This window comes from Sarcophilus harrisii, chromosome 5 (assembly GCF_902635505.1).
Source record: "Sarcophilus harrisii chromosome 5, mSarHar1.11, whole genome shotgun sequence".
NCBI classification, from domain to species: Eukaryota; Metazoa; Chordata; class Mammalia; order Dasyuromorphia; family Dasyuridae; genus Sarcophilus; species Sarcophilus harrisii.
Genome location: NC_045430.1, coordinates 71,846,941 through 71,991,119, shown reverse-complemented (window position 1 = coordinate 71,991,119; position 144,179 = coordinate 71,846,941). Strand labels below are relative to the sequence as shown.

The window sequence follows — 144,179 nt, the reverse complement described above, 5'->3', positions numbered from 1 at the left end:
CACAACACAGTGACATATAACTCCAATTATATTCTTGTTGAAGTTGATATTTAAAAATATTGAAACACGGAGCACTTGGAACTGTTAAGGTCTATACCTTGCATTTTCACCTTGCTTTGCACTGTCTAAATGACTCCATGTTTCCTGGCAAGCCAGGACAGGACTTGAGTTTATGATCCTTTATAGTCATCTTGTGTGAGAAAGGTAGAGTTGCAGACAATATCGTCAGCTGTGTTGTGGTCATCCAAACTTCCAAACCCACACAGGGGCCTGAAGTTCAAGCTGAGGTTTGGCTGCCTTAGATATTGGACGTGCAAGAGAGGGAGAGGGGAGAAAGTTCTTTTTTAGAGAGAGAGAGAGACAGTTAGAGACAAAGACAGAGACACAGAGAGACAGAAATGGAGAGAGACAGAGAGAGACACAGAGACAAAGAGACACAGACACAGAGAGAGACAGGGAAACAGAGACAGAGAGAGAGACAGAGATAGAGACACAGAGAGAGACACACACACAGAGAGGAGAGACAGAGACACAGACAGATAGACACAGAGAAACAGGGACACAGAGACAGAAAAAGAGAGACAGAGACAGAGACAGAGAAAGAAAGAGGAGAGAGAGGAGGGAAGAGAGAGGGGGGGAGGGAGGAGAGAGAGAGAAGGGGAGAGAGAGAGAGAGAGAGAGACAGAGAGAGAGACAGAGAGACAGAGAGAGACACAGAGACAGGGAGAGACAGACAGAGAGATGGAGAGAGACAGAGAGAGAGAGAGACAGAGAGAGAGAGGAAGAGAGAGAGGAGAAAGAGAGACAGACAGAGAGACACAGAAACAGAGAGAGACAGGGAAACAGACAGAGACAGAGAGAGAGAGACAGAGACAGAGGAAGAAGAGTCAGAAAGAGAGAGGCAGAGAACAGTATCTCCTTTTAAAGTCTATTGAGAGGGCTCACCCTGACTGAGTGGCTGATTCTTTGGCTATATTCTTAGCTCCCTGATGCTATCATGGGAAACAAGAAATTGCTGCAGATTTCATCCCAATGTGTAAAGTCCTGTAATCCTTAGCCAACAGACATGTGGCCCACTAGAAGTGGCCCAGAGTACCCAGAGTAGAAGACTTGCCTATAGTAGTAAATGGATAGTAAATTGATGATATGATTTTTAATCATAACTAATAATAATAATGATATTATCTTAAAAGTTTTGCTAAGCACTTTATATGTAGTATCTTTTTTGACCCTCACTATAATCCCATGAAGTCGGTGTTATTATTTTTATTATTATTATTACAGTTTTACAATTGAGGAAATTGAGGCTGAAGCAACATGCCCAGTTTTACATAGCTAGTAAGCACAAGAGGCAGGATTTTAACTCACATCTTCCTTACTCTAAGGGCCCAGTGGTTCTCAAAGTATGGTCTAGAGAATCCTGGGGATCTCTGAAATCCTTTTAGAGGATCTACAAATTCAAAAATAATTTTTATTTCCAATATGGTAAATGTCTGTAAATATAATCCAGATAAACAAAAACACTTTGGAGAGATCCTCAATGATTTTTAATAGGATAAAGATACTGAAAACAAAAGTTTGAGAACCACTGCTAAGCCATAATTCTATCCACTCTATCTGCAATTGCAAGAAACCTCTTAACTTTTCTAGTTAAAGGGGTAGAAGGCACTTGACTAGATAATCAGTCGTGCAGTAGATGTTTATTAAGCACCAAAGGGACATGATCATTTGTGTATAGTTTTTTCATTTTTTTCTTATATCCTCTGCTCTTGTGGATGGGCTTTCCTCTGAGAAGGCACAGGAGGCACTGATAGAGCCACAATTCCCACTGGGACAGAAGAAAAGGTTAGTGAGAGCCACAAGGAGTAAAGAAATCCAGAGCTACTGGGAACTATCAGCTATTATAAACCCTATAAGGCTCTCGTGTACTTCTGAGGGTACTTGTTTTCCCTGGGTGACCATAAACTCAGCCAGGGACTATTTCATTTTGTACCATTTTATCTTCAGGGTGGGCAAGGTGCCTTTCACTAGTAAATGCATATTAATTGGTCAATTCTACTGAAAGTCATCAGAAACCATTGGGGGAGGTAGGAGGATGGAGACATTCCATCCAGAAAATCAGATATAAGGGGAAAAGCAAAGAAAGAGTAATGAAGATAGAGACAATATGTCTGTCAGTTCATTTTTAGACCATGATGGGAATGCAAACTCCTCACTCTCACCTACTTTGGAGGAAGCCCTGATCCCTAAGAACCATGTCAAGGAGTCTCCTGTGTCTTCTCAACAAAGTCATAGCAGAAATACTTATTCTCCACAGGGAAATGGCTCAGATGACCTACAAAGGGCTCTGTTCTGTAATCTCACCAAGTTAATTGGGGAATTTGTGAAGTTGATCAAGTTTTCCCTGATAACCTCTCTTCTCATAACTGGATGAATGGCTTCAAATGAATCTAAAAAATGGGTCAGACCAAGTACAGAGCAAGGAAAACAAATCTCATTGAGTCATTTTTTCTCTCCTCTTTCCCTGGCTTAAAATTTTTTTCCAATTACATATAAAGATAATTTTCAACATTCATTTTTTTTGGCAAGGCGATCAGGGTTAAGTGACTTCCCCAGAGTCACACAGCTAGGAAGAATCATGTTAAACATATTTCCACATCAGTCATATTGTAAAAAGAAAAATCAAAGCCAAAGGAAAACCTTTGAGAAATTAAAAAAAAACCCCAAAACAAAAAGTGAAAGTAACATGTTTTGATCTGCATTCAGTGAGTCATTTTTTCTATCCTGTGTCTGGAAAAGGAGACAAAGAAGTCTGTAGAAACTAAAGATGGGTTCTGGCCTTCAATACCTATGTAGAATATTTCAGCACAGAGAAAGGCTGAGTCTGAGTAAGAAGAGATTTCAAATCCAGCAGAGAGGAACCTAAATGTTTGCAAAGCAAAAGAATAAGTATTACTTAGTTACTCTTTATTCACTATCCAGTTCTGGCTCATAGATTGAGGGAAAACTGACTTAGGGACCTGAGTCTAAGGGTTGCTTTCATGGGTGAGGAATAGTCCCAGACCTTGGCCATATGTGGAGGGAGGAATAAGTAGTTGCTGTGGAGCCTTGACCTCCAGACACAGCAGGATCTCAGTTTCAGTCTCCAAGAAGCCTGCAGTAGAATGTACAAATCTCAGACCACAGGGGAACCTGTAGTTCTGTTACTCTGAGTATAGCAACAGTATTTTGGAATGCCAAGTGGGATAAGCCCACAAGTGTGTTGCTCAGACATAAACCCAGGTCAGAAACTTGCAAAGCAAAGACCAAGAGGCTTTGACTTGTATGATCATTTTAGGAACACTGACAGCTTCCAGTCCCCAGCCCTGAAGTCTTAAAATAACATAATACTCAGCACCTCAAGAAAGCAGCCACAGGGCCAGTCCAGACTTTTCCAGAAGTGGAAAGAATCCTGCCACATCATCAGATCGGAAGTCAGGAAGTAGGATGGAAGAATGTAAATGTTAAAAAAGAGCCCCACCTAAAAAGAGTAAAACCTTATTCAAAAATATAGTTTAGGCATAAGTTCAGTTAAAATCGCTGGAAAAAATAAAGCAAGAGGCTTTTTTATGGTGCTTTTATTAATGAAATAATTATCTTAAGGGGAAAAATTGGTAAAGAAATGAGTTATAGAAGATTTTTAAAAATTTTTCTAATTCTTTTAAAATTTTATTTATTTAATATTTCCCCATATACTCAAAACAAAAAAATACATTTGTTTTTAAAATTTTTGAGTTCTAGCTTCTCTTCCTTATCCTTACCCACAATTAAAAAAAAATGTGTGAAGTTATGCGAAACATTTCTGTAAAAGTCAAGTTGTGAGAGAAAACATAGATCTCCCACCCTAAGGAGAAAAAAATATATGCATAAAAAGAATACAGAAATGTACTAACTCAACAGGGAAACAGTAGGGAAAGAGGAAAAGAAAGCAGAGAATAAGAGAAAAGGTAGGTTAAGTGGGGAAATTGTTTTAAGTAAAATAAGCTTTAAGGATATACAAAGATATTTGTAGCAGTTTTTTTTTTTCTGTGATGGCAAAGAGTTAGAAACTAAGGGGCTGCCCACAATTATATAAATATATGTGATGGAATAATATATATGTGTGTGTATACATATACACATATAAATGTGATATTTATATATGTTGACTATATATGTGATATTAAAAATATATAAATGTGATGGAATACTGTAGTGTTATAGAAATGATGGGGGTGGTTTCAGAGAAAACCTGGGAAGACTCATAAACTTGATAACAGAGTGAAGTGAGCAAAACCAAGGAAAATGGTTTATATAGTGACAAATATGTTGTAAAGACCTAGTATTGGAAAATCTAGTATCTTTAATCAACATACTGCCCACCCGTTATTCCACAGGTCTCAAAATGAAATATACCATCCATTTCTTTATAGAGATGGGATAGATTGTGCAAGTTAATACATATTTTTTGAACATGGCCATTGCAGTAATTTGTTTTTGTTTAATTATATGTATTTTAACAAATTTCATTTTTCTTTCTTTCTCAATTGTGATTGAAGGTAAAATAAAGATAGATTTTTTGACAAAAAGGTTTAAAATAATTGAATAATAATAGATAACATTTATGTAGCATTTATTATATGCCAGGTTCTCTGCCAAGCACTTTAGAATATTATCTCATTTAATCCTCATAGCTACTCCAGGAGATGGGGGGGGGTGTTTATTATTCCCATTTTACAGATGAGGAAACTCAAGTAAACAGAGATTGAGTGACTTTCCTAGAGTCACAGTTAGTAGTGTGTGAAGCTGGATTCTAATTCCTGTCTTCCAGATAAGGCTCTCTGCCCCATCCATTGCACTACCTCATTGACAAGTACGATTGACTGAACTGTTATTTGACTCACTTCTGAGTTTTAAAAATTGTTTGTGCCTCAATTTCATTATCTAATATCTTGAAGTTTTAAAGGTTACTATGGCCAAGGAATCCATTATCTGGTAGCCAGCTATTAAAGTATATTGGAATTATTTAGACTTGCCTCAGAGAGCTTTGGAGAATATTAATAAAAAATGTCATTGAAGCATTCTGCCAATGGGAAAATATAATAACCATGCTAATTTTAAAAATTGCTATAATAAACTGAATATTAATTCATTCACACTTTAATGATGGTAGAAATGACTCATGGTTTAGAGAAATTGGTTGTCTTCTTTAAGTTGACATAGCAATGGATTCTGTTGTTAGTGTCCTTGGGGAAAGGTGTGGAATAGGAACAGAGGATGAAAAAAGCAGAGAAAGCTGATGCAAGAGATATAGAAACAAGAATCAGAGATATCAAAAGACTAATTTCTGTAGTTTGAGTCTGAAGTAGCATTTATATCTCTTCTCCATTTTCCCTTTTCTCCCCAGTCATTCTGAAATCTAAGATTTGTGCTTTATGGACATCAATGTGATTCAGTAAAATATGGAATCAAAGATTTCTGGGTTTCTTCCTCGATTCATAGATAAGCAAAAACTCTTTGTTTTGAGGGAATGAGTAGGGTTGCAGTCATGCTAGTTTTGTTTGGAAATTATTAGATTTTTCCAATTGCGAATCGAGACTGAAAGTTGTCATTTCATGAGAAAGATAGGGAGGTAATGTGGTTCAGTGGAAAGTGTTTTGGCTTTGGAGTCAGAGCCTGCTTCTGACATTTATTATCTGTATATCCTCCCTCAGCCAGTCTCTTACATTCTCCGGATCTTAGTGTCCTTTGCTAAATGAGAAGGTTGGACTAGCGGGTTTCTGAGATCACTTCTCAGTCTATGGTCCTTTTGATACTGGACTGTAGGATGTGGGAGAAGATTATTCTTAACTGTTCAATCTTGGACAGTGCCTTAGATCTCACTTTTCTTATCTCTAACAAGAGTCAGTCCAGTGAAGTGGAAAGAACTTTAGTTTTGAAAAGGTAATGTTTCTTTCTTTTCTTTAGGAAAGAAGGGGAAGAATGATTCCCCCACCTCCATCTTAATGGTGACTCAAATAGCTTAGTCATAACCTTGCCTTTCCATTTCAAAGCAAAAGAGGAAGGGGCAAATGTCCTTAATCAGATTAGCAAATACACAGAATTGAGGATTCTGTATTGTGATTTGTCTTCTATAGCAGTGGTTCTCAAACTTTTGTTTTCAGTATCTTTATCCTATTAAAAATCATTGAGGATCTCTCCAAAGCGTTTTTGTTTATCTGGATTATATTTATAGACATTTACCATATTGGAAATAAAAACTATTTTTGAATTTGTAGACCCTCTAAAAGGGTTTCAGAGATCCCCAGGATACTCTAGGCCATACTTTGAGAACCACTGTAGCCTAAGTGTCTAGATAAACAGTATGGTGTAGTGCTTAGAAAGTTGTTCCTAGAGACAGGGAAACTCAGTTTCAAGTCCCATTTCTGACACATACTAGCTCTATGATCTCTCAGTGCCCAAGACTATTCCCTAAGGTGACAGAATAGAGGAAGCACCAGTCCTGGTGTTAAAAGGACCCGAGTTCAAATATGGCCTCAGATCCTTACTATGTGACTCTGAGCAAATAACTTAACCCTGTTTGCCTCAGTTCCTTCATCTGTAAAATGAGTTGGAGAAGGAAATGACAAATCATTGCAGTGTCTTTGCCAAGAAAATCCCAAATGAGGTCATGAAAATTGGGACAGAATAATGACTAAATAACAGTATAAATTGTACAGATACTGCCAATTTTCACTAGTGGAGGAAATTTTCACACCAAGATTTCCCTATACCAATGAACAACAGATCCTGGCCCTCTAATAAAGTATATTGACATAGGAGTGTGCTGCAATTTTGTGATTTATTCTGATGTTCTAGGACTAGCTTTTAATTTTGATTAGCTGAAAGAGATCCTCAAATGAAAACTGCCAGGAATATTATATCCAAATTCCAGCAGAAAACATTGCAAATAGCCAGAAAGAAATAATTCAAATATCATGGAGTCACAGTCAGAATAACACAAGATTTAGCAGTTCCTACATTAAAGGATTGGAGGATTTGGAATATGATATTCTAGAGAGCAACGGATCTAGGATTGCATCCAAGATTTACTTACCCAATAAAATAGTATAATTTTTCAGGAGGAAAAAGAATATTTAATGAAATTGAGGACTTTCAAGCATTCCTGATGAAAAGACCAGAACTGAGAAGAAAATTTGATTTTCAAATATAAGACTCAAGAGAAACATAAAAGGGTAAATAGAAAAGAGAAATCATAAGGGATTCAATAAGGTTAAACTGTTTGTATTCCTACATGGGAAGGTAATTACAGTTCCTAAGAACTTTAGAACAATTAAAAGGGATATTCATAGATATTAGGCATGGATATGAATTGAATATGATAGGATGATATCTAAAAATAAAATTAAGGGGTGAGAAAGAAGGATGAACTAGGAAAAGGGGGAAAGCAGAAATAGAACGCTTTTGTTTGGTGGAGGGGAAGATTAAAGAGATAGGAGGAAGCTCTTGAGCCTTACTCTCATTGGAATTGACTCAAAGAGGGAATAACATACACATTTAGTTGGATATAGAAATATATCTTAGTCCACAGGAAACTCTAAGGTCAAGGGAGTAAGAGAAAGGAGGGGGCTGATATAAGAGACAGTGGGGTAGGATAAACAATGGTCAGTCAAAAGAAAAATACTTTTCAGAATGGACAGGGTAAAAGGAGAGAAAAAGTAGCATAAATAGGGGAAAATTGGATGGAGGAAAACACACAGTAAGGACAATTGTTTAAAAATTACAGCATTTTTTTCTTTTAAAGGCTTTATTTCCTAAATTGAGAATTGAGCAAAATTTATTTTATTTTTTATTTATTTTTTAATAGCCTTTTATTTACAGGATATATGCATGGGTAACTTTACAGCATTAACAATTGCCAAACCTTTTGTTCCAATTTTTCACCTCTTACCCCCCCACCCCCTCCCCCAGATGGCAGGATGACCAGTAGATGTTAAATATATTAAAATATAAATTAGATACATAATAAGTATACATGACCAAGCCATTATTTTGCTGTACAAAAAGAATCAGACTCTGAAATATTGTACAATTAGCTTGTGAAGGAAATCAAAAATGCAAGTGGGCATAAATATAGGAATTGGGAATTCAATGTAATGGTTTTTAGTCATCTCCCAGAGTTCTTTTTCTGGGCATAGCTAGTTCAGTTCATTACTGCTCCATTAGAAATGATTTGGTTGATCTCGTTGCTGAGGATGGCCTGATCCATCAGAACTGGTCATCATCTTAGTATTGTTGTTGAAGTATATAATGATCTCCTGGTCCTGCTCATTTCACTCAGCATCAGTTCGTGTAAGTCTCTCCAGGCCTTTCTGAAATCATCCTGTTGGTCATTTCTTACAGAATAATAATGTTCCATAATATTCATATACCACAATTTATTCAGCCATTCTCCAACTGATGGGCATCCACTCACTTTCCAGTTTTTGGCCACTACAAACAGGGCTGCCACAAACATTCATGCAATACAGGTCCCTTTCCCTTCTTTATGATCTCTTTGGGATATAAGCCCAGTAGTAACACTGCTGGATCAAAGGGTATGCACAGTTTGATAACTTTTTGAGCATAGTTCCAAACTACTCTCCAGAATGGTTGGATTCGTTCACAACTACACCAACAATGCATTAATGTCCCAGTTTTCCCGCATCCCATTGAGCAAAATTTATAATTTATTAATTCCCCAATTGATAAATTGTCAAAGGATATGAACAGGCAGTTTTTAGATGAAGTTATCAAAGCTATCTATAGTCATATAAAATGCTCTAAATCACTATTGAGTAGAGAAATTCAAGTTAAAAGCAACTCTTAAGTAACAGCTCAAACCTATCAGACTGGTTAAATAGAAAAGGGGATGTTGAAGGGATGTGGGAAAACTGGGACACTGATGCATTGCTAGTGGAGTTGTGAATTTATCTAACCATTCTGGAGAGCAATTTGGAATTATCCCCCAAAAGCTATGACATTGTGAATACCCTCTGACCCAGCAATACCACTAGTAGGTCTGTATCCCAAGAGATAAAAAACAAAAAAGGAAAGGACCTATAGGTACAAAATATTTATAGTAGGTCTTTTTTGTGGGAGCAAAGAACTAGAAATTGAGGGGATGACCATCAATTGGAGAATGGCTTATTAGTTGTGGTATGTGGTTGTGATGAAATGTTATTGTATAACAGAAATGATGAGCACAGTGCTTTTAGAAAAACCTGAAAAGACTTACATGAACTGATGCAAAGTGAAATGAGCTGAACCAGGAGAACACTATACACAATAATAGCAATATTGGACATTAATCAACTAGGAATGACATGGCAATTCTTAACAATATAGTGAAGCAAAACAATCCCAAAGAACTTGCAATGAAAAAATCCTATCCACTTGCAGAAAAAGAACTGATTGAAGCACACTTTGTTAAACTTTTAAACATTTTTCTTGTTTTTTTTTTCTTTTGGTCTCTGTTTTCTTTCACAACATGACAAATATGCACTGCACAGATGTAACCCATATCAAATTTTTCCTTCTCAAAGAGGGGTAAGGGAAGAGAGGGAGTGAGAGAGACAATTTGGAACTCAAAAATTCTTTAAAATGTCAAAAATAGTTTTTGCTTGTAATTAGAGAAAATAAAATATTAAACAGAAAAAGAAAAAAATTTGAGTAGCTTAAGCGGTTTTATTGCTTTATGATTTATTTAATGTAATGTATGTGTTAGTTTCTTGTATTTATGTCCCATTGTCCTTGAGCAGGGGGGGCACAAAATTTTAAAATAAAAAAAGATAAACAAAACATTAGAAAGATCATGTTCCTAGAGAAGAAATCTTTCTCTTATTATCTGAATTCCCCACAAAATCAAAGTGATAGATGAATAGCAAATCAAGAAGAGGGAGGGAGAGAAACAAAAAGTCAGGATAAAGTCAGATGCTCATGTCAGCCAAGCGATTTAAAAACACATTGATGTAAGAGTGATTGTATTCCATGAACATGTTTTGTTCATTTAGTTTTGTGTTGCTATCCTCCTTTGTGTGAGATCAGACAGGTGTTCCAAATGGGAGCTGAGAAGAGAAAATGAACCAGTTCTTTGTAACAAATAATCATAGTAGGACATCAGTGGTTGCTGGAGGTAGCTATGTGACCTTTGAATCAAATATGTTTTTTATGGTTGTATTACCATTCTACGAGCTCACTTTTCTTGTTCTCTTGTGCCCTGTCCTCATTACTCAGTGCCCTCAGTCTCCTGAGATGAGCACTGAATAGTGAAAATGATCTAGCTTCAATTTCAAAATTGAGGATGCTAATTTATTGTCCTTCCTTTAAAGCTTAACGAAAAGAAAACATGCTTTTAACAACAGCAAAAAAAAGTGCTTTCCTAATGCTTATTTCTTGTCAACCAATATGGTTTAATCTTTGAGAGGCAGATGCACACATCTTTTGGCTGGAAATAGAGAACAATTCTACACCAAGCACATTGGTGGGAACTGGGAACAGTTGCAACATTCTATTACTCCCTTTTGGAAATGCTTTTATAGAGCTGGACAAAACCTGGCCCCATGCCACCTCTCCACATTTTCCCCTTGGCGTGAAATCTCTTGAAAAATTGGTTTATTATTGTCTTTGCTGCTTAAATCAACGCCAGGCACTTTGAGGGAAAACAGAGCTTCAAATCCATTTTTAATCTTCCAAACAAGCAAATTGCTTGTGAATTATTTATCAAGAACATCCAGGTGGGTGTTAACATAGTAGAACCAAATTTCTGTATCTCTGATACCTAGGTCTCTAAGCTTGGGAAATGTTGCTTTTGTTCTTTTCTCCCTCTTTTCTTTAATACTAGTTGGTCTTTTTTTTTTTTTTAGAGCGTGACACTTCATTAAAAAATCAAAAGATGGCTTTTTATTCTGGCGTGACATATTTAAATGATGGAGGAAAATCAAATATAGACTATAGACTAATAGATCTCTAGAATTCAGAAGCAAAGAGGGAAAGAGGAAGGAAAAAAAATCTCTTCCTTTTGGGATCAGAGGATCATAGATTTATAACTGAAAGAGGATGTTATCTAATTCAATCTCCTCATTTTATAGATAAGAAAACTGAGATTCATTGAGAGTAAGTTCTTCTTTATGGATATCATTTTCCACAAATCTGTGCAGAATACATCAGGTGATGATGCTATCCAGCATATGCTCTGATTAGAAGAAAATGAAGGGAGACAAGATATGGGGAAATTTCAATAAGGTTTGATTCAATGCAATTTGATAGAATAAACATTTTTATGTGCATTTATTATGTGCTAAGATCTGGGGGTAATATAAAAAGGAAGTAAGACAGTTCCTGCCCTCAAAAAATGTATAATCTAATGGATGAGGATAACATCAATTATTTACAAAGCAAGCTATTTACAAGATATATGGGAAATAACTGAGAAGGAAAGCCCTGAAATTTGGGGTGTTAAGAGAAAGTGTCCAGTAGAAGGTGAAATTTTAGAAGGTCCAGAAAGAGGCAGAATGAATTATAGGCAAGGAACTTCCTCTTGTTTATTTATTTTTGTTAGACAATTGGGGTTAAGTGACTTGGTCAGGGTTGCACAGGTAGGAAGTATTAAGTGTCTGAGGCCGAATTCAAACTCAGGTCCTCCTGATTCCAGGATTTACTGTACCACCTCACTGTACTGTGAACTCCCCTTCAAATACATTTACTAACAAAGGGCTTTTCCCTCCATCACGTGGAAGCAATGACTGCAGATGTTTTCCCATCTATGGCTTCTCCCCCGTGCAATCATAGCTGCAAGATTTCAATTGCACTGCAGATTTGGTGCTGAGAGGCAATACTTTTCAAGCCCTGAGAAACCTGGGTCTGATTGATGGCCAGTTTGCTAATACTATGTCAATACTTCCTTGGTTGCTTGCAATGCACTGATATGATGGTATGATATACACAGGCATGCTGAGAGAGTAGGCTGAGAACTCTGTTTTCCTCCTCTTACCCATTTGTAGTGCTAGATTTATAAGCCACTGTAGAAATCAGATGCAAGAGAATTCACAACCTATAGTCCCTGGAAGTTTGGGAAGCTGGGAGGTGGGTTTGTTGCATTGGTCTTATCTCCTATTAAAAGCAAATGCTCTTTTTAATTGCTATAATATCACATGATTTATTGTAGAACATTGAGTTCAAAGGGGGAAAAAAGAAAAAAAATAAGTTAAATGATGAATCTGAGTTAGTTTTACAAACTTGAAATTGGTGATGGGTATTTACTGCATAAAGACATATTCTGTCTTCTCATGGTGGGGAGAGGACCTGTCCCTACCCTTTTGTGGTTTACAAAATATTCTCTTCACCATAACCCTGTAGGTAGGTAATGTAAGTTTGATCATCTCTGTTTTATAAATGGGAAAACTGAGACTCAAAGGTAAGTGACTTGTCTCATAGCTGATAATGTGTCAGAGTCAGGATTCTAACCGGATGTCTCTTTGATTCACATTTGGAAGGTATATTTCTACATTTTAGGAAGTAGAATGGAAAGCTGGAAAGTATCCAGAGGCAAGAGAAATCACAAGATTTCAAAATGGGTTGATACAAATGAAGACTGCATTTCTTTAATCAATAGTTAGGACATTTTTTTTCATAGGACTATAAATAGGTTTTTTTTCTTCTTCCAAAAACTTCCTGTTCATATCCTTTGACCATTTATCAATTGGGGAATGGCTCATATTTTTTTTAATTTATAATTTGGCTCAGTAAGGAGCCACTCCCAAGAAAAGGAAAAAGATGAAAATGGCCTGTGGTTTTTAGGTCAACATTTACATACAACATTAGTTACTAAACACTTAGATTATTAGCAACTTTGATGAAAAAAAACAAATTGATGACAAAGCTTCCTTGTCTCTACTGTACCTTTCTCTGCAGAATTGGCCTTTGGTGTTAAGTGATATTACTCTTTGGTGAATATTATACCAGAAACAAAAAACTGAGAGCAGGTCAATTGGGGTAAGGGACAGAAATATAGATCAAATGTGAAATCACCCCTTACTGGGATAGCTGCTAGGAAGTACAAGGTTAAGATATGCCTAAATGTAACTGATGATTTATAGATCCAGTAAACAAGCTAAGGGTTAATCAACTAATATGATGCTTAAGACTACTTAAGAATCGTTAAATAAAATAAGATTTTAAGAACTTATAAAAATGTCAAAGTTCTAGTTCATATTCACTAGTGAGTGAATTCTATCTTCTCAGGGGTCCTCAAACTATGGCCGGCGGGCCAGATTCTGCAGCTGAGGACGTTTATCCCCCTTACCCAGGGCTATGAAGTTTCTTTATTTAAAGGCCCACAAAACAAAGTTTTTGTTTTTACTATAGTCTGACCCTCCAACAGTCTGAGGGACAGTGAACTGGCCCCCTATTAAAAAAGTTTGAGGACCCCTTTATCTGGATTTATGGTAACAAGAAGAGGTGCTCTGACACAGTAGAAAGAGTTCCAGCAAGAATTTTGTGTAAATTGACTCAGAAGTTCATGGATTAGGAATCATTTCACAAATCCATCACAGTCTTACTCCTTTGGTATGGCCTGAAAGCCACTGGGTCTGAGACTCCATGTTGACATCCCTGGTTACATCTTTTTCTGCCCTGTATTGATTTGAATGAATCAGTTCTGCCCCCAGTACTGGAGGTTTGGTGGAATACCTTAGTTTTAGGAGGCATCAGTTTTAGAGGCATTACTTCAGTTTGAGCAGTGGCTTGTTGGATTTGGCATTAGGAAATCTGTTTTCAAATCCTGACTGTCATTTTTCTTCCTGTGTGTGACATAGACAAATCAATTAACTTCTCTAGATCTCAGTTTCCTTTTCTGTTAAAAGAAGGGATTGGATCCGACCATCTCTAAAGTTCCTTTTTTTCACTTAATTGTATTTTCAAATTATTTCACAACATGAGTAATATGGAAATATATAACCCATATCAGATTACTTGCCATCTTGGGAAGGGGAGAGGGACAAGAAGGAGGGAGAAAAATTTAGAACTCAAAATCTTACAAAAAATGAATGTTAAGTTTCCTTTTAAATGTAGCTAAGGTCTATGAAATAAACTAAGAAAAAAATGGTATAAAAGATGAACTTTAGCTTCTTTTACTTGTCCAAAAAAAAATCAAATTAGTTAATATACTTATTACTTCCTCTCTTCTTTTTTCTTTTCCTCTTCTTCCTTCTTTCTTTTCTTTCTTCCTTTCTCCCTTTTCTTCTTTCCCTCTTCCTCCTCTCTCTTCCTCTTTTCCCTCTTCTCTTCTTTCTCTTCCCTTTTTCTCTTTCTTCTCTCCTACTACTTCTTTTTCTTCTATAAGATTTATGACTTTATTGACATGGGAACCTCCTAGTGAGAACTTCCCATTGACAACTGTCCTTGAATTTATAGAGTTGCCTATGAACATTGAGATTTGTGTACTTGAGAGATGGGGGCCCAAAACCTGATTCTTTTTTTAAAATTTCTTTTGGATATCAGGCAATTGGGATTAAATTGCCCAGAGTCACATAGCTTGTAAGTGTTAAATGTCTGAGGTCCTCCTGCCTCCAAGACTGGTGCCTTATCTACTGTGCAGTTTAGTTGCCCCTAAAACCTGGTTCTTAATTCAATACGCCATGCTAATTATACAACTATAAGGAGACTAAAATTTGCATTGTTTAAAATATAGAACTTTTGCTAAAGCTCAAACTTTTTTAATCATAATCATAAAAACAACTAATATTTATATAGCATCTTAAGGTTCACAGAATTCTTTACATGTATTATTTCATTTGATCTTCATATAAATCCTATAGTAGATTCTATTTTTATTTCCATTTTAAGATGAGGAAACTGAGGCAAACAGGTTAAAGTAACTTTCTCAAGATTACACAGATAGTAAATATATGGAGCCAAATTTGAACTTTGGTCTTCCTAACTCCAGGTCCAGAGAAGAATGTGCACTATTGGCAATAATAATGTCTGTATATAAAATAATATGACTACATCTTGCACTGTATGAAAAAGAAAAATGAAAATTCAAGCTAAAGTATTTGGGAAGGGAAGGGGCAAGAAATGTTGCTTTAGCACTTCAAGGTTTCAGCTACATGAGTGCTTACTCCTGTGGCACAGATCTTAACCTCGATGCCTTATTACATGGCTTTTGAGTTTCTGGGAAACTCAATCTCACTTGTTACATACTCTATAAAACACTCACATAAAGTGGCCCATTCATCTTGCTACCCCAGGCTTTTGTAATTCCAGGTCTGTCTTAAAGCTCTGCCCCATCCCATAGTTCCAGACTGTCTGATCAGTGAGATCTCATCATTTCTAGGCCGACCACACGATTGCTTCCCAGCCTTCTTCATGCCCTACTTCCATGTATGTGCTCTCCCTTCTCCTTGCCTCCTCCACAATTTCCTAACTCTACTTTGGAAGGAGTAATCAAACCAACATTTTTACTTCAGTGTAGCAAAGAGGAATAGTGGATCCCACAGGTGTAGAGGGGATCCCCCAGAGAAGGAACTGTGGTGGAATATGGTGCAAAGGGAAGTAGAATAGACATCTTTAGTCTCTTTCCCCCATTGTTCCCTAAGGGACACTTTCATTCCTGCCAGAAGGGGAAGCAGGTTAGGGCTGGAGGCCACTTTGTTTTAGAGAGAGGGAGAGAGGGGGAGATGGGGAGAGAGAAGGAGAAAGAGAGACAGAGAAAGACAGGGAGAGAGAGAGAGAGACAGAGACACAGATAGAGACAGAGACAGAAACAAAAAGAGACACAGAGAGACAGAAAGACAGAAATAGAGAGAGAGACAGAAACAGAGAGACACACAGAGAGAAAGACAGAGACAGAGAGAGACAGACATAGACAGAAAGAGAGACACACACAGAGAGAAAATTCCAGGTTAGAAATGTCTGTTCCCTTAAGAATTATTATTTAGGTGATATGATTGAATTCCATCTAACCTTTTACTGTTTCATTATTTTTGTGGGGAAATCACTATAACAACAATCTAGTGTTTGACAAACCCAAGGACCCCAGCTTTTGGGATAAGGACTCAATATTTGGCAAAAACTGCTGGGAAAATTGGAAACTAGTATGGAAGAAATGAGGTGTTGACCCACACCTAACACCACATACCAAGATAATATCTAAATGGGTTCATGATTTATACATAAGAGTGATATTATAAGCAAATTAGAAGAACATAGGATAATTTATCTCTCAGATCTGTGGAGAAGGAAGGAATTTGTATCCAAAGAAGAACTGGAAGTCATAATTGAACATCAGATAGATAATTTTAATTATATTAAGTTAAAAAAGTTTTTGTACAAACAAAACCAATGCAGATAAAATCAGAAGGGAAGCAATAAATTGGGAAATCATTTTTACATTTAAGTGTCCTGATAAAGGCCTCATTTTCTAAAATAGGTGGAGAATTGATTCAAATTTATAAGAATTCAAGCCATTCTCCAATTGATAAATGGTCAAAGGATATGAACAATTTTCAGAATAAGAAATTAAAACTATTTCTAATCATATAAAAAAGTTTCTCTAAATCACTATTGATCAGAAAAATGCAAATTAAGACAACTCTGAGATAGTACAACACATCTCTCAGATTGCCTAAGATGACAGGAAAAAATAATGATGAATGTTGGAGGAGATGCGGGAAAATTGGGACACTGATGCATTGTTGGTGGAATTATGAACGAATTCAGCCAGTCTGGAGAGCAATTTGGAACTATGTTCAAAAAGTTATCAAACTGAGCATACCCTTTGACCCAGCAGTGTTATCACTGGGCTTATATCCCAAAGAGATCTTAAAGTAAGGAAAGGGACCCACATATACAAATATGTTTGTGGAAGTCCTTTTCATAGTAGCAAGAAACTGGAAATTTAGTGGATACCCATCAGTTGGAGAATGGCTGAATAAATTATGGTATATAAATATTATGGAATATTATTGTTCTATAAGAAACGATCAGTAGAATGACTTTAGAGAGGCCTGGAGAGATTTACATGAACTGATGCTAAGTGAAATGAGCAGAACCAGGAGATCATTATACATGGCAACAGCAAGATTATATAATTATTAATTCTGATTAACGTGACTTTTTCCAACAATGAGATAAGTGCTGCCAATTCCAATGATCTTGTGATGAAGAGAGCCATCTTCACCCAGAGAGAGGACTGTGGGAACTGAATGTGGATCACAACATAACATTCTCAGTCTTTTTGTTGTTATTTGCTTGTATTTTGTTTTCTTACTCATTTTCTTTTTTTGATCTGATTAAATATGTTTATACATATTGGATTTAACATATATTTTAACATGTTTAACATATATTGGATTGCTTGCCATCTAGGGAAGAAGGAGGGAGGAAGGGGGAGAAAATCTGAAACATAAGGCTATGCAAGGGTCAATGTGTTCAAATTATCCATGCATATGTTTTGAAAATAAAAAGCTTTACAAAAAAAAGAGTCTTGAAATGGGGGGCAAGGATCCAGAATTGAAGTTCTCTTCTTATATAGTCATGTCCAATTCTTTTAAAAAATTATTTTAAAAAATAAGAAAAAACAGAATAGAAAAAAAGACAGAAGGAAAACAAAACAAAACATTGTGATGGACCCAGCAGAACATTAGGGAGGATTCAAAATATATAACCATGTCTGATTCTTTATGACCCCATTTGTAGTTTTCTTGGCAAAGATATTGGAGTAGTTTGCCATTTCCTTCTCCAGAACATTTTACGGATGAGGACGATCTTTTCAACCTTCACAAGATGCAGATTTTCATCTCCACTGATAAGGAGAGTCCTATGAGTTTTGGGACAGGGGTTACATATGGAAAGACTATGTCAATCAGACTCCAATAACTACCCCTCTTGACTCCTTGACCAAAATTCCCCATTCCTAGGTGCTTCTCTCCTATAAAATTGTCTTTCCCTATTACAATGGATTTACTTGAGATCAGAGATTATCCTACTTTTTGAATTATATTTGTATCCCTAGCACCTGGTACATAATGCTTAATCAGCGATTTCATTCTTTCATTCATTCATTCATTCATTCATATATAACAGATAAGAAAATACATGCCAAGAAAGGAAACATGCCAGGCAGAAAAGCTACTGTACATCTCTTTTATGGCTAAATCTGGTATGTGTACTTGGCATTTACATGTACATTTTCCCCCTTATCTAATGGAAACTTGCAAAAGACCAACAGCCATCAGGTCTTAAAATATCTCCATGTAGTTACAAATAGAAAAAAGGATTAACAGGAACTTGAATTGTTTTCTTAAAGTATTAAAAAAAAAACCAAAAAGATAAACCATAAAAAAGAAGGATCTGTTTTAAAGGAATGACAGGAACTTGAATCATTTTTTAAGTATTAAAAAAAATAAAAAAAAGATCAACCATAAAAAAAGAAGGATCTGTCCTGATAATATGTTGATAATCATGATAATAGCTAAATTTCCCACTTGGAAGCCTCTTCATGGGGTAGAGGTCACCCTGGGTTTGTCAACAGATTGTAAGCTCTGCCAGGTCCTGATGATCTGGAATGGCTCCAAGTCTGACCTAGAGACAGAGTAATGTCTGTCCTCAGAACAGTATGACATAGCAGAAGGACCACTGGCTTTGGAGTTTGCACCCTGGGGTTTGAATGCAGCCTCTGCTACTTTCTACTTGGGTCTGTGCTCCAAGGCAAATCAATTCCCCTCTCCAGATTTTGGTTACCTCAATTATAAAACCACAGAGTTGGAGTGCTTGAGTCCCTTTTAGGCCTAAATTTTCATAATCAGCTTTTAAAAGGAAAATAGAGGAGGAGAGTTCATTGTATTGTAATGGAAGGATTGGACAGAGGGGAAAGGTGACAGATTGGTAGGAAGGGAAATTTTGTCCCAGGTAGCTCAAAAAGAGAATAGGAAAATGAAAAATAAGTGAAGGAAATGTAAATGATGTTCCAGAACTGAAGAGAGCATAGAATTAAATTAAAAATTATTTAATAAGAATATAATGTATAATACAAAAGCTTGAAAATTTTCCTATCTTTCTCTGGTATTTAAGTGCAGAGACAAATGCTTGCTCAGATGATCAAGATTTGTCCTAGCTTTTCTTGGGGCTTATTGATTCAATTCAATGAAATTTTATTAAGTGCTTGTTATCTACAGGGCATTGTGCTAGTCTTTGTGGATACAAAGATTTTAAAAAATAACAGCTCCTGTTCTTAAGAGTTTACAATAAGCTGGTATAATAGCATCACATCATTCTTCCAGGGATGGGAGGTATGATGTTCACAGATAAGTATAATATAACAGAGGAAGTAAAGAGGTGATTGAGACAGAGAAGTAGAAAAATTGGAGGAAGGGTGATTGGGAATACAGTGGAACTGTTTTCTACAAATCTCTCTGAACTAAAACTTTGGGAAAAACAATTGTAGACCAGGTCTAGAGTAACTTAGGTTTAACTTGTGAACCAATAAGATAAGAAGATAGGAACACTTCCACAAGGTAAAGGCTTCATGAAATAACATCAAATAATTTTAAATAGAGGATTTCCTCTTCTCATCTTCTCTCCTCTTCCCTTTTCCTTCCCCCCAGCAGTGCACATAGCACAGAAGTCTCAGGTAATGCAAGAAATCTTCCAGGTTTCTATTGCAGGGTCCAGCTTTGGGATTCTCTAATAAGTACTTCCTTTCATCTTGATTTAGTGTTAATTTCTTTCTCTTACCTTACAGGTAGCTACAGATGCTACTTCTGTCTGGTCATGAGAAGAAAAGGAAGAGGAAAGCTTATTGAGCTCTAGGTGGAAAATACAGACAATGTAAAGGCAGCTAGCGAGGGAAAAAATATTTCAGAAAGAGGCCTGAACCTATATGGAGATAGTCCTCTCCCTTTGGGTTTAATCTGGTTGGACCCAAACCAAGTCCTTAAACTTGAGAAGGCTAATAACATCCAATGTCATTGAGAATCAGTGAAAGGAAAGGGGTTAAAGAGTGAGGAGGAGAACCAGAGATAAGTGACTGAGAATACGAGAAAGACTTAAAATGAAGAGAAAAACCTAGTGTTAACCTAACTCAAAAGCAGATAAATCAACATAGAAATTGTAAATAGTAAAAACTAAGAAGCTGCCCATAAAACAATGATCACTATATATTATAAAGGAAAACAAATTCAAATCTATTTATCAAAAAGTGCTTTGTAGATGCCAAAAAAAAATCATGGAATTATAATCACTAGACTGTGAGTTTTTTTCAGAGTAAGAACAATCTTTCTGCTTTTTAAATTTTCATCCCTAGAACTTAGTACAGAACCTGGAACTTTGTTGGGACTTAATAAATACTTATTGACTGACAGGCTGGAATTAGCAAGAAACCACAGAATGACTCAAAAGAGAAATCAAACTTTATAGATTCATATAATTTCTATGTAGTTATAGAAGATATTAGATATAAAATTGTCAGAATTCAGAGTTCCCAATATAGTATTTTAAAATATATATAATAAAATACAGAACATAGGAGATACAACAGAAATTCTCTAAAAAGAAGCAGAAACTCTGGAAAAAATTATAAATTTAGGGGTCAAATACAGAAGTGGAAAAAAATTTAGCAAAAGACAATATTAAGATAATACATTAATTCTATTCAAATCAATACAATTGACCTTGAAAACAATTTGTAAAGAGTTAACTTAAAGGCAATAGGGCTACCAAAATAACATGATAAAATTTTAAAAAGCCTTAACAACAATAAAAAACATATAGCAGGAAATAATAATACAAGAAAATTGAAAACAAAGTACTTATTGATAGAATCTCTAAATCAACAAAGGAGAAAAACTCTAAATCTGAAACCTCAAGACATGTAATGATTTAACTTCAGAATTTCAATAATAAACAACAAAGTTTAAAAATAGCCAGAAGAAAGAAATTCAGCTATGAAATAATATAAATTGGAATAACCCAGGATAATTCTACAGTTATGAGAAATTGGAGGAAAGAATAAGCTAGTATGTATGATATATATATATATATATTTATATATATATATGTGTGTGTGTGTGTGTGTGTGTAAGAGGAGATATGTTTTATATATATATATATATATATATATATATATATATATATATATATATATATAATGTATATGTGTGTTAAGGATCTCAAGCCATAAAACAAAAAAAAAATACATTTTAAGAATCTTAGTTTGATCACTTAATGAATAAACACAAAAGTCTAGATGCCTTGGAGGAGATGAGGGAAAATACATTGTTGGTGGAGTTGTGAACTTATCCAACCATTCTGAAAAGCAATTTGCCCAAACTATGTCCAAAAGGCTATCAAACTGTTCATATCCTTTGATCCAGCAGCATCTCTGTTGGCTTTGTATCGCAAAGAGATCATACAAAAGGGAAAAAGACCCACATGTGCAAAAATGTTTGTAGCAGTTCTTTTTGTAGTGACAATGAATAGAAAATTAAGTGGATGTTCATAGTTGGGGAATGGTATAGGAATATAATGGAATATTATTGTTCTATAAGAAATGATGAGTGGATTGATTTCAGAAAATCCTGGAGAGACTTACATGAACTGAAACTAAGTGAAGTGAATAGAGCCAGGAGAACATTGTACACAGCAAAAAGATTATGTGATGATCAACTGTGGTGGACTTGGCTTTTTTCAGCAATAAGATCATTCAGGACAATTCCAATAGACTTGTGATGGAGAGTGCTATCTGCATCCAGGGAAAGAAAATTATAGAGACTGAATGTAGATGAAAGGATAGTATTTTCACCTTTTTGTTGTTGTTGTTTGTTTGCTTGCTTGTTTTTTTTCTTTCTTTCTCATGTTTTTTCCCTTTTGATCTGATTTTCCTTGTGCAGCATGACGAATATGGAAATATGTTTACAAGAATTGTACATGTTGAACCTATATTGCAGTACTCCCTGTCTGGGGAGGTGGGAGGTAGGGAGAGAAGGAGAAAAATTTGGAACACAAGGTTTTGCAAAGGTTGAAATGTTGAAAACTATCTTTGCATGTATTTGGAAAAATAAAATACTATAATTTTAAAAGTCTAGATGCCAATCATTGTGGAAAGCTGATGATTTTTTAAAAATAATTTCTTCCCTTGATGAACTTTTGAAGAATGCAATCCAGGCCTTTATTTTGGTTGTGGCCTTCAGGTAGACCAATAATTTTAAAATTGTCTTTCCTGGATCTATTTTCCAGGTCAGCTGTTTTTCCTATGAGATAATTTACAATTTCTTCCATTTTTTCATTCTTTTAGGTTTGTTTGACTGATTCTGGATGTCTCATATAGTAATTAGCTTCCATTTGTCTGTTTCTAGTTTTTAATGTATGATTTTCTTCAGTTAGCTTTTATATGTCTTTTTCCATTTGAATAATTCTACTTTTCAAGGTATTGTTTTTTCATGGATTTTTTTTCCCTTTGGTCTATTGTTTTTTAAGGAATTGACTTTTTCAGTGGATTCTTTTTTGCATCTGGCCAATTATATTTTTTAAGGAATTGTTTTCTTCAGTCAATTTTGTACTTCCTTTTCCAAATTGTTGATTCTCTCTTGTATATCTTCTTTCTTTTCCCAATTTTTCTTTTCCTTCTCTTATTTGTTTTTTAATGTCTTTTATGAGTGTCTACAAGAAGCCTCTTTGGTCTTGAGACCAATTCATATCACTCTTTGAGATTTCCCATGTGGGCATTTTATGCTCTTTTAAGTTGATGTTTTGGTCTTCCCTGCCACCATAGTAGTTTTCTGTGGTTAAGGTTCTTTTCTGTTTCTTTCTCATTTTCTTTTTTTTCTCCTATTTTGTGACTCTAAGATCGAGCTCTGCTCCTACAGTAAAAGTTGTCCCAAGCTTCCTGTGCTGCTCTAAGTCTTAATTTTGAATCAAAGAGTCCCTTATGTTTGGTGTCTTGCTCACAGGAGGGAATAGCTTTACTTGATCTCTTCAGGAAACAGCGTGGTCTCCCCAGCTGGCAATTTGCCTTCTGTGCTGCAATTTGAGGCTGCCCCATTGGTCTGCTCTATTATTGAGCGAGGACAGAGGGTCCTAGTTACTGATTAAGCTCTCTTTGTTCTCCTAGACACTGTTTGAGCTGGGTTGAAAACCCCTTTCACCTCAGTGATACTGACATTTTTTTGAAGTCCTTACAATCTATCTTGAGCTGGAGAGTAGTTTTATTCTGTCAGACTCTATTCAGAGACAAAGAGGAGAAACATTTTTTTTAAAAGAATGAACGGATAGTTTTTTTTTTAAAAAAAAAGACACAAAAGGTCATAAGCAGCTAGAGATTTCAAAGAAACTTAAAGAATTAGGCAAATAGAGAAAAGATTGTATTATTATGCCTTGGACTCAATCCTATGATCCCTATAAATGAATCAATAGTTTCTGTTGGGGAGATAACGTAGCAGCAATTAAGACACAGGAAGGATATTAAAAATGTATCCTCACTCAAGCCATAGGTGAAAAGAAAAGGGGATAGTAATTTATTTATTCTTTCATTAAGTGACAGCTATGAGAGAATATTTTAAAAGCAATGTGGGGGAGTGGGGGAGGAATAAATGAATTTTATTCCAAAAGAAAAAAGAAAAGACCCTACTAAAGAACACAAGGAGAGAGGTATATGACTGTGTGGTAAGAAACAAAAACTGTACAATGACTTTTATCTGGGGAGAATTTTCACATGAGTAAACCTGTATCTTTGAGAAAGTATAGTACTATTCAGGACTGTATCCCAGCCCAGGAGGGAGAATGTATAAGTCTTTAAGAGAAGCATTCACCCAAAATAGTAGTTGGGACCTAGAACTAGAGATAGGATAAGTTGGCTTTAAGAGTGGTGAATGATCTTTGTAAGGATACAGGGATAGGATTCCATTTCACAGCTTTGGGACATATTCCATCACAAACAACTCTGCTTCTATATATCATTGTTTTCTCCATGAATTGATGTTTCTGAAAGTTAAGACACAGCAGAAAAAAGAAGGGAGGAGTTAATGTTTAGAAAGGCAATAACAGAGAAATGAGAAAGAAAGAGTTCAAATATGGTATTCCAGAAGTTCTATTCTCATGAATGGCACAAAAATAATAAAGAATGAACACATAATTGTACAATAGAATTCAGAATAAATAAGAAAGCAAAGGAAAGTTTCCCAGAAATAGGTGCTGCAAAACAATGTACTTAAAATAAGAAATTGTGGAGAAGAAAGGACAAATTTTTCAACCACAATGTATGTGCTCAAATTATTATGAACAAATAGTTGTCAAGAGAATTGCAAACTATTCACAATCATATGAAAGATTGTTCCAAATTACCACTACTAAGAGAAATGCAAATCAAAACATTTCTGTTGTTTCACTTCTCGCTGAGAAAACTGGCAAAGATGAAAGAAAACAGAAATAGTGGAGGGGGTGTTGGAAGACAGAAATGTACACATGCACACAGACACGCAGACACACACACACACACATATACCCCAGTGCAGTGAATTGAAACAACCATTCTGAAGGGGTATTTGAAATTATATCTCAATCTTACCCCTTCCAAAGTGACTAAAACTCAGACTTTCCATTACTGCACATATATTCTGTAACAATCATAAATGGAAATAAAGGGCCCACATATATTAAAAATATTTGAATGGGCAAAGAACTAGATACAGAGTAGATCAATTGAAATTCCTTTCAATTGAAAAATGGCTAAAAACAATGTGGTTCATGAATACAGTGTAATACTACTGATCTGTCATTTTCTTCCAGACTCCTTGATTCCTAATTCATCCTGATCCTGATTCATTGTCAATGCTCAATGGAAACTGCTCTTTCTAGAGTTGCCAAATATCCGAAATCTAATGTTTTTTTCTCAGATCTTAACCCCTTTAACCTCTCTACAGAATTTGATATTATTTATTGCCTTTTCCTCCTGGCTATTCTTTTATTTATATGTTCTCTCTTTACATTTTTTCTCTTGGTTTTCCTACTTATCTGATCATGTTTTCTGAGTCTCTTTAATTGGTCATTATCTATATCATCCCTACTAACAGTGGGTGCATTCCAAGGCTCTGTCCTGGGCTTTTTTCTCTGTATTCTTTCTGTGATCACAACAGCTCCCACGTATTATGGTATCATAGCTTTGATTTTTGGCTCTTAGATCTATAAATCCACCTCTAATCTCTGCTGAACTCCAATTTTACATCACCAAATGCCTCTCAGACATTTCAAGCTGGATCAAAATACAACTTATTATTTTTCTTCTCAAACTCACCCTTATCAACACTCTGAGTGTGACACTTTTACTATGTAGAGCATCCCTTAAAGCAGACAATTTTGAAAATTTAGTGTTGTTCTTGACTCTCTCTCTCTCTCTCTTTTCTTTTCTCTTCTCTTCTCTCTTTCAGGGACACACAAAATACACATATATGTATAGGTGTATACAGTATATGTGTATATGTATATATAAACACACACACACATATAAAGAGTTGTCAAATTTTGTTTTTTCTTTCTCTACTTTCCTATCTTTTTTCCACTACAGTGGCTCTCTAGGATTAAATATAAATTCCTTTAACATTTAAAGTTCTTTGCATGACCAACAAAGCCTAGCAGCAAGAGATAGAAAGAGAAGTTCCATTTAAAATAACCATAAACAATATAAAATACTATCTACCAAGACAAACCTAGTAACTACATGAACACATTTACAAAACACTTCACACAACGTCAGATCTAAAACAATTGGAAAAATATCAATTGCTTGTTGATAGACTGAGCCAATATAATAAAATGACAAGTTGCTTGTTCAGTGCCATACCAATCAAACTACCAAAAAGCTATCTGATAGAACTAAAAAAAATAACAAAATTTATCTGAAAGAACAAAAGATAAAGAATATCAAGGGAATTAATGAAAAAAAATATAAAGAAAGATGGCCTAGCAATATCAGATTATAAAGCAGTAATTATCAAAACTATCTGGTCCTCACTAAGAAATAAAGTGGTGGTTCTGTGGAATAGACTTGGTACCACAAGACATAGGTGTTATATTATATCAAAGATTATAGTAATCTAATGTTTGATAAATACAAATATCCAAGCTTTTGGGATAAGAACTTCCTGTTTGACAAAAACTGCTGGGGAAAATGGAAAATGATAGGACACAAACTAGGTATAGACCAACATCTCACACCAGACACCAAGATAAAGTAAAAATGGGTGTATGATGTAGACATAAAGGATGACACCATTAGCAAATTAGAAGAGTAAGGAATAGTTTACTTGTCAGATCTATGAGAAGGGGAAAAATCTTGACTAAATAAGAAACAACATTATGAAATGCAAAGCAGATAATTTTGATTTTATTAAATTAAAAAAAGATTTTGTATAAAGAAAACCAATGCAACCAAAATTAGAAGGAAAGAAGAAAGCTGGGAAACAATCTTTACAGCAAATATCTCCAATAAAGGTCTCATTTCTCAAATATATAGAGAACCAAGTCAAATGTATAAGAATACAAGCCATGGGGCAGCTAAGTGGTGCAGTAGATAGAGCAACAGCCCTGAAGTCAGGAGGACTTGAGTTCAAATCTGGCTCTGACGTTTAACATTCCCTACCTGTGTGACCCTGGGAAAGTCACTTAACCCCAATTGCCTCAGCCAAAACCCACCCCTAAAAAACTAAGACATTCCCCAATTGATAAATGGTCAAAGGATATAAACAGGTCGTTTTAAGTTTAAAAAAATCAAAGCTATTTATTTATAGGCATATGAAGAAGTGCCAAGATTACTTTTTATTAGAGAAATAAAAATTAAAACAACTCTGAAATACTACTTCACACCTATCAGATTGGCCGAGAGAGAAAGAGAAAGAGAGAGTGAGAGAGAAAGAGAGAAGAGAGAGAGATGGGGGTAGGGAGAGGAAGAGAGGAGAGAAATAGAGAGAGAGGGAGGTAGGAATGAAGGAAGGGAGACAGAGACACAGAAACAGAGAGAGGGAGAGAGTTATAAAAATAAAAGTTATCAATAAAAATTATAATAATTTTTTTAAAACAAGGAAATAAGGAAATAATATTATTACTGGAGGAACATGCTTCATGGAGAAATGGCTTTGAGCTGAGTTTTGAGGCAAGAGAAGGATTTTGATCTACAGAAAAGGGGAGGAAATTTATTCCAGGTAGGGGTGAAGATGGTTTGCACCAATGCCCTGATGTGCAAGAGAAAGCAGATTGATTTTTGTGGATTGTCCAGCAGTCTGGTTGTATTAGGATCAAAAAGGGATATTGTGAAATAAGGTAGTTTAAAAATAATTTAGAGCCATATTTTAAGAAGATCTTTCAATGCCAGTCTAAGGAATATTGTATTCTATTTGTGCCAGGAAGCTTTGGAACTTTGAAAAAGATAGTCAGGTCTATGAGGAAGATTATTTGAGCAGCTCTATAAAGGATGGATTGGAGAAAAGAGAAACTGGAGGTAGAGAAATCACTCCAGCTCTGGCTAGCATTTGGACACGCTTGAAAAATAGCAGGGATTAGTGCTAAAATAAATGAGTACAAATTGTTTTAAGCACACATAGCTTCAAAATTCAATTTATGGCAATGCATTGATGCATGCCTTCAGTAACCATTTGCTTAGGGACTACACTAAAAACTTTCCTCCTGGTACTTGCTTTTCTTTACTCACATTTGATTGGCAATGGAAAGAAATATAAAATTCTCTGTGTGCATTTTTTTCTTCGTGCAATTGTATTTTGTGTTGACCATTTGTACATATAAATTCATGACCAGGGGAGCTCTTCTTGGCAGTCTTATTAAATTGTGTAATGTGCAATATGGATGACTTTGGTAACTGGGTCCAGGAATTTCACATATGCCCAGGTCTAAAAAAGTCTTATGGCTTTCCCCTGAAACTCCCAAAATTTGCAATATAATATGTATCCTGAAAGTTGGGAAGGGAATTATTATATCATCCTTACACTTGGTCTCTAGTGTAATCACAATAATAAACAATCACAACTAGGGATAGGGGTATAAAAGAATAATTTTGAGTTTTAAAGAACTCGCCTCTCATTCCAGGCTTTAAAATGCTATATGTAAAATGAAAATTCAGGAGTAAATTGAAAGGATAGACAATAAATACATCAGGAATTGAGAGGATTATAGGTAATGTGAATAATTAGTAACACCTGCATCTATAACTGATTGATCAGTTTACTGATCTATGGATCAAATGAACAATGGGGTGATTGGGCAACTGGAAAGACTTAATTCTGGGACTGGACTCTGTAAGCTTTCCAGGGCCTAGCACAAAGAAAGGACTCAAAAGGGCAAATTATCTCATAGTGACCAGTACTGCCACCAGCTACTGTGACAATTAGGAATGGGAGATCAGGGGAAAAATGGAAAAAAGAAAAGGCTACTTTCTAAATATGTGATGCTTTCAGAGTATAGAATTCAGGATAAAGGCATATGATGAGCTAGAATACCAAAGTATTCAAAAATACCCATGCTACCCATAAAATACATTTTCCCTTACATAGGACCAACTCTATGCATAGGCAGATGCATAGGAAGCTGCTTCAATGCATATTTCAAGGTTACCAAAAGACCTGTTTTTCCCCAAAGCACCTCCTCACCTGCTGGATGATGCCTGAAATTCTACCATTATAGCTTTATTCCATTTGTTTAGTGATGTGATCTTTACTAAACTGCAAATATTCTTGGGAAAGATTTTCACAAGTCATTACCAGTAATTTCCCTTGGTAAACATGAGTTTCAGATTATTTCTTGAGAGCAGATTTTGAAGAGAAAATGGGTAGGTAGCCTAAGGGCAATGGGTACCAGAAAAGAGTACAAAAGAAGTATTAACTCACAGAAAGAGGAAAGGACATAGAACAGGTGCACCATGGCACACTATCTACTCCATAATTTTAAGCAGGGTCAGAGCCCTGTTTTAGTTTGTAAGGGACCCCAAAGGTATTGCAAGATGTTGGAAGCATTTTTACCATAATAATTTTGATGAAATCCTAAATGAGATATTTATAAAATGTTTAGTGCAGTGACTGGCACCTAGTAGGTACTTAATACTTATTCTCTTGCCTTTCCTACCTCCCTCATATGACTTGATAAAGAATAGGAAGCACTTTCATCAATCAACATTGATTAAATGTCTACTATGTGCCAGGAACTGAGAGCATGAAGATAGAATCAAATAACTTCTGACCTCAAAGAATTTATATTCTATTGGAGGAAGGCCATCTGTATATACCCATTATATATCTATATATTCAAATCAAATAAATTTTTTAACTCATTGATCTGGGAACTTTTCAGTGATGCAGATTGTGACCCTTTCATGTCTACCCATCCTGTGTAACTCTTTTCCACTTTCTCCCAAAGCTTGCTACCAATGCGTTAAAGTCCTTCCTAATCGTGTCCTAATATCATGAGGACAGAGGTGGGGCACTGTGAATTTTACCTGTCACGCTTGCTTTTCATCATGTCCATCTTCTCTTTCTGTCATCCAAGAAGCCCTTGAAGGGAAGACTAGCAGCTCTGGTGTGAGAACCTGAGTTCTGCACATTGCTCATCCACTTTTTGTGGCCATCTTTACCCAGCTCTCACCATGACTCCAAGAAGTATGTGCAGGAACCACACTCCAGGAAAACCCATCTTGGCAGACGGGCTAGATCACACTGAGGATAACTGACAGGGTTGATGAATTATATTAAGCAATATAAATTAACTTGTAGTTAACTCCTAAAAATTCACTTAATGAACAAAAAAATTTGTTCTGTCAACTGCCTGTCTATTTTTGGTTTCCAGACAGGTGCTATGGAGTGCTTAGAGCTTGGTCAGACACTGAAGATACCAGGGTCATTCATAGTATCTTGGGTCAATACTGGGAGTCTTGACTTTTGATTTGCCACTAAACTTTGATGGCTTTGTAGTACCTCACTTAAATCCAATTCATTCACAAATCAAAACATGTCATGGGTCCTCTGAAAACAAAGGATGAACATTAAATGCCTTCTCTGCTTTGTGACTGCACAGTGCCAAATGCTGAGGATAAAAAGAAAGAGAAAAAAACCCAAAAAGCTATCAAGGAGTTTACAATCTAAAAAGAGAGAGGGGAAGTGCTGATGGGGGTAGAGGAAAAAGGGAGATGATGATGAAGAAGTACCTACTTTGTTGATATATTACTTACCATGTTGTACTGCTCACAAACAAATATCATAATAGATGCTTAAACAAGTTCATACACTGTGCTTCACCCACTTATAATTAATGATTGTGAACAACTCATTCATCCTATCTGAACCTCAGTTTCTTTGACTGTAAATGAAGGGCTGAATTGGATAATCTTTCAGCTCTAAGATTCAATGATTCTGAATGTTTAATGGTGAACACTAAATTGATTTTTTAAAAGTATAATTCATATGAATACCAAGGGAATCTTAAACATTAATATTAGAAAATGTCAAAGATAAAAGCAAAAGTATGATAGCACATAAGTGGAAATATTTTGCAGCAGACACATAATATTAAGCAATATAAATTTAACTTGTAGTTACTACTAAAAATTCACTTAATGAACAAGAAAATTTGCACTGCCAACTACCTGTCTATTTTTAGTTTCCAGACATAAACACAAGGATTCATTCTCTATGATGTTCAATTCCACTATTTTTATTCTAAACAAATACAGTTCCTAACAATATACATGTTTCAAAATATATTGGATTCTTAAAAGGCATTGGGTTTAAACAATCTTTTAGTGAAATTTAAATATTTATATTCAATCATGATTTTAAAACAATTAAAGGAAAACAAAATTGGGTAGGTGGATATCAAAGTGGATAGAAGGTTGGTCCTCAGTTTTCTCATCTTTAAAATGACCTGGAAAAGGAAATGCACGGTGATATTTCCTAACCTGATATGGGGTGCCCTCAATCCTAAAAAAGATTTTTTTTTAAAGGAAAAAGACCATTTTGTAGCAGCTCTCTTCTCAGAGCAAAAAATTAGAAACTGAGGGGATGATCCATTAGGGAATGCCTAAATAAATTGTGATATGTGATTATGATGGAATATTACTGTTCTATGGGAAATGATGAGCAGGATGCTCTCAGAACAACCTGGAAAGTCCTCCATAAACTCAAGCAAAGTGAAATGAACTATGTACAAAGTAATAGCAATGTTTTGAGATGATTGGGTATGAATGATTTTGCTATTTTCAGAAATACAATGATCCATGACTTCTCTCTCTCTCTCTTTCTCTTTCTCTCTCTCTCTCTCCCTCTCTCCCTCTCTCCCTTTTCCCCTCTTCCTTCCTCCCTCCCCCCCCCATTTTTCTCGAGGGTTTTTTTGGGAGGGAAATCTGTTTTCTGTCACAACATGACGTTTATGGAAATGTTTTGCATAACTTCACATGTGCTTTCTTAATGGGGGGCTAGGAGTAAGGATAAGGGAGGAAATCTGGAACACTAAAACTTTAAAAACAAATGTAAAAATAAATTTTTAACAGAACTGGGCAAAATCTGAATTCACCTAAAAAAAAAAAAAGAAATGGGATGCCCACTTCAATCTATCCCTTGTCAGCCTTTGGTTGCTACAGATGGAGGAATTTTTTTAGAGAATGATTTATGACCCTATTCTATGGAGAATTTGTATAGAGCAAAGAGATTGAACTGAACAAGACACAAATGACTGGAATTTGAATTTTAACTCTGGGGATTATTTGAGTGATAAGTAAGTCTCTTCATTTCTTTGAGAATCTTTTTCTTATCTAGAAGGTAAGGATTATAATTCTGCTGGGCCTACCTTGGACACTGGATTATTATAAGAATGGAGATGTATAAATTTCCATGCATTTGTTAATGATTATTATCACTGATGCTTTTACTGCTCTAGGTCCATTGCTATTTGTTCTTCAGTGGATCTGTCATGTCCAACTCTTCATGACTCTCTTTTCTTGACAGAAATATTGGAGTGGTTTGCCATTTTCTTCTTCAGCTCATTTTATGGATGGGAAAACTGAGGCAGACAGGGTGAAGTGACTTGCCCAGGATCACACAGATAATGTTTCTATAGCCATATTTGAACTCAGGTTCTCTTGAGTCTGGAGTCAGCTCTCTATCCACCGAGCCACCTAGCCACTGGGACCAATTAAACCTCAAGGACAGTTTAACTTCTTTTAAAGTAAGAACCAGCTAAATATATGAGACAGACACGTAATAAATAGTGCTACTGCATCTCTGGGCAGCTAGGTGGGGCAGTGGATAGAGTGCTGGATCTAGAGTTAGGAAGACTCATGTTTCTGAGTTCAAATTTAGCCTTGGATGCTTAATAACTGTGTGACCCTACCAAAGGTCTTCATTTGTCCTGCATTTTGTCCTTGTATGCAGAAATGAGCTGCAGAAGGAAATGGAGAACCATTTCAGTATCTTGTACAGAGATTCAAAGATGGGATCACAAAAAGTTGGTGTGGGGTTCTGTTTGATGACAGCTAAGACAGGGGCTTTAGAAGAACAATGTGGGGTCCCTATTGGGGTATGTGGGATCCCTACTGAGATGAAAGACAAAACAAGGTCTGTGGGGGGGTGTGGAAGCCATTATAAGGACAGAGTGTCCACAAATAACCTTGTGTGTGTCTGGGAACTTACACAAACTGATTAACACATGGCCTTGAGTGTCTGAACATCTAACCATTTGCACTGGCCTTGCCCCCAGTTCTGGAACCAGGCCCAGTACTAAGTAGTAAATCAGAATATTACTCAAATCACATTAATGTATTCAAGGTGCTCTATAGCTCCTCCTCCCTTTCTCTGATTTCTATAATGACCATGGGGCATTTTCAGGGATCCACTGAATAGTTTGGCTGTCTCTACAGTCTCTATGTGAGTAACCCAGATAATTATTAAAGGACTTTTCTAATGATACTGGATCTTCCATCCTCTTTCTTCAGTATCAATTTACCCCTTTGGTAGGCGGTATCCCTTGTTTGGGGATGGGAGAGGCTTGGAGTTCCTTGGTTGGGGGACTCCAGACCCTACAGTCAGATCTTTCTGAAAAACAACTCAACAATGACAAACTACTACATTCCACTCTTTGGTGGAAAAGTTTGAAAGATTTTCTACAGCAGGTATCAGAAATTGGCCCTTAGTATGTGGTTCACAATACTCCCAAGTCTAGCCCCAAGACAGATTAAAATGTAATAGAGAAATATCTAACAGGATAAATAAAATAAAATAAAACATATCTAATAGTCCATTTTAAGACTAAGTCAAGATGCAGCCCTCAGGGATGATTTGTATGGATTAATGGCCCCTATTTCTTTGGATTGGACACCACCATTCTAAAGGACTTTCCACCATGCAAATGGCCATATTTTTTAGAAAATCCTGATTTTCAGGATATGAAAAGTCTGATGTAAGCAGCCCTAAAAGAGGACAAGAAACTTCAGAAAGCAGCAACAATTAAAAATTCTAGCAATCAATGTAATGTCTCCCTCTCCAAAAGAAGTGACAAAATACTGAGGAGAACAAAGTTCAGAAATGCCAAAGTTCTCCCCTCTCCCTTTCAGAAGGACCAAGGGCTGTTTTTTAGTGATCCAGTCCATGTGGTCCATGATACCAAATCTTTTTAGTTCCAAGTGGGTCTCCTATTGCAAAGTAGTGACAACGAGCAGTAGTCATACCAGGAACATCAGGGCCAAAACACAATCCATGTTCCTCCTCATGGACAAGTATCTTTTGTAATATGATTGCTAAATGGCCTTTACCCTCATGCAGCCTGTCCCAGAAACAGGATGAACACCAAGAATTGCCCTCTGTAGTTCTCCCACTCAGTGTTCTCTAAACCTCCACCCAAAATTGTGAACTCCCATGTGAAAGCATTGAATATAAAATCTTTCAGAGAGGTACCACTGTTGAGGGGCTTCCCCCTTCTTCTTAGGGTATAGAGATAGCTTAACCCTTTGTGCCATTAGAAAGTCAAAGTTCATCCAACAGGATCCCTTGGTCCTTTAGGACATGGAACTTTTCAGCAATTTCAAATATTGGTCCTTGAGTAAAGGGAAATTATGGGGTTGGCCATAGAATAAAATTCTGGCCAACATTTTAGGGAGGGGACATCAATTCCAGGTTACAGTAAACATGTTTACCTATATATCTAATTATGCTAATGTTCCCTCTGCTCCAACCTGGATACTTCCAAGGTCTCAGAGGGTTTGTGGGCACCTGCCCCTCTTCTAGGACATGAGGGTTGCTATAGATGGTGCCTTTGTCTCTTCTTCCAGGCCTGGAGCTTCCAGGACCAGGAGGCTGCTGCTGTTCATCCTATTGGGGAATACCAGTGCAGACACTCTACTACCTGCTACAAATAATCAGGGATCATGAATAATAATACCACTGTCTCTGTCTGATGCACCATATTGATGAGGGCAGAAATGGACACATGTTATGACTTAAGCAACTTCAAGTGGTTCAGGCCATTGAAGCTTTTTAAAGCTATTGTTAACTCTGATGCAGAAACTCCTCTTGCTGCTACTTAGCTCTGATTAAGGAATCCAAGAGCTCTGGACCTCTTGAACTCAGATGAGTGGAAGCTCTCTCTTCTTTTAAACTGATGTAGCTCCATTGTCCTTAATCAACTGGGACACATTTGAAAAATTTGTTCATATCCCCATTTCTGAAAAGGTCTCTGAAATCACAAGCATTGTCTTTTCAATTGCCGGCCCCAGTCCTTTCTACATGGCACTGTTCTTTATCAGTTCCCAAAATAACAATCTTCGGGCAGAATCTACTACTACCATTGTTTGTTTTCTTTGAGAACCCAATCTTTCCCAAATATAGAATTATGTAAATTAAACAAATGTCATTTTATATCTATCGTTTACAGGGCATGGTTCTTAAAAGACTTAAGAGTATTTCCACATTTATTTCTAATTGCTGGATGCCCACCTACAGTTTACTTTCTAATCTCAGATAATAGGAAAAGTCCCTCTTGCCCTATTCTCCCCATCCTTATCTCCCTGAAAGAACTTAAAGTATGTATCCAGAAACATGGCCAGTAATCACCAGAAGCATCATAGCTATAGGGTTTAAGACTCTCATATCAAGGCATTTGATCATTCTACATTCCTATTCTTTGGAATGCCCTTTCTCCCTTCAACCAAGAGGTCAACCACAAGGGCATTCTGGGTCCATTCTGTTGACTATACCAAAAGCTCTGGTTTACTAAATCAGACTAGTCTCATGTTGGGCATTATTCTTCCAGTCCCTTTATTTGCCATGGTGATGCTCAGAACTGTGTGTTAAGCTTGAGGAAATTCTCTACTTAAGTTATCAGAATGCCACAGCAAAGGTTCAAATCTAAAACCCCTGGACCCATTGAATCTGGAGGATGATTTTAAGGATAATGAGCCTAATTAACTTTGTGGAAACCTTAGTAAATGTTGCTTTTACCATAGTTATTACCAAGCTTTCTATGGGCAAGCTTCAGAGGATTAAGCCTATAAAATAAAATGTATCCAGAAGGTAGAAATATTATCAATATTGTGGCAATAGGAACCTTCCAAATTGGCAGGATTTTCAGCCAAATAGCAACTAAACTGCTTTATCATCATTATAATCATTTGGTATCAGATGAGTAACCTGAATCTGCAACTGGAGATGAGATACCATTTTTTTGTTCTAACGTGAATATCTCACATTTCTAAGAAATATCACAGGCAATGGTGCCGGTTTGATTTCAAGTCTTTTTATTTCTGAGTGCTTTGTTTTCTTCAAGCCAAATAGTTCAATTGAGTGTATAAGAATCTACTTAAATGATCTTGTTTTAAGGTTTGTTTTAATATCATAAACACACCTCCAGCCTAAACCGCTGGGTACATTCACAATGTCAAGTGAAACAGAGAATTAAACCAGTTTCCCAGCATTCTAATTGGTCTCCCACTTACATCAATTAGGCAAAAGCCTGAGTGAACAGATGGGGCTTGTTTTGTACCCTGAAGGCTGACAAACTTAAAAAGATCTGCTGTATCTATAGATGTAAGTTCCAGTGGCTCTCCTCAAAAGACACTCTGCCCTTTTATAAAATTAAAACAAAAGGCCATCAATATCCTTGGTAAATTCAATTACTCCCATCAAACAGGTGAGGAGATATCTCTGGGATAACTGACTCAGGGTTTAGGATATAGAAGCAAAGTGGTCATCAGCTTAGGGGAATCTCATTTTTCTCATCTATAAAAAGAGAGATCCCCTTAGGCTAACACAAGCATGCTCTGCAAAGTCCATACTTCAATATTCCATGCATAGAAAACACATAATACTTATATAAATGTCTCATATTGGTATATATTGTGTTTTAAAATAGATCAGTCTACATCTATGCATATATATGTATATTTTCTCTCTCTGTCTCTCTGTGTCTGTCTCTTTGTCTCTGTCTCTGTTCCTCTCTTTCTCTCTCTGTCTCTCTCTGTCTCTGTCTGTCTCTGTCTCTGTTTCTCTCTCTCACACACACAGAGAGAGAGAGAGAGAGAGAGAGAGAGAGAGAAGAGAGAGAGAGAGGAGAGAGAGAGAGAGAGAGAGGAGAGAGAGAGAGAGAGAGAGAGAGAGAGAGAGAGAGAGAGGGAGAGAGAGAGAGAGAGAGAGAGAGAGAGAGAGAGAGAGACTGGATCTCCTACCTTTCCTATCCTAGAAATCCTAATATTACTACCAATAGGCAAAGGAGTTTTAGCCTCTTCCATATCTGAGACACAGTGGTTTTCCTTTCTTGGGGTTGAACTTGGTGCAGACACCTAATTGGTTTAACTATCCTATAACTCCCAAATTTAAGTGATCTGCTAGCCTCAGGTTCCCCAGTGGTAGGGAGTTATAAGTCAGTATCATCATACCAGCTATACTATTTCAAGGCATTATTAAATCAGTACTGCTACTCCATTTATTGAGGTAGACCCAAACTCTTCCCAACTTTAGTAGATTATTAAAATATATATATATTTAGTGTTATATGTACCCTCCCACTACTTCCCTTTTCCTATTCTCCCATTCGACAAAAATAATAATAATAACAAGAAGTTCCCACAATGTGCTACCTGAAACACGTATGTCTCTTTCTCCATCACTTCTCTGGCAGGATATGAGTGATATGATTCATCTACAGTTTTTTAGACGTATTCAGAATTCTAAAATCTGTTGTAGTTGTTGTTCTCTATAGTGTTGTTATCATTTGACAAATTATTTCACTAGTCCTGTTTACTTCTTTCTATATCAGTTTATTTAGGTTTTTTCACTTTCCTCCAAAATGGCCCATTTTGTCATTTCTTAGGGCACAATAACATTTTATTCCACTCATATACCATATGTGCCCATTTGTTAATAAAAGAACATTCCCTTAGTTTCCAATTTTTGGATATTTAGTAAATTTAATTATCTTAGTAATAATACTAATATTAATAAATGGTAAATCATTAAATTTAATGAAATGCTGCCTTCTCACATCATCACATGGTGATAGGGAGTGAGCCTCTCTTCTGTCTTTGCTAGGGTGGTTCTGGCAGACTTGCTACCACTGGCCTGTACTCTACAGCCAGCTTCAGGGTCTGGATAATTGGGGCTCACGTCCCATTTTTGACATGTGCAAGTTTGCGAGTATGTTCAATTTGCTTATTTCCAATATCCCAAGGAACGCTTTAAGACTATATCCATTTCTAACCTATATTAGATTGCTTGCTGTATGGAGAAGGGAGAGATAAGAAAGTGGGGGGGGGAGAAAAAAGTTTGAAACTCAAAATGTCACAAAAATGAATGTTGAAATCTATCCTACATGTAATTGTAAAAATAAAATACTATTAAAAAAATTTAAAAGACTATGCATTTCATATGTTTTATATAATCGTACATCTATATCAGATTATTTGCTGCCTTAGGGAAGGGGGGAGCAAGGGAAGGAGAAAAATGTGGAACTCAATATCCTTCAGGAAAATAAATATTGAAAATTGGCCTTAAATGGATTTGGGAAAAAAATACTATTATATAAAAAGGGGGAGGGGAAAAAACTATATACATTTCAAAGCAAATGCTATTAGCAGAAGGAATTTCCTTAATTGGAGTTACCTTTATCACTGAAAGCACAGGTTTACTCCAAGATATATCTATTTAGAGCATAAGTGTATGAACTTTAGGCAATAAAGTGTAAATTAATTTTTGGTGGAATTGAGTTCAATTTCTTTATCTTAAAGGTAAAGAAACTGAAACACAGGCAGGTTATGAAGTCCAACTTCTTCATTTTACAGATGAAGAAACAGGTTAGGTAACTTCTTCAATGTTACAGAGGTAGTATTTTTCCTTTGAAATACTAAAGTAATTATAGAGATGGCTCCTAATATTTTAACTTTCAACTTTCTTTTCTCTGCATAAGCTGCCAAGTAACTAATAAGGAATTTTTATTATAATAGCACCTTAATTTACTTGTTTTACAAATTTGGATATTTTCCTGCTGGTTTTACTGTGAATTGAGGTGCACCTGCATACAATTATTACACCTGAAACAAGCTAGTTTGTTTATTGATTATTAGAGTATACTGGGAAGATCATTGTTCTTGAGTTAGAGATTATTCTCATTTAGTCTCTTCACTGACACTTTGTCGTGGAGTTAGAGATAAAGAAACATGTCGCACAGATACATACACACAAAATACAAGGCACATTGATGAGACAAAAGGCACTAACAGCTGCAGAGCTTTGACATTAGGGATTTTAAGAGGCAGAGATATAAGTGGAAGTGTGAAAACACTTGGAGGGCAGCCTATGAAAATGAATGAATGAATAAAAAACGAATGAAAACCAATTTATTAAGTCTTTACTATATACAAAGCATTTTGCTAAATTTGGGGGATACAAATGGAAAAACTAAGACAGTTCCTGCTCTCAAGAAACTCATATTCTAATAATTCTAATTAGAATTAGAAGGATTGTCCCAAGGGAGGAATGATGAAGGAAGACTTTAGTGTACCTTGTTAAAAAGTTCCCAGACTCCCAGTGGAATAAGAATAGATGTTGCCAGCAATTCTAGAACATCTTTAATCCTTGTCTAAGCTTCTGCCTGATCCATCGCTCTGATCTCTGCTTGTAGACCAAGCTCATCATAAATGTTCTTCTTCCCTCTTTTCTAACACCCTGGTTTAGGCTGCCTGCTTCTCTCATAGGCTTTATGGAAAAGCCCAGAGCACCAAATCTACTTGCAATTAATGCAGTTTTGACACTGGCTTTGCAGAAAAAGTCTGTCAGATTTGGAAGGTACTCTAGGGAATAACAGGGCTGGAAACAAGGAAGTCCCTTATATATCATTTAGTACAGCTCCCTTTTACAACAGAATCACTGGAAGCCCTGACTAGCCATATAACTCTCAGTCTAGTTTAATTTATTGGTCCAGCTAAGCTTGTTTCCTTATCTCTAAATTGGTTCTAAATCAGGTTCTGCCTCTTTCACTGGATTATTGTAAAGATCAAATGAAATAGTAACAATGAACATTTATTAAGGACTTATGTGCCAGACTCTATGCTAAGTACCTTACAAATAGTATCTCATTTGATCACAATGATTGTAGGATGTAGGTACTATTTATTATCTGCATTTTGCAGATGAGGAAAATAAGGCAAACAGAGATTAAATAAAGGCAAACAGAGGAAAATAAGGCTAGGGTCACACGGTTAGTGATGGTATCAGGCAAATTTGAGTTTAGGCTTTCTGATTCCAGGTCAAGTATTCTATCCACTATTCCACTTAATTGCCCAAAAGTTATTTGTGTCCGTCATCATCATTTTTGTCCCGAAAGTCTTGCTGCAAATGCAAAAACATAAAAATACACAAAGGAATGAGAATGAAAATAGGTGCTCATGGTCCAGGAACAGCTGAGCATATTGGGATATTGAATGTATGGAATATAATAATGAAACAAAAAATGATGAACTTTAGGAAGTCAGAGGAACTGAGGGAGATTTGTATGAACTGATGAGGGTTTAAATCAAGAAGAACAATGGCTCCTCCATTGGAGGAAATGGAAAGATCACTAAAAGGAAGTCAAATTCTGATCATCTAATGATGCTGGAGAATATCGTTCTTTGTTCTTGGTAGAGAAACTAGTAGAATGAGAGATGGATATGATGGAGTATATATTATAGGTCACTGCAGAGTTGTTTTTACTGAATTGCTTTTCTTTATGACCAAGGTAGCAATTTTGATTCCATTTGGCATAGGAAAGGGGGAAGGGAGTCTATCCAGAAATGATAGAGATAGAAAACCAAAAGGCATTCATCCAACTTATAAGGAAGAAAGAAAAAAGAAAGCAAGAAAAGAAAGAAGAAAGGAAAAGAGGGAAGGAGGAATGAGGGAAAGAAAAAGGAAGGAAAGGAAGAAAAAAGGGAGGGAGGAAGAAAAGAAAGAAGAAAGCAAGGGAGGGAGGGAGGAAAGAAAAAAAGAAAGAAAGGAACAAAAGAAGAAAGGAAGGAAGGAAAGGAGGATAAGCTTTGTGGGGATAGTTAAGTATAGATTAATGATAATAGTATGTTAGTTGATTCTTGTGGGGAGGGGGTGAGATGCAGTGGCAGTGATAGTTTGAAAAGAGGAAAAATGGACAATCGCATAGGCACCTTGACCTAGTATAATTTCTGTTCTGTAGAGTCCCCCATATGGAGGTATTGATAAAATTGACTTATTGTCAATTATAGATTTAAAGAGGAAAAAGACCTTGGGGTTATAAACTGTTGGTCATGACCCTATATGGAATCATGTAACTGAATGTAAGGGTCATGAGATTATGATTTATTAGCAGTAATTGTTTGATTTGCACACCTGTTTTATATATCTGTGTACCTAGGTCAGGTAAAAATTTCTCTGGAGGAAAGGGGTTTTGAATGAAAAAATTTAAGAAGCCCTGACTTTGCCCAACCCCTTCAAACTAGAGAGAGAGGCTCAGAGAGGATGCGACTTGCCTAAAATGAAAATGCTTTTTTCCTTTATACCATCTTGCCTCTGCCAAGAAAATTCTCTGTTTCTGGTCTTATGTGGTTCTAAGTTTGATGATGCTGATAAGAGAGGAATAGAACTCTTTTGAAAATGAATTAACTTTTTCAAAACAATATAATCTACTACAAATTCTCATCAACTTTTCCTAATTGTTGTCCATAGTTGTTTTCAGTCATGTCTGGCTATGATCCTATTTGAGATTGTTTTGAAAAATACTAGGGTGTTTTGCCATTTTTTTTCAGCTCATTTGATATATGAGGAAACTGAGGTAAATGGGGTAAAGTGACTTGCTCAGGATCACATAGAGAGTATCTGAGGCCAGATTTAAACTCTGGAAGGTGAGTCTGACTCCAAGCTCAGCACTCTATCCATTGTGCCATGAAGGTGCCCAGCCAACAATTGATAAACCTACTAGCTAAAATTTATATAGCACTTTAAGGATTGCAAAGCACTTTACCTATTTTATCCTTTATTTATTATTTAATATTATTTCATTTATTTTATATTGATTTATTTAATATTAGTTTATTTATTATTTAATATATAATCTAATATTTAATAATATTTATTATTGTTGTAATAACCTTGGGAGATAGGTGCAATTATTATCTCCATTTTAGAGTTGAGGGAATTGAACAGACAAATGTTAAATAAATTGTCCAGGGTCACAGTTAGTGAGTATCTGAATCTTATTACCTATATGATCTCTAGGAAGTGACAATCTCTTCTGACTTCTCTTTCCTCATTTGAACAGAAGAGATGTTGCAAAAAAAAAAAAAAATAGGGATGTTGGACTAATTGACCTCCAGCATTTCTTTCAGCTTTAAAGCTATACTCCTATTACTTAATTAGCTGCAGGAATAACTTGCATACAAATATAAGGGGATTAAATAACATTATAGACAATACACAAAAAATGTAATTACCAAGAACCACTCTTAGGCATTAGATGGCTTGGGTTTGTTCTCGAAAACACAATCAACTAGTCCATACTTGTTGTATTATTTGACTTACTTTTCAGGAAGTACTTTTAGGAAAGACTATAAACTAGATTATATCAACTGAAATTACATCCTTAGCTTTTAAGGTGCAAATGTGCTATTCCTAAAAGAATGGAATCAAATGTCATGACATAGAGCAGTCTGGGAATTCAACATCAGCAGGTGGTGTGTGTATCTTAATTCTTGAAAAGAACATGGCAAACCCTTTTATGTTTTGTGACTCCAGATACTCAGGCTATTGGCCCATTATATAAAGAAATTTGATAGCATTCATCTATAAAAGTTGGAAAGGGGAGAAAACCATCTCTTACAGCAATAGTTTTAAAATTCTTCAGGTTGTAGATTTCTCCTGGCAAAGAATTTCTACCTTAAAGGAGTTCTTAACCTTCTTTATATGTGTAAAGACCTCTTTGGTAGGCTGGTGAAGCCTCCATTGTGGACCATTTCTTAGAATAATGTTATTAAATGCATAGAATAAAAAGGATAGAATTGCAAAGGAAGCCAATTATGTTGCAGTTCAATTATCAATTTTTTTTTAAACCAAGGACATCAATCCCAGATTAAGAACTCTTGGAATAAATACAATTGTCTTCATAGTTTACCCTCACAAAATGTCCTGAAACCATAGTATTTTCATCTTTTGTTGTTGTTGTTTGTTTTTTCTCCTTTCTCATGGTTTTTTCCTCATTTTTGATCTGATTTTTCTTGTGCAGGGTGATGAATATGGAAATAAGCTTAGGAGAATTGTACTTCTTTAACCTATATTGGATTGCTCTTGGGGAGAGGGGAGAGAGAAGAAAAAAAATTTGGAACACAAAGTTTTACAGAGGTGAATGTTGCATGACACTAGAAGGAAAAAAATCCTGAAAAAGATACAAAATGGAAATGCAAGGTACCTTAATTTCTTATTAGTTCTCTTGCTTAATTCTCCTGAAACCTGAATTGATAAGAGTGAACATTTACATTTAAATGTTTATTGAATAGAGCTTGCCTGACTAGAACCCATAATGAAATGACATTTTTTTTGAAGGTGTATTAACTTTAGAAAGTTAGAAAAATGAATAGGAAAAGACCTATTATGATTCTCATTTCTTAAAATTCTAATAACTGTAAGAGGATATCAGGGGATCAATGCACATTTTATTCAACCTTTTATATCAACTAAATCTGATGCCTACAAGTCCTTTGTGCTTAGAAAAGTTCAGACTTGGAAGGGACCTCAGAGTTGGTCTAATCTAATCCATACCTCCTCTTTAAATCATAGGAATGTATAAATAGCTACCTATGTATGCCCTTTGCAATATCCCTAGGTGTGATGGTCCCACGCTTTGGAGAGTGATGATAAATCCATTATTTACTGAAACATCCTATTCTACTTTTTTTGTTGTTGAGTCATTTCAATTATGTCTGACTCGTGATCTCATTTTGAGGTTTTCTTGGCAAGGATATCAGAGGGATTTTACCATTTCCTTCTCCAGCTCAATTCACAGATGAAGAAACTGAGGCAAATTAGAAGATCACACAGCTAGTAAATATCTGAGACTGGATTTTAGCTCAGGAAAATGAATTTGAACTCAGGCCTAGTGCTCTATCTTCTGTGCTATATAGCTTCCCAGTTCTGCTTTTAGATAGTTTTGTTAGGAATTTTTTCCATTAGGATTAGATCTGCCTTTACAATTCAGACCTACAATTCCTGATTCTACTCTTTGGGACCAATCAAAATAAATATAATCTCTTTTGCTCAGGAAAATTTCCTACTACTTGAAGGCAACTATTGCTCCTCCCAAAGCCTTCTCTTCAGTGTATGATTTCTAAGAGCAGCTGGGTGGTACAGTGGAGAGAATTTGGGAAATAGAATAAGGTAGACCTGAGTTCAAATCTATCCTCAAATATATACTAGCTGTGTGCCTTGAACACATCACCTAATCTTTGATTGATTCATTTTCCTCATCTTTAAAATGGGGAAAATGGTAGTACCTACCTCAGGGGTATGGGAGCATAAAATAAGAACTTTGTAAACAATGACTCTGCAAACCTTAAAGCACAACATAATGCCAATTATTATTATTATTATTGTTCCTTCAACTGGCTGAAGCCCTTTGGGCTCACTATTGATTGAATTCACGTTAGTGGTAGCAATGAAATCATGGGACTTCTCCTCACCTCTTCCTCGACATATTTACTTCAGGGTCATGTCTTCCTCTCCACTTTCTCTCAGAATGGAAAGTTTTGCTTGTTAATCACAGTCTGTTCCCATAAGACTGTGTGAGGGTAAACCCTTTGAAAGTCAGGGAGAGAAATACTAGGGGAACTCCAGTCCTGCCCAGCAATCAGCCCTCTCTAGTATATCATATCTCCTTGATATCTGAAATGGTATGACAGCTGGTTAAACTGAAGTCACAGGATATAGTCACAGATGTATTATTTGGTGACAAGATTGTTACTATCATCCTTTTACAACAAACCCCACCCTTCTCTTTCTCCATCTTTGTCTCTGTGTCTCTTTGATAGAATTAAAAGGAGAATTGAGATTGCACTGAAATTTGGCCATATATCTGGTGATCTAAAGTAATTATACTTTGAGCTCATTTAGTAATGGACAGGTGTAGTTTATTAGTTCACATAAGTTGAAACGAGTAATCCAGAATGAGGAAAAAATTTAGTTTTTTACTTCATATATTCCCCTACCCATTGTTCGTGAATTTAACTTATTCAAAAAGAGACACTCCATACAACTCCTGGAAGTTAAGAGAGTTCAAGGCACAGTTGAAAGAGCAGGTACACATTCTCCAGGCAGACACAGGTGCAGTCACTCGATGATGGAAGCAGTTTCAAAGACAGGATCTCTAGCTGCAATGACATGAGCTGTCTATGGACTTAGGAGAAAACTAGTTCTAGCAACTGACCGGACTGTGGAGAAGGACACACCTTGGGACCTTAGTTGAGCAATTCATATAAGGGAGATGTTGCATCTAGAGAGAAGCTTAATGAGCATCCTAAGATGATATGGAGACCTTTAGATACCAGAAGTGTGTTACCTTGGTCTTCCCTAGATACATGCCATTGTATTCTAAGTTTGTGCTCTCTCTTCCCAGAAGCTCTGTTTATATTTATGGGACCTAGTTTTAAGGTGACGATATTTTGTAGCAGTTTTTACTATTTCATCTTTGAAAACGCCTTTGCTAAGAGCTGTTAATGGAAAGAACATCGATAGGGACTCATGAATCAATCACTTACAAGAGACCATACCTACAAAATATACTCTAAAACCTGGGAGTAGCAGTTGCTTTACTGGGAGGGAATAGCTCAGAGAGAATGTTACAACTAGAAAGGACCCTGGAAGTCACTGACTTCAACATTTTAATTTTATAGATGAGGAAACCAAAGTCCAGAAAGAATAAGTGCTGACTTGATCTTTAATGCTCCTGCCACTTACTTATACAGTAAATACAATGGGTAATGAAGGAGTATAGTCCAAATGCAGTAGTACCATTATTATCACTGGTGAAATAAGATTGCCATGGACATGCTAACTGATCCATCTGATTTCACTTCTACTTAATGTACCCTTTACAGGTTACTAATCAATCTAGTTTAGCTAGGTCTCCTTCAGGATTTTGGATGGCTTGTATTCCGGTCCATGGCTTTCACTATTTTGTGAGGTAATAATCCTTACAACTTTCTGTAAACATCCTCCATAATGTTTCTCAAATAATTTTGCACTCTAAACCAGTGTTTCCCTTGGTGGCCATGTTTCTCTGCTTAGCAAGGCAATAAAGTAATTGCTGGCTGAAGCAGTTTCTATAGTTATTAAGGAATTCAAACATCTTTTCATGTGGTTATTAATAGTTTGTTTTTTTCTCTTTTGAAAACTGTCTATTCATTTCCTTTGACCATTGCTATAATGGGGATTGTATCTTAGAGATATGTTTCAATTCTTCATAGATTCTGGGTGTCAGACCTTTATCTGATATATTTTCTGCCAATATTTTCTCCTGATCCTTCTATTTTTTTTGAAAAGACAAATTGGTTTTTGTTGAGCAAAAAACCTTTTATCTGTGTATAATCAAACCCATTGATTTTGCCTCTAATAGTTTCTTCCATTTGTTAGATTGATAAAAATGTTCTTCCTCTGCAAAGCTGGGACAAATAAATTATTCCTTTTTATTCTAGCTTTTTATTGGAGAGTTTAGTCAATCTACATTTAGCTATATAATTCCTACATTTGTCCTCTTCAGGCATTCTACCAAAGGGAATAGAAAGACTTATTCTTATTATTGCTGTTATTAACCCAAACTTAACAAAAGCACTTTAAATTTCTTTTTTATTTTATAATTTAAATATAATAGTGATAATAACAACTATAAAGACATTCTTAACTTGGATTTCCTTTCATCAAAGACAGACACTCTACTTAGAGATTATTTTGTTCTTATTCTCTTCTCTGTTCTTGAATTTTTCCCTAACTTTTTTCCAGTTTCTATGAAATACTTTGGTAAAACAATCAGTGATTTAGGCAATACCATAAGGATTTTTACATTGTTAGGAATGGCTTTAACTTATTTTCACTTACACAGCTACCACCTTAGTTTGAGCCCTCATGTTATAGCCTAGGTTTTTGCAACAGCCTCTTCATTTATCTGCCTGTTTCAAGTATATTTTACATATTGCTTCCAAAGTGATTTTCCATAAGCACGGATCTGACCATTTCACCATTCCTTTGTTCCACCAATCAAATTCCAGTGACTTTCTCCCTTATCTAAATAAAAAATAAACTCTATTTATCTTTTACCCTTCAAAACCTGGCCCTATCTACCTTTCCCACTATCTATAAAACAGGCAAATTGGCTTTCCCTCTGTTTTTCACTCACGGCATTCCATCTCTAATCTTTCTGCTTTTGTACTGGTCACTTCCTACAACTGGAATGCATTGCCTTCTTATCTCCATCTCTTAAAATAAGAGATTTTTTTTTAGATACAAATGGGGCACTATCTTCCATATGAAGCTTTTTCTGATCACCTCAATTGTTTATGTCCCCCTTTGTATTTAACTACTTTGTATATGTATTGTGTATATATATATGAATTACTAAAAGGATCTTTCTCCTTCTCTCTCTCTCTCTCTCTCTCTCTCTCTCTCTCTCTCTCTCTCTCTCTCTCTCTCTCTCCTCAGAGTTCTATTTCTTTAAACAGAAAAGAGGTTAAGAGAAACTGGTAAATAAACTGCTCCAAACCTTCCAGGAGAACCTCTGTGCAAAGTAAATAGCAACAGCTAGGGTGATTAGAGAATTCTGACATCACAGCAGTAACAAAACTGTTTTTAATCCGATTCCAGCAATCCCTCTATATTATTAGGGGGAAGGAGCCTAGGAAATAATGGCTATGCTGGCTAGAGAATTCTGAAAGGCTGTTGACTTTTGATTTAGTTTCTTTGTGGGATGGTCTTTTTGTCTGATTTCTCTATGTTGATTTTTATTTTCTTGCCATTTTCCCCCTTTATTTTTTTCTTTTTGTTTCTTCTATTTTGTGAGGCTTTTTGGAAGCGTATGTAAGAAACCTGACTCTTTTTCAGCTTCTCAGCCATCTAGTTTAACTAGAAAGCCATTTGTCATGTTCCTTATGGCTTTTACCAAATTCTCCTTCTGTAACAGACATCAATTCATAAGTTTCAATTATCTTCAAGGTGGCATGTTTACATTTGAGGCACTTTGAGGAGGACTGAGTATTGCATGAAATTATGTCTTTTCTTGCTTTTTGGTACATGATGAAATGAAAATCTTTATTCACATCTTCAAGAAAAGTCTGAATGTCCTTTCACTTATGTCTTCTGTCTTTATTTATGTTGAAAACATCCATATGGACTTGCTTCAGTCCTTTCTACAGCATCTCTTCACTGGTGTTTGGATAAAGAAAAATCACCTATTTAGAATGCCAAACAGTGTTACAATTCATAGAAAACCTGGATCATTCTTAACACAATCTACTCCCTTTTCTGCCTCTGTACCAGTATCCTGCAGAAGAAGGGAAAAACTGCTTAGAGCAGAGGGACAATTTGTATTTTCAACCAACTGTATCATGGTTTGCTGTGGCTTGTAAAGTTATCACCTACCTGCCAAAATTCTGGTAATGACCTCTCTGCATTAAGCTAGACTGGTCCTTGGACAACAGACAATCTGTCACTGGGAGTGTCCTTGAAATCCAGCTAAGCAAAGAATCTGCCAGAGCCTGCCCTCTGCTGTCATAGCTTTTAAGAATCAGGGTCACCTTCATTCCAAAAAGAGATAACAGAGGGGGATTTTTGTGCATAGTATCAGGCCATCCTTAATAAAGAATTAGACCCAATTTGTTAAGTTTTTGAGAGAAGTTATTTAAAAAGAATAACCTGAATTGCTACAAGACATATTTTGAACTGATTGAAAATATTTGCTTGCATGAAGCAGGTTCTAATAGTTAGTGATTACCCATTTTAAAAATAGAATTACTCCTTAAATAATTATATATGGTACTTTATAAAAGGTGAATCTTTGTCAAATATTCACAGTTTAAGACTGCAGAGGACCTATGAACTCATTGCTGTGGGTATTCCCTTTTAATGATGTATGATGCAACCAATTCCTGACCTTAGTTTACTACAGAAAGTCCATTTCATATACCATAATATATATGCCCAAAATTTTCAATTGACTGCCTTTCAAAGGGATAAATTATAGTTTTAAATGTGATTATAAAAGTTTACACACAGAAAATTAAATAAAAAAGCTATCCAGTTTGGTTTTATGCTTTTAGAAATGTTTTCCTATGAAACATATCAATAAATAACCAAATAAATGAGTTTTTCATGAATTAAATGTTTGAGTCAGATAACTAAATACAACAAGGTTTTCTGGCAAATAGGAGTCATTCGATATTTTTTAAAGGGCTACTTTCTCTTTACATAGTGGCTAGAAAATGGAAATTGAATGAATGTCCAACAATTGGAGAATGGCTAAATAAATTGTGGTATATGAATGTTATGGAATATTATTGTTCTGTAAGAAATGACCAGCAGGATGAATACAGAGAGGTTTGAAGAGACTTACAGGAACTGATGCTGAGTGAACTGAGCAGGGCCAGGAGATCATTATACACTTCAACAACAATACTATATGGACATGGCCATCCTCAGCAATGAGAGGATCCAAATCAGTTCCAATTGATCAGTAATGAACAGAACCAGCTACACCCAGAGAAAAAATACTGGGAAATAAATATGAACCACAACATAACATTTACACTCTTTCTGTTATTGGTTGCTTGCATTTTTGTTTTTTCTTCTCAGATTATTTTTATCTTCTCTCTAAATCCGATCTTTCTTGTGCAGCAAGATAACTGTATAAATATGTATACATATATTGTATTTAACATATACTTTAACATGTTTAACATGTATGGAACTACCTGCCATCTAAGGGAGGAGTTGGATGGAAGGAGGGGAAAGTTGAAACAGAAGTTTTTGCAAGGGTCAATATTGAAAAATTATCCATATATGTGTTTTGTATATAAAAAGCTATAATAAAAAATGTAAAAAAAATCAAAAATGAAAAAAGGGCTATTTTGAGAATAGATGCAATATAACATAATAGATAGAAACCTGTTTTGAAATCAGAAAAACTTGCCCTGCACACATCTTGTTCTGTGACATTGAGCAAGTCATTTAACTTTTAAGTTCTCTAGGCAGCTTCATATGACTGCAAATTGCATAGAAGTTTATTTTAGTAGAAGGAGTTGTCTTTACCAATATACCTTATACTTTAGTTCTACTCCCTATAGCCTGATTTGAAGATTTCCTTCTAATATATCAGCTAGAAAAAATGAATTTAAATTGTAATATGTTTAAAGAAATCTTAAATGTATTTTTATTTTTTAAATAATTAGGGATATTTGGCAAGAAATTAATAGTCAACACTGGCCCACAATTCTAAAATAAAGTATTAGTAGAAAACTAAAAAAAAAATCAAGAAGAAAAATCATACTAAAAAGGAAATTCCGATATTATCAACAATCTCATTGTTTTTCAATTACATTTCAAATTAGGGGTTATTTAGAACTTTTTGTAATTTGGCAAATCTAAGAGTGGTTGGTAAGTGTTGACCATTTAAAATACAAGAAAAAAAGTTTCAATGCAAATGCAACCCCAAAGTGGCAACTAAATGCCAGGAGGTATTAAGCTATTGGTATAGTATTACTGACCCTAAGGAAATAGTGAGTCTCTCTTTGGGAATATGCAAAGGAGTGAGACACATTTTCTCCCTTAATCACATAAGAACATATGAGCAATGAACAGAACAAAATAATCTTTTGGATTTAGCACATTTATCATATTGTTCATTTTTTTCTTAGTGTTCAATCAAGCAATGAATAGGTGTGAGAAGAACACGGGATGAAGAGACAGCAGGTCTTAAACCAGACTTCCCAGATCATTTGTAAAAGGAGAAGCTTGTAATCACTGGCTTCTGAAAGTCCCTTCCAGCTGAACACTCCATGATTTTCTAGGTACTTAACTGAACATTCATCCAGGACATGCATCCAGAACTGTGTCAAGTACCATGGAGGATAAAGAAGGATTATCAGACATTATCTTTTTTTTTTTTTTTTAAGGAGCTAAAAATCTACATAGACAAAGTTAACATATATTAACTAACTAGAGAATAATTAATGAGCTATGCAAAATAGCATGGCACTATGGAAAGAAAAAAAATGTTGGGTTTAGAGTCAGGGACCATTGTATTTCAGTCACGTCTGACTCTGTAACGTCATCTGAGGTTTTCTTAGCAAAGTTACTAGAGTGGTTTACCATTTCCTTCTCTAGCTCATTTTACGGATGAGGGAACTGAAGCAAACTGGGTTAAGTGACTCGCTCAGAGTCATGTGAATAATAAGTGTCTGAGGCCAGATTTAAAGTCATTAGCATGAGTCTTCCTGATTCCAGGCCTGGCACTCAATGCACTCTACCACCTAATTGCTTGAAGTCAAAGAAAATGGATTCAAATCCCATCTTCGCCACCTAGTACCTGTGCAATCTTAGACAAAGCACCTACATTTACTGGACTTCGATTTCCTTATATACAAAATGGAGAGGTTGAACTAAATGGTCTCCAGATTTCCTTCCAGTTCTATGATTTTTTTTTGATCCTGAAATGAATGTAATAATCTTTATTTATTTATTCATCATTTTGCTTATTTTTATTTATTTATTTACAAAATACACATATCACTTCATATTGATTATTGTTTGTCTTTCATTCTTTATTTTTTAAGTTATACATGTACATTCATTTTTCACATATTTCCATATGAGTCATGTCAGGAGAGAAAAATCAGAACAAAAGGGAAAAACCATAAGAAAACAAAACAAAACAAAACAAAAGTGAAAACAATATGCTTTTATCCATATTTAGTCTCCACAGTTTTCTGTCTGCAGATGGTATTTTCCATCTAAAGTTTATTTAATTTGCCTTGGGTTGATCATCACACAATCTTGCTGTTGCTATATATAATGCTTTTCTGGTTCTGCTTGCTTCACTCAGAATCAGTTCATGTAAATCTTTCCAGGCTTTTCTGATGATCTCATTCTGTTCATCATTTCCTATAGAACAATAATATTCCATTATTTTCAGATGCCACAACTTATTCAATCCTTCCCCAATTGTTAGGCATCCACTTACTTTCCATTTCTTTGCTACCATAAATAAATTTGCTACATAGATTTTTGCGTATGTGAGACTTTTCACCTCCATAGAGATTTTTTAAAGTGAAAGATCAAATGAATTATATGACTTTATGGATCTTTGAGTCCAGTATACTGGACTAGTCAGAGAAAGTTTCAAAATGGAGAGGGTTTGATTGAAGTTCAGTCTTGATAGATGAAGAATTTTAATAGAGAGAAAGAAAGGAAGGCAAATAAGAGCTTCCAGGGGTCCTCAAACAACGGCTCGCGGGCCAGATGCAGCAGCTGAGGACGATTATCCCCCTCACCCAGGGCTATGAAGTTTCGTTATTTAAAGGCCCACAAAACAAAGTTTTTGTTTTTACTATAGTCCGGCCCTCCAACAGTCTGAGGGACAGTGAACTGGCCCCCTGTTTAAAATGTTTGAGGACCCCTGCATAGAATCCATGTGATATTCATGCTAGACTGAACCTTAGAAGTTGTTTTGTTCAATACCTTCATTGTACAGATAAAAAAATTGTAGAACACAGGTGTCATGCAAAAACACATATTACGTCTGTTCATATAATTTCTTTTCTGAATATTTCTTTTCCTATGTATTTTAAAAGAAAAGGAGCCTGTTGAGCACTAAGTATATGGAAAACATTTGACATAGAAAAGTGGGAAACAAGTTTGGAAAGATAGTGAGATGAGATTATGGAGCCTTTCACAACACAGTTTTCAGATAGTGTATTAAGCAAGCAACAGGAGTTCGAGGTATGATTTGAAATGAGATTAAAAACAGTATTTGAATATGATTAGTTAGGTGGTCAACTGTTTATATTTATGATGGATTGGAGAATGGGAGGTTAAATTGCTATAAAAAATCAAAAATGAGAAAATGAGGGCCTATGGCAATAGCAGTGGGAAGAAAGGGACAAATACAGGAGATATTAAGGAAAAGAAGAAATTATGGTACTTAATATATTTTTTGTTTTTGTTTTTCTATCAATCCTATAATTTTGTGAGCATAGAAATTTTTTCTTAAACAAAGTCATACCAAGAGTATTCAGGGATAAAAACTGAGGAACTACCATTAACAGAAAAAATGGAAAAGATTTATTATAAGTTACAAAAACAAACTATTTTATTCAAAATTATAATTCCTGAGGTTTTTATAGAGGAAGTATGAAAAGCACTAAATATAAAGGACATTGGTGATGGAGGTAACAATAATGAGGAGCTAACATATAAGGCATTTCAAGGAGAGGGTATGATAGAGGTATGAAAAAAATTATCAAAAAAGTTGAGCAAAAGAACATCAATTACTAATGATTTACTTGCATACTACCTATATGAGATATCTATATATGAATGAAGGGCATTTTGGATAAGGATATTGGTAGGGAGCTCACAGGTTTTTACAAGCCCTAGTCAATAATAAATCACAACCTTACTATCTCATAATTAACTGAAATTCAAAAAGAATGTAAGAGCTCTTTGTAATTAGTTTCTTAATAACCAAAAATAAGCAAACAACCCCCCCAAAAACAGTAACTCATTTGATTCAGTAGAAAAGAATGCTATCTTACAGGTTCTTTTGACAGATAGTATTCCTCATCCACTTATTAGGTTAATTTGGGATTCCTTGGAAGACGTAGCAACAGAAATAAATCTATTCAATAACCATCTAATAATAAACAACAGGTGAGAACTATAATAGAGAGGTGTATGCTTGCCAAAATTATTTGCTGCTGTGATGGAGTAGATCCAACTCAGTGTCCAGATAGAAGAGAAATTCCCTGTGGATACTGAGGTCTTTCAGATACTTCTGTTTGGCAGATAACATTGATTTGATTGCATCAAGCCCCAAGGGATTGCAAAGCCTCCTGGAAAGGACTTATCATCCCTCAAAGGAGTTTGGCCTGTCCATTCACACAGAAAACAACAAATGGTTAAAGAGCGCCTATTGCTCAGATTTCAACATGCATTTGGATTGACAATTTACAGAACTTGTTCTAGCCTCTGGATTTGTTCTCCCAATTCACACTGGTCTTAGCAGATTGGTTCCCCAGAGCAAGGTCACTATTATATCTCCCCTCAGGGATCTAGGGGTCCCCTTGAGTGACTGCAAACTTCTTCTAATTCTATTGTTCTCAAGTCCAGTATATTCCCTCCCAATGTCAACCTTCTCAGTAGCATCTAACTAATGATTACTGATCTACTGTCATTTTGACGAGGGTTCTCCTAAATATCATTGAGAACTATTTTTAAGCTTTTGAATATAGATCAAATAACATCAATTAGCTTTTGTAAAGGGATATTCCTGAGAAGATATAGCAAGACCTGAAGTACAGAAATCTCTGAAACTAGAATCCCACTCTTTTCTACCATTTTGGATCTTGGGAAAAAATGGAGTTAAACTTGAGATGATGGCTACCAACATTTCATTTTTCCCCAAACCCCAATTCACCTTCAAGTACAATACTACTAATGGATATCAAGGTGTCTTGGCTGCCATGTTCATTCCTCAGGGCTGGGTTCTCCCTGGAACTGGGTCACTCCTCAGCTAAGGTGACCACTGGAAGACCCTGCTATCAACTCCTAGCATTGATCTTCCAAAAGGCTCTTCTGCCTTTTCAAATCTCATTTGGTCTGTTCTGGAACCAATATTCATTCACCAAAGACCAGGAAAAAATACACAAGACAGAGACAGAAGACATATAGCTGCCATACATTCATGTCCATGTAGCAACCCTGACAGATAAGGCAGCTGAAGCAATCTGTTCTTCTTTACCAGGAGGATTACAACAATTCTCCTACTATTCTAAAGCTTCTTGGGGAAAGAAAAAGCTGTTGAGTTCCTCTGTTGCACTTTTTTTTAGGGTTACTCAATTCTAGTTCAGCAATAAATTAAAACAACCTCTATCACTATACCCTAAGCTATCAGGAGACAGACACAAAATAACTTGATAAGACTTTAAAGCAGGGCCCCTCTGATGTGCATCATTACACCTTTTCAAAAGTAGGCTCAGAATCCTCCATGTGGATATTCAGAGAACACTGCACATTCTCTAAAGCCGGGGCCCCTATTGACCAGTCTTTCCTTACAATAAGTATATCTATGACAGATAGTACAGATGGACAGTGAGCTGACCTAGAACTGGAAAGGAAGAGGAGAACAGACTAGATTGCTGTTAGAAAATTTACTGACACAAACTTCTTATGAAAAAAGTCCATCTTTTCAATTTTATTTACATTTTACTAGTATTGCAATGTGTAAGTGAGATGTGGAAAACCACTGCCTCCAAAGAAATAGGAATATCACCCAGGAAACAATGGAGAGGTACACATGAACATACAATTAACTATGAACACTTAAGAAGAATCAAGAGATGTCATCAAGGAATTGTATATCAAGAAGAGAAGGGGAACTAAGGGAGAAAGGATGGCCAAAATGTTTCCCTTGTACTCCTGTAATGACATTATGAAAAAATCAAGGAAGGTCTCTAATACATTTAGTAGATTCACAGTGGTGAGTTTTTAGGAAAATACAGATAAGAACCACACAGGATAAGTAGATATGGGTGAGTTATGACGTGCATTTTGGGAGGAAATGCTCAAATCAATGAGATTACAGATCCATTTTAGCATCAAGCGAGGGGATTTCAGTGAAGAACTCCTTCTACCAATGCAGATCAGTCTTTGAGCTGAAATTTATGTACTGAGAGTGTTTCCTGATATTGTAAGACTTAGGGTCACAATGGCAGCGGTTCAGGTGATTAAAAGAGAAAAGAGAGGGTCAATATTTGGGAAAGAACCTACCTCTTGAGAATGAACTTCTCTTATTGAGGATGGAGAAGATTTCTTTCCCCTTCTCACATGACCATGGCTTCTTTAAACATTACTTTTTTTTTTTTTTTTTTTTTTTTGCCATAAAGAGACATCCTATTAAACAGCTCAAGACTTCATCAAATGATGACAGTCCAGGCAAGAGCCATCATTTGAATGGATTCACACTCTGGGCAGATTTTGGATACAAAGATACCAGAAGATGCTTCATAGAGTGGGACAGTAGAAAAGAAAGCTTACTTTGGACTCAGGAGAGAGAGAGCTACTTATAATGCTCAAGAATTGCTTTGCAGAAAAGAACAGACCTGGGGAACCAGCTGAGCAACAAGTTCAACAGAAATGTTTTGCCCAGAGGGGAGGTTCATGTGAACTCCACGGAGAGAGAAAGAACTTCTAGACCCTGGGATGTTAGAGAAGCGAGAAGTCTTGGCCATTCTGAGTTTTTCCTTATTTTTAGTGTCTTCCCTATGTGACTACCTCCATTTTATCCTGCATGTATCTTGTAGGCACATAACTGATGGTATGTTGTCTTTCTCTAGACTGTGACCTCCTTGAGAGAAAGGACTGGTTTTTGCCTTTCTAAGTGCTTTAAAAAATTCTATTGACCAACCATCTATTGTTCCCCCTGTGTTTTCCACTCTTCTAGTGAATTAGTATAAAATTGCATTCTAGGTTTTTGAGAAGAATGTTTTGTAGCTATTGTTTTAATTCTGTCATTTTAGTAAACATTTTTGCTAAAATCTAAGTGTATTTATTAGTTGACTGTTAAGGGAAAGCACAAATATATAAAGCACAGATATATAAAGAAATTCATGGACTGCAGAAGAAGAAAGGTACCTTTAGAAAACACAGAGTAGCAAATGCTTTCTGGCAACCCAAATCAAATGAGAGAGTTTGCTATACTTGTAAACCATCTTTTGTCTCAAATGCACTTTTTCCTCATTTCTGCCTCTCAGAATTCTTATCTTCCTGCAAGAATTCCTTATTTCTTTCAGCCAACTCAAGTGTCAATTCTACTCTAAACCCTTCCTTTTTCTCCCTTCCTCATCTGCCATTCCTCTCCCCAAATATTAAGACTCTCTTCCTCCTAAAGTTATATTGTGTTTGCTTGCTTGTATGCATATTCAAACATTTAGTAGATTGTAAACTCTTGGATGGAAAGAACTGTTTTGGACTTCCTAGAACTATTTCTTCTGGGTTTTGGATTACACTAGCAAATATTCATAACTGATAAATTATTACCTTCTTTTGAAATTTTGAAAGTGAAGATATAGGATATTATAAAGGTGATCTTTTATGGCAAAGGTCTCTCACTTTCTGGTAGAGCAGCTTAGGTGGTTCAGTGGATAGAGTGCTGGGTCTGGCATCAGGAAGACTTACCTTCCTCAGTTCAAATCTGACCTCAGATACTTGCTAATAGCTGTGTAACCTCAGAGAAATTATACTTAACCCTGTTTGCCTTGATTAACTTCTCTGTAAAATGATCTGGAGAAAACAATGATAAATCTCTCTAGTACTTTGCCAAGAAAACCCCAAATGAGATCATAAATTCAGACACAATTAAACAACCACAAATCTCTTCTCTTTGTAATACTTTGTAGTAATTTCTTTTTTAGTTTTTAGATGACAATCTTTCATTTGTAAAAAAGAAACAATATCTGTAACTAGAATAGTTTTCATTTATACATTTCGGAATCCTCAAACATGGCCTGTGAATTCATCTGAAATTCAGGATTATGCTTTGTCCATTTCAATGAACTTTATCAAAAAGGTGAATCTTAAAATGTAATATATTCTTAACTGATTGGTTAGAATCAGGTAAAGAATTTACCTGTTTTTTCCCACATTCAAATGCCAAGATATTTTCCCTTGACCTGAATTACTTTAAAAATAAGTATATTCTGAAGGGATAATATCTTTTTTTTTAAAGATGAAATTAAGGGATGAGAAAAGAATGTACTAGCAGAAAGAAAAAGGGAGAAGTGAAATAGTACAAATTATCTGCCATAAAAAAAAAGAGGCAAGAAAAAGCTTTTACTTGGAGGAGAAGAAGGAGAGAGGATGAATGAGTGAACCTTATTCTCATCAGAATTGGCTCAAATAGGAAATAACATACATACTCAATTGGGATACAGAAATCTATCTTACCTTGAAGGAAAAATGGGATATGGGTAAGGGGGAAAGTGATAAAAAAGAGGGCACATTGTGGAAGGGAGTAGTCAATAGCAAAATACTTTTGAGGAGGAACAGGGTGAAAAGAGAGAGAATAAACGGGGAGAAATACAGATAGCAATAGTAATTGTAAAAAAATTTTTTTGAAGCAAGTTTCTTTGATGTAATGTTATTGTTCTCTGGAAAATGATGAGTAGGATGCTCTCAGGGAAAAAAAAAACTTGGAAAGTTCTCCATGAACAAAGTGAAATATACTATATATAAAGTAATAGCAATTTCTGGAATGACCAGCTGTAAATGACTTTGTTATTCTCAGCAGAAAATTATCCACAACTACTCTGAGGGACTTATGATACAAAATCCTATCTATACCCAGAGAAGGAACTAATTGTGTCAGTATAGATCGAAGCACTTTCTCTCTCTCTCTCTCTCTCTCTCTCTCTCTCTCTCTCTCTCTCTCTCTCTCTCTCTCTCTCTCTCTCTCTCTCTCTCTCTTTCTCTCTTTCTCTCTTTCCTTTTCATTTTTAACTTAATTTTTCTTGAAGATTTTTATTTTTATTAGGGTGGGAGATTTATGTTTTCTTTCACAACTTGACTTTTATGGAAATATTTTGTATAACTTCACGTGTAGTTTCTTAATTATGGGTAAGGATATGGGAGAGAAATTAGAACTCAAAAATCTTAAAAACAAATGTTAAAAAAATTGTGTTGAATGTAACTGGGAGAAAATATTAAATAACTTAAAAAAACAAAAAATAAGTGTATTCCTTGAAATGGCATCTTTAAGTAAGTTAAAAATATAGGCTTTTTTTTAAAAAACCAGTACAAAATGTAAAAAATTTTACAAGGAAACAACATGATCACCAATTCTTATACCAGATGTCATTGGTGATAACAGTGATTCGTCTGATTTCTTGGAGTGTCTATAGCCTAATGAAGCATAGTACTAGTTCTAGAAAAATACTTAATTTTCTTGAAGATACTTTCCCTCAGTCTGATTTTACTACTGGCTTAATTTCTTTCAAACTCTGATATTGTGAGTTTATGATAATTTGTGTCTCTTTTAAGTCCCATTTAAAGAATCGCAGCCTTTACTTATCAACTAATAAAATTATTTCCCTAAATGACATAACAAAACTATTTTACTTCAGATTGGAATCCATAATTGAAGCAAATTATGGCACTTTACTTATACTAACACTTTGTCCTCCAACCTTCTGGGGAAACTGATAACCAGCCTTTCTATTGATAAGGTTTTGTTTGGGGTTACTGAAAAATCATGGATGATGTACTTGTGAACTTGTATCAGAAAATGCCGTTTAGACAAAACTAGGAGGGGGCAGCTAGATGACACAGTGGATAGAGGACCAGCCCAGAAAATTATAGTAACTATATTAATCAAAGGTAGAGAGAGTAGGAGCAGCTTAAACAATCTTTAGAATTTTCTCTAACATCCTTTCTACAGCTAAAATAATACAGCCTTTCTTTCACACAAGAGCAATTAAAAATGATTTAGATGAGAAGCTTTAAAAAGTCAGAGCATCTAACAGTTCTGTCAAGGGGAAGCATGCTATAGGCAATACTAACTTCTAGAATTACATCTCATCAATTGAAAATAAATCTCTGAGATTAGACTTGTCCAGCCCTTATTTCCTTTTGCAGCTAAACTGAAGTTCATCCTGACAATTTATGTGTAACAGGAAGCATCTAGTGTCATCTGTATTTAAGAGAGAAGCTATCTACATAGAAACACAAATCAGGACTGCCCTTTCCTTCCCTTATTACCATATCAGATTTGACATTCAACAAAGACCTAATTATATTTCAGATATTAATAACTCCCTGAGTAAGTACAACTTTGCCTTCTGATTCTCTGTTTCTATTGACTGAATTTTTATAAAATTTATCAATAGACAAAATTCTACCTTTTCAGCTTGAGTGGAAGGGGAAGTATTCATTCACATGGCTGTCAAATAATCTCATTCTTGTACCTCAAGCTTGGTTTAATCCACAATGCAGAATAAATGTCAATGGAGCTAATTCTGCATTATTCATGGTAACATGGAGTATAGAAAAATAGCCTGGAATAGTAGGATGAGAGAATTGGCTTCAAAATCAGGAAGGTCTATATTCTAGACCGACTGCTGAAAACATACTAAACATGTGACCCTGATACCTCTCCGTGGCTTAGGCAGCAATCTAAGATTATAAATTGCTAGGCAGCAATTTGTATTATCAGACAGTTTCCTATTGCAATGAAGTCACAAATCTGCAAAAACTAAAGTAAAATAGGAGAAGAAAATTCACAAACTGTTGCAGTCATAAACAATGAAATCTTAAATCTTCATTTCTGACCTCCTCCATCCATTCCTGGCTATTAACATAGCAGAGGTATTCAAAAAGGTGAATAATTTTCAACTTCCTTTTCATTTCCTTTCCCTCTTTTCCAATGTGAATGTAAATAGATAATGGAAACCCTAACTGATGGAGTCAGAAGAGGAGAGTCTGGATAGTCCATAAATGGCATAAACAAGTCCTGAATAACTGAGTTAATTATATTATTTGCTCTAAAGCTGGTGCCCTTGAAACACTGAGCACCTTCCATGTCATATGAGAGATATCTTGACATAATTTAAAGTACAGATAACTTAGATCTTGGAGAGTGAACTTCAAGCCATGGCTCTTTTGCTTCTTCTTGGGTTATCTTCAGCAACTGACAAGGTATCTGAGTCTTTGGTTCCTTTTTCACAAATAGTCCTGGGGTGTTATCATCCCTATTTTACATTTGGGAAACTAAAGCAGATAGAGGTTAAATTGCCCAGCATCACACATCTAAATAGGTGTCTGAGGTAAAATTAAAGCTCAGATCTTCCAAAATCCAGGCTCAGTGCTTAGTGCCATTCAACAGTTTTTGCCTTAGGTATTCTAAAAATGATTTCTAATGGAAGCTAGAAAGGAGAAAAATGATTTGGCACATGTTAATGTTTATAGATTTATTGATGGATTAGTGCAGAACAATCTGAGTTATTACTGAAGGAATTTGGGCCTTGGGTTTTACTTTTCTTTTTTGAGAACTAGATGGAATAAGAGGTAGTTAGCAAAATAACTTTTCTCTTCTGAAATTCAATTCAACTAAATACATATTTATTAAGTCTAATACATGTACTAGAAGATGTTATGATATATGCTCAGGATATCTCTGCAATACATTTCATTTATATGGGAGTTGAAGGATTCTCATTGGGGAAACGGAATCAACCAGACATAGAAAATGGAACTGCCCAAGAGTATACTTGGCTCAGGGATGAAGCCGTATGAAGGATAAGAGAAATTTTGTAAGTGAGAATGAAGAAAAGTTATGGGCAAAAAGACTAAGGTTCTTTGCCTGTCATGAAGCTTTGACCTTTAAGAATCAGGCTCCTAGATTTTTCATGCTAAAGAAATTGATAATCATTGTATAAGGAAAACCAGGCATTGAGAAGCAGACTTTTTGGGTTATGGGTAGCAATGATGCTGTGATGAACAGTTTTGGAAAGGGACTGGTCTAACCTGAGACTAAACTCCTAGCATGGACTGCAAGAGACAATTCTAGAGGAAAATTCTAGAGTATTAGGGTTTGCCAACTATTGTTCTTACTGGGTACAAGTGTTGAATAGGATGCTGGGAGATTGACCTTTCTCTCCATTTGTTATATACTCCCTATATTTAACTATTTAGACACTGATGTCCCAGACATGCAATTCTTTCTCCTAATCCTTCTCCAACTCTAAAAAACTAGGAGGGGGCAGCTAGATGACACAGTGGATAGAGGACCAGCCTTGAAGTCAGGAGGACTTGAGTTCAAATCTGACCTCAGACACTTAACACTCCCTAGCTGTGTGACCCTGGGCAAGTCACTTAGCCCCAATTGCCTCAGCAAAAGACAAAACAAAAAACTAGGAGGACCCAGCAGGAGGAGATTTTGTTTTGGGAAACAATTAAACGAAGCAATTCCATGAAATGGGAACATCTGACAGTTTTTATACAATTTTATTCTGTTTAATAAATCATGTATCACATCAAACATCATTTGCCCAAGTGTTATGGATGTTATTATTGGCTTACAGAGAGCAGACAATTTCACAGAAGCAGGATTGAGGTGACTCATAAAAGTTAATGCATTTTAATAATTTTTAGCCATATGATATCATATATTCATTCAGAACCAGGACATTAGTGATTTCTATTCTCAGCTCTTTGAGGCCAAGAATCCAATCACATAAAATCAGTGAAGGGACCATTGTGATCCAGTATAGAGCCATCTGGTGGGCAAAAGAAAAAAAAAAAACGAGATTCCCATGCTAGTTAACTAAAAGGACCAGAATTTAAGAATGTCATGAAGGACTGGTAAATTTTGTACCTACTGATGTGTCTGGTCCTTCTGGTTTAATGAGAAGGTATTTCAATAGACTCATAGAAAGAAGCAGACAAGCCAATTTAGGCTCTTTTGACAGCATAGCATCTCAAATGTTACCTGAGATGTTTCAAACAGACCAAAACAGTGCTACACAAAGGAATGAAACAAGTCTTGCTTCTCTAACGTCAAACATTCTTCTGGGGGCCTGATAAGGGTGAGGTGGGGGATGTAATATATATGTAAAGATAAATATATATGTGAGGATTCTAGGCAGATGGTGTAGTAGGTCCAAAATCTTTTGTCTCTTCAAATTTCCTCCACAAAAAAGACAGAAAATTGTCTCAAAGCAGCAGAAATAACATGGGGTAAAGCAATTGTCCTCCTAATACAATTTTGAGAAGACTCCAGGAAAGACCTGACCTCCAGGGGAAGAGGTTTGACCTATTTCTTTTCTCATTTTATATTTAAGCTTAAAATAAAAAAAAATTACACATACAAAAAAAGATAAATACATACAAAATAATTTGGTCAAACAAATACCAATATGACATAGAGGATTCAGAACAGCTGCATTTAGGAGTAGCCCCTAAGCTGAGCCTTGAACTATATTCCAGGAGATGAAGATGAAAAGGGATAGCAATCAAGTGTGAGGAATAGCTTGGGCAAAGACACAGAGACAGATGCCCAGGAATAATAAGGTCAGTTTGAATAGAACAAGGGTAATAATGTGAAATCAGAGGGAAAAGATTCGTTGGGGCCAGATTATGAAGACTTCCAAGGCTGAAACAGAGGTGTGTATATATTTTATCCAAGAGGAAACATAAAGAAATCAAAGACTTATAATCAAAAGAATAACAAGAAAGACTTGTGCTTTAGGAATATCATCTTGGAGGATGAATAGATTAGAGAAAAAGAGACTAAATGTATGGAGGCCATTTAGGAAGCTATTCCAATAATCCAGGCAAGAAGTGCTTCAGATGGTGGCCATATGACTAGAAAGAAAGAGAAATGAATCTGTCAATAAATGTTTACTAAGCACTCATGTGTCACACATTGGGCTAAGCACTAGGGATACAAATAAGAAAAAAAAAACCATCTGCTGCCCTCAAAGAGTTTACAATCTAAAAGGGGAAGACAACAAAAGAAAGTTGAAAGGAAAAGGGGGAAAGGATATTCAGCATAGGACCATAATGGGGAACAGTCCAAGGAAGGCAGCTGGTGGGAAATGGAAAATTGGGAAGGGATGCAGAGACACAAGAAAGATAGCAAAGTTATAAAGAGGGGTTAGTGTAGAAGAGAAATAATAATCTGTTATAGACATGTTAACTTGGGCATAGTGAATAGAAAGCTGGTCTCAGGACCAAGTTAGCACAGCTAGTTGCATGGCACTTGGACAGTCCCTTAATACTTTAGTGCTCTAGGCAATTTTGTAAGACCAAGTTTCAGAGAAGATGCGGACTTGCATTGTTAGATAGAGTTTACTTTATTGGAGAGTTCCCTATACTAATGTAATCATAAGTTTAGTCCCCATCCCTATCTCTATTCTTATGGGATATCCAGATAGTGTTGTCTAGCAGACAATTGGAGCTATAGGATTGAAATTCAAGAATGAGATACAGTCTGGATATGTAGTTTTATATATAGAGAGATTATGAGAGATGATGTGGTCATCAAGATAATATAGAAAGATTCAAGAAGAGTTACCAAGGCAAAGTCCTAGAACATCCTTGCAGAGGGGAGCAGGACCTGAATTATGATCCACCAAAGGAGACTGAGAAAAAAATGGTCAAACAGTTAAAAATAAATTATATATAAAGTGTTGCCACAAAAACAAAGAAAAGAGTGTTCAAGATTAAAAAATGGTGTCAAAAGCATTAATTGTGTCAAAAGCTATGGAGAGGGCAAGAATAATGGGCACTGAGAAAAGAATAATTGGATTTGGCAATTAATTGATAATTAGTAAACTTGGAGAGATCATTTTCAATTGAGTGGGAAGTGAGAAAGTTGAGATAATTAATATAGATATCTGTTGTTAAGAGTTTGATTGTGAAATGGAGAGGAGTTGCATCTCAATAGCTTGAGGGAATGTTATAGTCATGTGAAGTTTTTAAGAATGGGTGAGATCAGGACTTGTTTATAAATTATAGGAAAGGAACCAGAGGATAAAGAGAAAATTAAAATAAAAAAAAAAGAAAAGGCAGTAGGGGTGATATGAAAGGAATAACCTTATGTAACAGATAGGAGGAGGAGAACAGAATCAAGGGCAGGAGTAAAGCTTGGCCTTGGTAAAAAAACGGGATCCTCATCTGTCCAAAGGAACATGTGCAAAAAGCAGTTGAGACTGAGGCTCAGAAGAGATTAGAGTTGTATATATAGATTTAGCACACATTTTTTATAGGATGATAGTAATATACTGCTAATGTACTGGGTTGTTGTGGAGACAGTCATTTAAAAATTTTCAAATACAACCCAAGATAGAATCTAACTTCCATTTTTGCAAGATTTTGTGCTCCAAACCCTTTCTTCCTCCTTTCCCTCCCTCCCTCCCAAAATAAAGATAGCAAGCATTCTGTTATAGGCCATATATGTTGTTATTGTTTGTCCTTCATATTTGAAGAGGACCAAAACATCAGGCAGGTGATGCCATAACATGCAGGTGAATTGGAATGAAGGAGGGCTGTGCTAGGTCACCTGCCTTAATTTCCCCTCTAGAGTCATCTGGGTCCAGTGGCCAGAGGTAGATCAGGACAATGGAGATGTCCCTGGATGCAATGGGAGACCTTGGCTTTTTTAAAACTAAGGTCTTCAACAAGTCTTAGTTTGATTGAGGCCACACCATTCAGTGATTAAAGCTAGACAGAAATTGAGGCAAAGAATGACTTCTTTCACCTAGTCAAAAAATAAGATAAAATAAAAAAATAAATAATTATTTCAAACATATCTCCACCACATCCACAATGATGTGCAAGAAAAAGAAGAATAAAAGGGAAAAAACCATGAGAAAGAAAAAGTAAAAAACAAAAAACAAAAAAGAAGGAAAAATATCGTACTTGATTCACATTCAGTCTCCTTAGTTTTCTCTCTGATTGGATGGCATTTTTTGTTTGAAGTCTATTAGAATTGTAAGACAGTAATTTATAACCATAATTGTTATTATTGATATTTTAGGAAATTTGTTCACACCTTATATTTTGGAGTTCAAATATAAATGATCCTATGACAAATAGATATCCTGCTATTATTCTTTTATATTTAATTTTCTGCATACTATTGCACAGGTAAATAAAAGAAGCATTCTTTATAATTGAATAAAAATATTTGGATACAAGTTTATAATTTGTAGGCTCAATGAAAGCATCTTTTAGACATTTCCAGTTATAGGCTGGATGATGGGGAGGATATGAACCTTATCTTATTCCTTCCTGATGTTATTTTTTCTGATTGGCATTTATATTTTGAATACATTTCATTCCATGAAACTTGCAGATTATAAGTACCTGGTATTGTGACATTTACTAAATACCATTTAAAAATTTCAACAGATCAATGTTATGTCCAGTCAATTGTAGGCAACAGTTGGGACTGTGATAGTTCTGTTTCCCTTAATATTTAATGGTTGAGTTCTCAAGGACATCTTGAGGTCTGTATTGAAGGCAACAGTTTGATCTGTGAGAGTTCTGTTTCCCTTAATATTTATTAGTTGAGTTTTCAAGGATATCTTGAGGTCTGTATTTGTAGTTTAAGGATTTTTTTTTTTGTTTATCAGTCCATGAAAAGTGGTCTGATTTTTCTTATACAGCATGGCAGATATGGTGCAGATGTATTTAGAAGCATTATTTATTTAGATTTTCTCTCTCCCTCCCTCTCTCCTTCTCCCTCTTCCTCCCTCCTTCCCTCTTTCTCTCCCTCCCTTCCTCCTTCTCTCCTCCTCCTTCTCTTTTTGTCTCTGCCTCAGCCTCTGTCTCTCTCTGTCTTTCTATCGCTCTTTGTCTCTCTCTTGTGTCTCTGTCTGTCTCTGTCTATCTTTCTGTCTCTGTCTTTCTTTCTCTCTCTGTTTCTCTCATCTCCCTCCCTCCCTCCTTCTTTCTCTCCCTCCTCCTCCTCCTCCTCGTTCTCCTCGTTCTCCTCCTTCTCCTCCTTCTCCTCCTCCTCCTCCTCCTCATTCTTCTTCTTCTCTGTCTCTCTCTCTCTCTGTCTCTCTCTGTTTCTCTGTCTGTCTCTGTCTCTCTGTTTCTGTCTCTGTGTCTGTCTGTCTGTCTGTCTCTTTTACTAAGTGAAAAAGGCCATTCATATCTAGCCTTAATCACTGAATGGGTGTGCCTCACTCAAACTAAGACCTGTTGAAGACCTTAGTTTAAAAAAGACCAAGACCAAGGTCTCCCCCTGCATTTGTCCTGATCTATATCTGGCCACTGGACCCTGACGGCTCTGGAAGAGAAAGGGAGACAGGTGACTTTGCCTAACGCCCCCACTTAAATCCAATTCACCTGCATATCATGGCATCCCCTGTCTGATGTCATGGTTCTCTTCTGGAACAAGGGACAAACAGCAATAACAACAACAGCAGTAAGCTATCTGGTCATGTTTTGCTACATATTCAATTACTATTAATTTTTGTCATTAGCAGTTAGATATTGAACACCTTCTACCAAATTGTCATATAATTTGCATCAAAAGATAATCCTTCTATGGTAGGAGAAGCATCTGCTTTACCTAGACTGGACAAGATTTAATTGATTTGAGGAACTAAGTTGAAGCCCCTCAGTCAGGTTTGGCAGAATTTCCATTGCCATTGGGGTCTGTATTTCTTTCTGATTGAGTGCTGCTGGCATGAAAGACAGGCAAGAAAAGAAGAACCTTATTCACCTGAATTATATATTATATCTTTGTTATCATTCAGTAGTTTTTCAGCTGTGTCTGACACTTCATGACCCCATTTGGGATTTTCTTGGCAAAGAAACTGAAATGGTCTGCCATTTCCTCTCCAGCTCATTTTACAGTTGAACAAACAGAGGGAAAAGAATTAAGTGAGTCTCCTGGGTTCCCACAGTTAGTGTCCATGACCAGATTTGAACTCAGGAAGACCCATCTCCCTCGCTCCAAGCTGACTAGTCTATCGACTGAGCCACCTAGCTATCCTATTATATCCTCAGTCAGGACTTAGGCCTAACCCAGCAAACCTTTAATTTCTGATTGTGATGATATGATTTGAATTGGACATCATCAATTTTTATTTCCATGAACAAATTCATGTGATTAAGCCTTTAAGTTGTCATGTTTTTGTCAGCAATTGATGACTGAGTTCACATGGATACTAATGGAAAGCCTTTTGATTCCCCTCTTGGACTTCAGCCATTCCATAGATTCTATCTGGAGAGAAACTGCTTCTAAAACTTTTCTGTGATCTAAGGGAGGGATAATAAATATAAGAAATTCTGGATAATGCAGCAGAAGGACTAAGGGAGTTGAAATTGGATACCCTCAATAGCAAATTATACTGGACACTAGATAATCTGCTTTAGGGTAGGTGATGTGGTACGAGTAGGAGTAGAAAAGAGAAGTAAAAATTTGGAACAAATTCAAAGTCCTAGAATCTCAGAGAAGGAAAGGATCTTGAAGACCAACTAGTTCAAAGAATCCTTTCTTATAACATACTTAAAAAGTGGTTATCTGGCTTGACAGTTTCCAGGAAGGAAGAACTACGGGTGTGCTGGAGCCAGTTTGTACCAGCTTGCTAGAACTCAACTATTATATTTTTAGTGTGATGTGATTTTTTTTTGAGGCAATTGGGGTTATGTGACTTGCTCAGGATCATACACCTAGGAAGTGTTGAGTGTCTGAAGTCAAATCTGAACTTGTCCTCCTGACTTCAAGGCTGGTGCTCTATCAACTGCTCCACCTAGCAGCCCCATGATGTGATTTCTTGATGGGGGTTGGAGTGGGGATAAGAAAGAGAATCTGGAACTAAAAAGTTTTAAAAACAAATGTTAAAAAAGTTGTTTTAAGAGTAACTGGGGGAAAATATTAAATAAATTAAAATTTAAAAATTTTAGTGTGAGCTTTTACACCTAGGAAATTGACCCACCACAAATCAGGGCTTGATTTATTGTTTTGTAGATTGTTTAGGCTTAATAGAGTGATGGAGAATATGATCACAATGCAGATTAAACTTAAAAGTATGTCAAGCATTTTTCTCCTCTGAGAAGCAGTTGTTAAACATTTATGAGCATAGCACTGGGGAGAACTTATTACTGACAGTGACAGACAACACTTAAATTAAAAATAATCGCAATGACATATTTTGTTTTTATCTTACCTATATTTCCTAAAATATCTTTCTCCCCTCTAGAAAGCCATCCCTTATGACAAAGAATAAAAAATGAAGGAAAAAATAGTTCAATAAAACTAATGTTTTAATAACTAAATAAATTAAAAACTAATGTTTTAATAAAACTAAAATATGTTGAAAAGATCTAATATTAAATGCAGCGTTATATTCTTATGGCACGTCATTGTGAAATTTATATATAATCAGTATTTTATATATATATATATATATATATATATATATATATATATATATATATACACACACATATAAACCTTTCTGGGCAATCAAATTTTGACATAATTTCCATAAGCCATCACAACTGACAGTATCAAAGGTGCTGGTCAGATCTACAGATGTTGTATACAGACCTCTGTTTTGCTCCCAGCATTTCTCCTGAAGTTGTCAGACAGCAAACACCATATCAACTGTTCCTCAGTCCCTTCTGAAGCCATACTGGCTCTCAGATGGATGACTGTTTTCCAGGTGAAGGATAAACTATTAAAGAAAATTCTGGCAAGAATCTTGCCAGCAATGACTAAGAGAGAGACACCCTTGTGATTGTTACAGTTTAGTCTATTCCCTTTACCTTCATAGAGATGGACAATGGAAGCATATTTTGAACTCTTGGGACATAACCTCCTCTTGCCATATAATTCTGAAAATTTCAATCAGCTTTTGTATGAGCAATGAACCCTTTACCTTATAAATTTCAGCTGGAATGGAATTAGCATCAGGTCCTTTGCCATATGAAAGAAATCTAACAGCATTCAAACCTTCTTCAGAATTACACATGTTTAACATATATTGAATTACTTGCCATCTAGGGGAATGGGTGGGAGGAAGGGAGGGAAAAAAATTGGAATACAAGGTTTTGCAAGGGTGAATGTTGAAAATTATCCATGCATATATTTTGAAAATAAAAAGCTTTAATTTTAAAAAAAGGAAAAAAAACCAAAATTATACTATACTACTGTAAAAAATTTTTTTTAGTTTTAAGCTAACATGCAAAAAATAAAAAAACAAAAAACCCAAATCTTCTTTAGTTGGGATTTCATCTAGGGAAGAAGTGACTTCAAGCTGAAGTAAATGGTTGATGGCTTCAGCATTGATTGATAAGGGTCTGCTATGGAAGTGTTTAGCCCATCTCTCTAGGAACATATCCTTATCACTAATCAATATGGCTCCATCAGCACTGAGTAGTTGAGATGAACCACATCTCTTTGGCCCATAAATAACCTCCAAGACTTCATATAAGTGCTTTGGATTGTTATTATCAGTATTAAACCGAATTTCATCTGCTTTCCCAGTCACCGATGGAAAGAAACAAGATTCTGTCCTAGCTTCCATGATGTTTTCAGCCATGTTGTTTGACAACTTCAATGGGGCTTCAATGAGGACGGACGTGGTGTCAAGGTTGACTGCTGCCCGATGGTAAATTCTTCACCTTGAAAAGGCTACAAGCTAGAACCAAAGTGAAGAGTGTTGGTGCATGATTTTTTGTTTGCAGATGGTCGTGCACTCAACGCAGCCTCTGAAGCTGAAACTCAGCAAAGTATGGATTGATGCTCCGCTGCTTGTGCTAATTTTGGACAATCTATCTAAACTGCCAAGCCCTCAACTCTACTGCAGGGAGTGTAACTCCATTGGGCTAGCCATGTTGCTCAAATGCCAAATGTGCACTTACCAAAAGGACTATTTTATGGAGAACTAACAGAGGATAAGGTGGTCAGAAAACATGATACAAGGACACTCTTCAAGGCTCTCTCAAGAACTTTGGAATTGATTAGAGGACATGGGAAACAATGGTTTGACGTGCCCTCATTAAAGAAGGTGGTGTGTTCTATGAGCAAAGCAGAATTGAATTAGCTCAGATTAGAAGGAGCAACTCAGATGTTCACATGGACTATTTGTGTCTGATCTGTGGCAGACTCATATTGGTTTGATCAGTCACAGTGAGACCCAATTGATTCTAACATAATTATGTCATTTTGGACCTCCTTGAGAATGAAGAATGGCAACTGTACTCTTAGAGAACTCTACCTAGTCAGAGAAGAGATGGGGAGCTTTCCTTTTGTATTTTTTTATTTGGGTCAAGCTTGTTATTTTAGCCAGACCTAACACAGCTTAGCCTTAGTATTTAGCTCAGGACTAGAACAAAATCAGAACTAGAACATCCAAGGTTTTCAGCAAAGATACAGCGTTAATTCAGTCAGAGACATGACTTCCCTATGCCTCTAGATTTGCTATGGTGGTGCCCTCTCTGTCTGATCTCTTGTTAGGGAGATCCTTTAATATTTAGGTCATTAAGAAGCCATATCCACAGTTTGAGCCTTAATCAATCAATTCTTGAGTTTTTTTAAGCATAATTTTTGAAGGGTAGATGTTGTCCCTATTTTATTTGGCTATTATAATTTTAAAGCATTCAGTTTTTATTGTTGTATTACCATTCTTCCATTTTATATTATTGTAGCCATTTTGTATCTTGTTTTCCTGTTTCTGCTCACTTTACAAGTAGTGGATAAAAACTGAAATTCTCTAATGTCTAAGGTAAATTATGGGTTGCTAATTTGATGCTCTTATAGCTCTGTTGTTAACAGGATCTAAAGCATTAGGATTGAGTTTGTTTTCACCACATGAACTAGTTATTGAAAAAACAAATTTAAGATATTGTACTAAATTGTATTAAGACTTATTACTGGCAGATGTTAGCAAAATTATCAAGAAATATATAAAAGTGACTTGGAACTAAAGAAGCATAAAAAAAAGTTCTTCAGAGCCGTCTTGAGAATGAAGTCTAGTCCAGAATGTCCAATAAAAGATACTTCAGTTACCAGATGATTATATGAGACATTTGGGACTCAAGACAAAATGTGATGATAAATGGATATTGGGAGTTGATACTATTTGATATTATTTAATATTAATGATCATCATTGTATTGCTTTGACCTTTTGTTTTATGGTGTTTGCTGAGTTTTCTTGGTTACCTGGTGACATGCAAATCTCTCCTTTCAAAATTAGTCCACTGTGAGCCCTCTAAGTAGTATGATCTGTAGCCTTACTTAACTTACCTCTAGAATGTAAACAAGATTTAATTATTATCATTATTATTCTGAGTCTCTGTATTATCTGTTATGCTAAGCTATTTGAAAAGATACTCCCCAGTGGTCTTTTCTTAGTATGTAATGTTGATGGTGAGCATGAGCACATTAAATTTATAAATTTGGCTTATAGATAAGTGATCCATGGGGGAATGAGCTGTTTCCTTCCCTATGAATCAAAGGAAGAAACAAGGAATTGTGAGAATTGAGTGAACCATACTGACTCCATCTTGCTATTCAATTCTGGTTCTACCTCAGTTCTCTTTCTATTTAATTATGGGTGTGGTCCAATTTCTGTCTTGTGAGAAAACTTTTTTCATCTATGGAAATTAGGAGAAAACTTTATTACAGTGTTTGACTCAAGGCTTGTGTGACTGGGAATCTAGTTACTTAGAGATCCCTAACTAAGGATCTAGTTTATGTCAGTCAGATCTGAATTAGTATGCAAGGAGTTTTCTCATAGTTATAGCTCTCAAACAACTTATATATCTTATCTGTAAACTGGCTCTGTTCTAATCAGTTACTGTTTCCATGTTCCCTTGATTGACTACAAATACTCAGGAATAGTAAAATATTTCTTTTTCAGATTTCAGAGAATTGCAGCTATTCACTCTCTCCCTTACAACTTGGAAAGCCCTAATCTTTTCTCTAATTAGAAATTAGATTAGCTGATTTTATATCCTGGTTTATATTTTGTTGTCTTCTTTTGATGCATAAAAATCTGTCTCCTTCTATTCAGAGTCTAGTGCAAGCCGAGGAGACCTAGTTATGATTTGTTATACGTTTGGCATGTATTGCTTCATAAATTGATACTACTTGGAAGCTTGGACTGTTTCTTCAGTTATTTCAGATTTCACTCATCTCAGAAATTTGGTCTTCCCATGATTCTAGTATAATTGTCATGATCATTAATTATTTTTTACAGCAGAGTAGTATTCCATCAGTTTCATATATCACAATTTATTTAGTTACTCCTCTTTAATGGACTTAAGTGTAACTATAACTGTATGTATTTGTATATGTTACTAAATATTGCTATTTATGTCTCCAAAATATTTTTTATATACCAGATCTTATTCTTCTACACATAGTGGCTATTTAGTTCACAACCTCTTCTCTTCTTGTCTGAATAATTTCAATGATCTCCTAAGTAGCCTCACTGTCTCTGGCCTCTCTATTCTCCATGTAAGTGATTTTCCTAAAGTGCAAATTTGAACATGTTATTTCTCTGCTCAATATACTCCACACACTTTTCATTGCTTTTAGGATCAAATAAAAACTTCTTTAATTTTTAAAGTCCTTTACAACGTGCCATTAACCTATCTTTCCAGTTATTATAAATTAGTTTTCTTTCTTTACTTTGCAGTCAATCCAAGTGACCTTCATTCTGACTCCAAACATAATACTCATCTGTAAAATGGGGGTAAATAACAAATATCTTTCAGTATGATTGTAACAATCAAATAAGCTGAAAATTTGCAGTGTTTAGCATAGTGCCTGGCACATAATAAGCACTATTGTCATTATTATTATTTTGTTTTTTCAATATGGACAATCCCTGACTCCTTAATATACTCAACTTGATAACATTTAATGATTTTTTGGGATATATTGCTATGGTCTTACTGCCAAGATTAATTTTTTAAAAATAATTATTCTCTATTAGTATTATTCGCTCATGATATTGGCCTACAATTCTCTATCTTTAGTTTAATCTTCCCTGGTTTAAGCATTAGAACTATATTTATCTCATAAAAGCAGTTTGGTAGAGTGCTTTATTTCTTGGATATTTAGAATAATGTGTGCAATATAGATATTGTTTTTTGAAAGTTTGATAGAATTGCTCTATAAATTCATTTGGAACTTTTTTTAAAGTTCCTTTATAGCTAGTTCAATTTCTTTTTCTTAAAGTGGATTGTTTACATTCTCTATTTGGTGTTTTGTTCAATTGAATCTTTTATATTTTTATAAACAATTGTCTATTAGTTTTGAGTATCTTGGTATAGTTAAGCCAATCCTCATTTTTAAAACTCTAATTGCCAGGATGATTTTCCTTACAGAAAATTTAAATGTGCCTCTTTGTAATTTCTACATGGTTCTCCTCATTTTGGCCCCTGAAGCCAAATAGAATAAGTTTAATCCCTCATATATATAATAAATCTTCAATTACTTAAAGATTGCTATCCTATCATTGCTATTATTGTTTTTCCAATTTAAATATCCTTACTTCTTGCTGTTTAGATTACTACTTACTTTCCTAAAATGTTAATATTCAGAATTGAATGCAGTGCTTCATATATGATATAAAAACCAGGGAACAGGACAATAGAACTATCATGTCCTTAGTCTCATCACTATGTATTTCTTAATTCAGCCTTAGGTCAGATTAAAAGTATTATTTTGGGGGAGTTTCTATATTAAATTATGGACTCATATTTTAATGCAGTTCAGTAAAACTCTGAAATTTTTTCCCCTGGTATATGCTGTTTGATGATGTCTTTCCCATCTTGTACTTGTGACAACTTTTTAAACCAAGTAGAACACTACATTTATCCCTCTTAAAATTTCAGATATTCAAATTTGGTCCAATACTTTGCCCATTTAGCTCTTTTTGGGTCCTGATCATCATATGTATTATCTATCCCTTATGCAAATTAGATAAAGTTATCATCTATGCCTTTCTCCAATGTAAATAATTAATTAAATAGTAGAGGATGAAATACAGATTGCTTGGAAGAGATCACCCTCAAGTCCACTCAAACCATTAAGGACTACTTTTTGAGTCTAACCAGTTAGCAAATTCCTGATTCTAAATATATTTAGGTCATTCCCTTTTATTTCCAGTCTAGTATGCCCGGCAGAAAAGTGAAGTGAGTTTGGCTTATTCTTAACAAAGATACGATTGCTCTTTGTGATCTCCATCTCCTTTCCCAAATGTTTACTAACTATAGTATTCAGGTTTTTGAAGGACATCAATAAGCAGGAGAGTGTCCAGTGGAGGGCAACAAGAATGGTAAAAGGCTTTGAGTCATAAGAATAAGAGTTGAAGGAACTGAAGATGTTTCGCTTGGGGGGAAAAAATGATTCAGGAGATTCATGATAACTATATTCAAGTGTTTAGAGGACTGGTATATGAAGAACAGGTATATGACCTGTTTGACTTAAGAGATTGAAAACAGGAGCAATGATGAAACTTGTACAAAAGGAAATTTAGGCTTGATATCAGGAAAAGCTTTCTAATCATTGCAGCTATTCAAAACTGGAATGGGCTCCCTGATGAAGTGGTGACTTTCCCATTCTTGGTTTTCTAAGCAGAGACTGGACAATTACATGTCAATTATGTTATAGTGAGGGTTTGTTTCATGTGTGGATTTGATTAGATAATCTCTGAGGTCTCTTCAAATTCTGTGATTTTTAAATTCTGGAATTTAAGTCGCACTATTCCCATGGAATTTAAAAGTCCCAGCATGTAGTTTTCTCAGGAAATGAATTAAAGTCTTTTTTCAAGAATTATCTTAGTTTCTTTACAAAATAAGGATTAATTTCAGTCATCTCAGGAAACAAGTTGTCTTATTACAGTCTTTACAGGACGGCTATTGATGTATTAGAAAATCATACAATATGAGATAGGGGACCCAAAAACACAGAGGAAGATTGTGGAGTAACAATAAGGTCATGTGATACTTTTCAACTATACTTTTCTTTTAAATAAAGTATTTGTAAGTAATTTGTAAAGTAATATCTGTAAGTGATTTTTTGTAAGTAATTTGAGTATTAAGTAAAATATCTTCAGTTTGTATTTATATTTTCCAAAGTCATGAAATTCTGTGCTTAAGAACCCCCATGAAAATAATAAATAAATATTTTCAAAGGCTTTCTGTAAAATGCCTCAAGTACAGTCAAATTATTAGATCTCTTCATGGCTTGGAGATGACCCTAGTTTTTTGAATGCTATGCCAGAGCAAGGCAAGCTGTGGCAGGTACCAGTAAATTGAAAGCCTTCAGCTTAACTGTTAGTGATCTTTAGTGAGGCTCAGTAGCCCTGGAGCAGGAGCTGAGAAACAGGTCATGGCAGTTGAAGTTTTATGAATTCAGATCAATGGAAAGTCACTGGGGACAAGAGATTTAACAGTAGTACATGTGTAGCTAAAGCTTCTACACATTTAATTAAGGACTTGACAAATTTACTTAGAATCAAGAAACCAGTCTCAAAATATAGAAGCCAGATGAATTTTATAACTTTTAAGAAAAACATAAAGAAAGGAAGTAAGCCACTATAGCAAATTAGTTTCCCACATCAGGCAGACATTCAAATTAGTTTGTTAAAGGTTTACCACAACAAGCTCTGAAAGCATCTTTGGAAAGACTCAAAAGAGAGTTAAAGGATACGGTACTTCCTGAGCCACATATGAAGTAGACAGAGTATTATTGATTAGTGACCTTCTTCCCTATCTATCTATTTTCTTCAGAACTTGCAGTAAGGGGTTAAACAGTTATATTTTACTTCATATAAGAAATACTGCTTCAGTGTTACTACTGGGATTATATCCCAAAGAGATTATAAAGAAGGGAAAGGGACCTGTATGTGCACGAATGTTTGTGGCAGCCCTTTTTGTAGTGGCCAGAAACTGGAAACTGAATGGATGCCCATCAGTTGGAGAATGGCTGAATAAATTGTGATATATGAATATTATGGAATATTACTGTTCTGTAAGAAATGACCAATAGGATGATTACAGAAAGGCCTGGAGAGACTTACATGAACTGATGCTGAGTGAAATGAGCAGGACCAGGAGATCATTATATACTTCAACAACAATACTATATGATGACCAGTTCTGATGGACCTGGCCATCCTCAGCAATGAGATCAACCAAATCATTTCTAATGGAGCAGTAATGAACTGAACCAGCTACGCCCAGAGAAAGAACTCTGGGAGATGACTAAAAACCTTTACATTGAATTCCCAATCCCTATATTTATGCCCACCTGCATTTTTGATTTCCTTCACAAGCTAATTGTACAATATTTCAGAGTCTGATTCTTTTTGTACAGCAAAATAACGTTTTGGTCATGTATACTTATTGTGTATCTAATTTATACTTTAATATATTTAACATCTACTGGTCATCCTGCCATCTGGGGGAGGGAGTGGGGGGGTAAGAGGTGAAAAATTGGAACAAGAGGTTTGGCAATTGTTAATGATGTAAAGTTACCCATGCATATATCCTGTAAATAAAAGGCTATTAAATAAAAAAAAAAAATTAAAAAAAAAAAAAAAAGAAATACTGCTTCAGGAACTAGGCAGGATGTTTATCTGTCAGGTGTATTATAGAGATTCTTCATCAGGTAGGATCCTTCCAAGCCTTTGATTTGGGGATTATAGTTTAAGCCCGAGCTACTTTTTTAGTAGTAGTAGATCAGAAACTCAATGGTCCACCAGATATATATTCACTAGTGCCTATGAATATAGTTTTGTGGGTTCCTGTTCAAATTATTGTGATATTAAATGAGCAAGAAGAACAAAGTGTACTTTTATAATGCGGTATTGAGTTACACTTTGTTGACAATGTTGGCCATGATGAAATTGTTACCATGGTGATCTGATTCCGAAATTTGTCAACTATCAATCAACCAAAAAACAATTGAGGAGACAAGGCTAACGCATGTAACATTACAGTAAATGGCATGACATCAATCAACAAATATTTATTTGGTGCCTATCTGTGTAATAATAATGAAGGAGCACTCTTTTTAAAAAATTAAATAAAGTATTGGTTGTAAATAATAAGTAAAATATCTTTAGTTTGGAGTTATGTTTTCCAAAGTCATATGTTTTTATGGTTAAGAACTCCCCAAAATAATCAATAAATATTTTCAAAGGCATTTTGTAAAATGCCTCCAGTGTAGTCATATTATTAGATTGTGCTCAATGCAGCCTCTGAGGTGAGATGCAGCAAAGGATGGATCGATTCTCTGCTGCTTGTGTTAATTTTGGCCTAACGATGAATACTAAAAAAACAGAGGTTCTTTTCCATAGGGCATCTTAAATTTTTCTACTTACAATCTCCTTTCTCCTGAGAAATTTTTATGTCACCCCAGATATATAGGTATATAAAATAGGTATGCAAATCAAACATTTACTGATAATAAATCATAATTTTGCACTCCCACATTCAGTTACATGACCCCCACATGGGGTTGCCAGTTTAAGAAGCTTTACTCTATCTGTTGGCACCATACCATCCATATAAACCATTGGTTACAGCAAATGGAGGAATTTTGAATACTGTGTTTAAGTTCACTCACCTTGGCAGTATACTTTCCAGGGATGTACATATAGATAATGAAGTTGATACCCACATTTTGAGTCAGTTGAATGGTTGTGAGGCTCTGAAAGAAAGTATAGGAGATAAGAGGCAGTCTACCAAACTGAAGCTCTACAGACTGGTACTAACCTCATTGTTATATGCCAGTAAAACCTGAACAGTCAACTGGTGTCATGTTAGGATTGTTTCCATTTGAATTGTTTTGGGGTTAGATTATTTCAGGAAAATTTTGAAGATTATTTGGCAAGATCAGACTCTGAGGGCAAGCATAAAAGCTCTACCCCAAAGAGGGCAGCTTCCAAGCACCAGCCACTGTGAAGACCGCGTATTTTAAAATCAGCAGGAGTCAGGAATTCAGGTTAGGGGAAAATAGTCTTTATTCTCAGTGAAGAAAGATCGGAGGTGGAAGAGAATGGGCAATAGTAATGTGTGTAGCTGAGTCAAGAAGCTAGCTAGACCAGCAGCCACACAACCAGCTGCTACTAGCATAGAACCCAGGCCCAATCTCCCCCAGCCTCTCTTCCTATCTCTCTGCCTCCCCCCACCAAAATCGTCATTTCCTATACAACACATCAGGACTTGTACAGAGAGTGGGCAGGGGTCATTCTTTATCCAATCATGTATATTAATAGAGTATAGTCCAATTACTATTTAGCCTCACGTGCTTGGGACTCAGTGCATCAACTCAAGCCTCAGCCCATTACAAGCCACATTGTTTGAATGCCAAACATCTGCCTTAAGACTATTTTATGGAAATCTTACCCAAAATAAGCACTCATATAGAGGTCCAAAGAAGCCATACAAGGGAACTTTAAAGGTCTCTCTAAAGAACTTTGGAATTGATTTTGAAAAACAAGCATAAAGAATAACCAGCATGGAGTGCCCTAATCAAAAATGGTGTGCCCTATGCAGGAGCTCAAAAAGAATATGAAATGCTAAACTTTAAAGACATCCACTCCCAAGGCCACTATGGACTATATGTGCCTGAATTGTAGTCCAGTCTTTTGAGTTCATATTCCTCAACTACAGTCTGGCAACTGTACCTTGACCCCAACCAGAAGTCATTTTGGTCCTCTTTGAAGCGTGAAGCACAACAAGCAATGATTATTAGATCTCATCATAGCATGGAGGTGATCCTGGTTTTTTGAAAGCTATGGCAATGTACAGCAAGCTGTGGCAGGTACCAGCCTGCTGCAAAGCCTTTACTTACTGGCCTGGTGATAGACTGTATTACTGTTGCCTAACAACCAGTTTCTCTAAATCTGAGGAGATTCAACACCAGTTACTTTATAAGGATCATATGAGGTTTTTGACCATAAGAATTTTCAAAAGCTATATAGTGAACTTTGCCAGTGGTGGAATCACCTGTTAAAACCACAAAGGCTTGAAATCTTAAAGTTTGTAGTGTAAATTGAATTTAACTAGATGAATTATCTAGTCCTTTCAAACTCTTACATGATATGATTATATACTTTTGTGCAACCTCTTCCCAAGAATACTTTAGTCCCCTGGGAAGATCAATTCATATATTGATAATGATGCTAAGATACCATCAATTACACATACTAAATGAGTGCTATAGCAAATAATACTGAAATGGTTCAATGGAGAATTTATTGTGACTTTGGTCTAGTTGATGATAGAAAAAAATCTTCCCAGAAGAATCCACACTGAGCTAAGCCTTGAAGGACCGCTAGGATTTAGATAAATGGAAAGGAAAGAGAGCATAGCATGGTAGATAGGATTCTGTACTTGGAGTTAGGAAAACTTTTGTTCAAATTCTGCCTCCTTTACCTTTGTGACCACAGGTCTCTTTTTCTCATTTGTAAAATGAGAAGATCGAAAGAGATGGTCTTTAAAGTCCTTTCTGGCTTTAAACTGATACTATCATCAGCAGGCTTTGGAGAAAGAGGAACATTATGTAAACAGGCCCAGAGGACAAAATACTTAGGCAAGTTAATAGTAAAAGCTACCTAAAACAATGAATTTAAGTGAAGAGAAAAAAAAAATGCAAAGGGAAATCCCTTGCTTGGCATTTAAGGCTTTACATATTGTAGTTGCAGGCAAAATATGGTTTTAATTCTTGAACAATGGGAGAATCACTAAAAGTTCTGAACAGCAGTAATATAATGAAAGTTTTATTTTAAATAACAGAATGGATTGATATAAGGAGAGACTGAAAATGGACAGTCCAATTTGTAGGTTTCCATCCAGGCATGAAGTAAAAATAGGAGCTGAAATTGAGTGGTAGTAGAAAAGGTCATATACAAAATGAGCATATGTCCCTTATCCTCATTTCCTTGAGAACAAGGATTTCTAGAATTCTAGAATTTAGAGCTGGAAGGGACATAGGGATTATCTGTTCTTATTTTGCTGGGATGGGAAAAATGAGGTCCAGGAGAATTAACTGATTTTCCAAGGTCATTCAGGCAGTCTTTTCAAACCCAGCTCTTTTTTTTTTCCAGACCTATATGATGACTATTTTAATAGGCTAAAGATATACATTTGCATATGCCTGACTTACATAAATGAAAATACTGAAAAATTATTGAACACTTTTTAAATATAGCTTTTTATTTACAAATATATGCATAGGTAATTTTTCAGCATTGACAGTTGCAAATCCTTTTGTTCCAACCTTTTCCCTCCTTCCCTCCACCCCTTCCCCCAGATGGCAGGTTACATGTTAAAGTATAAGTTAAGTACAATATATGTATACATGTCCAGTTATTTTGCTGTATAAAAATAATCGGACTTAGAAATAGTGTACAATTAGCCTGTGAAGGAAATAAAAAATGCAGACAGACAAAAATAGAGGGATTGGGAATTCTATGCAGTGGTTCATAGTCATCTCCCAGAGTTCTTTCGCTGGGTGTAGCTGGTTCAGTTCATTACTGCTCTACTGGAACTGATTTGGTTCATCTCATTGTTGAAGTGAGCCACGTCCATCAGAATTGATCATCATATAGTATCAAACCCAGTTCTTCTAAACTTAGCATCCGCCCTTGTTCCTCAGTTTACCCCACTACCTTCATTATAAACCTCTTTCTATCCCTAGCTACAAGCACGATGCCTCTCTCTTAGTAAGCCTAAGAATAAACATCCTCCAGTTGAAAAATAGAATCTTAAAAAATCTAGCATTCAATAAATTACTGGTTTATTTGACCAGCACAGAGCCAGGAAAGGCAGGAACAGCAAACAGAACAGGGCTCAAAATGTGAGCATTTATTTCATTGAGCTCATTTTCCTACCGTTTAGTTAACATCCCTGTAATATTCCCTGCGGGGTCACTCAGTGTTCCTCCTATGTCGGTACAAGGAAGTTGATGGGGCTTTTAATTTAGAAATACGGGGAAGGATGGGGTTTGCTGGAGGGGGGAGGGGGCGGGAATCAACAAAATAAAATGGGATGTTCCTGGAGTCTGTAAAATGCTGGACAGGAAAGTTTTTATTTTATTTTTCAGTACGTATTATCTCCAGTAGATATGTGAGCTCTTCGAGGCCAGCGACTATTACACCGATGTACGCAGGTTTGGGTTGGGTAGTACTAGAGGGGAAAAACATGGCTGCCCTGCCTGGGCACGTGTACAGAAGGCTGAGGGCGACCCTGACCGAATCAATATTCGTGCACGACCAAAAGTGATTCGTCAGAACTTCACCAGCTCCAAGACCCAGAGATCCCCGCGCCCGCGGCCCGCTTTACCCAACCTACGAATCCCAGCATGCATTTCTCACTCTGAGAAGGAAAGGGGCCATTGGGGGGAGGTGGGGAGATGTGTATTGATAGAAGCTGACAGTGACAGCGGCCAATCAGACCGTGTCTGCATATGACGTCTACGGTGCATGGTGGGATTCGTAGTCTTCGTGCGGCTACACTTAAGGTGCCGCAGGCCACGCGTCCCATACGAAAGACAGGCAAGCCCTTACTCTTAACTTCGGCTAGATTCCCTCATTAACACAGCGCTGGGGCTTTATCTTTTTCTTCGCGTTCAAAATCCCGTACTTTTACACCCCAAATTATGCGCATGACGCTCAAGCCCGTCCATTACCGTTTCCTAACTCATTCCTCCCTAACCTGCATCCCCGCGCCCTTTAACCGTCGCTTGGAAGTCTCGAGAGAACACCTCTCTCTCCGTCCCAGTCACGCCTTACGCACGGTCGTCCCCACGCAGACTGACACGCCCCTGGGCCAATTGGATAGCCACCCATCCGGGCCGATGCGGGGGCGCGCTCGCCGGAGCCTCTGTGACCCTTGACCCCGTGTTTCCGTACTCCTTTGGTACTTAAGTACGCAGCGGGAGCCGCGGTTGCCGTCGCCCCCGGAGTGCAGGAGGCGGGATTTGGCCGCTTGCCTCAGGGAGGAAGGGAGCGAGCGAGAGGCCAGAGCAGGACCGTCTGGCTCCCGAGAAAGGCCCTCGCCGGACTTCCCGCCCCCCCACCCCCTCCCCGCCGCCCATGAGACCGGCCCCTCGCGAGCCGCGCTGTCGTTAGGCGGGCCGCGCCGCTTTCTCTGCTCCTCCTGGGACAGGCCCGCGCTCCGCCGGGGAGGGGGCAGCCCTTGGAGGCGCCTCCCTCGTCACCGCCGCCGCAGCCCCGGGAGCGGGAGCGGGCTGGGCCGCGAGCCCCGGAGCTAGGGGGGGAGGAAGAGGAGGAGGAGGAGGAGGAAGGAGTCTCGGCATCGGCGGGCCGCGCGGACCGAGGCCGTCAACATGGCGAGCGCCTCGTACCACATCTCCAATCTGCTGGAGAAGATGACATCCAGCGACAAGGACTTCAGGTGAGGCCTCGAGAGCCGTGCGGTGCCCCACCCCTGCAGCGCCGCCGCCGCCCTCCCGCCGCGAGGGCCCGGGCACACCCCGGAGCCCCGATCGATCGCCGGGGTCGGCGTGAGGGGGGGCGGGGTGGGGGAAGGTCGAGCCGCCCTCCCGCTCGGGGCAGTCACTGGAGGCCCGGTCTCTCCCGAGGCTCTAGGCCGCCCCTCGGGGGAGGCGCTGTGCTCCCAAGCTGGCCTTCCTCGGGAAGGGAGGCAGGAGCGAGGTGGGGCGCGGGGAACGGTTGGATTCATTGGAGGGTTGGGGGCGCCGGGGGCGGGGGTGCGGGAAACTTGCCCAGGAAGAAGCCTGTTGGTGCCTATTTTCTTTCCCGCCAGCATCCTTTCCCCCCTCCCCCTCTCCTGTTAAATTAGATAGGGGGGTGAGATCTGGATTCCTTAATTGCTCTGGAGCTTGGTCCTAATCTCGAGCCGGTGCCCTCCTGAATCTGAGGCCCGGCGGGAGAGGGGGAGCACTGGGGAGGCCGATCCCTTTGGCCCTGCGCGAGTTTGTTCTGCAAGGGCCTATCTGCATGTGCTCTCGGCCCCTCCATGAGGAGGGATCGCGCTTTCCATTTTAAAAACACTCTGCTCCTTGTCCTACCTTCAGCTGGAATTCCCTATTAGCGCCCTATAAATGCTCGTGGAACGAGGCGACTGTGTGAAAGTGAGGGTCACCGACTTTTCTCTCCATCCACCAAAGGGTGCTGGGAGGATTATTTCGTGCTTATCTTGACACCTTCTTCTGCCTTAGAGCATTTGTCTGGCCTTCGATCCTAGTAGCAGATCCTAGAATAAAAATGAAGGCAAGGAACATTTATTCATGGAAAAGAGAAGATGATTCGAAAGAAAATCCCTGTGGTGCTCAAGTTTTATGATATAAAGCTTTTTGGGATGAAACGTGTGTGTCTGGATAGCCTGAGTTCAGTTACGTTGTGGGTGAAAAAGCTCTTGCTCTTTGTGTATTATTTCTTCTCTCCCGCCACCCCCCATCTTCTCTCTCCCCCTCCCCCCGTTAAAATATACGAGTTCTGTTATGCATTGGAGCAGTGTTTTTTATTTCGTGAAACAAGAAGGTCCTGAGAAAAAGAAGTTTTTGTGATTCTAATGTAATTAAGCTGTTACACATACGATCTTCAGTGATTAGAAGTCTGGTTCTGATACTTTCTGACCGGATAGATTTTTGGTTTTTTAAAGTAATTTTGCTCTACCAGGAACTTTGTTACATATGCAAGATTTAACAATTGATAATCCTGAGAGTTCGTTCTTGAATTGATTATTGTTTTCTGAAAACGTTATTTGCTTTATAATTATAGGTCAAAGTAAAAAACGGTTTGGCTTTTAAACTAAAATGTTATATATATATTTTTGAATTTTTTTTTTTTTTTTTTTTTTTTTGGTTTTCAACTTGTCACTGAAACTTTAAGTATTTTAATTTGGAAACTTTTTACATATTGAGCAAGTAAGTGTGGTGTGATTAAAAACTTAACTTTCTATTGTAGCTTGCTTCTTAAAAATACCCAAAGTGCACTTCTGTTGGTGTTGAGTTTCAGATTTAATATTTCTCAAGGTGGTGGTGGGGAGAATCTATCTGTAAACTTGAAGCATATGGTAAAACACAGTGGAACAATTCTAAATGATTTTTACAAGTATCTTTCTATATGAAAAATAAAATAAGTTACTTGCTGATTTTTAAAATGTTTTTCCTTTTAAAAGTAAGCAATGAAGACTTATAGAGGAAAGTAAATAGAAGATTTGTTGTGGTATGCCCCAATTCCTTATACTTAATATATGCTTAGTAATCATTTGTTGAAATTCCAGTGTCTTGAAATCAATTGGAGAAAGCTATTTTGGGGTAATAAGTATCTTCTTGGTGTCTAAAATTTTCCAGAACATTGTTTAGAGGATTAGTTATTCTTTCAAACATATGGGAAAAGATGTTATTACATTTCCAAGCATTCCTTAATCTCTAAATATTTTAGCAAATATTTTGATAATTTGGCTTAATTTAAGATTTTTGCTTTTCTTCCATTTGAAATATTTTGATCTGAGTATCCAGTTATCTGATGAAACTTTTAATCTAAAATATTTTAACTGGAGCATATAATGTCTCTAATTTTAGTACTGATGGGAGTAGTAGAATTGGATGGGATTGAAGAGGCCATTCCATCCAATATCCCCTCAGTTTACTGGTGATTTGTTAAGATCATAGCAGGGATAAGCATCCAGAAGTAGGGTTTGAATCTAGGTTCAGAACTCTGAGTCAGATTATGACTCTTTCCATCATTCCATGAAATGAGTTTATTGAATTTGATGTTCCTTTCTGCCTCAAATTCTGTGAATTTTCATTATAAATTCATGCTAGACTATAGACATCAAGAGTATTATAATGGAACCAGTTCTAAATAGCATAAACTGATGATTAAATTTCAGGGTGACCATTTTTACCTCAGAGTTTGGCAAGTGACACAAATTAAAGCTTATTTTATTAGGAATTTGGTTTTGGTTTTGATTGTCTAGACTTTTTGTTTGTTTGTTATTTTTTTTGTTTTTTGATTGTTTAGACTTTTAAAAAGTGGTGGAGAAAAATGTTAATAGTGGAGATTAAGACTTAAAAAGGTGGCCTGTACTTTCAGAGCTAATTAATAGACATTTGTCAGCACACCCCCTAATAGTAGACAAAAAATTTAGCAACAAATATTGCAAGGTGTGCAGCCTATTGTAAATACTGAAAAAAATGAAAAACAATAAAGTGGGATGTATATAGTTTTAAAAACAGTATTTTTAAAGAAAAAATCTGACCTGAAAATTTAGGCCAAGTTGCCTTTTTTTTTTTTAAGCTAGGCAATTTAATTTGATGTTACTTTTTCATTTCTAAAGAAGGAAGGTAAAGATATTGTGTAGTTTAACTTTTTTTAAAATATATTTTATTGTCTTAATGAAATCTATATACTTTTAAAGTTCTTAAAAGTGGTTTAAGGTACATGGAAGTAAACTGGTTTGTCCCTGGTATTTGCCTAACATCATAATCTTTATTGGAATGCTCAGGAACTTTCTAAATGAGTGAGGCAATGAACATAAATTAGTTTTTAGAAATACTTAGTTCACTAATTAGTGTATCAGAGAACACCACTGGGTGAAGACAGTTGTGACCTGTTTGGTGACTCCTTGTGTTTCTCAGACTTATTTGTATTTAGACTTTTGCTAAGGGGGTGAAGGGATTTTTGATGGGGTAGTTGTAATAAGCAAGTAAAATAGAGCTGCTTGTTCATGTGTGGTTCAAGAAATATATTAATCAGTGTCCTTTGCTTCCCTAAGATTTTTTTCAGGACAGATTGGTACCTTTCTATAGCTTCTTGGTGACTTGGTCTGGAATTGATATTAAGATCTTTTTGCTTTATGGCAACACTGGACTTTGTCTTCCCCTATCTCCTTTGTTTACATTTTCGACTAAAAAATTTAACTAACTTTAAAACTTTTGTACTGCATTTATGATCCACAGTAAATGAACTACCTGCATCAAAGAGCACTGACTGGAGTGAGTCCTGCAGCAGTCATTTATACTTGGTGGTGGCATATGACTATGAAGTACTCTAAGAATTTTATTCTTAGAAGTGTGATTTTAGTATGCTTTTTCACAAATTAATTTAAGAAAGAGTTGAAAAGTTGTCCAATTTACTTCTTTGACATCACCATATAGTTCTTCAGTTTAACAAATATTGAAGTAACTGCTGTTTTTAATGCACTGGAAATAACAAGATGGAAAAAAACTCCTACCTTAATGAAATTTATAATCCGAAAGGAAATATAAGACAAGCACTCTTGATTTTTATTTTTTTCCTCTCATATTTCTCTAATTATCCCATGCTGGCCTCATAATGTTGGATGCATAAGTGCTAAATAAATACCTACAGAGCATCACTGGAAGACATTGTCGTCTTTTATAGCATCTTTGGATTCTGCTGCTAGACTGATATTCCTTACAAGAATAACATTAAACAGAGATAGTGACAGTGTTCACAAAGTCTGTGTAATTTTTTTTAGTAAGGTTAAAATTTATTTTGAAAAAGCTACATTATGGATAATCTACACATGGATAAAGGATTTTTTTTCTTGTGGCAAATGAGAAAGTTGTGCCTAGTGTTTAGCCACACTGAAATTTTGATTTAGTGAAAAAATTCTGGACTTGAATAAATTTCATAGTATTTTAAACAAGATTGGTTTTTAGCCACACAACTCCCCACCCTCTTTCCCTTCCTAGTTAGTTACTGGCAGCATTTTAACTTTGTTGACTTCTCATTTTAAAAAAAGGAATTAAATTTCAAATTATTCCCCAACATTTTCCTGCTGTATGGAAGACTCTGTCCTAGGTGCTGAGGGGCATATTCAGCAATAACATCTAGGTATAGACTTTTTTAGAGAAAAATCAGTTTATTATGTGTTTATCTATCACTGCATGCTTGGTATGAGTGAAACAAAAAAATAAAGATTCTGCCCTCAATGACCTTCTTTTTTTTAAATCAAAGATGCATGTAATCTAGTTTTGGGAAATAAAGCATATCTAAAAAATTAAATAACGAGGTAATAGAAAGTAAGTGCCAAATGAGTTGGTAAAAAAAGAGTTCTCTATAAGTTGATTAAGGAGATCGTTTTGGCCTAAGGATGTCAGGGAAGACAAGTGAGACTTAACTCAGACCAGAAGATAGATTGGTAAATTTGTAAAGGAGGAAAGAATTCCAGGTGGAAGAAATACATAAGTAAATAAATTGAGGATTGGGAAATAGAACTTTCAGGGAATAATAAAAGGAAATGACTGACATAAGTATAGAACTTTCTATCTCGTAGACATTCTACGGAGAGGGAAACTGAAATATGGAGAAAGTGATCTATTTGTCCAACAGTGGATCTCAGCTTAGCTTGTATGATTCTTAGTCCATTGTAATTATATGTTAGATATTTGTAAGAGTAGCTATTCTTAACTTTTTTTTATGGTAATGAACCCTACAAAGGAAGCCAGTTATATTGAAAGAGTTCAAAACATTAACCCTCCCCCCCCCCCAAAAAAAAAAAAAAAGCAACAACAACAAAAAACAACCAACAGGACCTAATGTAATACCTGATGGGGAAAAATAGTAGGAAAAAAAGAAAAGAAAAAAAGAAAAGTTATATAGTCATACATATAGTCCTTTAAATTCTAGGCAGTAGAGTTAGACTTTATTCTTTAATTAGTAGGGAACCACTGGATATTTTTTGTTTGTTTGTTTGTTTTTGTTTTTAAACATAATAGTGGCATGATGAAACCTATTTTAGAAAGATTAATTTAGGAGCATTGTGCAGGATAGTTCACAGTGGGGTAAAGGATTGTGTCAGGCCATTTGAATCTACTTCAGTTCAGTTCCAGGTTTCTGTCTATATTTTAAATTTAGACACACTATATTTTAAATTTGTGCACAAATAACCATTCTTAAGCATACAGTCATGTGTTAAATAAACAACAAAGACCTAGCATGTAAGTCTTGATAACGTCAAAATAATATTTAAATTCATCCTGAATATCTTTTATTTCCCAGTTTGTTACCAAATTGTGGTAATTTGGCATAAATGTAAGTAGTTAATCTAAAAGGTAATTTTTAGTTTCATAATTAATTTTTCTCCCTTTTTTGATCAGTGGATTTGTAATCAGCTTAAATTTTAAGAGTTTTCTTTGATAGCATGTATAATTTAGTCATTATCCTTTCTCTGACTTTCTAATAGTTTGGATTTTCTTTGAGAGGTTAAAATGCTTTTCCCATTTGCTTCTATCTTACTTGTCTTTGTCTTAAATTATTCCCATAAAAATGCTTTTTATCATTTGTGAATACCTTTGGAGTCCAGACATTGGACTCAAAAATTATTCCAATTTTTCTGCTTTTTTCTGGTATAGCCTCTTGTTTGAAGAATACCTTTGGGGTTTGGTGGCAGAAAGCTACTCCGGTCTTCCAAAAATATTTTTCATCATGCTATACTCTTCCCCCACCTTTTTAAAAAATCTCTTTTCCCTGTCCTGTGTCCTTAAATAGCCTATTTTAGAGGTTTCCTTTTTTCTACCTGCAATTCATGACTTTTTCAAGGGTGCTAAAAGGCTCCAAAGCAAGAGGACTTCCTAGATTTCTGGATTCTCTTGTTGGTCAGGAGGATGTGAATAGCTTTTGAATTCACAAGATTCCTAGGGTGTTGTGGGAGTAGGAAGATGGAAGTTAGGGTTGAGTGAATGGGAGAATGGACAGTTTAGAGACCTTGTGTTTAGGTGGTATCCTGCCCAATCATCTCCAGTAAGGCTGGGTTGGGGAGGGGAAGGTAATGTGGATAAGAGGAAATTGACTGTAGTACTTTTGACCTAGCTACTTGTAGTCACCCTAAAATGATTCTTGAAGAAGTCACTTAACCATTCTAGGCCTTGATTTAGTTATCTATAAAATGAGAGGATTGGATTAGATGTTAACTATTCATATCATAACAGTTAGGAGTTAGTCTAAGGTAATGAATAATTTCATTGACAAAGGAAATCCTACTGTACAACTCCTCTAAGCTAATAGCAACAAACTCTTACTTGCTCTTGATGTTCCCTTTCCTTTCAAAGCAATTACAGCTCCTTCATTCCAAGATTGGTAACAAAAGACTTAAAAATTCAAAATACAAATTTTTCAGATAAAGCTAATGCTTTAGTATAAATAAATTTGTTAAAATCAAACCAAATTTTATGCTAGAGACTTGTGACTTCAAGACCCTTCTGCTTTTTGCCATAAAAAATTTCGTCTTTTACTGGCCAGTTTTATGATGGATGAGACTGTCCACATTTTACTGGACTATTTCTTGGAAGACCGATAGAGCAGTTATTTGCGCGACCTGTACTTTTAAAAAACCTTTTCTATCTTGCTATAAGCTCCACCAGAGATTGAAATCTATTTGTTTAGCCTTAACAAGCTATGGAGATTTCTATGCTATGAGTCAGTTTAATGAGGTTTAAAATCTAAATAAATAATATTTCATTTATATTCTGTATAACACATACTGGAGAAGGACTGATTGAATTGGTCAGAGTTGGATTGAGTAACATTAATGGAAAGGAGAAGCATTCAGTGAGATATACCTAGTTGTAGTGTGACAAGTGATAGACTGGGGAAACTGAGCTTTTGAGCATATAGGTATATTATTAAGCAATTGCCTACTAAATCGGGACCAAACCACTTCAAATTGGGCTGCATCTATATATAGGAGAAGATAGACTTATACATCATAAATAATCAAGTAAGTTAATTAAAAAGAAATAATATAACCTTGGATAATGTGGATGAAAGATTAGGGACCTTCCAAGTCAGCAGGGGAAGTATGAGCAGGCACAAGGTTCCTGCAATCAGAAAAACAGGTCTCATTTCCTCCAATTATCTGTAAATAATCAAAAGCACATGAATCAATAATGATTAATCAGTGTGGGGGCTAGTATAAAACATATGTGTTCCCTTGAGATCACTAATAGTGAGAAAACTTGCAACAATCTGAGTTTCTGTAGTCAGTATAGGTCCTTGGTTTAGGATCTCTAAGCAGTAGAGGTGGTTGGGTTTCCTAAACACACAAGGCTAGGACAAACAATATGTTTTCTCCCAATTACCATAATTGAATAAAGTTTTCTCACAGGGCAGAAATTGGACTTAGACCCTTAATTGAATAGAAAGGAACTGAGCTAGCTCCTGAATTGAGTCACAAGTGGGCTCTATGTGGTTTACTCAATTACAACCAACACTTGTTGCTCCAATTCCAATTCAATAGTTGTAGTTGATTGAGGCTTGACCACTGGTTGCAATGAAGCTGACATTTGGTAGATGGCTGACCAGTTAACTAGGAATTTTACTTAGTTTTGCATGAAAAGGATTTTTTAGAGAGTATACAATATTGATTCAGTTGGGCTTAGTTTTCTAGTCTCTGTTGGTTGGCTACTACCATCAGAATCCTGAATGTAAGTAGCTTGAGGAAGGCACTCCCAATTCTTTATGGTCTGCTTTTTGTCCATAGAACAGTAGGAAGGTGCCCTCAGTAGTTTGAGCCTTAAGTCCCTGGACTATCTTAAGTCCTGAGGATTGTTTTAGTATGTTTTTAAGAAATAGATATAGGGGCAACTAGGTGGTGCAGTTGATAGAGCACCAGCCCTGAAGTCAGGAGAACCCAAGTTCAAATCTAGCCTCAGACACTTAGCTGTGGTTCTGGGCAAGTCACTTAACCCTGATTTCCTCAACAAAAGAAAGAAAAAAGAAATAGCTATAGTCCAGCCTGAATGGTGTTGTTAGCTGTTGTTTGTGCAGTAGTTAAATCAATTTGGAATAAACCTCAAATGTTATTTATTTCAATGGGTATCTGGGGGGGGGGGTAAGGGGGGGGAATCCTACTTAACATAACCAGCAAGTAGTCATCCAGCTTTTTGCTTGAAGATTTTTGCTGAGGAGAAAGCCAGTATTGCTTTGAGGGCTTTTGATATAACTAAATGGAAAGTCTTTGTTTAATAAAGACTTAAATAAAATAAAAAGTAACTAGGAAGGGACAAAGATGAAAAATAGAAATGATGATTTTAGGAAATTTCTTGGCATAATACATGTTACATTTATTATATAATTGGTGATACATCTGTATTTGACTAGCAAATATCAAATGAGGTAATGACTGTGCTTTGCAAACCTTAAAGCAATAACTGCTAACTTACTATTACTAAAACAGTATGAACAGTCCTTAATTTCTTTGTAAGAATATTGTAAGGTAATAAGTCAACTGTTATATTAAGTGTATATTATATTGCCAGTACTGGTGCTGGAAATACAAATTCAGAAATGAGAACAGTATTTGGGATCAAGGTGTATAAAGGGATTGGAAAGGCAAATGGGAGTTAACAATATTGGGAATCATGAAGAGCTTTTTGACTGATTCAGCACTTGGTCTAAGTGTTGAAGATATGCTTGAGGTTCCAAGAGAGGCCAAGGAGAAATCCAAACTTGGGCAATAGTCTATGCAAAGGCCAGAGAGGTAGGTAATAATAGCATTGCTGTCTGATTAAAAGATGATTTAGGCTCCTGGAGAGATCCTTTCATGAACAGCAAGAAGGGAAAAAGTATTCATGAGAGCATTCTTTGTAGTCAATTCCTCACTTATAAAATGTCTCCAAAAATCTTAGTGTAGTTTTAATTTAACTCAAAAATTTTTGGGACAACTTATATTGTACCAAAAGTACATCTACAAATTGGTTCTATTGGATAATTTACAATCTCTCTTCCACCTGCCTCTTTTTAAGTAAGTAAAAGTAAAGTTAACAAATAAAATTAAACATTTTTTTAAAAGGGTCATATTATTCTGTAGTAGAATTGCAATGGATTGAATCCATTAGGTAACTGAAATAAGAATGAATAGACATGCAACAGAAAATGGGAAAACAGTATTTAGGCAATATTGTTTGTACAGGATAGAAAAACAATTCAGAAATATTTTACCTTGAATATTGATACTTGAGGGAAGGTACAGTAGTAATTAGAAAGGAAATACCTTCCTATTTTTTCAAACATTTAAACAATTAGTTCCCTCTAAATTAGCTCTAACCACACTTTCCTGCTTCCTTTCTTAGGCATGATGCTTCATTTATGGCTCCTTATCTTTGTATTAATTCTCTCCTGGACTTAGTGTGCTTGCCTGTTTTTACCTGTAACTTTCAGAATCTCTTGCTCTTAAGCCTCTGTTCTTGAGCACTACCTCTTGCAGTAATCCCATTGTTATTTAGCTGATAGTGCCTGCTCTTATCAAAAGTTGTCTTCTTTGTATTATCTAGCATATTTGTATTTTTTCTCCTTTGTTAAACTATAACCTCTTTGAGGGCAGGGACTTTAAAAGTAGTTTCCTAAGTGTTTTGCAGAGTATACTTTTCTTATTAAGATCTTAGATGCTTTTTGTTTGATTTGATATGAGATTTGTGGTGATTTATGACTTTCTTTTTCCTTCCTATCACTAGCACTACTGTTCTTAGGCTTATAACCATAATTAGGATTGTATTTCACCTCACAGATTAAGTGGAGGGAAGAAGAGGGTATCCTAAGGTAATGGGATAAATGTTAGAAGATAAAGAGATTGAAAAAGACTAGTGTATATTTTTGATTGTAGCTGGAACTGAAATTTTTTTTTGAGGGAAAAAAATGAGGACTTTAAGGTTTGTGAATAAGTTATTCGGGGGAAGGAGCACAGAGTAATAGAAAAAACATAATTGATCATTCATATCTATATCCCTGTTTCAAGAGTACCTTTGTTCAACTGGCATTTCAATCTGCCTCTAGGGTAGCTTTTGTACTGGTGGTGTAACTTTCTTAAAAAAATAGTTCCGTCATTGGTTTGTCATTGGAAAAGAGTGTTCCTGAGCCTTCTGACTATGAGGACTTTAAAAAAAATTTAAGTTACATGTAAAAACATTTTTTAAACATTTTTTAAATTTTGAGTTGTAAATTATCTTCCCTCCTTGAGAAGGCAAGCATGTTTACATATGTAATCATGCAAAGGATATTCCCATATTAGTCAAGTTGAGAGAAAACACACACAAAAAAAATAAAAATAAACTGATTTTAAAGTATGCTTCAATCTGCAATGTTTCCTTTCTCTGGAGGGTGGGGAGCATTTTTCATTAAGAATGGAAAATTTAGAATTGTCTTACTGTATTGCTGAAAATAGATAAGTCATTCATAGTTGATAATTTTATGATTTTATTATTATGTACAATGTTCTGGTTCTGCTCACTTCACTTTCTATGAGTTCATATCAGTCTTTTCAGGTTTTTCTGAAACCATCCTGCTTGTCATTTCTTACATGGTATAATAATATTTCATCACAGTTTATATAGCACAACTTGTTCCTCCATTTCCCAATTGATCGATATTCAAGGACATTCTTAATAACTATATAGCAGTGACCTGTGGGTCATGTGATCTACACATAGAGTCCTTTTAAGAGCCAGCAGCTTGATCTTTTCTTATGTTGCTATATTATGTTTTGACTTTATAATTCAGCTTTTTTTTTTTTTTTTTTTTTTAAGCTAAATATTGAACGCATCGAAATTTATTAGTAACCAAGTGTATGTTACTGTTTCTGGCTTTGTTGAGTAGTACCATCCTCCCAGTTACCTATTCTTAATAACCTTACTATTATACCTTTGCTCCTTATTCTTCGAATGCAAAGCCAACGTATTATCAAATCTTGTGGTTTATTTGCCACATTTCTTGAATTTGTCTCCTCTCTATTCACACACCTGCTAACTCTCGTGCTAAACTTCAGCCATTCCTTCCCTCTGAACAGATAAATTGAACTCCCTTAAATCATACAATCAAAATATGTTGATGTTGGCAAATATAGCAAGCTGATTAAAGAAAAAGCCCAAATACTTCAAAAAAATTAAAATTTAGTGGTTATAGATACTTTTGAAAACCTCAAGTTATAAATTTATTGTTTTAAATTTCTTATAAATCAAATTATGTGTTTGAATTGGATGAATGAATGTAAAACCAATTTGAAGAAGAAATCCACTTGAACAGTTGATGCAAGTAACAGAATCAGAAAATAAGTCTTAATCTAGAAAATACCAACCACTCTTTGTATGATTGGGTTTCACAAGTACTGCTATTGATAGAGGAAAGATCACTGTATATGTGAATGCTTTACTGCCAGAAAAACCCTTATTTTGAAATGACATATTTGACATATTTGTCCAGAATATTTACCATGAGAATTTATCCAGAGAAAATTAAGTGCCTTCACACCTAAATTTTTTTCAGAAATCCTGTCAGTACCAAAAACATTGTTTTTCCTTATATGGACTTAATTTTAAAAATTGCTTAGTACCAAAAGCTTCATTTAATAGGAGAAACTTTGGCCTAACTATTGATCTTATAGAAATGATGCTTGAAGACATGCAAAATAGCATTCTATTTGGAGATGATATGTGGGACTCATGTGTATAAACTTGTGTTCAGTTGAGAAACTAAAATCTTTGGGGGAAAATACTTATTTGATTATACATGTACAACATGTTGAAATACAGTGTTAGGAAAATCATTATTTTTCAGTACTAAATCAGAAGAAAATAGGAAACTTGTATGTTTACTAATGGCTCAATTGATGGCAGGGCAAAAATGTAGATTTGCAAGCATTAGTTAAAAAATGTAGACCCCCCCTTCATGCTTCATAAGTCATACTTAGGAGAAATATGAGAAAGCAGGTAGTTTTTTCCCCCCCAGCCTTTTGAAGTAAATCACCTTTATTTTTTAAGAGGAAGGCTTTTGGCAAAAAATTGTGTGATGGAGGCACATCAGAGAGCAGTGAAATTATTTTAACATTTACAGATCTTATGTCAAAAGGACATTTGAGTTAAAATAAGCAATTGGCAATTTTCTTGAAGTTAAAATAAGTTTATTTCAACTTAGCTCAAATTTGCTCCTGAAAATAGAATATTTAGTGGACTTTTTAAAAAATATACTTAAAATTAAGATCCTCAGATTTTATGATTTGATCCAGAACAATATAAAGCTACATTTTTGTTAGGAATTATTTGCAAAATAATAATTTTGATAGATTTCCATTGTTTAAAAATCTGCCCTCCAAAGGAAAACCCTGTTCATTTATCACTTAATGGTAGCAATTTACATTTTATTTTAAAAGACCTAGCTGTTTCTAAATGTGAATAAAGAACATACCATGGACAAATGTCACTAATATATTTGATCTTTCTTGATGTAAACAAGAATGGCTAAAATAGGCTTATTATCATAATTTGAAATAATCATTTGAACTTGAAAATAATATGCTTTGCCTTGAGTGTGAATAAGGACTTGTTTTTTTGATAAACCAATATAATTTTATCATTTGTAACATTTTTTATGGAAGAGTTTTTCCATTTTTTTGTTTATTTTTTGCTTTTTAGAATGACAAAATATTTTTCTCTAATTGTAAAATAATTGAGTAGCAGTGTTGCTATGTTTTGAAAAATTTTGATATTACAACAAGCTCACCCATCATTAATAGTAATACTGTTATGTCTTTGTAAAGTTATATGAAAGGTGATATTTAGCAAATGATATATTTTTATTTTATGTTTAAGATTTTTGTGTGTTTTTGAGGCTGTAGACCACAAAACATGTAATTAAATAGAAGCTTATATAGGTTTTGGCAGTGACTTGAAGGGCAAGATTCATTTTGCTTAATTAATAGATTGTCTTAATAAGAGAAGTACATGGATGTGAAAAATATGAGATTTTAGTGATCTATTCAAAAATGACAATGGGCTTGGTTAAAAACTATCTTTTTGAACAAAATAGAAATTGCAGACTTTTGCTAGATTAAATTATTGTATTTGTTATATACATATTATTACAGTTTGATTTATTTTTTGATAGGTTTATGGCAACAAATGATTTGATGACAGAACTACAGAAAGATTCCATTAAGTTGGATGATGATAGTGAAAGAAAAGTAGTGAAAATGATTTTAAAATTGCTGGAAGATAAAAATGGAGAGGTACAAAACTTAGCTGTCAAATGGTAAGTTTATTTACTTTCTCTCCCCTTTCATCCATAAACAAGTACTTTGTATTTAATGACAATTTATATTAAAGAAAAATACTATTCTAGTATTTTATTTGCTAATTAAATTTCCTACTAAACATACCTGACAAGTAAGTAATAATTTTTAATTTTGATTTATTGTATATGGTAACTTGGTTCTTCTTTGAATGGAGAGTAGGGAGGAAACTCAATAGAAATAGCTAAAAGGGGCATACTACTTGAAAAAGTCAATATGCTGGAGGTTAGATCTAAATTTTAGTGTAACCTCAGGCAAATCACCTCTTATTTATTTATTTTTGGGTGCAATTTTTGAGGATATTGAAAATATGGGGAATTTTTTTTTTTTTTTGGAAGAAGAATAGACTACATATTAGTTGTATAATAAATTTAAAGTACAGTTTATTCCAATGACTATATTACTCCCTGAAATTTTTGTTTTTGAAATACTGCAAACTAATTTATCTGAGGTGGTTCAATTTGGGAGGCAGGCAAAAAACTTGAAACCATTGGAATTTTTTCGTAAAACACATACCAAAATATTTTCTGGAGAGTGCTAAGCATAGGATGATGTAATATGGATTTGAACTAATTTTTTCACATGGAAGTCTAATGAATCCAATTTTAGGGTTACCATTATCAATTTCTGTTTTATTAATTTTTGAAGACTTCTCAACTGTTTTGCCTAATTTTAAAAAAAACCCTCCTTTTTCTGATTTCTGAGACTGGCATATTTCCAAACATTCTTTTTTTATATTCTGTGGGAGATAGGAGTGAAGTGGAGAGAGAGCATGCTTTGCTATGCAAAAGTTTTCTTTCTTTTCAACCTGCTGGATAGTACTTGATAGAATCTCAGACTAATCCTAGGCTGTCTAATATAATGTTTGAAAATTCATTCTTAGCATTGCATGTTTGTTTTTTGCTCTAGACAAATGTAGTATTAGCTGCCATTTATCATGTTTTTATCTTGATTGGCTTACTACACAATTCATCTTTTACATTAAGATTTTCATTTTATTTATTTGTAGACAAATATACTTCTTTCCTAGGGGCATATCTTGATCTTTTAAGTTAGACTTGGCTGTTTAAACTTACTAAAGTTTAAGTTTTGCTGTAGCTACTGAAAATAATTTCTATCCATATTTTATTGCTTGGTTTTTAGAAATCATTTTAGCATGATATAAATATCTTTCTTAAACATGTGGATTCATTATGAACATTTTTATAACTCACTTAGAATTTTTGTAATCTTTTTAATGATGAAACAGAAGCATCTCTAGCCTACAGGCCTACTTCCTTAACTCCAAAATAAGTAAACAAATTCTTAATTTCTGAATAATGTGTATTTCCTTTCAGTATTTGCCAGAGATCTGTTACCTCTTAATTTTTCTAAAGTTTTAGTCATTTCCTTAACTTTATTTTTTGTATACAGTTCTAATCAAATCAATTAGGGCAAAAGAAGATACATTAAAATAGTCCTTATTAACACTGTTACAATTTTACTAACTATTTGGATCCCATCTACTTCCTCTCTATCCAGTGCACCACAGGAAGACCCCCTCCCTTTTATCCCCTAGTCTCTTGGAGCTTGGGCAAGGGAAGGAGGTGGCACAGACAGTAGGACAGTGACTTTATTAGCCCAATAAAGCTGGGTACCTCAGGTGCTCTTGGGGGTAGGGGAGTGGGCCTGCTTCTTCACCACCCCACTAGCTTATTGGGATCTAGATGATTGAACTTCACAAGGTTATATGGACACTTAGTATAAAAATTATTTTCATCCCTGCTTTTCTGGAGTTATGAAGACATTGACATCTTTTACAGAAACCCTTATTCTTTAGGTCTAGTTTCAAGTAAATTATAGGGGAATTAAATTTTTGAAATAGATCATACCGGTTTCTGTAACTTAGTACATCCGGAGCATAGAATTTAAGTTGTGTGTGTGTGTGTGTAAAAATGATACTTTTTTTTTTGAAAGGACGTCTTAGGCTGCAAGGCTTTCTATACCAAACTACCTGCCTTTTCAGTGGAGGGGGGATGGGGGGAGAGAGAGAGAGAATTTGAAACTCAGAATTTTTATAAAGTGAATGTTAAAAATTATTTTTACATGTAATTGGGGGGAAAAAAGAAAAAAAATTTATAATAGCTTTTTATTTTTCAAAATACATGCAAAGATGGTTTCCAACACTCATCCTAAAACCCATGTATTCCAAATTTTCCTCCCTCCCTCCTCTTCTATCCCTTCCCTTAGACAGCAAGTAATCCAATATAGGTTAAACATGTGTAATTCTTTTATACATATTTCCATATTTGTCATGTTGCATAAGAAAAATCAGATCAAAAAGGGAAAAAAAAATAAAAGGCAAGCCAATACCAACAACAACAAAAGTGAAAATACAATGTTGTGATCCACACTCAGTTCCCACAGTCCTCTCTCTGGGTACAGATGTCTCTCCATCACAAGTCTATTGGAATTGGCCTTAATTAACTCATTGTTGAAAAGAGCCATGTCCATCACAGTTAATTATCACATAAACTTGATCTTGGTTCTACTTACTACACTTGGCATCAGTTCACATAAGTCTCTCCAGGCCTCTCTGAAATCATCCTGCTGATCGTTTCTTACAGAATAATAATATTCCATAACATTCATATACCATAACTTATTCAGCCATTCTCCAACTGATGGGTATACACTCAATTTCCAGTTCCTTGCTACTACAATAAAGGCTGCTACAAACATTTTTGCATACATGGGTACTTTTCCCTTTTTAATGATCTCTTTGGGATACAGACGAAAGGGTATGCACAGTTGTAGAATTTGGGTACAGTTCCAAATTACTCTCCAGAATGATTGGATCAATTCACAACTCCACCAACAATGCATTCGTGCCCCAGTTTTCCCACATCCCCTCCAATATTTATTATATCTTTTCCTGTCATTTTATCCAATCTGAGGTGTGAAATGGTACCCCAGAATTGTCTTAATTTGTAGGAAAAAGAAAATATTAACTAAAAAAATAAAAACAAAAAGGAGTCTTATAAAATGAATAGAATAATTTTTATGTGTCTAATATAAGGTGATGATGTTATATTTTCCCCAGATACTGAATAGCTTACACACTAGTCCATTCTCTTCCCATTGTATCACACATGTAATAGAATAAGTTAAATCTGACTTAGTACATTTTTATTGATTTTAGCATGCATTTCAGTTAATAACTTTCTATACTGCTTCTAAAGTGCTTTTAACTTTTCAAGAAAAAAATGACACTTTTTAAGTAGTATCATCTTAAATTCTTAATTTTTAAATCAAAGGTTTTGGATAAAATACTATTTTTTCTGTTTATGTAAATTTTGAACAATTAAATTTGCTTTTTTGTCTTTACAGCTTTGGTTATTGATGTTATGTGGTCAATAACCTGTCTTTTAGATTTAAGACTAATGTTTTATAGAATCTAATCTTTAATAAGATTACTGACAAGCATTCATTTTGTTATAAATAATATGGGTGATCATTATATTGAAGTTTCTTGAAAGTTTCAGTATCTGTGCTAAATTATAGATTCACTTAGATTTTTAGGATTTCATTGTAGACTAAAAAAGAATTTGACTTGAGCCAGACCCTAGAAACTCTCTAGTCTCTGGAAGGAATTCCTGTGAAAACATAGCCAATAAACACAGCCAGTAAAGTGACCTTTCATTGTGTACTTAATCATAGGTTTTCCTACTCATATTTAAATAACTTATTTTTTGACTGCCAATATTTGCAATATTAACTCTCTGAATTGGCTACTGAGACTGCTATATCCTTTTTTTTTTTTTTTAATGACCTGTATTTATTTATTTCTGTATTTATTGATAGGCTCACATTTATTCCTATAAACCTTCATCTTTAGGTTCATTCTTTGTTTCTTTAGTATTTTAAGGTCTTGTCTGATATGCAGCATAGTAGCTATTCTTTTTAGATTTATGTCTTCTGCAAAATTGACAGGCATGCCTTAATGTTGAGTATTAGATGACCATGATTGGATGTCAATGATATTTTAATTCTATTCTCATTTAGCCTCCTACCTTTGTAAATTGATTTGCGATCTTATATGGGGTCTTATAACTGAATGTGGGAGATCATGAGATTATGATTTATTAGTAAATATTTGCTTTGTATACCTGTTTATATACTTATTTACCTGGAATCAAGTAAAAATTTCTCTGGGGAAAAAGGGTCACAAATGGGAAAAGTATAAGAAGTTATTGATCTAATATATAACTATCCATAAGGATATTCTGAGAGATTTTACTTAACCTGAAATCTAAGTGTTATCTTTGGGTCTGATAACATCAAAATTGACTTTTCTAACTAGTCAGGTCTTGGAAATTTTCTTCTTTTAAAAACATTATGATAATCATACACTATCTATTAATAGTTTAGTATTCAGTCTTTCTCTTGCTTTATATGCACATGTAATGTCATGCTGTCTTTGAAATCGAGAGGACTAAGTCTGATACTTATTTTATATACCCTGTAGACTCTAGCACTGTTTGAGTTTGTTAGATATTCATTGAATTCAGTTTTATCAGTTTTTGTAAAACCCAAAGTTCTGGGGACTATAGGAATGAAAACAGAAATTTTCCAAGTGTATTAGAAATTTAGTGAGAATACCGTTATGTGATGGTATTGGGAAGTTAAGTTTATTGTGTTATGGCAAAATCATCATAGTACTTTTCAAAATCAGTTTTTTTCCCCCCTGTGAGAAGATGTTTTGAATAATCTACTTGAAAAGTAGAATTTGCTTCACAAAATTAACTTTGATGGAACATATCCCATTGTTAAAATTATACCTGTAGACTCTTAGAAAATAGGTTTTTATTAGATCTTTCAATCATCATGCATTGATAATTTGCTTTAAAAATGGCTTAGTACTGGTAGCATAATATTCAAAATATGTGATTACATGGGAAATAGCATGAAATATAACAGTCCATTAAAATGTTTGGCCCCAAAAATGTATGGTTTCAAAGTCAATATTGCCAAGATTATGTGCAGCATGCATTTAAGTATATTAAGTGGACATGTTTTTGCATATCTGTATACATATATAAATGTGCATGTATTGGCGGTTTACATATTTTGGTCTAGGTGCATAATTTCATCTGGATGGGACCTTTCCAAGTGAAGAAGTTCTCTACTATTATTACTTTTTTGCAGCTTACTCTTGGAGCACTCATCTGGAGTGCGCATTGTCACATAACCAGTGTGTTAGACTTGAACCCAGCTCTTTGTGACTATGTCAACTCTATTCTTTTGGCATCCTGCATCTTTTTTTTTTTTTTAATCAATAATGATTTATTTTATAATATTGCTGTATTTTACTTACCATATGCAAGATCTATTTAAGGAAGGAAAAAGTCATAAATATATCGATATTTAATTTAAACTTCTAGATTTTTTTTTTTCAGTTTTGTTTACTAGTCTTTTTTTTTTTTTTTTTTTTAAACCCTTTTCTTCCCCTTCCAACATTACAGTCTTGGCCCTTTGGTGAGTAAAGTGAAAGAATACCAAGTGGAGACAATTGTAGATACTCTGTGTACTAATATGCTCTCTGATAAAGAACAACTACGAGATATATCAAGCATTGGCCTTAAAACAGTAATTGGAGAACTTCCTCCTGCTTCCAGTGGTAAGGAAGATAGTCTTTTTTTCCTTTCTAATTATTTTTATCCTTAATTATGCTCCATCTCTTTGAATAGATAAAATGTGTAAATATGTACTTTTAAAGCAATCAGGATTTTTTTTTCTTTTGCAGATATAAATCTTACTGAATATAATCTTTAAATATTAGTTTTATAAGATTTGTTTTATAGAATTTGTCATCTTTTTTGTGCATTTAACCAGGATTTAATTTTAGTAAGACTGAACTCAAACTGACTTCAATATTAATGGAAGAAAAATTTAATAAACAGGAATATTATTTAGTTTTATATTACCAATGTTAATTGTCTAAGGGAAGGCTTCTCTGCCTTGTTTAGAACTGATAATTTATTAGTGGTAGGATGTTAAGCTGTTTTTGTATAACCTAGTTTACTCACCTGAAATGTTAGATTTTTAAAATTTTAAGTGTACCTGAGAAAAACCATCATTAATTTACAAATGACTAATTAAAGTAGAGCCTTTGCTAAAAATAATTTAAAAAGGTAATCGATTTCTAGTCTTTTGAATAACATTAGTTTAAATGTATTACAAATTTTAGAACCTATCTTAGTGATCTTAATATACTCTTATTTGCAAAAATCAGTATAGTAAAGATTAGTATCTCAGCTTATTGACTCTGTTTGGATTTTGAGAAATTTGAATTAAAGGTGTTATTTTTGAGGAGATAAATTTCTGTTTGTAGCTAAAAAATAACTTTTCCAGCCTTGTCTCCTTCATGTTAGATATAGTTTTCCTCCTAATTTTTCTCCCTTTAAAACTTTTTTGGATTCCTAGTTCTGCGTAAACTTTATATGAAAAAATAACCAGTTTGACTAGTCAAATGTTTTTTATTGGTAATTATTTCTTTCAGCTTGTCTATGAAAAAAAATTAGCTACTTGTTAATTATAGTGACACTTCAAGTAGATAATAATTTTCTTACAGTAAATTTAAGCCAATTAAAAAAAATCTTTTAAAAGTCAGGTGACACTATGTTGACAGTGGGTCACTGTTGCTTTATTTTAAAGAGCAAGTTGGAATGAATGAAAAGACATTTATTATGTGCTAACTACATGGCAGATGTAGAGGATATGAATACAAAAGTTAGGCAGGATTTGTTTGTAAGGAGTTTATATTCCAATCTGGAGAAACGACACATCTAAGGGAGGAGCTGCTAGATTGTCCAAAAATCACAAGAATGATGAAGGGAACATTAGGAAGTCCATTGAGTTGTCATTTCCATAGGCAATGATAGTGTTGATGTCATTCATTTTTAGCGCAAGAAGTGGGATACTGTGAGATAAATGGAGCCAGATCATATATGTAGAGTGTTCAGAGATGAGGCAGAGTTCTTCTCCAGATAGTCTCTGGAAGCCTTTAAAATTTTTGGCACTTTGTTAGGGCCAGTTATTACTTTAGCAGTTTGATAAAAGTTCAAGAACTTTGGGGAGAGCTAAGGAGTCCAGTAGAAGATAATTCTGTTTGCTGTCATTGGCTAGTGTTACTGCGAATCTACAAGATGGTTTTGAATCTTCCTCTTCTATGATATATGGAAATGAATTTCTGTGTTTACTGTGCTTCTCCTACCCAGAATATGTTAGTGGCATTTGTCTTTTTGATAAAAAGTATTACTGCAATTGCAAATTGATCATTTTTTCCTTCTTGGAATGGGTTCACTCAGTTTTTAAGATCAAGCCAAGAGTTATAATGTTTTTATTGGTTGTAATAAAATATTGTAAATAACTCTTAAGTAATTGAGACCTGGATTGAATTTAGCATGCATGAATTTTCATTTTAATATGGCTACTTTTTCTTATCTTTACAAGGCTCTGCATTAGCAGCTAATGTTTGTAAAAAGATCACAGGACGTCTTACAAGTGCTATAGCGAAGCAGGAAGATGTCTCTGTTCAATTAGAAGCCTTGGATATTATGGCTGATATGTTGAGCAGGTAATTATGGCTCCTCATGTTTATATACCTTCATATACTTTTAACTATAATCTATATTTTTACTGTTTATTATTCTTTAAAATTTTGTGAATTATGGGAATAAACTATAGAAAACTTCATAGTAGTTCTTTGGATTTAAATCTTCTAAGTGCATCATAAATCTCTTTATTTAACCAAAGTGGTTTTCTTATATTGAGTTTTCATTTGATGATGATTGCTTTTGCATTGATAAACTTTTTTCCCCTAAGCCTCTGCCATCTCTCACTTTAGAGAAGTCTGAAGGTAAAAGAAGAGGCTCTTAGGAAAAAGTGTCTAGGGAATCTGATAAGCAGATCAGCTTGATCAATAAGAAAATGTCACCCTGGTAAAAGGTTTCTCCAGTACTGCCAAAGGGCTTTGTCCTTGGGTCAATTTTTTCATCATTATCTTTAGTTAGTGACTTGGACAAAGATACAGATAATGTTAGCTATGTAGATGTCCCAAAGTTAGGAACAATAAGATCATAATTTTAAAACTAGAAGTGAATTCAAACCCAGCTAGTCTTAACCTCTTCACTTTACAGATGAGGAAAGTGACTGGCCTAACATATAGGTGTTATCAGTATCAGTAGAGATACAATTTGAACTCATTTTCTTCTGATGTTGCCTTATATGATGGTCTTGAGAGAATGAATTATGACATTATATCTAACAAGATGGAAAAAAAATTCAAATTTGAATTTAAAAAAAAAAGCAATCAAGAAAATATGGCAGGAAACATGTATGAATAGTGAAGCATTTTTAGTCAACTCTTCAAGTTTGCAGCATCCAAAACTAAAACTTTTTAAAGTTACACAAGTAGGAGTTAATACTCAGAACTAGTGAAGTGATGGCTGAGCCATACATCTGTTTCTATCCAGTTTCTGGATACAGCAGTTTAGAAGGACCTTGACAAGATAAGAGTGACAGTAGTGGTCAGGAAAATGGCAACCGTATGAGGATCAGTTCAATTAAATAGAGAGCTAATTGTGTTCAGGGCACTGAGAATACAAAAGATGAAATGAGAAATGGTGCCCCAGAAGCTTTTATAGTCTGAGAGATGTGACAAATATAAAAATAACTGACAAAAGACAATACAGATAGTTAGAAGAGATCAGAGTGCTATGAAAAAATGAAGGAATGAGCACTTTTATTTATGAAGGTAAAGAAGGAGATGAAGGAAGGTTTTCTGTTTAATAAATATTGATTAAGCTCTTATGGGGAAGTTGCTAGATTCCAGAAGTGACAATGAAAAGGAGTCCATTCCAGTTATTGTAAATGAAGTAAGCAAAAATATGAGAGAGATCAAGAGAAATCTTGATAATAAACAGTTTAATTTGACTTGATCTTTTGAGTATATGAAGGAGAGTCATATGACTAGATAGTGTAGGTTGAAGCCAGATTTATAAAGGAGAGGATGACACTGAATGCAAGAATAAAGATAGCAAGGGACTAATTGAAGGCTTTTTGAATAGAAGATTGACTTAAGAATATCTGAAATAGTATATAAGTAGCATTGTTAAGAATTGATTTGGACTGGAGCTTAAAGTGGAAGCAAGTTCAGCTAGACTTAATTACAGTAGTTCAGGTAAGAGAGAATGAGAATTTGAGCTAAAATATTTGAAGTTTGAATGGAAAGGAGAGAATGAATGTAAAGTAGTTAATATTTTGTAGCTTATTTGGAGAAGGACAGTCAATAATGATGTTGTGGTTTTGAGCTTAGTTGATAAAGGTGAGATTAGAGGGAAAGTTGCTAAGTTCTGTGTTTGGACATATATTGAAATGGAAGTACTTATGGGCTATCCAGGCAATTAGGCAATTAGGACCCCCATGGAGAGATTGAAGAGGAAATAAAGATTAGGGAATTAGCCTCAGAGATTTTGTTATAATCTAGTTTTCCTCTAGTTTGAAATTCAACAATAATGTATACGTTTAACATTTTACTGATGATCAAAGCTTATGGGAGTAGATGAGACTACCAAGAGAAGGGGAGAGCTGAGGGCAGCACCTTGAGATCAGAGGAAATAAGCATGTCAGAATAGTTGAAGGAAACTTAGAACTTGGGTAGAAAGACAAATGAGTGTTCCTTTCAAATATTGGAAAGGTTGTTGTGAAGAAAACTGGTTCTACTTGGCTTTGGGGAAGTGTCCTAGTTTTAAACTGGAAGGATCCTTAGCGGTTATCTACAGTCAGTCCCATTTTATACATGGAGACATGCACGTTCAAAAATTGACTGATGCTCAATATCATATAGACTTATGAAGGAAAATCAGGTCTGACTCTGAAACTCACAGCTTTTTCACAACCCCATGAACAAAAATAAGGGCAAAACTTAGAAAGGCAGCTTTTACTCTATCAGAAGGAAAAACTTCCTACTTAGAATTGTTAAGAAATACAATGTACAAGATTTGGAAGGTAATGAAATTCTATCATGGAGGCTACATGGGTGGTTTGGAGTGTCAGATTCTTCTTGGGGTAGAGAGGGTATTAGGTTAGAGGCCTTTACTACTTTTTATGTTTTTAATTGTAAAGTTAGTGTGTTGTACAATTTGTATGTAATAGTGGAAGAGAATGAGACAGTGAGTGATTTCCTTCCTCTACAGCTGGTTCTTTTTCCTTTGTGTTTATAATGATAAGTTGGTAACGCACTTTAAAGATTTGGTTGGGGTAAAACTGAAGAAGTTCCAAATATTTTTCATTGATTGATTCATAAACTGTTAATTGTTATAAATTCATTTGTTATCTTTTCATTTTGTTTTAAGGCAAGGAGGACTTCTTGTTAATTTCCATCCTTCAATTTTGACCTGTCTGCTCCCCCAGTTGACCAGCCCCAGGCTTGCAGTGAGAAAAAGAACTATTATTGCTCTTGGCCACCTGGTTATGAGCTGTGGAAATATAGTTTTTGTTGATCTCATTGAGCATCTATTATCAGAACTGTCAAAAAATGATTCCATGTCAACAACAAGGACCTACATACAATGTATTGCTGCTATTAGTAGGCAAGCAGGTCATAGAATAGGTAAGGAATTTGATGTTAAGATTTTATATGTTTTAAAGTCTATTTTCATATGCTAATGAATAAATTAAAATTTCTTTGTTAGGTGAATACCTCGAGAAGATAATTCCCTTGGTAGTAAAATTTTGTAATGTAGATGACGATGAATTAAGAGAGTATTGCATTCAAGCCTTTGAATCGTTTGTGAGAAGGTAAGTATTTTGGATATCTTGTTTTTGTCATTTTTTAATATTAACATTAAATTCAGTAATATATTATTTAGATTAAAATCATCTGATAGGGAGCTTAAAAATGGAGATGGGTTATGATAAAAGAAAGTGTAATTCAGTAATCAACTTCAGAGCCAAATCCTTTGTAATTGTTATTACATCTTGCTCAGCATAATAATATACAATTTGTTTTTAAAAAGAGCAAGCAAGTTACTATTTGGGCATTGTTAATACTTGTCTACAAGGAAATTGATTTGGAAATTTAAGTCATGTTTTGAAAAAATAATACATATTCTATTTTACTAGGAAAAAATGTTCTGTTGAATATTTACTTCTAATACGGTACAATTCTAATATAATCATGGTAAATTTTATTTATAGATGTCCTAAGGAAGTTTATCCCCATGTTTCAACAATTATAAATATTTGTCTTAAATATCTTACCTATGATCCCAATTATAATTATGATGATGAAGATGAAGATGAAAATGCTATGGATGCAGATGGCTGTGATGATGATGATCAAGGTATTCTCAAATAGTTTTAGGTTACTGTTTGAAATTGAACTGCTTTTATACTCATTAGTTTTCAAAAGTTAAGTCTTAAAATAAATCAGCCTTTGATTTTATTTTTGTTTTGAAAGAACATTGTTTTTACCCAATTATTGATAGATCTCTTTAAACTGGTATTTTTAATAGTTCCATTTTTTTCTCCATAGATTTTAACATAGCTTTGACTTTGTTCTTCTATTTCCATGATGTCCACTGACAAGAGCTACTGCTTTTTCTGGTAGAGGAAATGATTATTTGAACACATTATGAAATACATGGATTGACATGGATTTTATTTTGCCCCAGATAATGACATTTCAGTTCTGATTTTTTTTTTTTTAGGTTCAAATTATATCTAGGAGAATGAGCAATTTGTTGAAAGAGAATGTTTATGACCTCCTTGGGTCTTGAATGTAGGCCACAATGCTGAATGAGACTTGAGGCTAGGCAACAAAAAATAAAAGCTCTTATTTCTGGCCCTGTACTACTCGGTTCAGCAGATACATATTAGCCACGAGAAGAGTTTTTGAAAAAAGATAAAGCACTCCCTATGCTCATTCAATCATTCCTTAGTGTGGGGGGAGTATTCAGTGTATGCCCAAATCTTGGTATAGCTTGACGCTATTAGAGCAATTAGAAGTGGTTGTCTTGAAATTATTAATACTTTGAACTACATTAAGACTTTTGAAATGCTCTACATGTGAACCAGTATAAATGTCTGATCAGTGTGATTTTTGAATGACATATTCATGCTTAAAATTCCAAAAACTTTATTTTTCAATACTATTAAATAAATTTAGCTATTAAGTGAGTATAAACAGGTCAACTTTTTAATCCCTTTTCAAGCCAGTCAGTATATTGAATATAGGTACCTTTTCTAGGGGTTTTCTTATGAAAAGGAAGAAATATAGGAAAGTAGTTTGTGGGGATAGTAGGAGCAAATAAAAGTTTTCTTAAGGATATAGGTGAGCTAGGTGTGTTTATAGTTTCAGATGTTTGAAGAAAGGGTTAGGAACAAAGAAAGAAGAATATGCAATTATTTTTAGATAGAAAAAATTCAATGGGTAGTGCTTGTGGAATACTTGTGGGTGATAAAAATCAAAGTTATGTTTACCCCAGTGTGCAGCTGAGATAGATTGAAGGTTCATCTCTCCTTAGCATGATATTGACTTCTAAGAGCAGAGATTTAATAGGCAAAGTTTAATAGGAGCCAAGTTTTAAACTAATTAAAAGGAGAGGCTGACCTAGGGGCACAGGTTGATAATTGCTGAATAAAGTAGATCTCTACAGAAGAGATACCACTGAGGGATAATGACAGGAGTTTCATCATCAAGTACTAGAAAAAAATTGTATCTTGACGAGAACCAGATTTCCTGAATTGCAGAGAAGCAAATGAAAGACTGCTTGCTAACAATAGAATTGGGGTTTCTGTGGGCACGAGTGGAAGTGGGGAGGGCAGAAGTAGATAGGCTAACGGGGACAGGGTGAAGGAATAGGGAGAATTAATAGGCAAGGACTTTTTTTTCTTTGCCTTTTTTTTTTTTTTTTTTTTTTTTGGTTTGTTTGTTTGTTTTTGTCTAGAGAACCTTCTATTTTAGATCACAGATCAGACTGGAGGAGAAAGTTTACTAGATATAGGACAGAAGAGTGTCATATTCTTCCCTGCAGCAATGTTAAATGTGCTCAAGACCTTAGTTTAGGATTGATTTTAACATTTCAGACATTGGTCGTGGGCTAGGCCACCCAGGATTGGAGGGTAGGGCCAGTGGCATGTAGCCAGATAACTAGAGGATCAGTGTCCAGTTGTGCCCTGACCTGGACCAGATTTGGTATGGGGTTGATATAGAGGGCCAGAATTGTCTCTAGCATGTGAACAGTATTGACTGTAAAGCCCTTGGAGTTGTATTTCATTCTTTTGGGCACCTAAGACTCCAAAGTTGCATGGTGTTTGTGGGACAGAAGGACATGATAAGTAAAACTGAGAGAAATATGCTGCTTCTCAGCTATGCTGATTTGGAGCTTCTCCTATGCATAGTGTTGTTACCAACTAGAATGACATGTAATATATACCTTGTGATCCTTGAGAAACAACTTGTCTTCCTTATGGTAGCTGCTCTAATCCCTAAAATCACTAGACAGAAAGTAGCAGAGGATACATTTTGAAGTTTTTAGTGTATTGGTCATCTGTGGGCAGTTGAAGCTTTATTGCCTCTGTACCACTGGTGCCATCCACATTGGGCCCATTTTTTGAGGATTATGTTCTTTCCTGTGCCTTCTTGTATCTGGATTTGGCCACAGTATCACCAGCACTACTCCACAGGACATTGTGAGGCTCATGAGAAGCACTTTGACTGGATTTAAAGCAGGAAATGGCTGTTGTTGCTTCATCTTTGAAGAAGAGTTTGTGAGCTTCCTGATGTTCCGATGGTCACCATTGGCAGGGAGAGGGGTTCAGATGTCTTAAGATCTCTTCTAGTTTTCCTTTTTTTTTTTTTTTAATTTTCATTTTTCTTCTATTTAATAATTTTATTTTTTCCAATTACATGTAGTTTACAACATTCATTTTTATAAGATTTTGATTTTCATTTTTTTCTCCCTCCCTTCTTGTGCTCCCCTCCTCCCCAAGATGGCAAGCAGTCTGATATAGGTTATACTTGTACAATCTTATTAAACATATTTTCACATTAGCCGTGTTGTGAAAGAAGAATAGAACAAAAGGGAAAAACCACGAGAAAGAAAACAAAACAGAAATGTGAAAATAGGATGCTTCAATCTACATTCAGACTCTGGATGTGGATAGCATTGTCCATCATGAGTTCTTTGGAGTCATCTTAGATCATTGTATAGCTGAGAAGAACTAAGTCTGTCATAGTTGATCATCTCACAATGTTGCTGTTACTGTGTACAATGTTCTCCTGGTTCTGCTCACTTCACTCAGCGTCAGTTCATGTAAGTCCAGGTTTTTCTAAAATCAGCCTGCTTGTCATTTCTTATAGCACAATAGTATTCCATTACAGTCATATATCACAACTTGTTCAGACATTCCCCAATTGACGGGCATCCTTTCAGTTTCCAGTTCTTTGCCACCACAAAAAGAGCTGCTATAAATATTTTTGCACATGTGGGTTCTTTTCCCTTTTTATGATTTCTTTGGGTTACAGACCCAGTAGTGGTATTGCTGAATCAAAGAGTATGCACAGTTTTATAGCCCTTTGGGCATAGTTCCACATTCTGGCTCCTCTTTTTTGAGTGTAGCTTTTATGTGACCACTTAGAATTGTTATCAGGAAATGTAATATTATTTTTGAAAGGACCTATATTGAAAGCACCTAGGATTTCCTAGTAGGACTACCTTGTGTGCTGGTACTGCTAATAGGCCAAAAGAGACCATATCCCTTATACTCAAAATGATAATTGAAGTCTGACCTTTTAATACAGATATACATGTATGACCAAGACTCACAGAACTAAATTGCATAGCTCAAAATTAAAGTGCCAGCCGATTCCTCCAAAATCTTAATTTAACAAGATCAATGTTTAGTTTTATAGACAAGTTAAACGTACTTACAACTTGAGTGACAAACTACCTAGATCAGACTTTGGATCAAAGTGATAAGTATAGGTATTATGCTAATACTTAGGTCACGGCATGTTATCTTCACTTATTTACTGTCTTCATTCTTCTTAAAAATTAGGTTTGAGTCTTGTTCCACATGTTTTTAGAAATCTGGCCTGGTTCTAGACATAACCAGTCATCTGCTCCTTCAGAATTGAACTGTCCCTTTCTAAGTGAGAAATAAAATATTGGGTTTATCTAAACATGCACAAAATACATATGTAAACTATGTACATTTAATAATAAGCTAGAGGTATTATTTGTTTTAGAAAATAAGACAATCCCAATTTAGCAAATAATAGACATCTACTTATTTTCTGCATCTTGAAACTTATTTTGTCTACTACTCTGCAGTATCTAGGTGGTTAGGTAATTATGATCAAGTTTATTTTAAAATGAATATAAAGCTTTCTAAAGCCAAGATGAGGCTGATGTTTTGCTCATGTGAACAATGTTGAAAATGGCTAAAGACCTAGAGATTATACATCATTTCACGAATTTGATCAGTTTTCTCACTAGAAGGGTTAAAAAAAAAAAAGTCAGTACTGACTATAAAATGAAAAAGCATCAAGAATGATAGAAAAATAATGGCAGTTGCATTCTATATATAAAAAATTTACTTTTCTGCAAAGACTTTACACATCTAAAAGAAATGGTATTTTTGCAAAAAACAAACAGGGAGAGACTTTTCAGTAACTGATAATTTTTCCCCTACATTTTTGTTGGGCATGAATTGTAGAAACTAGCCATAGCAAGAAAGAGAAATTAAAGGCATTACATTGTTTACTTAGAAAAAACAAAACAGAGTAGGCTACCAGTAGCTTCTATAATGTAATAAAAAATATATATATAAAATAAACCTGCAAATCTATCAGCTTTTCCAAAAACACTAATAAAAATCAAGAAGAAATCACAAAAAATCTCAATGATGGAAATAGAAAATCACTTAATACTTTTTGCAGAAAAATAATTAAAATAAGTGGCATTTTTAAAAAGAGTTTGAGATTTGCAAAGTATTTTACAAATATCTTTTCATTGTTTTCATAGTAAATCTGAGTTAAGTGCTATTATCTTCATTTTGCAGATGAAGAAAATGAAGTAGGGGTCTCACAGAATTAGATAGGGTCTGAAGTTGGATTTGGACTCTGGTTTTTCTCATTCTCAAGTACAACACTTTTTTCATTATTCCACGTATATGAATAATTAAAGGGAGAGAAATTTCTTAGTAGGAAGGCAGTGCCAACATAATAATCCTTTAGAAAGTGATTTATAGATCACATTCTTATCAGTTTCCTTCACCAAACTGGGGGGGGGGGGGGGGGGGGGGGGGGGGGGGGAGGGTGTGAAGCTTTGGATAAATCTCAAACTTTTAAAAACCAGTAATAATTAAAATGTTAACAATAAATATTGTCTATTATGTACCAGGCACTTGAGATATAAGTACAAAGAATGAATTGATTCCTATTTTCATTGGGATTACCTTCTAACAGTATTGGTGGCAGAATAAAAAATGTGGAACAGTTTAGATAAGTAAAAGACTTAGAAGCAGTATAGCACAGTGTAGCATATGGAAGTGCAAATGAACTATTAGTAATGAACCACTACTAGATTGTGATCAGATTACTGGAGGATGAACTCTTTATTCATCAGGAACTGCCAGTGAGTAGTTTGATTGAACATATGCTTTTGAAATTTTGAAACTGCAAGATTTTAAAAACACATACCAAGAAAAGTTCCATACATGAGACTGTTAATGAAAACCATGACACTAAAGAAGCAGATCACACATTACATACGTAATATTCTTTGTGGGAGAAAAACATGGGTGGAAGCCTGTTTCAGAACAACTGGATAAACTAGTGTATACATTATTTTTGCATTGTGAGAGAGCTAATATAAAGAATATAAACAAACATAGGAAGACTTTAGTGAAGTCTTAATAGTATGAAAAAAGGCAGGACTAAACAGAATACACAGAGGGTACTGTGACATAAGCAAGAACACCAAGAAACATCTGAATCCTGAATTGTTAGCCACACATAGTCCTGGAGAATGGCTGAAGAAATACCTCTTCCTCTGAGAAGTGGGGGACTGCATTCAGTGCTATCACAGGTGACTTCTTTCTGTTGACTTTTTGCCAGCATGGTAGTTTGTTTTCATTACAAAGAAAGATTTAGTAGTAGTGATAATAGTAAAAGAGAAGACAACAATAAAATTTAAAAGGGGGAAAAAAGATTCAAATAAAAGATTGCGTTCAGACATGCAGGACAAGCTAGCAACAAAATAAAGGAAAAGATCTTTAAAACATGTCACATTACACACACACACACACACATATTTTGTAATGAGTGATTTAGAACATAATCCACCAGCCTCTGAAAGTTAAATATTGAGTCTTTACAATTTAACAGTATCTATAAGTGCTGAGTGTTGTTTGTAGAAACAATCAGAAAGATTTTTCTTTGTTATAAAGAAGGGTTGCTTGAGGCCTGTGTTTAGCTGTGAGTGGGTGACATTTTGACCAGAAAATATATGCTTGGTGAAAAACGAAAGCATCTACTTAGAATGACAGGAGGGAATCAATTAGATAACCTTGGATAGATGTATTTGAGAGCCATATCTTGTAATTTTTTGTTGAGTTCAAGGAACAACCAGCTCTCAAGTATGTTTTAAATCTATAGTTAATGAAAAAAGTGATTTAAAATATTAAGTTGGAAAAGGAATCATGGGATTTTAGAGTTGAAAGGATCCCTAGTAGCCATCTAGTCTGATCCTTTTTCTAAAGGAACCCCGATTATAATATTGGTGACAAGTGGTCACCCAGCTTGTCCAAATACCATTAGGATGGGCTGTTACTGTGGCCCATCTCTCATTGGATAAATCTCAATGGTAGATCGTTTTTTCCTGACATCAAGACTTTTAGAGTTTTCTTCCACTGAGGCCAAACAGAAATAGCCCATGAAAGGCCCAATTACTAGTATGTCCTCACTGAGTCTTCTTTTCTCCAGGCTAAATGTAGGATCATAGATTTAAAGCTGAAAGAAATTTTGGAGACTACTGACTTCTATGCCTTAATTTTACAGATGGAACTAAGGTCCAGAGAGATAAAATGACTTGGAGAGCAGGGTGCATAAGGATTGAAGAAAAACCAAGTTTAAATCCAGCCTCAGACACTCCTTGCTGTGTGACCATGATCAAATCTCTTAAACTCTATTTGACTCAAGTTCCTCATGTGTAAAATGGGGATAATAATAGCACTTAACTCTCCTAGGGTGATTGGAAGAATCAAAGGGATAAATGGAAAATGCTTCATGTAGTGCTTGGCACAAATCCCAGTACATTTTCACTTAATAATTGCTAGTTCCATGGGGCAGAGAGGGAGTCTAATGAATAGAGTAGTAGCTCTAGAGCAGGAAGATTTGAGTTTGAATTTGGCATCAAACATTAGCCGAAGGCCCCAAGTAACTCACTTAATCCAGTCTCAGTTTCCTCATCTGTAAAACAAACCAGAGAAGGAAATGGCAGATCTCCAAAAGAGGTCACAAAAAATCAGACATGATTGAAACAACTCAACAACAAACAAAAATTTTTATTATCCCGACACCTAGCCAGGAAGTTCTGAAGGAGGATATAAGCTTTAAGTCTTTTGGCTGAAAGCCCATTGCTGTTTCCTCTTTGTCCCCTAAATGCCACAAGTTCCTTCATCCATTTCTCATGACACTTGACTTTTTTTACACTGTGGATTTCAGATCTGAATACAATATTCCAGGGGTGGTCTGGTTATACTATAGGCAGACCATGAGCTGAAGGTCAGAGCCTCATGTGAAAGTTCCTAAATTGCAGACAGTGGAATGTTTTCCATTAAAAGATTTTTAGGAGGGAAGCTGCATAGTGAAAATGGGAGGCCTACTTAAGAAAAGGATGTTAAGAGTCGTCTAAAAGGATAAAGTTGTGAATTTGGATGATGGCAGTATTTATTGCAGGGATCTGTTGATTATGTGTGAGAAACAAATGACCATAAAGTGAGCTGGTGCTAAGGTGATCATATATTTTGTTTAATAGGACAGGGAAGTAAGAATGTGATCTCAGGATGATATCCATACAAACTAAATGATACCATAAAACATTAGGGGAATGCATATTAATACATTGGAGAATTCTCTGGAATTCAGACTGTCAGAAAAAAAAGGTTTCTGTGCATATAAACAATTAGGTTTTGTAAAAGTAGATTTAAAAAGTAGGTTTACTTAGATATTGCTTTGTGTATCTTTTAGGTATTGGTTATTTAATTAAGTTTGTTATATAAATGCTGGACAAATTTATGGCAACTAACAATACCTGTTTTCCATTGTGAAGATTGCAGTTCATTTTCTTACTAAAACTTGTGTATTTTTCTTAATCTATTTTTTAAAAAAACAGGGAGTGATGATGAATACAGTGATGATGATGACATGAGTTGGAAAGTGAGACGTGCAGGAGCTAAATGCTTAGATGCTGTAGTTAGCACACGGCATGAAATGCTTCCAGAATTCTACAAAACTGTGTCTCCAGCCTTGATAGCCAGATTTAAAGAACGTGAAGAGAATGTAAAAGCAGATGTGTTCCATGCATATCTTTCCCTTTTGAAGCAAACACGCCCTGTGCAGAGTTGGCTTTGTGATCCTGATGCAATGGAACAAGGAGAGACACCTTTGACAATGCTTCAGAGTCAGGTTGGTTAAAAAATTAAGTTTTAGAAAGACTTTGGTTGTCATTAAATGTTCTTTTAATTATCACATTTATATACATATAAATTCATATTGTCCAGAAAAAACTGGTTTACTAATGCTATAGAAAATTTTAATGGTATTGTGAATCAAGAGTCTTCTATTTCTATCATAATATGAATGTATTCTGCCCACGTGACCACATCAAAAATATTTTACAGAAAATTTTATGTTGCTTTAGACATGTTGGCTTTTCACCTACTTATTAGTTTAATGCAGAAGAATAAAGTTTAAGTGATCAATAATAGTTTTAATTTTCCTGTTTAAATTTCAGTTGACTATTACAGTGTATTAGGAATTCCTAGCATTGTCCATATAATTTAAAAATTATAAATTTTTTTTTAGGGTACATAAATGTTTTAACATTGAACTCATTGAAAAATACACCAGGGAAGCAAACAGTTTTAAAATTAAAGTGATGTGATACATTTGATAGTACAAATAAAATTGGGATTTGAAAACTTTCACCTTCAATGTTGTACCCTTAAATGGTTTAGTAAAGTCCCAGAGAATGCCTGGTGGACACATTAACCAGTATTACACAGAGGCAAGATCTAAACTCGGGATTTCTGATTTCCAAGTCTAGCTTGAAACTTGGTTGCTATTTTTAGGGGATACAAATATAACTATATCTTTCTCCTGAAATCAGAAGTAATTCTGATAGTTTTTCAGAGAACTGGGGAGAGATGGCTTGTTCACACCCTTTTCTTGTTATTGTGCATTTTGCCTGATGGGTTGTATTATTGTTTTTAAGAAGTTTTTAAAAACTTAGTTACCTAGCTGTTCACAATGAACATTTGCTAATGGATCCTATTTTAGACCACTAGCTGGTATCTATAAACTGAGAAGAAGAAAAATGACAAATATTCTTGGGTTGGATTTCATCTGTCAGCATTTAGGGTTGAGGAAGGGGGGTTAGGTTGTTTGAATGAATAGTTTTTATTTCATTGGCACAGTACCTACAGGGTGGAGCCAAAAGTAAAGATTTGTGTGTTACTTTTAGAAAATTAGGTGACCAGAAATAGTCTTTTCTTCACCCATATTTGTCAGTGCCACTATTATTCAAAATATTCTGCTAGAGCAGTCTCCTGTTAAAATTGTGAATTCCAAGGGTAAGGTCATTGTTCTTTTAACCATATTTCTTTTGTTCTTTTGAATTGTTTAAAAATGATGTTTAAGGGGCAGCTAAGTGGCTCAGGGGATACAACACCAGCCCTGAAGTCAGGAGGACCTAAGTTCAAAGGTGGTCTCAAACATTTAAACACTTCCTAACTGTGTGATCCTGGACAAGTCACTTAACCCTAAATGCCTCAGGAAAAAAAAAGTTTAAAAATGATTAGCAGCTTTGATAATTTTGAGAGATTTTAGTTTCTCAGTTGATTAGTTTTTGTTCTTGTACAGAAATTAATTAGTCAAGAATTTTAACGTAAGAAAAATTAACTTCCCTATAAAACGAGCCAATACTAGATAAATAATTTTAGCTGAAGAAACAAATGTATTTTGGCTTGCATGTTTCTCTTTTCCCTAGTAATTTGTGATAATTACACTGAGGAAATCTCAGTGACTAAACATAGGTAATGGTGTGTGTGTTTTTTTGGTTTTTTTTTTAATAATTACAGGTTCCCAACATTGTTAAAGCTCTTCACAAACAGATGAAGGAGAAAAGTGTGAAGACTCGACAGTGTTGTTTTAACATGTTAACTGAGCTGGTAAATGTATTACCTGGGGCCCTCACACAGCACATTCCTGTACTTGTACCAGGTAGGAAAAATAACAAAGAGTTGATGTTAGAAGCTATGGTTTTTATTACAAATTTAATCTCTTTCTTTAGTTTTAAAGTATTTCCTCAAAATGAAAAGTTTTAAAAAAACTCCAAAAACACAAATTTAGTTGTAACTATTAAATTACTTTCTATAACTTTAGTTTCTTAACTGACTGTTGTGAATATAGTAATTTGTTTTTAAGAAAAATTGGATTGATATATAACTGAAGTGGAAAAAACTTAGTTTTTATTTTTATCTTTGTTTATAGGTATTTTGTACAAAATATAATTAGGGAATAATTTTGGAAGAAATTTGAACAATTCAATCCAATTTGAACAATTCAGATCTCTCTTAATTTCCCCTTTCCCCCTTTCTTTCAACCCCCAATTGCATTATAATGATTCTGGATTTCCTTTGTTAATGTTTTAGGGATCATTTTCTCACTGAATGACAAATCCAGCTCATCTAATCTGAAGATAGATGCTTTGTCATGCCTGTATGTAATCCTCTGTAACCATTCTCCTCAAGTCTTCCATCCTCATGTTCAGGCATTGGTTCCTCCAGTGGTGGCTTGTGTTGGTGATCCATTCTACAAGATCACATCTGAAGCACTTCTTGTTACCCAGCAGCTTGTCAAAGTTATTCGTCCTTTAGATCAACCTTCTTCATTTGATGCAACTCCCTACATTAAAGATTTATTTACCTGTACCATCAAACGGTTAAAAGCAGCTGACATTGATCAGGAAGTCAAAGAGAGGGCTATCTCCTGTATGGGACAAATCATTTGCAGTCTTGGAGACAATCTAGGTAGTGATCTGCCTAGTACACTTCAGATTTTCTTGGAGAGACTAAAGAATGAAATTACCCGGTTAACAACAGTGAAAGCTTTGACACTGATTGCTGGGTCCCCCTTGAAGATAGATTTAAGACCTGTGCTTGGAGAAGGGGTACCTATTCTTGCCTCTTTTCTTAGGAAAAACCAGCGAGCTTTGAAACTGGGTACCCTTTCAGCTTTAGACATCCTAATTAAAAACTATAGTGACAGCTTGACAGCTGCCATGATTGATGCTGTTCTGGATGAGCTTCCACCTCTTATCAGTGAAAGTGATATGCATGTATCACAGATGGCTATCAGCTTTCTGACTACACTTGCTAAAGTGTACCCCTCTTCCCTTTCAAAGATAAGCGGGTCCATACTTAATGAACTTATCGGGCTTGTGAGATCACCTTTGCTGCAGGGAGGAGCACTAAGCGCCATGTTAGAATTTTTCCAAGCTTTGGTTGTAACTGGAACAAATAATTTAGGGTACATGGATTTGTTACGCATGTTGACAGGCCCAGTTTATGCTCAAAGCACAGCACTTACTCACAAGCAGTCTTATTATTCCATTGCCAAATGTGTAGCTGCCCTTACTCGAGCATGTCCTAAAGAGGGGCCAGCTGTAGTAGGTCAGTTTATTCAAGACGTCAAGAACTCAAGGTCAACTGATTCCATTCGTCTCTTAGCTCTACTTTCTCTTGGAGAAGTTGGACATCACATTGACTTAAGTGGTCAACTTGAACTTAAATCTGTAATATTAGAAGCCTTCTCATCTCCTAGTGAAGAAGTCAAATCAGCAGCATCCTATGCATTAGGTAGCATTAGTGTTGGCAATCTTCCTGAATATCTACCATTTGTCTTACAAGAAATAACCAGTCAGCCTAAGAGGCAGTATCTTCTACTTCATTCCTTGAAGGAAATTATTAGCTCTGCATCAGTGGTGGGCCTTAAACCTTATGTTGAGAACATCTGGACCTTACTGCTGAAACACTGTGAGTGTGCAGAAGAAGGAACCAGAAACGTTGTTGCTGAATGCTTGGGTAAACTAACTTTAATTGATCCAGAAACTCTGCTTCCGCGACTTAAAGGGTACTTAGTATCAGGTATGTACATAACTTTCTGAATAAAAAATATAACTTTTTCTATGAATAATTGTTAATTATTCTACATGTGAAATATTGTAATTAAATATTAAAGATTTTGGCATATATGCGAACTAGCTACTAAGAAATAGTAAGAGATATTTGACTAAATAAAATTTTAATTTATGAAGTTACCTAAATTTCTGATTTCAGTTTTTATTAATGAAAAAGATATCTAGTATTTAGCCATATGATGGCTAAATTTGTTTATATTTAATATATAAGAAGTACCTATATTATTTAGCATTGAATATTCCATTTTAATGCCATTTTCTCCACTTTCAAATAATATAGGTGTAGACAATATTAATCATCCATTGGAAGTAATATTATTTACTAGACTAACTTTTACTACTATTAAATATTTATGATTATAAAAACTTAAAGGTCTAACAGCCCAAAATAAAGTATTCATCTCTGAAATGAGTATCATTTATTGTGGTTGCTCAGATTTACATGAGTTCTTAACCCATTTAGACCAATAAAGATTGATGTAGGTGAAAATGCTCTTGACTACTTTAAAATCTTTAGGTAAGAAAAAATACTTAGACTGTGTCTGAGCAGTTATACAAATATTATCATTGATTTTCTTCTTTTAAAATTAAACTTAAAGGTTTACTAGCCAAGCTAAGGATATTTTTTCTGATTCATTCCCTTCCCTCCCTGCCCCAGTTTAGTTTTGTTTATTTAATAAAGTTGGAAATTTACTTTTAAATTTTTTTTTAGTTGTCTTGTTGTATACTGTAAAGTCATAGGACATTTTCCATGTTATAAATTAATAAACTAGTCTTCATTGTCCTAAGAATAACTCCCTCACCTCCCCAAATGTCATTCTATACCAGATAACAACTTGAAGAAATAGAAAGTTTGTTAACTATGTCATATTGAAAATAGTTGTGATAATTTTTAGTGTTTTTATAATGATAAACAATTTTTTTTTTAATCAGGCTCATCTTATGCTCGAAGTTCAGTGGTTACGGCTGTGAAGTTTACTATTTCTGACCATCCACAACCCATAGATCCATTATTAAAGAATTGCATAGGTAAGTGTAGGGCAGGGATTCTCTCTTTGATTAACTTAGTTTTTGAAACTGTTTGGAACTACTTGATAACTTGTTCCAGAGTCACATAAGTAGTATCATAGTTAAGATTACAACCTGGCCTAATCTTCCAGCATCCAGTTTCAGAGTCCATACTCTATGTAGTGTAGTGGGTCTAAAATTAAATTAATAAACTTGAAATTTTCTTCTTTCTACTCGCCACAAAACTATCCAGTTTTTTAATTGAAGAGGAAACAAGAGAAAATAGGATTCTTCCATTGTTTATCTTATGGAAGAGCATCTACTCTCTTGGTAAAGGAGTATGAACTATAAGTATAGAATTGCATTGTTGGTCAATTTTCTGTCAGTATTTACTAAACCAAAGAGTTAGTTACTCTTTAGAGATGAATGAGTAATTTACCTGTGCTCTGAGAGACACATAGATTTGACATTATGCATAGTATGGGCTTTTTAATTTGTTATTGAGAAATCTGGTTTCTAATCTCAGTTGTGATATGATGTGGCCTTGTTCAAGACAAATGGAATTTCATTTCACATCCCATTTTTGGATTTGTCTAAAAGACTAAGATCCTTCAACTCTAAAATAATGTTTCTTTAAATGGTTGTTTCACTTGTATAAAAGACTGACAAATACTGTGTTCTTGTTTCTTTTTTTTTGTTAAAAGAGGAGAATCTTATGCAATTCAAGAACCTAATTAATATCTTTTCTGGATTTCATGCTTTTAATGGTTGATCTAGTTAATTTACCATCCATTTCCTGTCTTTTTAAAATTGATATTGTTTATTTTTGTTTTGTTATTGTTGTAATTGTAAAAAAGAAAAAAAAAAAGAAGCAAAATTGACCAGTAACACAGTTCTGTTCCGATATCTCAAACTTCTTTACCAAGAGAGGGGATGTTCTCTCATAGTCTCTTCTAGACTATCTTTTCTTCTAAATGCTGGTGGGAAGATTATTCTCAACTTCATATAGCTTGTGCTTTTTGACTCTTAACATTCGTTTGTTGGTCCATCTGTAAAGAGAGGTATAGAGAAGTGAAGTTGAATCTCCTTAGAGGGTGATTTCTGTGGGAGAGTATCAAGGGAATCCACTGTACATTTGTGGAGTGAAGCCCCTACATAGGAAATCTCTCAGCTTTCCATCTCTCCTCTAAACAGTCTCTTGGATATAAAGTGCAGGAAGAGTAATAAAAAGGAAACACATTAGCAAATAGGAAGTAATTGTGAAGTTTTTAGATTTGATTGGTTTTTACATGGCCTCTTTCATTAATTATAGGTGACTTCTTAAAAACTTTAGAAGACCCTGACTTGAATGTAAGACGGGTAGCCCTGGTAACATTTAATTCAGCAGCACATAATAAACCATCCTTAATAAGGGATCTTTTAGATACTGTTCTTCCACATCTTTACAATGAGACAAAAGTTAGAAAGGAGCTTATAAGAGAGGTAAGTTAAATTATATTTAAATAAACTTGCTTAAGTTTACTGTTTTGAGCATTCACACATGTACTCAAATCTTCTGTCTTAATTAACAGGTAGAAATGGGACCATTTAAGCATACCGTTGATGATGGCCTGGATATAAGAAAGGCAGCTTTTGAGTGTATGTATACACTTCTAGACAGTTGTCTCGATAGATTAGATATCTTTGAATTCTTAAACCACGTTGAAGATGGTTTGAAGGACCATTATGATATTAAGGTGAGATTTTCTTATAAAATGTCTTACAGGAAATTTTTGAGAATTAGTAAAATGACTTAATAAAATATATGCTAGTAATTTAATGGAAAATTAGAATTATTAGTGACAGTTGCTATATAAGTGTTAATACAACTGCATATGTAGTCATAGCATTCTGTTCATAGATAGTGTATAGTAATAACAGATATGTGACTAGTAGTTTTGTTTTAGAGAATGTGAACTATTATTGTTTTCATTATAGAAGAGATTAATTGGGGGGTAGGGGAACAGGATTTCAAGAATTTGCACTGGACCACAAATAACACTTTACTGAGGTATCACTGTGTTACTGATGACATTTCCTTTCTCAGTATAGACATTTATCATATTTTCTGTAGAGCAAATTTCCCACATCACTGCAGTTTATAGTGATCTTCCCCTGTTTGAATTAGTATAATAGTATATGTTGGGGTGTACAGATGTTCAGGGAATACTAGTTTCTCCTGGTGTAAGGGTTGCTTTCCACCTCTGTTGTTTACTCAATTCACACTCTTACCTCTGACTCCAAAAAAACTATAGCATGTGCAGTGGCCATATCCTGGCAAACCATTTCAGCAGATTAACTAAGCTGGTTAGGCGTAACTGTGGGGACATGAGACATCCGTGAGTTAGTGGAGTGTGTGTGTGTGAAGACTTCCCTGATGGAATGCGTAGAAAAGAATAATTTGTTCTAATTGCCATCAAGGTGGCAGAAGCAATGGTCATAGAGTGCTTAAAGCTTGGTCATTGAAGATTATCCACTGCATCCCAGGCCATCACTGGTCACCTTGATTTTTGTCTTGCCCCTTGGACTTGAGGAACTGTGCCGGGGGGTAGGGGAGGAAGAGACTGATGACTTCATGTAATTCTGCTTCATTTAAATCCAATTTATACATGAGTCAAAAGACATTATCCATATCATTGTTACCTACCTCAAAATCCTGTGGTGACAAACAAGTGCCAGTACGCCAGGTGTGAATATGCTAAGAAATGTAGTCACAACCCTGCATGCAGGTGGCTCAGGCCATAGATCATTACTGAACTGAAGCAGCAGTGGATTTGGCAGTCCTGAGTGGCCATTTTAAAGAACCACACTGCTCACCTCCTCATATGAAGAAGGGGCTAGAAAAGGTACTCTAAAGGTTGTCTGTTTCATTCAGGGTTGGGTTATTTACTCTGCAGTTAAAACATAAAAAATACAAAAACTTTTTCATGTTCCCATGCTTTTTAGAATTAATATTTTCAGTGATATTGTTGAAAATTTTCGATATAAATGGCATCAAGCAGCTACAGTACTGACAGTAAATTATTTAACTTGAGAGAGCTACAAGCCAAGACTAAAGTAGAGGAAAACTTGATGTGTTTTGATGATTGTGAGCTTTGGATTTGATTGGGAAACATGGGAGATATTGGAATGGGACCACCCAGCGTGGTGTGCCAGCATCAAAGAAGGCTCTGTACTCTAAGCAAAGTAGATATAGTGGCTTACAAGAGACATGAGATACACAAATTTAGAGACATCCGTTCCAAATGTTCTTAGGGACTATTTGTGGCTGACCTGTGGTAGAGCCTTTTGACTTTGTATTAGTCTGCTCAACCAGTCAGACACATTTTTCCATGACTAACATAGTGATGTCATTTTGTGTCTATTCGAGCATGAAGGACAACTAACCAATTAGTATTGGCTGTATCATTCCATTCATTTGGCATTTTACATTATATCTTGTGTTAATTGTCTGTGCATCCTAAGTTGTATCTAATCTTTAGTCTTTAAGGGCCCAGATTTTTATTTATTTGGTGCCTTACCATAGATTCCATGAACATAATAGATACTCACTCTTTAAATGTTGATGTCAGAAATGTTGACTATTTTCATTAGATGTGATTTTGAAGAAGCCAAGTTCATTTCTGTTACTGATGATGCTATATATGTGAAAGAGGTGAATAGTTTTGCACATATATCTCTAATTAGTATTAAAAATTATCAGAATTTGTCTCTGATTAACTTTTATATGACTTAAAGTATTGGCAATGATTAAAAAAACCTAATTTAAAAGTATTTAGGAAAAGAAAAAAAGAATGTCTTTGATCCATAATTAAAGTGCTTAGTTTAAGAGCATATGTTTAGTCATTTTAATATAAACTACTAGAGAAAAAAATAGGTAATTTTAATGGTAATGATTCCCAACCCAAATGGACAGTAGTTAAAGAAAACTAAATGATCTTTCCAATATTTAGCAATGCTTACATAATTGATTGAAAAACTAGGTCCTAGGATCAAATTATTAGTAGAGTAGGGATGTATGTTTCTTATTTGCTATATTCAGTTAGGGTCTTAAGTTAACTGGGCAAGAAACCTTCAAATTATTTACCTCTCACTATGTATTCAGTAGAAAAGGGAAATCCTCTGCCTAAGGCCTGATGGGTCATTGTTTACAAATTGAGACCCATAGGAAAAAAGAAAAAGGTTTTGGACAACTATGGTCTGCATATTTTTCTATTCTTATGTCAACTAGAAACACAAGAAGAATAGTTGTAATATTTATTATTAAGGATTGTACTTAATATCTAGTCACTTTTAAGTTCAGCCCTGGGATAATATAATTTTATATTCAGAAAATTATACTGAACTCAACTTTTGTCTATTTTTTGTTTTTAACAGATGCTTACATTTTTAATGTTGGTAAGACTGTCTACCCTTTGTCCAAGTGCAGTACTGCAGAGATTGGACCGACTTGTTGAGCCTTTACGTGCCACATGTACAACCAAGGTAAATGTGGAAGAGAGGTGATTTTAGTTAAACTTGATGATGATTTTAGGCTTTTAAATTTTCCAAATTTATTGAAGATAGGAATATCTAATTATTAGAACAGACTTCAGATTTCCTTATCAAGTTGAGTCTTAAAATGTTATTCATTAAATGAGTGAATGAATGAATTTATTCAGCATTCATTTTGTGCCATGCATTATACTAACCATCTGGAGTCTGGGGGGAAAAAAAAGAGGCAAACTCCTTACTCTCAGGAAACTTATACTCTAATTGGGGGAGACAGTATGTGAAAGCAAGTTCATCCGCAGGGGGCACGGAAAGGCCCTGAGCCCTTGGTTGGCAACATTAATATGTCAGATGACAGAACTGAAGCAGGGCAGAGGAGTGTGGCAAATGGTAAGGCCTGGAGTCTGGAATTTTATAAACCATCCAAAAGATATATTTATATATTGAATCTGAAGGAATTAATTGTGTATAACTTCTTTTCTTTGTTCTCTGGTGTAGGTAAAGGCAAACTCAGTGAAGCAGGAATTTGAAAAACAAGATGAGCTAAAGCGATCTGCCATGAGGGCGGTAGCAGCGCTTCTAACCATTCCAGAAGCGGAGAAGAGTCCGCTAATGAGTGAATTCCAGTCACAAATCAGCTCTAATCCAGAGCTGGCAGCCATCTTTGAAAGTATCCAGAAAGATTCATCATCTACTAACTTGGAATCAATGGACACTAGTTAAATGTTTGTTCAATATGGGGACCATTACATTGAACGATGCACTGAATTGACAGGTTAATCATAAGAAATGGAAAGAGAAGTATCTAAAACTTCACAATGTTCCACTTTTATTTTCTTTCATGGAGACAGTTTGGCTTTCTTCCATTGTTGCTTTTGTAGCTTTTATTTCAAAAATATGTATTTCCATAATCCAAAGGTTGTACAACTACTAATGTTTTAGTGGTTTGAGCCACATTTAAAATGGAAATAAAGTTAGAATTTATGGAGTATGGAATTAGGTTCCAGTATCCATTTGCCCTGTAATGTTTAGGATTAAAATGTTAAAATTTTGTGACCATGAATTTTCTTTCTTTTATAACTCCTTCTTTTACTGTTTTAAAACAAAATCAGAAAAGCCTCAAGACAAATACCATGTTTTTGTATAACTTTTATTGTTTTTGTTTCAACAATATAAATTTATTTCTTTTGGCTGGCAGATAAGAATTTCTGTGTAAGATTTATTATACCGCAGAAGGTTTTGGTATTTTAGGGGGGAAAAATAAGACAAGAGAATCTTTTTTTTTTTTTTTTTTTTTTTTTTTTTAAAGTATGGGGATTAACAAATAACCCCTGTTGTACACACTAATTTTGCATGAGCAAGTTTACAAATATATATTGTCTGTAAAACAGCATGTGCAGTTTATTCATAATACAAGTTAAATAAGTATTGTATCAGTGCAATTTTCAGATATTTATTTTTGCACAGACAATTCTGGAGAGAGGATTAAATTGGTTTTCTTAATGTCATTTTGAGAGAAACTTCAGATTTTTCAACAAATCAAGTTCTTATTCTCTTAATCTTTTGCTAATTTGCTCCCCCTCAATACTGTTTACTTTCTTATTTTAAATTTAAATATTTAAGTATTCAGTTTTTTTCATAATCTATTTTGTTTTCCCACCTAGAAATTCTTAAGCCATATTCTTCATCTTTTTGGGTCTCTCTATATACATTAAGAAATTTTATTTTAAAGTAATTTTGTATCAGGTTACCAGGGCTTGTTAGCTAATAGTTTGTTTGGGTTTTTTTCCTCCTTTATGGAGTGTAAACTGTTTTTGGAAAGCATTAATTGCTTTTCCTCAATATAGGATTTGTACTGGGGGAAGAAAAAATTCTTGTCTAGCAACTCCTTAGTTGACTAATTTTAAACACATACTTAAGCAGTCTTCATTTCACACTGTAGCCTCTTCCCTACAATGTGTGGTGCTTGTATAACATAAAACTGACTTCTGAAAATAAATGGCATCTCTTAACGCTCTTCAAATATAGGATTTTACATCTACTGAAAGAGGCAGCCATTATTAGATTCACCAAATGACCAGTTTTAATGGGAAGCAAAGATATTTGAAAACTGCACCCTTTGTTTTTGAAACTGTGAATTAGGATTATTTTTCCCTACTGTGTAATTTAACTGCTTTAAACATCTGCATATGCAGTAGTATTAATTAACAGCACATTGTAGTCATTAGGTATTAGCTTGATGCTCTGATTTGGGATTTTCAGATAATGCACAACACATTGCTCTTATTAAGGATGCAGACTAATACATTGCAGTGGAATCTTATGAAGTTGCTGCTATTTCTATACATGGCAGTTGATATTCTTATAATTTGCATAGATGTGTAATTAGAAATTTATTTAGAGATGTTAGTATATTATGTACTATGCATTATCAAGGTATAGATGTTGTGGATATATTTAAGTATTTGGTTTTCTGGTTTCACAATAAATTATAATACCGCAGGCTCTAGGACTGAATAGGAGATTGACATGCATGAATTTTTGTGGATGTCGTTGTTAATTACCTAAAGTTAAATCCAAGCATTTTCATATTAGATTTTTCTTTATTATTTAGGATTTCTTTTTTTAAAACTTTTGGAACACATGTTCTATTTTCTCGTGAGTCTTGCAGCCTGCTTTTTTCTTATATATCTGGAATTCTATTTTTTATTACCAGAGGGAATGGTTAATATTGCACTGAAATGACAAACAGACAACCTTCTTCTCCCTACTCTTGCTTCCAAATTTAAGTGCTATATCAGACTTCTGATTTAACTTAGTAACTGGAGAGCTAGTGTTATATGGATAAAAACATTAGTTAAAGATTCTAGGACTGACCCTGCCACTAATATTCATGTAACCAGGGGCACATCACTTTATTCTTACTGCCCTTTGGTTTCCTCATTATTACAGTAAATGGGAGTCTGGAAGAATCTGCCAGATCATTGTTAAGTACAGTCAGTGCTGTGTTCCATTTTTTTATTTCAGACATCTGTGATTCTGCCCTTGTGAGTACTTTTCCTGACATTGATTATGACCTTTCTGTGACTCAAAAATATTTGTTTTCTTCAGTAGTATCTTGCAGCGAAAATAGCCATCAGTTTGCAGCCAGCCTGATGATGAGCCTCTTGGATTTAGCAATGCTAGTCTTTGGTCACATAGCCCATCACTGATCCTGTACTTGAAGCCTTTCCATTTTGGTATAATGGTTACTAGAATCTGTGCTCTGTGTTGAGCCTTTGAAAAGCCTGCAGATACCCTTAGACCACAGTGAGACATTGAATTGCAACTTATAACAGTTCACGTTTTTCAGAGTATTTTGTGCAAACTTACAACACCTTTTAATGAATCCCGGGGCATATTCAGTATTCATCATTTGAGAAATTTTGTTGGAATTACAAAATCATAGTTCCTAATGATTACCTATTGCTGTTGCTTAGCTCCTCAAAGCAGGTAATGATTTGAAGATGAAATGGCTGAATCTATTAAAGAGGGAGATGTTCCCATCTCTTTCTTCCTTGAAATTACTGATATTTTATTGTTGGTTGTTTAAAAAGTTGTTAATGCTGGTAGAACTTTCAAGAGCTGACAAGCTTGTCCTAGCTCAACTTTTATAATAAAATAATTATAATTACATGAATTTAATGCTTAAGGGAACTTGGAAATTCTAGCCCATATCCTTTATTTATATATGTATATAAAAAAGACCCAAAGAGCATGTGACTTACCTAATAGAGACCTCTGTAGTCAGCTCTCAACAATCTTTCTCCCGAAGTTGACGATAAATTCATCAAGACAAATAATTGTAAGAGCTGAAAATGGCCACCTCATTTAGTTAAGCCTCTTTTCCTAATGCAGTGGTCTTTTATCTAATATGTGCTTAAACACTTTTAAAGGAGATTTTTTTGTGCTTAAGAAGGCCATTTATTTCCAAGTTGTGAGTACTTTGGTTTTTTAGAGAGTCATATCTTATATTGAGCTAAAATTTTGGAGCTAAAAGTCTTTGTTCTTTTTGGAAATACACAGAACATGTCTGAGTTTTTTGGTGACGGTCCTCAAAATATATTAAGACATCTATCTTGTGGCCTATATACAATGTCGTGTACCTATCTTCTTACCACCTCCCTTATCCCCCATTTTTTTTTTTTTAAAGGTTCAGCTGCCCCTAATTCCTTGAATTATTTCTGTGATGTGGTTTCAAGTCCTGGTTGCTGTCTTTTGGTCATGCTGTAGTTTGTTAATGTTAGCCTTTCATACCCAAAATTCTAAATATGGCCTAATCAGCATAAGATAAAATATTGGTCTTAATATTCTGTCTCTTTATGTATCCTAAAATGGCATTAGTTTATTTAACTCATTTAAGTTTGTTGTGAAGTAAAAAAAAACACTTAAAAATTAGTTTCTGTTGAGCTTTGCCTTTTCCTATTCTATGCTTATTTTCTTAATAGAAGTGTAAGACTTGATATTTATCCATAATCTTTTCTTTGTTAGATTTGGCTTATCTTTACAGTTACTCTGGAAATAAGATGTTGATTTTGTTCTTTAACATTAACTCTTACTTCTAGTTTCACATTATATGTATGTTTATTAAGCATGCCTTCTATATTATAATCTTCCTCTGATTTATTGAGAACATTGAGGAGATGAACCAGTGATAAATCCTAAGCATCTGAGAATTATTCTGTAAATATCATATAAAGATTTTATTTTTAAAAAGATGAACTAGAATGAAGAAAGCTTTTGCAGTACCACTTAATAGCACAGGTAGCCAGTTACTCATAAACAGTTTAAAAGATCATAGATTTTGAGCTGGAAGGGAGCAACTATGACTCTACCCCTTTATTTTTACAGACCGGGAAAGAATCGTACTGGAGGTTAAGTGACTTGCCTTTATTCCATGACTAATTATTTTGAGGCAGGATTTGAACTCGGGTCAATTAATTCTTAAGGCTTTCTTTCATGTTGCATGTTCTACTACATGCTTGGTTGTAGAAGTAGCTTTGTTAATTGTGTGAATTTTGCTTATAAGTTCTGCTTTACAGTAACTGTTCACCTGTTCCCTGGGAACAATAAAAATGGGACTATGTGAATATTGTAATTTAAAATAGACATGCATATATTTACACAGTCTTCACTAAGCACCCACAATTAGTGTCTAAAGCTTAAGTGAGCTGACTTGTAGTTCTCATCACTAGAAACATTGAAGCTGAGGCTAGAAGACCATTTATCTGAACGGTATGGATTGTATTCATGAGACAGATAGTAGAATTGAAATAGATGTTCTCTGTGGCATGTTCCAACTTGGGGATTTGGGATTCTATGCTACTTTGCCTTCTGGACATCCCTATCTAGACTTTTGATTCTGGGCAATGTTACTTAAGTGAATTTATATCTAGATTGGCTTGTAAAAGCCAAAAGAAAATAGGAAATTCAAAAGATATTGAAAAATTTATCTTCTAATTATCATTGTAGGATCTTTCACTGGGGTGGACATGTGGTTTATTTTTTTTATAACTAGTTTAAGAAAGGAATTATGACATGGCAAATTCTATACTAAGAACTCGGGCAAAATTTAGACCTGTTAGACTTAGACTTAATACATATTTATACTCTTCTGACCCAAGAATAGTATAAAATAGTTGTCTTTGTACATAGTGTTAACTCAGAAATTGAAAGTTTTCAAAAGTAATTCAGCAGTAAGTTTGTTATTTAAAGACATTTTCCCCTTCCATTTATCTTAACATAAAGGCAAATGATAAGCAGATGTAACATTGGATATCTCTTCAAGCCACCAACGGCTAAGAAATATCTATAGTCTGTACAGATTGATCCCAGTGAAATACCTTAGTTTGTTATGCTACATTTAACTTAAAAAGGAAACTGAACTATTAATATTTTAAAAGCACTTTTAATAATGGTTTGAAATAAATGGGATTTTCTTTTAAATTTTAGTCAAATAGAAAATTTAATTGACTACCCCAGCTCGCAGATATTCTGTTTAATCAAGGTTTTGCTTAATATTAAAATTCTTAAAAGTTAATAGGAAATTTAAATGAATACCTCAAGTTTCAGACATTTTGTTTAATCAGGGTTTTAAAGTTCTCAAATTAACCTGTAGCAAATCAAATACTATAACTTTATCTTCGATAGTATTGTAATATTAAATGTTATTTTGACATCTGCTCTTACCCTTCAGTGATGGCAGTGATAAAATACATATTGAAGAGCTAATGGGTTCTTGGTCAATTGGCAAAAATCTCTGTTAGAGATTGCAAAAATTAAACATGGTGCAAGTAGGCTTTAAAAACAATCTTTTAAAAATGTTTTATAAATACTTTTTTTACATCACTGTCAATTTCCAGTAACTCTTTCTCCTTTAGAATTTTACTTTCTAACAAGTTCAAACAAAACAAATCAATTCTTCAGCTTGTCTGAAAATGTTTGCCTCATTCCTCACCTGTTCTTCATTACTTCTGTGCCTAGAGGCCTGAGGCCTATATTATTCCCAATCCCACTGTAAACATTCTTGATCAATGTATTGAAGCAAGTTGCCTGCTCAAACTGACAAAATGAGGCAATTTTCCCTCAGTCTATTGAGTGCAAGTTTGTATTCCCTCTGCTTTTTAAAATAGGAAACAATTCTTTGTCACATTAGGATTTCTTAAGCATGTTTGGCTTTGTCACCTTAAAAGATTTAGTACCAAACAATGGTTTCCCATATTTTATAATATCTAGATAGTATTTTCCTCCAAAGAAACAGCATGTAAATTTATGTTAACAGAATTTTGCAAAAGAAAATTAATTCTCCCGGTAAAATAAACTTAAAAGAATTCTTACTTAGGTGACTATTGATAAGAGTCTTGAGGTATTCACTATGCTAAACATCTTTCAGATTTTTATGGTTTTAGCTCTTGACTTTGGACCTTAGAAAATCAATTACTTCTTTTTTGGAATCTTAAGGTAGTAAAAAATGTTTAATTTTTGTATTCACCCCAGTTTAAGAGAAATCTGAAATTAGAATAATTAACGATCAGTAGCTCATTGAACAGCTTTAAATGTTGTAATGGAATAGCTTATATTCTTAAATACAAAAAATTAATTTTTGCCTTTAAAAATAATTTGGGGGGGCAGCTAGGTGGTGCAGTGAATTAGAGCACCAGTCGTGAAGTCAGGAGGACCTGAATTCAAATATGGTCTCAGACATTTAATATTTCCTAGCTGTGTGACCCTAGGCAAATCACTTAACCCCAATTCCCTCAGCCAAAAAAAAAAAAGGTAATAATTGCAAAATTTTACAATGTTAGTTTCCATCTATGCTATTCTAACGACTGTCAATTTTTAAATTGCAAATTCTCCAAAGTTATAATCGCCCTATTATTTTGAAAATCATCAGATTTCATGTGCTAATGTCCACAATATTGGGCTGAATTATCCCTTTTTAGACAGCTCTAGAAATGGACTGATGATTATTTCTCATAGTTCATAAACAAAATCCTTTTAGATTCTGTATATCTATTGGGAAATACAAGGTGGTTATTAGAAAAGTTTTTTATTTAAATACTGTAAGTGTGTACTAAAATTAATTTACATGTTTTCAGTTAATACCATTCTTTTAACTGCATATGTGTCAATGCAGAGTACAGTTGTGTTCAGACTAAATATTTGGTCAGTTATTTTTGTGCATGTGGTAATATTAGGTTTACATCTGAAAGAGATTTTTACTGATGAGGAAAGAGACCCAAGTTTTGAACTTTAAAAGAGAAATTCTTTTTAAAAAATAAGTACAACTTTTTGCATCTATATTTGTCCTGGAGTCTGGGGAGAGGTGCAGAAAGATGGATATAAGTAAACATACACACATGTACCAATATATGTGTGTGTACACATAGGATCTTTTCACGAAGTAAGTATTCCATATTTTATAAATAAGTTTATTGTTTATTGACAGTTTTACTGTCCTTTTAAGCCAGCTGATTGTATATTACTAATAGGCAGCTTTCTATTTTTCCATTCATTAAGCATATCTGGCATAGTTTTGTGAAAGGTTTTGAACTTTGATTCACTCCACTACTAGGTCAGAAGATCTCAGGTCTATCTCTTAAACTGCATTCCTGTATTTCCAGCTAGAAAATGGGGGTGGTAATTTCCCTTTGAAGTTCTCACAAAGATGTGAAGATAAAAGGCACATGGGAAACAGTTTGAATTTCGTGCAATAGAGATTTCACAAAATAATAGCAATCCTCAGTGGAAGAAATAGGAGTCCTTTGAGGAAGAGTGAAATAGACTTGTTAACAATCTACTCCCTTCTCAATAAAAATAGTTCCTTTCCTTTCTAAAATTCACAAGTAGTGTTTTTGTTTTTGTTTTGTTTTTTACCTGGAGGAAGTCATCAATGATACTGTTTTAAGGCATACCAAATTGTAACACTGATTCCTACACCAATGAATTTGAACTTTGATCTTTTCCTCTAGGGCTATTGCAGATTTATTACAGGAAAGAATTTTTAGATTGGGAAGTGAAGCTTAGGTAAGATTAAATGCTTTATTTACTAAACATTTTAAAGTCAGCATAGGAGTTGTTAAATTTTTTGTATTTGTGCCTGGTAGAGTGGTTTGCATATAATAGATGCTTAATAAATGATTTGATTAAAAAATTACAGTCACTGGGATGTAGATTGGAAGATACTATTTCAACTCCCTTGTAAATAGTTAAGAATATTGAATCAAACTATATTGGATATTTGGTTCTTCAGAATTGAGGGGTTTAAACTATTAAGACCCCTGGTGTATTAAGATTTCAAGTTCAAATCTCTTAGGTATAGTGGGCTTAACAGATTTTTAGCTAGATTTATATATGATAATGGTCTCAAGTCAAAGTACTGACTTCACTGTCAATTATTTCCAAGTCATGGTTAAACTTATATGCTGTGTGTAAAGCATTGTAACTTGTGGGGTTGAGGGGAAAGGTCCAATACAAACCTGACTAAAACAATCTATTATATCCCTCGTGTAACTTAAAGCCTAGGTTGGAGAATATGTCTACTAGACTGTAGTATAATAGTCTCCATGTAAACTTGTTGGCTTTTCTTGCTACTATTCTACTTAAGAAACTGTTATAAAATGAATGTATTGGGAGCACCCCCTCCCCCCAAGATATCAATTCTTTACAGAAGAACTAATATACACATTTAAATGTTTTAAAGTTTTCACAAAACAGCTTTTTGCCACTCTTATCGTTGCTTTAACAAAGGAGGAAATCTAATATCCCATAGGAAGAAAGTTTATTATTTAAAAGACTGATATGATCTGACTTTGTGCTCATGTTTTTCAGGGTTATTAAATTTCCTCATTAATTTTCACACCCTGAACCCTATCACATTTGATGTATTAGGACTGGCTTTGAAAAGTATCAAATGAGGCATGTTAAAACAGTTGCTGTGAGCTGATTGTCTTTTAAAAGAACTGTAATGAAAGCCTCGGATATTGTAAGTTTAGCTGCAAAATTAGTTAATATTTTAGTGTTGGAAAGCTGAACTCTGAAGGTTCTGTCCCATTCTCTTGTATTTTTGGTTATGGTATTGCTTTCTTTTTCTCCAAGTTTCCATATTGTCTTAATTCTAAGGCAATCATTTCTAGCTGGAGAGGCTTCATTATGGAGGTTGGGCCTTGAAGAAGAAACTCAGCAGAGTTTAAGAAGACTTCAGGCATGAAGGATGGTGTGAACAAAACCAAAGAAATAAGAAGTCAGGAGGAGGTTGGCTGGTATAGAGGTTTGTATGCTGGAGGATACTATGAACTAATACTGGAAAGCTCATCTGACCATACATTTAGAGCTAGAAGGGACATCAGAAATCAAACCTATTTTTTGAAGAATAAACCCCTAGAGTTTGTGACTTCCCTAAGGTCAGATAATTAGTATGTACCAATCCCAGATGCTACGACCTGTTAATCCAATGATTTGGAATCCAGTGGCCCAAATTTTAATTTTACTTTTGCTACTTAATTAATGATATAACTTTGGATAAATAACTTCATTCCAGTTGTATTACAGATTTGTAGATAGAAACCAAAATTCTCTCAAAAGATTCTCCTAATCTTAAATATACTGTGATCTATGATTCTATATGTTGACAGACCTTAATACTTGACTAAGGAATTCATATTTTATTTGACCTTAAACTCTTAGTCTGTAACATTTTAAGTTTATAAAAATGCTTTTTTTTCACAATTGTTTGAAATTGGCATCCTCTTTTTATAGATGAGAAATCTAAGATCCAGATTATGACTTGCCCGACTGGGTTCACAGTAATGAGTAGATTCAGAGCAGGAGTTTGAAAATCAGAATTCTTGCCTCCTACTCCAGTGTTTTTCAGTGTATTGTGGTAGGTACGTTAGAATGATTTCACATGGTCAGGCCTGTGCATGGGAAAACTTGAGAAATTTGCATATACTTTGAGGAATAGCAAGTTACTCCTAATCAGTCCTAGTAGATGATGTTCACATTCAGAAACTTAGTAGTAACTGGTAATAGTGGCATGGGAGAAGGGGGAGAGAATCTATAAATTGGTTAAGAACCTGTGAAAATAAAAATTAAGATGCTCAAAGCTACTTTTGCCTGATACAGGTCTGGTTATTAACCCTAAAATTTATACCTTGACTATGCATTCATAAATAGATCATGTAAAGTGAAAATTTGTTTATCAAATTGTGCCTTCTTATAGCTTGTATTAAGTTTATGACTATACTTTGATACTTCAGTAATGAGATAAACCATGTAAGGAAAAAAACAGGATGATTGCAATACATGCCTAGCTCCTTAACAGAATGTCTTATTCTCATTCATGGTTCCTCTTGTTAATCTTCCACCTGAGGTCTGCTTGACCGCCTGGGGACATTTATCTACATTTCTAGATATTACATGAGTAATCAGGGAGCATATAAACTGTTCATCTGTCATCCTTCACTTTTGCCATTTGACCAGGTTACTTACCTTCCCAGATGTGCATCTATTATCTCATGTCACTTCTGGAATAGTTCTTTATAGTTAATAGCTCCAGCTACTAAGAAACATTTGCCTTTTGGGCGATAAACATCTTTAATTCTTCAGAAGTTGTGATGTTAAGAAGATAGACTTTGTTTCAGGGAAAAGTTCAGGTTATCTATTAGCACTGTGCAATTTCCCAAATGCAATGTGGCTTGCTTTCTGCTATCAGAATCTGGACTTATTTTATTGTCTACCTGCAGTGTCTGTTAAGGAATCCATTCTGATAAGATTGGTTCTGTAGACTATACATCCAACTAAATACTTGCAGGTTTTTTTGTTTTGTTTTTTTTTAAATTTTTTTCCTGGATTTTTCAACTATGTTGGGCCCTTAACATCTATAAGGAATCTTCTTTACTTGGCCTCTGTTCTGTACTTTCTCCATGACAATGTTAAAAATATATATATTTCCCTGACTCTTGTTGGAGCAAAGCCTTTAAAACAAAACTTTCCTCTGCTGAATCAAATGCTTTATAAACAATAAGCACAATTGTATATTACATTCCTCTCTACCTTTAAATTGTGTGATTGTAAAGATGTGGCCGGCTAAAGATTGTTGATGCAAGAGTGTGCCTGTTGGAATACCCTCGTTCTTCTATGTAACTGCTCCTAAATATTTTGTAAAGATTGCAGAGTAGGCCATAGGTCAGTAGAAATTATCTTTTTCATTATCCTTTTTTCAGTAGTAATAATATTTAGGATTTCCCCGCGCCCCCCCCCCCCAACTTTTGCCATCTTTCTCTGAATTATCTTGAGAATCAGCCCCAAAATGCTCTTAAAATTATATCTTTCCCAAAACCTGAGGTCCAATTACAGCTGCTCTTTCCATCTTTATTTTCCTTGGTGCCATATTTACTTCCTCATATTGCACATCATATACCTTTCTCTCTGTTAGTGTCCAAGCATAGGGTCTTCACTCACATTGATTAAAAGAATAGATTGCTTTAGAAATATTAACATTTTTGTTTGTTTGTTTATTGTGTCTTTTTCTCTCATGTACTCAGAATGACTTTATAGGTCATCAAACTATAATTTGCTTTTTTACCCCTTTTCACTTTAGTAAGCTAATACTGTTGATGATCATATTCCATGAGATTCTATAGATGGATTGTTTTTCTAAATTGCTGTTGCTTCGGCCTACTGTCTCTTTATACTTGGGAAAGAGAACAAGCATTTGTTGGCGGAGGCTGCTTCTGCTTCTAGGCTTTTGTGGCAACTGGTTCACAGAAGTTACACTTCCTTAAAAAATGCTGATGATCATCTTAATGGCTTTTCCCCATTTGAGGGGCATTGAAAACTGTTTAGGTCAGGCAAGAGCCAATTTAAATTTAATCCTTTATGTTCTTATCATTGGGAGTTGATTTTTACATTTATTCTAACAGTTGATAATCACCCTCCACATAGATAGCAATTTTGGAAGCCACCCACGCTGGGAAGTCATCATTTCCCAAGAGAGAGTTTCCTCTCTGGTGGTATTATTTGGCTTTTGCTACAGTCAGTGCCGCCTCCCAGCTTTCGAAGAAAATATTCATGATATGTAGGCATGAGACTTATATATCCCTTACAAATCTTTGATCTTTTCTGTTTTCATAATCCTTGTGCCATGTGTTCCTACTTATAGGGGCAGCCTCCCTATAAGATGGTTATCTTTCCATTGAAATCTCCTGATGCTAAATTACATATTTATCTAATTTAGAGGGTATTAAGTTTTTCATAGAATTTCTCTTCTAATCTTCTGCAATAAGTGCTGATCTATTATAAAGCTGCAGTTATCAGTGTAGTATGAGATGACCAAATGTCCTATGAAATGATGTTTGGATACAACAACTACATCTCCCAGTTCCTTTATTTGTTTTTCCAAGGAGAATCTGGAAATTCCCTTAGCCATTAGTCACGGCTGCCTTTTGTTTTCTGGATAACTTGTAGAGTCAGTGACTGATTCATTTTCTCTCCCAGCTCCTCATCCCCTTCATACACAAGGCCATGGTGCCTCACAATGGAGCCCCTCTCTCTGTAAGAGACTCCAGGTCCAGCTCTAGAAAGGAGGTAAACTTTTTGAGCCACGAGGAAGAAAGCCCTGACCTTTGGGAGTTAAACTATGTCAAGGAATAACCTTGAGAGCCTGGTCAAGCAGCCTGCCCAGTTTACCCAGCAGGAGTAGCATGAAGATATGAACAGAGAGAGGACATTGAGCTGGGACTTGTGAAAGCCACCTGCATTGTACCTATATAATAAAAACGACTGACCAAAGTTAATTTACAAATTGAGTTATACCAATCAAAGGATTGGTGTAACAGAGCTAGACAAAATGATGACTTAGAGAAACAAAAAAGTCTAGACTATAAAGGGAAATAGTTTTTTAAAATGGGAATATAGGGAAAATAGCTCTTCCAGATCTTAAATAATTGGTGTGAAGTAATGGAACAGAGTAGAATCAGAGATGATTTAACTTGATTGCTTGCGCTATAGTAGAATCGAAATTATAAACTACTTGGGGAAAGATTCTTTTGGATGGGAATTACTGAGAAAATTGGAAAGCAGGTTGGAAAAAAAGTTTAGATCAGCAATGAATATTCTGTACCACAATAAATACATAATTAACACAACAAATAGAAAGTGTTACATCATAAAATAGAAAAAATTATCTTTAAAAGAATATATACTTGGCATTGGTTTTAAAAGTTGCTAACTTTTTACATAATTTTCATTTGTTTTCATATTTTTTCCAGAGGTCTCTGAGATTTTATTTGAATCTAGGTATTCCTGACTCCAGGCCCAGAGCTCTACCAGCCATCAGCTGCTTCTAGGTAAAGCAGTATTGGGTTGAAGTGGGGAGTCTGGTGTAGGTGGAAGCAGCAGGAGAACATCAATGGTACTCCAACTCCATTTTCCTATATGTTGGTCATATATGAAGCTTGCCAGGAGAAGAGGAAAATGCCATTACATCTTGTTCCCTTTTGTCAGTTGCCTAAGCTTGTCTCCCTATGGTTATTTTTCTTGTCACCTCCAGCTTGCTAGCTACACATATCTCTCCAGCCCTTCCAGGTCCATGCTGAGGCTGACCCCTAACGGATTTCTATAACATACCTAAATTCATTCATCTATATTTAAACTATTTCATCATGCCCTCCCTATCCCAGTGACACTTGAAAATAAACCTATCAGTAGGGATTCATGTTAAAGTTTAAGCTCTGTGGACCTATATAGTTCCTTCAACATGTCGTCATCTGGGGGACTTGAAAAGTACAAGGTGTAAGAAGAGTGGGATAAGTCAGGAGGTATCCTACAGTTTCACCTGCAAGAAGCAAGAATTTGAAGTGGAACTGTACCACTTCTGTTGAGGTTTATTTTCCCTCTCCTTTTAATCTTTATTAATATAATTTATAATTGTTTTCCCTTTAGAGCCTGCACCTGTTCTTGGTTGCACACTTCACCTAAATATCTGATTTGGCCTGGAGCCAATCAATAAGCTTTTATTAAGTGCCTACTATGTTGGGCACATAATAGTTCAGAAAAATTTGAGTTCAAATTCAATCTCAGACGTTAGATGTGTGACCCTGGACAAGTTTGCCTCAGTTTATGCTTCTATAAAATGGGGATAGTAATATTTTCCTCACTGGGTTGTTGTGAGGATCAAATTAAGTAATAGTTATAAAGTGCTTAGCACAGTGCCTGGCACATAAGTGCTATGTAAATGTGAGTTATTATTACATTATCAGCTTCCTTTTCCTTACCCTAAGAAAGTGGATGAAATATATTGGGGATGAGGAGAGATTATCCATGATAACCACTCTGATTTCTATAGGGCTTTAAATTTTATAAATTTACCTCAATCAATCTTGTCAAAAAATATTTATTAAATACCTTCTATATGGCAGATACTGTGCCTGTCAGGTCATGGGCATGGAGATTACGGAGAAGGGGGGCAGTGGAATATAGATGGGGAAGTAAACAGTTACTGTCCTCAAGGAACTTACACTGAGAAAACATGAACAGAAAGAAATTATGAAATATGTGGATAATAGATTCTAGGCAGGGGAAACCCTAAGCAGCTAGGTTGGGATGCTCAGGAAAAGTATAGAACATGACCTGTCAGCTAACTCTTGAAGTTAATGATGCTTTGGGAAAATGTGTGTGTGTGTGTGTGTGTGTGATTGAGATCATACTTACTCTTTCTTCTTGGGTTCTAAACATATTCCTACAAATTAAAAAAAAAAATAAAGGACTTAATATGGAAATTCAAAAACATCAGGAAACATCTATTCAAAAGATCTCATTCTTACTGGTAGAGTTTGGCCATCCTCCTTTTCTCTGAAATCACTTCTTAGTGACAAGACTTTAAAAATACTGAACTATTTCAAAGGTGGAGAACTGAAACTATACATTGGTACAGAGAACTCTAAACGACCTCTACTAATATAGGTTAGCTTCTTCTCTGAAACTTAGAGGCTTGTGGAAATCACCTACAAAACTGACTTGCTCAGGATCATATTGCCCTGTGGGTCAGATATGTGTTACAGGAAGTAGTAGAACCCAATTTTCACCAAGTCATATTACCTCATCTTCAAAACCATACCTGAAATGTCTACTTGAGCCCTAAGCTTAATCACAGGAATAAAATGGGCATCACCACGTGACTACAGGGTCCCTGGTCTGCTTGGTTCCACTGGCAATTTCTGTGTGTACCTGGAGATTGCTTCCTCCCATGATCTCATCCTTTGAGGCCAGAGAGACCGTAATAAAATGTTAAGAATGTTGGACTGGAAATCAGGATCTGGGTTTGTATTCTAATTCTGTCACTTATTTGTGGGGCATTGGGCAAAAATATTTAACTTTCTGAGCCTTGGTTCTTTATAAAATGAAAGGATTGGCTGTTTCTTGACTGTTTTTCAGTACTAAATTTAGGATTTTACCTTAAAGATATATTGAAATGTTAGCTCATCATTTCATGTCACTCTGATCCTTAATAACTGATGGTGTTCAGCAATTTCAAATTTGCCAAGTGCTTACAAATAGATAACTTCCTTTGAACTCAACAAGAACTTGCCTGTGAGGTAAGTACTTAGCCAGCTATTTTTATCCCCATTTAAAAGATAATTTTTGCGGCTAAATCTCTGCTTGGAAGGATCCTGAGCAAAAAAAGGCAGACATGGTACTCCAATGAGGACTATATTGATTCTTCTGGAGGGAGTTGGAATTAGATATGATGAAATTTTCAAGGATCCAGCTAATTGATCAAATGAAAATGAATTTAAAAAAAAAAATTAAGTGCCAGTCAATCTGAAAGTCTTTCCCCCTTTAAGGTAATGATAAAACTGACAAACTGAAGTTAGTTCATCAATTGATAAAAATATTAAACAATATGTACCATTTTAAACTCTGGGGATACAAATGTAAATAAAAACAAAAGCAGTCCCTGCCCTTAAGGAGCTTACAATCTAATTGGGAGAACAGCTAATGTATGAATGAAAATGAATTTTTAAAAAATGTAAGTCACCCTTTAAGGGAAAAATAATACTGAAAAATAGACGTGTTAATTTATCACTTGATAAATATTAAACAACTAATATGTACCATACTAGACTAGACTGGGGATACAAATATAAATAAAAATAAAGGCAGCCCCTACTCTCAAGGAGCTTACAATCTAATTGGGAAAAGACTACACACAAAATAGCTGAAAAGGAGAGTGGAAGAAGGGCTCTGATGCTGGGGCATACTTGGAGATTTTGAAAAAAGTCCAAAAACAGCAAAGCTAGTGGGGAATAAACTTCTGAGCTCCCTTCTAAATGGAGTCCTGGAGCCCTGCTCCCCAGTCACAAGGTCAGAAGATATTGGTGAGATGATAACGGGCAGATTCAAATCTTGAAACATAAAACTTTCTTCCAGTGATGAGTTTTTTTGGGGAAGGAAGGCACCATGGGTTGGTCCCAAGAAATCCAGAAGTGGTACTCATCCATTAGGTTTCAGCTGTGTCCATTCTTCACGACTGTATTTCAGGGTTTTTTGGCATAGATACTGGAGGAGGTTGCTGTGTCCTTTTCCAGCTCATTTTTACAGATGAAGGAACTGAGGCAAAGTGAAGTATCTTCCCCAAAGTCATACTAGTTAGTGTCTGAGGCCAGATTTGAACTCGGGAAGATGTCTCCCTGACTGCAGGCTCACACCCTAACCAAGTGCTCTAAAGAGCAGTATAGTTGTTGGGAAGTGATTGTTCTTCCTTCTTAAAGAGGACTAATGACCTGGGAAATAGAAATGTTCTGAGAACGGAACTGTTTTGAAATTATAGAAGTTTCCAAGTGGAGATTGTACCTTGGCATCCCCCAAATGTCAAAATACTGAGACACTCAGGTAGGGTTGTGCTATTTAATAATGGACTCTCCAAAAAGATTAAAAAAAAAATAGAACATACTTGTTTCAATCTCATTATTAACATTTTCTCTATCACTCAAGTCTAAATGATAAAAACTCCCAATATCACACTTTGATTTGAAGCATTTGCTGGTATCAGAGGTGCAAATAAATGCTCATCCTGAAAATTGAACAATCAAACCTTAGAGCTAGTAGGGGCTGCACCTTTGTTATATGATGATATCCTACATTCACAGAGCTAGAATGGACCTGATATCGTCAGTGATGTCACCACTCAGTACATGGTGACTGGGTTTGTAGCTTCCTAGTCTTGATTGCAGGAAACCTAGAGACAGAAATGATGAAAGGGATATTGTGAAAGGCATTTACCACCTAGTTATGATCACAGGAGTACTGATCCTGAGAGGAATCAGCAGCATCATGATGCCTTAGCCCACCCATTAACACTCCTGCTGCTAATAATAGCCTGCCAGACCATTCCTGGCATCTTGAGAAAAAAATGCAAGACAACTGACAGGTAGAAAACCACACCACATTAGATAAGGGAAATTAGAGAGTTCCTAGTCTATGAAATAGTACTGGTAAGTAGCCAGGTCCTGCTTGATTATGACCCAGAAAGCTTTCTCAAGATTATGAATCTTTATGACTTCCTACTCAATGGGGACCAGGAACAGATCATAATTACATTCAGTAAGCATTTATAAAGTGTCTAGTATTTGTCAGATACTTTGCTAGGTGCTGGAGATAAAAAGACAGAAGGAAAACAGTTCTGGGGTTCGTTTCACCCTATCACATTTCCTCTACTGAATGAGCTATAAAGTTTACCACCTGCTTTGCTATTGTTTTCATGCCAAATGTACCCCATTACATTTGTTAGCCTTTTTTTTTTTTTTTTTTGGTGGTTTAAAAATTTTAATTAAAGCTTTTTATTTTCAAAACATACACGTGGATAATTTTTCAACATTGACCTTTGCAAAACCTTGTGTTCCAAATTTTCCCCCTCTTTCCCTCACCCTCTCCCCTAGATAGTAAGTAATCCAATATATATTAAACATGTTAAAAATAATATGTTGAATCCAATATATGGTTACATATTTATACAATTATCTTGTTGCACAAGAAAAATCAGATTAAAAAGGAAAGAATGAGAAAGAAAACAAAAAGCAAGCGAACAACAACAAAAAAAAGTGAATATGCTATATTGTCATCCACCCTCAGTTCCCACAATCCTCTCTCTGGGTATAGATGGCTCTCTCCATCAC

General features: G+C 35.2%; 1 protein-coding gene across 1 annotated transcript; it reads left to right on the top strand.

The window, feature by feature from the left end:
* Nucleotides 1-82,161: 82,161 nt before the first annotated feature.
* On the top strand, nt 82,162-129,903 carry CAND1 (cullin associated and neddylation dissociated 1). Its single transcript, XM_031940833.1, has 15 exons — nt 82,162-82,738; nt 96,214-96,357; nt 101,902-102,056; nt 103,892-104,015; nt 106,795-107,051; nt 107,134-107,239; nt 107,639-107,784; nt 115,843-116,135; nt 117,809-117,950; nt 118,382-119,875; nt 120,862-120,957; nt 122,249-122,418; nt 122,508-122,672; nt 125,353-125,460; nt 125,965-129,903. The coding sequence occupies exons 1-15, from the start codon at nt 82,671-82,673 to the stop codon at nt 126,187-126,189; spliced, it is 3,693 nt and encodes a 1,230-aa protein (XP_031796693.1). The 5' UTR covers nt 82,162-82,670; the 3' UTR covers nt 126,190-129,903.
* Nucleotides 129,904-144,179: the final 14,276 nt, after the last annotated feature.

Excerpts from the sequence above, each read along its gene's own strand:
- CAND1 (XM_031940833.1), top strand. The coding sequence starts at position 82,671 with ATGGCGAGCGCCTCGTACCACATCTCCAATCTGCTGGAGAAGATGACA. Across the intron at positions 119,876-120,861 it reads TAAAGGGTACTTAGTATCAG|GCTCATCTTATGCTCGAAGT; the intron begins GTATGTACATAA and ends TTTTTTAATCAG. Across the intron at positions 122,419-122,507 it reads GAAAGGAGCTTATAAGAGAG|GTAGAAATGGGACCATTTAA; the intron begins GTAAGTTAAATT and ends CTTAATTAACAG.